At 50.4% G+C, this 144,179-nt stretch overlaps 2 protein-coding genes across 4 annotated transcripts; both read left to right on the top strand.

Moving 5' to 3' along the window:
* The first annotated feature begins 866 nt into the window (after positions 1-866).
* Positions 867-24,988, top strand: CALCB (calcitonin related polypeptide beta). Of its 3 annotated transcripts, none has more exons than XM_072119178.1 (5): positions 867-976; positions 1,115-1,210; positions 1,289-1,420; positions 14,720-14,907; positions 24,564-24,988. In XM_072119178.1, the coding sequence occupies exons 2-4, from the start codon at positions 1,122-1,124 to the stop codon at positions 14,880-14,882; spliced, it is 384 nt and encodes a 127-aa protein (XP_071975279.1). In that variant the 5' UTR covers positions 867-976; positions 1,115-1,121; the 3' UTR covers positions 14,883-14,907; positions 24,564-24,988. The 3 variants fall into 3 exon arrangements, with proteins under 3 accessions (XP_071975279.1, XP_071975278.1, XP_071975277.1); XM_072119177.1 differs by having other exon boundaries at positions 14,717-14,907; XM_072119176.1 differs by lacking the exons at positions 14,720-14,907; positions 24,564-24,988 and adding an exon at positions 11,612-12,006 and having other exon boundaries at positions 868-976.
* Positions 24,989-51,578: 26,590 nt separating this feature from the next.
* INSC (INSC spindle orientation adaptor protein) lies at positions 51,579-142,895 on the top strand. The gene is made up of 8 exons (XM_072116661.1): positions 51,579-51,745; positions 83,307-83,374; positions 114,746-115,091; positions 118,041-118,093; positions 118,449-118,572; positions 128,223-128,336; positions 136,727-136,852; positions 142,803-142,895. Exons 2-8 carry the CDS (start codon positions 83,343-83,345, stop codon positions 142,893-142,895), a joined length of 888 nt encoding a protein of 295 aa, XP_071972762.1. The 5' UTR covers positions 51,579-51,745; positions 83,307-83,342.
* Positions 142,896-144,179: the final 1,284 nt, after the last annotated feature.

Below are 144,179 nucleotides of genomic sequence, written 5' to 3'. Positions count from 1 at the left end.
AGGCCCCGGGTGAGGTGTGTCCTGACTACTGGGGGCTGCCGGTGTGTCGTCTCCTGGTTGTCAGGCCCCGGGTGAGGTGTGTCCTGACTACTGGGGGCTGCCGGTGTGTCGTCTCCTGGTTGTCAGCCCCGGGTGAGGTGTGTCCTGACTACTGGGGGCTGCCGGTGTGTCGTCTCCTGGTTGTCAGGCCCCGGGTGAGGTGTGTCCTGACTACTGGGGGCTGCCCGGTGTGTCGTCTCCTGGTTGTCAGGCCCCGGGTGAGGTGTGTCCTGACTACTGGGGGCTGCCCGGTGTGTCGTCTCCTGGTTGTCAGGCCCCGGGTGAGGTGTGTCCTGACTACTGGGGGCTGCCGGTGTGCCGTCTCCTGGTTGTCAGGCCCCGGGTGAGGTGTGTCCTGACTACTGGGGGCTGCCGGTGTGTCGTCTCCTGGTTGTCAGCCCCGGGTGAGGTGTGTCCTGACTACTGGGGGCTGCCCGGTGTGTCGTCTCCTGGTTGTCAGGCCCCGGGTGAGTGTCTGCAATGCAGTGGTGTTTGCAGTAGATGTCGCTTCTAATCATGACCGCTCATTCACTTAGCCGTCTCCTACCAGAAGATAGCGTCATTTTTGGGTGGGGGCGGGGGCGCGGATCCATTATTAATGATGGGAGACTCTTGCCTTTACTTTTCATTAACATTTCAAGTTTTTTTTTTTTTTGGTCTTTTTTTTTTCTCAATGACATCAATGTAAATGAGACGTCAGGGGCCCAAATGACCGGCACATTTTGTGAATGGAATACTCAGTGAGCGGGGTGACGTCATTGGATGGCTGGGGGCCCCTGCCCTGCTGGGGATTGGCGGTTGGGAGCCCGGGGTGGAGCCTCTTGGCTGACGCCCACATTGGGGCAGCCGGGAGCTGGGTATATAAGGCGAGCCGCCCCCATTGGAGAGCAGTCAGAGTTTGGGAGAAGTGTTGGTGATCTGCCCCTCTAGGACACAGGTGAGTGGGTGCTGGCTGTAGGGTGCTGGCTGTAGGGGCTGGCTGGGGCTTGTAGTGCCTGCGGCGGCTGTCATTACTCTCCTGATGCTGATGGCTTTCCTGGCCGCCCGCCAACGCTTCTCCTTTCCATCTCTGTAGGAAGGACATGATGGTTGTGCTGAAGATCTCGTCTCTCGTGGCCGTCCTGGGGCTGCTGGTGTGCCAGATGTACAGCGCGCAGGCCACTCCCGTCAGGTAAGGTGTCTGTCAGTCAGCACGGCGCTGTGCACACCTGCAGAGCCTCGCTCACCACCTGCCTCTCTCTCCATGAAGACTGGGGATGGAGTCATTACCCGAGCGGCTGAGAGTCAGTGACTACGAGGCCAGGAGGTTACTCAGCGCACTGGTCAAAGAATTTGTAAAGATGACAGCGGAGGAGATGGAGCAGGCGAGCGACGGGAACAGGTAAGAGCGTCCGCACCCGGGGCACGACAGGACTGGGGGGATGCACAGCACTGAGTACATGATAGAACTAGGGTGACAGAGCACAGCACCGAGCACATGACATAACTGCTGTGATGCACAGCACCGAGCACATGACACAGTAGGTGACAGAGCACAGCACCGAGTGTATAGCACATAGTAGATGACATAGCTAGTGTGAGGCACAGCACCGAGTACATGGCACAGCACTGAGTACATGATAGAGTAGATGATATCGCTAGTGTGATGCACAGCACCGAGTAGATGACATAGCACAGCACCGAGTGTAATGCACAGTGCAGAGTAGACAGCATGAAGCACATGATCTGAAGCACAGCACAAAGTAGATGAAATGTAGGATGAGATGCGCAGTACACAGCATCTCGGGTCTGATGTACAGCACTGAGTGCATTGCTTCACTTGACCTCAGTCTTGGCAGGTAATGCACAGCACAAAGCACATTACTGACTATATCATCTCATCTGGTGCACACCATTATACATAAACAGAGTGGATATACAGCACAGAGCACACCTATGTATCCTATGCTATGTATAGGGGGCAGTACAGCACAGAGCACACCTATGTATCCTATGCTATGTATAGGGGGCAGTACAGCACAGAGCACACCTATGTATCCTATGCTATGTATAGGGGGCAGTACAGCACAGAGCACACCTATGTATCCTATGTTATGTATGGGGCAGTACAGTACAGAGCACACCTATGTATCCTATGTTATGTATGGGGGGCAGTACAGTACAGAGCACACCTATGTATCCTATGCTATGTATAGGGGGCAGTACAGTACAGAGCACACCTATGTATCCTATGTTATGTATGGGGGGCAGTACAGCACAGAGCACACCTATGTATCCTATGTTATGTATGGGGCAGTACAGTACAGAGAACACCTATGTATCCTATGCTATGTAAAGGAGGCAGTACAGTACAGAGCACACCTATGTATCCTATGCTATGTATAGGGGCAGTACAGCACAGATCACACCTATGTATCCTATGCTATGTATAGGGGACAGTACAGCACAGAGCACACCTATGTATCCTATGTTATGTATAGGGGGCAGTACAGTACAGAGCACACCTATGTATCCTATGTTATGTATGGGGGGCAGTACAGTACAGAGCACACCTATGTATCCTATGCTATGTATAGGGGGCAGTACAGTACAGAGCACACCTATGTATCCTATGTTATGTATGGGGGGCAGTACAGCACAGAGCACACCTATGTATCCTATGTTATGTATGGGGCAGTACAGTACAGAGCACACCTATGTATCCTATGTTATGTATAGGGGGCAGTACAGCACAGAGCACACCTATGTATCCTATGCTATGTAAAGGAGGCAGTACAGTACAGAGCACACCTATGTATCCTATGCTATGTATAGGGGCAGTACAGCACAGATCACACCTATGTATCCTATGCTATGTATAGGGGACAGTACAGCACAGAGCACACCTATGTATCCTATGTTATGTATATGGGGCAGTACAGTACAGAGCACATCTATGTATCCTATGTTATGTATAGGGGGCAGTACAGCACAGAGCACACCTATGTATCCTATATTATGTATAGGGGCAGTGCAGCACAGAGCACACCTATGTATCCTATGTTATGTATAGGGGGCAGTACAGCACAGAGCACACCTATGTATCCTATATTATGTATAGGGGCAGTGCAGCACAGAGCACACCTATGTATCCTATGTTATGTATAGGGGGCAGTACAGCACAGAGCACACCTATGTATCTTGTGTCATGTATATGGGGCAGTACAGCACAGAGCACATCTATGTATCCTATGTTATGAATAGGGGGCAGTACAGCACAGAGCACACCTATGTATCCTATGCTATGTATAGAGGACAGTACAGCACCAAGCACACCTATGTATCCTATGCTATGTATAGGGGGAAGTACAGTACAGAACACACCTATGTATCCTATGCTATGTATAGGGGGCAGTACAGTACAGAGCACACCTATGTATCCTATGTTATGTATGGGGGGCAGTACAGCACAGAGCACACCTATGTATCCTATGTTATGTATGGGGCAGTACAGTACAGAGCACACCTATGTATCCTATGTTATGTATGGGGGGCAGTACAGCACAGAGCACACCTATGTATCCTATGCTATGTAAAGGAGGCAGTACAGTACAGAGCACACCTATGTATCCTATGCTATGTACAGGGGAAAGTACAGCACAGAGCACACCTATGTATCCTATGCTATGTACAGGGGAAAGTACAGCACAGAGCACACCTACGTATCCTATATTATGTATAGGGGCAGTGCAGCACAGAGCACACCTATGCATCCTGTGTCAGGTAAATGGGGAAGTACAGCACAGAGCACACCTATGTAACCTATATTATGTATAGGGGCAGTGCAGCACAGAGCACTTATATGTATACTATGTAATGTATGGGGCAGTACAGCACAGAGCACACCTATGTATCCTATGTTATGTATAGGGGGCAGTACAGCACAGAGCACACCTATGTATCTTGTGTCATGTATATGGGGCAGTACAGCACAGAGCACATCTATGTATCCTATGTTATGTATAGGGGGCAGTACAGCACAGAGCACACCTATGTAACCTATATTATGTATATGGGGCAGTACAGCACAGAGCACACCTATGTATCCTATGCTATGTACAGGGGACAGTACAGCACAGAGCACACCTACGTATCCTATATTATGTATAGGGGCAGTGCAGCACAGAGCACTTATATGTATACTATGTAATGTATGGGGCAGTACAGCACAGAGCACACCTATGTATCCTATGTTATGTATAGGGGGCAGTACAGCACAGAGCACACCTATGTATCTTGTGTCATGTATATGGGGCAGTACAGCACAGAGCACATCTATGTATCCTATGCTATGTATAGGGGGCAGTACAGCACAGAGCACACCTATGTATCCTATGCTATGTATAGAGGACAGTACAGCACCAAGCACACCTATGTATCCTATGCTATGTATAGGGGGAAGTACAGTACAGAACACACCTATGTGTCCTATGTTATATATATAGGGGGCAGTACAGCACAGAGCACACCTATGTATCCTATGTTATGTATAGGGGGCAGTACAGCACAGAGCACACCTATGTATCCTATGTTATGTATATGGGGCAGTACAGCACAGAGCACATCTATGTATCCTATGTTATGTATAGGGGGCAGTACAGCACAGAGCACATCTATGTATCCTATGTTATGTGTAGGGGGCAGTACAGCACAGAGCACACCTATGTATCCTATGTTATATATATAGGGGGCAGTACAGCACAGAGCACACCTATGTATCCTATGCTATGTATAGAGGACAGTACAGCACCAAGCACACCTATGTATCCTATGCTATGTATAGGGGGAAGTACAGTACAGAACACACCTATGTGTCCTATGTTATATATATAGGGGGCAGTACAGCACAGAGCACACCTATGTATCCTATGCTATGTATAGGGGGCAGTACAGCACAGAGCACACCTATGTGTCCTATGTTATATATAGGGGGCAGAACAGCACAGAGCACCACTATGTATCCTATGTAATGTATAGGAGGCAGTTCAGCACAGAGCACATCTATGTATCCTATGTTATGTATAGGAGGCAGTACAGCACAGAGCACACCTATGTATTCTATGCTATGTATAGGGGGCAGTACAGCACAGAGCACACCTATGTATTCTATGCTATGTATAGGGGGCAGTACAGCACAGAGCACAACTATGTATCCTATGCTATGTATAGGGGCAGTACAGAACAGAGCACACCTATGTATCCTATGTTATGTATAGGGGTAGTACAGCACAAAGCACACCTATGTATCCTATGCTATGTATAGAGGCAGAACAGCACAGAGCACACCTATGTACCCTATACTATATATAGGGGGGAGTACAGCACCGAGCACACCTATGTATTCTATGCTATGTATATGGGGCAGAACAGTACTGAGCACACCTATGTACCCTATACTATATATAGGGGACTGTACAGCACAGAGCACACCTATGTATCCTATGTTATGTATATGGGGCAGTACAGCACAGAACACACCTATGTATCCTATGTCCTGTCTGGGGCAATACAGCACAGAGCACACCTATGTATCCTATGCTATGTATAGGGGGCAGTACAGCACAGATCACACCGATGTATCCTATGCTATGTATAGGGGGCAGTACAGCACAGAGCACACCTATGCATCCTATGTTGTGTATAGGGGGCAGTACAGCACAGAGCACACCTATGTATCCTATGTTATGTATAGGGGCAGTACAGCACAGAGCACACCTATGTATCCTATGCTATGTACAGGGGAAAGTACAGCACAGAGCACATCTATGTATCCTTTACTATGTATAGGGGACAGTACAGCACAGATCACACCTATGTATCCTATGTTATGTATAGGGGGCAGTACAGCACAGAGCACTTAAATGTATCCTATGCTATGTACATGGGGCAGTACAGCACAGAGCACATCTATGTATCCTATGTTATGTATAGGGGGCAGTACAGCACAGAGCACACCGATGTATCCTATGTTATGTATAGGGGGCAGTACAGCACAGAGCACACCTATGTATCCTATGCTATGTATAGGGGGCAGTACAGCACCAAGCACACCTATGTATCCTATGTTATGTATGGGGCAGTAAAGCACAGATCACACCTATGTATCCTATGTTATGTATAGGGGGCAGTACAGCACAGAGCACTTATATGTATCCTATGTTATGTATGGGGCAGTACAGCACAGAGCACACCTATGTATCCTATGTTATGTATAGGGGGCAGTACAGCACAGAGCACACCTATGTATCCTATGCTATGTATAGGGGGCAGTACAGCACAGAACACACCTATGTATCCTATGTCATGTCTGGGGCAATACAGCACATAGCACACCTATGTATCCTATGCTATGTATAGGGGAAAGTACAGCACAGAGCACCACTATGTATCCTATGCCATGTTTAGGGGGCAGTACAGCACAGAGCACACCTATGTATCCTATGCTATGTACAGGGGAAAGTACAGCACAGAGCACAACTATGTATCCTATGCTATGTACATGGGGCAGTACAGCACAGAGCACACCTATGTATCCTATGCTATGTACATGGGGCAGTACAGCACAGAGCACTTATATGTATCCTATGCTATGTATAGGGGACAGTACAGCACAGATCACACCTATGTATCCTATGCTATGTACATGGGGCAGTACAGCACAGAGCACTTATATGTATCTTATGTTATGTATGGGGCAGTACAGCACAGAGCACTTATATGTATCCTATGTTATGTATGGGGCAGTACAGCACAGAGCACACCTATGTATCCTATTTTATGTATAGGGGGCAGTACAGCACAGAGCACACCTATGTATCCTATGCTATCTATAGGGGGCAGTACAGCACAGAGCACATCTATGTATCCTATGCTATGTATAGGGGGCAGTACAGCACAGATCACACCTATGTATCCTATGCTATGTATAGGGGAAAGTACAGCACAGAGCACCACTATGTATCCTATGCCATGTTTAGGGGGCAGTACAGCACAGAGCACACCTATGTATCCTATGCTATGTACATGGGGCAGTACAGCACAGAGCACTTATATGTATTCTATGTTATGTACATGGGGCAGTACAGTACAGAGCACACCTATGTATCCTATGTTATGTATGGGGCAGTACAGCACAGAGCACATCTATGTATCCTATGCCATGTTTAGGGGGCAGTACAGCACAGAGCACACCTATGTATCCTATGCTATGTATATGGGGCAGTACAGAACAGAGCACATCTATGTATCCTATGCTATGTATAGGGGGCAGTACAGCACAGAGCACACCTATGTATCCTATGCTATGTATAGGGGCAGTACAGCACAGAGCACACCTATGTATTCTATGTTGTGTATATGGGGCAGTACAGCACAGAGCACACCTATGTATCCTATGTTATGTATAGGGGGCAGTACAGCACAGAGCACACCTATGTATCCTATGCTATGTATATGGGGCAGTACAGCACAGAGCACACCTATGTATCCTATGTTATGTATAGGGGGCAGTACAGCACAGAGCACACCTATGTATCCTATGCTATGTATAGGGGGCAGTACAGCACAGAGCACACCTATGTATCCTATGCTATGTATATGGGGCAGTACAGCACAGAGCACACCTATGTATCCTATGCTATGTACATGGGGCAGTACAGCACAGAGCACACCTATGTATCCTATGCTATGTATAGGGGGCAGTACAGCACAGAGCACACCTATGTATCCTATGCTATGTATAGGGGGCAGTACAGCACAGAGCACACCTATGTATCCTATGCTATGTATAGGGGGCAGTACAGCACAGAGCACACCTATGTATCCTATGCTATGTATAGGGGGCAGTACAGCACAGAGCACACCTATGTATCCTATGCTATGTATAGGGGGCAGTACAGCACAGAGCACACCTATGTATCCTATGCTATGTATAGGGGGCAGTACAGCACAGAGCACACCTATGTATCCTATGCTATGTATAGGGGGCAGTACAGCACAGAGCACACCTATGTATCCTATGCTATGTATAGGGGGCAGTACAGCACAGAGCACACCTATGTATCCTGTGATGTGACTGTATCACACAGAGCAGGGTAACTGTGTAGAGCGCTGTGTATGTGGCCCTGTGTCCTGACATCTGTGATTAACCCTCTCCCGCCTCCTGGTCTCAGACGTTAAGGCCGCGTTCACACGGTGCATTACCGCAGCTGAGAAGGGATGTGGCTGATTACATAATTGTTGATATTTATTTTGTAAATATTAAGGCAACCAAAACACAAGGTGTGACCGCGCCCACTGCTGGGATCCCGGCTCCTGGGCACGGGGCTTCCCTTCCTGCAGGGTCATTACTGGATATTAGATCACAATCTAAACTGGAGAAAATCCTGAAGTGTGAAAAGCCCCTGGGAAGGGAAGGTTCAGTAATTGCCCTGCAGGACGAGATCCCCGGGCAGGATATATGAGGTACGGTACATGAGGGGAGGTCTGGGGGTGCCCTCTGTCCTGCATGACCCCCCATTACTACAGGCGGGGAGTGACGGCCGCTGTGTCTGCAGTCAGAGGATTAATAATATAATTGCCGATGACATCATCCCCCGAGCGGAGGGATCAATAGCAGCGCATGGACTGCATTGTAATAACTACAGCATGATCTCAGCATGCCTGCACTCAGCCCCACTCACACTCAGCCCCTACTCACACTCAGCACTGAGCCCCACTCACAGCATGCCTGCACTCAGCCCCACTCACACTCAGCATGCCTGCACTCAGCCCCACTCACACTCAGCATGCCTGCACTCAGCCCACTCACACTCAGCACTCAGCCCACTCACACTCAGCCCCACTCACACTCAGCACTGAGCCCCACTCACACTCAGCACTGAGCCCCACTCACACTCAGCACTGAGCCCCACTCACACTCAGCACTGAGCCCCACTCACACTCAGCACTGAGCCCCACTCACACTCAGCATGCCTGCACTCAGCCCACTCACACTCAGCATGCCTGCACTCAGCCCACTCACACTCAGCATGCCTGCACTCAGCCTACTCACACTCAGTATGCCTGCACTCAGCCCCACTCACACTCAGCATGCCTGCACTCAGCCCCACTCACACTCAGCATGCCTGCACTCAGCCCACTCACACTCAGCACTCAGCCCACTCACACTCAGCCCCACTCACACTCAGCACTGAGCCCCACTCACACTCAGCACTGAGCCCCACTCACACTCAGCACTGAGCCCCACTCACACTCAGCACTGAGCCCCACTCACACTCAGCACTGAGCCCCACTCACACTCAGCATGCCTGCACTCAGCCCACTCACACTCAGCATGCCTGCACTCAGCCCACTCACACTCAGCATGCCTGCACTCAGCCTACTCACACTCAGTATGCCTGCACTCAGCCCCACTCACACTCAGCATGCCTGCACTCAGCCCACTCACACTCAGCATGCCTGCACTCAGCCTACTCACACTCAGTATGCCTGCACTCAGCCCCACTCACACTCAGCATGCCTGCACTCAGCCCCACTCACACTCAGCATGCCTGCACTCAGCCCCACTCACACTCAGCATGCCTGCACTCAGCCCACTCACACTCAGCATGCCTGCACTCAGCCCACTCACACTCAGTATGCCTGCACTCAGCCCACTCACACTCAGTATGCCTGCACTCAGCCCCACTCACACTCAGTATGCCTGCACTCAGCCCCACTCACACTCAGTATGCCTGCACTCAGCCCCACTCACACTCAGTATGCCTGCACTCAGCCCACTCACACTCAGTATGCCTGCACTCAGCCCACTCACACTCAGTATGCCTGCACTCAGCCCACTCACACTCAGCATGCCTGCACTCAGCCCACTCACACTCAGCATGCCTGCACTCAGCCCACTCACACTCAGCATGCCTGCACTCAGCCCACTCACACTCAGCATGCCTGCACTCAGCCCACTCACACTCAGCATGCCTGCACTCAGCCCACTCACACTCAGCATGCCTGCACTCAGCCCACTCACACTCAGCATGCCTGCACTCAGCCCACTCACACTCAGCATGCCTGCACTCAGCCCACTCACACTCAGCATGCCTGCACTCAGCCCACTCACACTCAGCATGCCTGCACTCAGCCCACTCACACTCAGCATGCCTGCACTCAGCCCACTCACACTCAGCATGCCTGCACTCAGCCCACTCACACTCAGTATGCCTGCACTCAGCCCACTCACACTCAGTATGCCTGCACTCAGCCCACTCACACTCAGCATGCCTGCACTCAGCCCACTCACACTCAGTATGCCTGCACTCAGCCCACTCACACTCAGCATGCCTGCACTCAGCCCACTCACACTCAGTATGCCTGCACTCAGCCCACTCACACTCAGTATGCCTGCACTCAGCCCACTCACACTCAGTATGCCTGCACTCAGCCCACTCACACTCAGTATGCCTGCACTCAGCCCACTCACACTCAGCATGCCTGCACTCAGCCCACTCACACTCAGTATGCCTGCACACAGCACTGAGCCCCATTCACACACAGCATGCCCTCACCCACTACTGCAGCTAGGACTGATCCTCACTGGCACTCAGCAAATCCTGCACCCCCTCCTGCAGCTAGGACTGATCCTCACTCACACTCAGCATGCCTGCACTCAGCACTGAGCCCCACTCACACTCAGCATGCCCTCACCCACTACTGCAGCTAGGACTGATCCTCACTGGCACTCAGCAAATCCTGCACCCCCTCCTGCAGCTAGGACTGATCCTCACTCACACTCTGCATGCCTGCACCGTCTCCTGCAGCTAGGACTGATCCTCACTGGCACTCAGCAAATCCTGCACCCCCTCCTTCAACTAGGACTGATGCTCACTCACACTCTGCATGCCTGCACCTCCTCCTGCAGCTAGGACTGATCCTCACTCACACTCTGCATGCTTGCACCCCCTCCTGCAGCTAGGACTGATCCTCACTCACACTCTGCATGCTTGCACCCCCTCCTGCAGCTAGGACTGATCCTCACTCACACTCTGCATGCCTGCACCTCCTCCTGCAGCTAGGACTGATCCTCACTCACACTCTGCATGCTTGCACCCCCTCCTGCAGCTAGGACTGATCCTCACTCACACTCTGCATGCTTGCACCGCCTCCTGCAGCTAGGACTGATCCTCACTCACACTCTGCATGCCTGCACCGCCTCCTGCAGCTAGGACTGATCCTCACTCACACTCTGCATGCCTGCACCGCCTCCTGCAGCTAGGACTGATCCTCACTCACACTCTGCATGCTTGCACCCCCTCCTGCAGCTAGGACTGATCCTCACTCACACTCTGCATGCCTGCACCGCCTCCTGCAGCTAGGACTGATCTGCACTTGCACTCAGCATGGGAATGCAGTGGCTCTGCCTCTGGTTAGTGGCATAAAATGTGAATGTGGAAACAAGCTGCATGAGGGTGCATGTGTCTTTTGATGACTTTATTTTGGCTGTTTCTTTGGCATGTCTCTTTTTTTTTTTTCCTCCTTGCAGCTTGGATAGACCCGTGTCCAAACGTTGCTCGGGTCTGAGTACTTGCACGCTGTGGAAACTCTCTGATGATATGCACAAATTAAACGCTTACCCTGGCACTGACGTGGGCCCTGGCACGCCTGGCAAGAAGAGAAGCGCCCTGGCCGCCATGGACAATGAACATTACACTAACTATGGCGAGCAGTATGACCTTAGTAACTAGACGCTGCATGCGGAGCCGTGTGCACGGAACAGGGCATGACCAGCCTCTCCTATAGATAGGACCGGGAGCCCCCACCCCACAGGCTCACGCTCTACTCTCAGATTAGTCGCCCTCAGAAAAAAAAAAACTAAGCGTCTTGTCCCTTTCATTGCTGCTTCTGTACAATAAAACCCTCTCACCCGCGCGTCACGCACTCAATTAATAAACCTATTTTTCTACAAGGAGAAGTATGGTGGTTAGTAGTGATTCTTCTGATAGAGGGGGGGGGTAGCGGGTGCTGGTGGGGCGCGATGGGTCACAGGTGCAGAGCTCAGGGCTGAGGGTGTCAGGAGGTAGGAAGAGTTAAAGGCGACTGTGCTGGACACAATGCAGGTAAGAGAACTTCCATTCTTGATACATTGTTGCAGTTATAAACAGAATGCAGGAGGTTGTGGATACAATGTAACAGTTGTTGTGTTTTAGATCTCATCCTGCAGAGAGGTGATTGTTTTTTTTTTTTAAAGGAGTTTTGGGATTTTCTATTTTGTGTAACCATTTCTGTTTTGCTTCAAAAATTTGTTTGTGTACAGGCGCTTCTATCATGGTGTGTGTGTGTGTGTGTGTGTACAGGCGCTTGTATCGTGGTGTGTGTGTGTGTGTGTGTACAGGCGCTTGTATCGTGGTGTGTGTGTGTGTGTGTGTGTACAGGCGCTTGTATCGTGGTGTGTGTGTGTGTGTGTGTACAGGCGCTTGTATCGTGGTGTGTGTGTGTGTACAGGCGCTTGTATCGTGGTGTGTGTGTGTGTGTGTGTGTGTACAGGCGCTTGTATCGTGGTGTGTGTGTGTGTGTGTGTACAGGCGCTTGTATCGTGGTGTGTGTGTGTGTGTGTGTACAGGCGCTTGTATCGTGGTGTGTGTGTGTGTGTGTACAGGCGCTTGTATCGTGGTGTGTGTGTGTGTGTGTACAGGCGCTTGTATCGTGGTGTGTGTGTGTACAGGCGCTTGTATCGTGGTGTGTGTGTGTGTACAGGCGCTTGTATCGTGGTGTGTGTGTGTGTGTGTACAGGCGCTTGTATCGTGGTGTGTGTGTGTGTGTGTACAGGCGCTTGTATCGTGGTGTGTGTGTGTGTGTGTACAGGCGCTTGTATCGTGGTGTGTGTGTGTGTACAGGCGCTTGTATCGTGGTGTGTGTGTGTGTGTACAGGCGCTTGTATCGTGGTGTGTGTGTGTGTACAGGCGCTTGTATCGTGGTGTGTGTGTGTGTGTGTACAGGCGCTTGTATTGTGGTGTGTGTGTGTGTGTGTACAGGCGCTTGTATCGTGGTGTGTGTGTGTGTGTACAGGCGCTTGTATCGTGGTGTGTGTGTGTGTACAGGCGCTTGTATCGTGGTGTGTGTGTGTGTGTACAGGCGCTTGTATCGTGGTGTGTGTGTGTGTGTACAGGCGCTTGTATCGTGGTGTGTGTGTGTGTACAGGCGCTTGTATCGTGGTGTGTGTGTGTGTGTACAGGCGCTTGTATCGTGGTGTGTGTGTGTGTGTACAGGCGCTTGTATCGTGGTGTGTGTGTGTGTACAGGCGCTTGTATCGTGGTGTGTGTGTGTGTACAGGCGCTTGTATCGTGGTGTGTGTGTGTGTGTACAGGCGCTTGTATCGTGGTGTGTGTGTGTGTACAGGCGCTTGTATCGTGGTGTGTGTGTGTGTGTGTACAGGCGCTTGTATTGTGGTGTGTGTGTGTGTGTGTACAGGCGCTTGTATCGTGGTGTGTGTGTGTGTGTACAGGCGCTTGTATCGTGGTGTGTGTGTGTGTACAGGCGCTTGTATCGTGGTGTGTGTGTGTGTGTACAGGCGCTTGTATCGTGGTGTGTGTGTGTGTGTACAGGCGCTTGTATCGTGGTGTGTGTGTGTGTACAGGCGCTTGTATCGTGGTGTGTGTGTGTGTGTACAGGCGCTTGTATCGTGGTGTGTGTGTGTGTGTACAGGCGCTTGTATCGTGGTGTGTGTGTGTGTGTGTGTGTGTACAGGCGCTTGTATCGTGGTGTGTGTGTGTGTGTACAGGCGCTTGTATCGTGGTGTGTGTGTGTGTGTACAGGCGCTTGTATCGTGGTGTGTGTGTGTGTGTACAGGCGCTTGTATCGTGGTGTGTGTGTGTGTGTACAGGCGCTTGTATCGTGGTGTGTGTGTGTGTGTACAGGCGCTTGTATCGTGGTGTGTGTGTGTGTACAGGCGCTTGTATCGTGGTGTGTGTGTGTGTGTACAGGCGCTTGTATCGTGGTGTGTGTGTGTGTGTACAGGCGCTTGTATCGTGGTGTGTGTGTGTGTGTACAGGCGCTTGTATCGTGGTGTGTGTGTGTGTGTACAGGCGCTTGTATCGTGGTGTGTGTGTGTGTGTGTGTGTACAGGCGCTTGTATCGTGGTGTGTGTGTGTGTACAGGCGCTTGTATCGTGGTGTGTGTGTGTGTACAGGCGCTTGTATCGTGGTGTGTGCGTGTGTGTGTGTACAGGCGCTTGTATCGTGGTGTGTGTACAGGCGCTTGTATCTTGGTGTGTGTGTGTGTGTGTACACAGGCGCTTGTTCCGTGGTACTTTGGAGAATCTGTGCAGTGTTTGTCTCATTGTCTGTATCCGGGGAGACAATCCCAAGGTTTCCTATTCCGGCCCATATGATACATATTCAGGATTCCTGATGATTTGGTGAGGAATATCATATTTTGGTCATTTTAGTACATTTTATTTACAATTGTTTCTTAGTCTCTTTCAATGTATTAGAAGTGAAGCTTTAAGATCTGGAATTTGGGCAGGTGTGTGTGGTGGGAGGGGTCGGGAGCCTTGTGGAACTACAAGTCCCAGCCAGTCTTCTGGATGTTGTAGATGTCCGGCTCGGATCTTCTCTTTATGTCGCTGACACTTGTCTCTACTTGAACCCAGCAGCCATGTGACAGCGCAGAAGAGAACGTGCAAAACCTCCACCTGCGCCACCCAGCGCCTGGCGGACCTCCTCAGCAAGTCAGGGGGGGTGGTGAGCGCTGACTTTGTGCCCACCGATGTCGGCTCTAATTCGTTTGGCAGGAGAAGACGAAGCCTCCACGTCTAAACTCAGCAGTGACATCAGGAATATGGTAATTGTCTGACTGCCTGCATCCTGGCACCCGTCCTAGCACCCTCACCACCCGTCTCCTGCCGCAGCCAAAGAAAATCACCACTGCATGCAAAAGCTGATTACAATATCCAATCATAGAGTCTAATATAGGATAAGGATCTCCAATCATATGATGTCATCTGAGATTATAATATAATAAACTAATATAATAACACAAGTCCCTATAGTATGATGTAATAGAATGCGCTGATATAAGATGTAACGTGCAGCGTAATACCATAGTGTATAATACAATGTATCACATAATATAAGATGTAACGTGCAGCGTAATACCATAGTGTATAATACAATGTATATCACATAATATAACATGTAACGTGCAGCGTAATACCATAGTGTATAATACAATGTAACACATAATATAACATGTAACGTGCAGCGTAATACCATAGTGTATAATACAATGTATCACATAATATAACATGTAACGTGCAGCGTAATACCATAGTGTATAATACATTGTATATCACATAATATAAGATGTAACGTGCAGCGTAATACATTGTATCACATAATATAAGATGTAACGTGCAGCGTAATACCATAGTGTATAATACATTGTATATCACATAATATAAGATGTAACGTGCAGCGTAATACCATAGTGTATAATACAATGTAACACATAATATAACATGTAACGTGCAGCGTAATACCATAGTGTATAATACAATGTATCACATAATATAAGATGTAACGTGCAGCGTAATACCATAGTGTATAATACATTGTATATCACATAATATAAGATGTAACGTGCAGCGTAATACATTGTATCACATAATATAAGATGTAACGTGCAGCGTAATACCATAGTGTATAATACATTGTATATCACATAATATAAGATGTAACGTGCAGCGTAATACCATAGTGTATAATACATTGTATATCACATAATATAAGATGTAACGTGCAGCGTAATACCATAGTGTATAATACATTGTATCACATAATATAAGATGTAACGTGCAGCGTAATACCATAGTGTATAATACATTGTATATCACATAATATAAGATGTAACGTGCAGCGTAATACATTGTATCACATAATATAAGATGTAACGTGCAGCGTAATACCATAGTGTATAATACATTGTATATCACATAATATAAGATGTAACGTGCAGCGTAATACCATAGTGTATAATACATTGTATCACATAATATAAGATGTAACGTGCAGCGTAATACCATAGTGTATAATACATTGTATATCACATAATATAAGATGTAACGTGCAGCGTAATACATTGTATCACATAATATAAGATGTAACGTGCAGCGTAATACCATAGTGTATAATACATTGTATCACATAATATAAGATGTAACGTGCAGCGTAATACCATAGTGTATAATATATTATGTGATATACAATGTAAGATGTAACGTGCAGCGTAATACCATAGTGTATAATACATTGTATATCACATAATATAAGATGTAACGTGCAGCGTAATACCATAGTGTATAATACAATGTATCACATAATATAAGATGTAACGTGCAGCGTAATACCATAGTGTATAATATATTATGTGATATACAATGTAAGATGTAACGTGCAGCGTAATACCATAGTGTATAATACATTGTATATCACATAATATAAGATGTAACGTGCAGCGTAATACCATAGTGTATAATACATTGTATATCACATAATATAAGATGTAACGTGCAGCGTAATACCATAGTGTATAATACATTGTATATCACATAATATAAGATGTAACGTGCAGCGTAATACCATAGTGTATAATACAATGTAACACATAATATAAGATGTAACGTGCAGCGTAATACCATAGTGTATAATACAATGTAACACATAATATAACATGTAACGTGCAGCGTAATACCATAGTGTATAATACAATGTAACACATAATATAACATGTAACGTGCAGCGTAATACCATAGTGTATAATACAATGTAACACATAATATAACATGTAACGTGCAGCGTAATACCATAGTGTATAATACATTGTATATCACATAATATAAGATGTAACATGCAGCGTAATACCATAGTGTATAATACAATGTAACACATAATATAACATGTAACGTGCAGCGTAATACCATAGTGTATAATACAATGTAACACGTAATATCACATAATATAAGATTCCAGGGATAAAACCACCATTACATCTCATCTTCTGCTTTTCATACCAAATCCGGATTTTATTACATTTCTTGTTGTACAATGAGGGGCAGAGGCGCGGGGCGAGGAGGATTGGGAATGTAGAATTCTTCTAATGACGCTCCGGGGATGTACGAGGAAATCTCTGTATATAATGTTCTATCATCTGCAGATCACAGGAGACGTAGTCATCTGGAGGGGGGAGGGGGTCCGGTGGAGTCTAGTCAGCCCAGACTCTGGACCAGAACCTTGATATTGCAGGATGAGCCAATACCTAGTTATACTAATACTCTCTATCCTAGTACTAGTCATATTCTATAATAATCTACCCTGACTCTAAGTACTGGTAATATTCTAGCATAATAATGATTACTACTAGCAATATCCTGGCCAAATAGTAACAATAATCTATCCTAATAATGACTACTAGCAATATCCTGGCCAAATAGTAATAATACTCTAACCTCATAATGACTACTGGTAATATCCTGGCCAAATAGTAATAATAATCTACCCTAATAATTACTACTAGCAATATCCTGGCCAAATAGTAATAATACTCTAACCTCATAATGACTACTAGTAATATCCTGGCCAAATAGTAACAATACTCTAACCTCATAATGACTACTAGTAATATCCTGGCCAAATAGTAATAATACTCTAACCTCATAATGACTACTAGTAATATCCTGGCCAAATAGTAATAATACTCTAACCTCATAATGACTACTAGTAATATCCTGGCCAAATAGTAATAATACTCTAACCTCATAATGACTACTAGTAATATCCTGGCCAAATAGTAATAATACTCTAACCTCATAATGACTACTAGTAATATCCTGGCCAAATAGTAACAATACTGTATCCTAATAATTACCACTTGCAATATCCTGGCCAAATGGTAATAATACTCTATCCTAATAATGACTACTAGCAATATCCTGGCCAAATGGTAATAATACTCTATCCTAATAATGACTACTAGCAATATCCTGGCCAAATAGTAACAATACTCTAACCTAATAATGACTACTAGCAATATCCTGGCCAAATGGTAATAATACTCTATCCTAATAATGACTACTCGCAATATCCTGGCCAAATAGTAACAATACTCTATCCTAATAATTACCACTTGCAATATCCTGGCCAAATGGTAATAATACTCTATCCTAATAATTACTACTCACAATATCCTGGCCAAATGGTAATAATACTCTATCCTAATAATTACTACTAGCAATATCCTGGCCAAATAGTAACAATACTCTAACCTAATAATGACTACTAGCAATATCCTGGCCAAATAGTAACAATACTCTATCCTAATAATGACTACTAGCAATATCCTGGCCAAATAGTAATAATACTCTAACCTCATAATGACTACTAGTAATATCCTGGCCAAATAGTAATAATACTCTAATCTCATAATGACTACTAGCAATATCCTGGCCAAATAGTAACAATACTCTATCCTAATAATTACTACTCGCAATATCCTGGCCAAATGGTAATAATACTCTATCCTAATAATTACTACTCGCAATATCCTGGCCAAATAGTAACAATACTCTAACCTAATAATGACTACTAGCAATATCCTGGCCAAATAGTAACAATACTCTATCCTAATAATGACTACTCGCAATATCCTGGCCAAATAGTAACAATACTCTAACCTAATAATGACTACTAGTAATATCCTGGCCAAATAGTAACAATACTCTATCCTAATAATTACCACTTGCAATATCCTGGCCAAATGGTAATAATACTCTATCCTAATAATTACTACTCACAATATCCTGGCCAAATGGTAATAATACTCTATCCTAATAATTACTACTAGTAATATCCTCGCCAAATAGTAACAATACTCTAACCTAATAATGACTACTAGCAATATCCTGGCCAAATAGTAACAATATTCTAACCTAATAATTACTACTCGCAATATCCTGGCCAAATAGTAACAATACTCTATCCTAATAATGACTACTAGCAATATCCTGGCCAAATAGTAACAATACTCTATCCTAATAATTACTACTCGCAATATCCTGGCCAAATGGTAATAATACTCTATCCTAATAATTACTACTAGCAATATCCTGGCCAAATAGTAACAATACTCTAACCTAATAATGACTACTAGCAATATCCTGGCCAAATAGTAACAATACTCTAACCTAATAATGACTACTAGTAATATCCTGGCCAAATAGTAACAATACTCTAACCTAATAATTACTACTCTCAATATCCTGGCCAAATGGTAATAATACTCTATCCTAATAATTACTACTCGCAATATCCTGGCCAAATGGTAATAATACTCTATCCTAATAATTACTACTCGCAATATCCTGGCCAAATGGTAATAATACTCTATCCTAATAATGACTACTAGCAATATCCTGGCCAAATAGTAACAATATTCTAACCTAATAATTACTACTCGCAATATCCTGGCCAAATGGTAATAATACTCTATCCTAATAATTACTACTAGCCATAACCAAACACCATAAGCAACACTGTAACCTAATAATAACTACTACAAGCTCTATGGTAACAAGGACTAATGATACTCCCCCCTAATAATTACACCTACTACACACAGTCTTTGCTCACTGAGTACTTGTAATACTCTGACCTGATAATAATTCCCATCATTACTCACTCCATGTACATCCAGCACTAACCTACCCTGACAAGTTACTATAACCTGATTCATACTAATAACAATGAGCAAATGCTAGTAATACTCTGACTACTACTCCACTAATCCATCCCAATAGGGGCTCTTTCACATTGGCGCTGTTATTCACGCCCCTGGATAACGCCTCACTAAGCCATTGACTTCTAGGGGTGTATTCACATTGGCTTGTGTTCTCACTGATCTGGAAAAAATGATGAAACATCTCCTATTTCACGAATGCGGATAACGTCAGGCAATGGATCCGTGGGTTTGTCAAAAAAACGGATGAAACATCCGTTTTTTTTCATTGATGAGGATGACAAACCAGGTGGGATGTTTCCAAACCAATGGTTACACTTGCAGATTTATTTACGGACACGGAGACAAAACGCAACATATGCGCAACTAAAGCTGAGCGCAAACGCGGATGTGAATGAGCCCCGACTAGTTGTACTACTAACCTGACCTCCTTGTAACCCGGATCCATAATAGTCATGTGATACATATAATATTATTTCACAATCCGGATCTTACAATATTTCTACAATTATTTCTTCTCTGATATTACTACGCACAATACTCATCATCCTAAAAATACCCCGAAAATAACACCAGTCTCCCATCTCCACAATAAGGAAGACTGAGAATGACGACTCTGTTACTAATCACTAATAATAACATTGTATCACATAAAGTAACTACAATCCTAATCAATGTCACAGTAACTTGTGATTGTCTCAGTGCAAGTAGTAATGACACCTACCTGACTGAGTATCACAGACCCAAATAATAAAGACTATGGAGGGAGAAGAAGAGACAAAAATCCTCTGCAGCGTCACAGCGAGATCCTCCCTCCCCTCTCACTACTTACCTTACATCATACACACTTACCTACCCCGATACCAGTCACATACACTGACCTACCCCGATACCAGTCACACACACTAACCTACCCCGATACCAGTCACACACACTAACCTACCCCGATACCAGTCACACACACTGACCTACCCCGATACCAGTCACACGAACTAACCTCCCCCTATACCAGTCACACGCACCGGCCTCCCCCGATACCAGTCACACGCACTAACCTACCCCGCTACCAGTCACACGCACTGACCTCCCCCGCTACCAGTCACACGCACTGACCTCCCCCGATACCAGTCCCACGCACTGACCTCCCTCGATACCAGTCCCACGCACTGACCTCCCCCGATACCAGTCCCACGCACTGACCTCCCCCGATACCAGTCCCACGCACTGACCTCCCCCGATACCAGTCACACGCACTGACCTCCCCCGATACCAGTCACACGCACTGACCTCCCTCGATACCAGTCCCACGCACTGACCTCCCCCGATACCAGTCCCACGCACTGACCTCCCCCGATACCAGTCACACGCACTGACCTCCCCCGATACCAGTCACACGCACTAACCTACCCCGATACCAGTCACACACACTGACCTACCCCGATACCAGTCACACGCACTGACCTCCCCCGATACCAGTCACACGCACTGACCTCCCCCGATACCAGTCACACGCACTGACCTCCCCCGATACCAGTCACACGCACTGACCTCCCCCGATACCAGTCACACGCACTGACCTCCCCCGATACCAGTCACACGCACTGACCTCCCCCGATACCAGTCACACGCACTGACCTCCCCCGATACCAGTCACACGCACTGACCTCCCCCGATACCAGTCACACGCACTGACCTCCCCCGATACCAGTCACACGCACTGACCTCCCCCGATACCAGTCACACGCACTGACCTCCCCCGATACCAGTCACACGCACTGACCTCCCCCGATACCAGTCACACGCACTGACCTCCCCCGATACCAGTCACACGCACTGACCTACCCCGATACCAGTCACACGCACTGACCTCCCCCGATACCAGTCACACGCACTGACCTCCCCCAATACCAGTCATGCATCCTGTAAGAGTAATCCAGATATAACCAGGCAGAAAGGAATTAAATAAATGCATCGGCCAACAACATAGACACAACCAAACCTTGTTGTATGCACAGAGATCTGGACCTTTGTGTATCTTTATTTTATACCCTTGTTAATATAGGGGAATGGGAAGAGCAGACCCCTCAGCTTAGGAAAGGAGTGAGTCAATGGCTCACTTACTGAGGATCAGCGTTCCTCCACCGAGGGTCTGCTCTTCCCGTTCAGTCTTCAGACCAGGGTTCAGGATCTCGCTGGGGCCTCCACATTGTTAGAGTAATCAAAATATAACCAGGCAGAAAGTAATTAATTAAATAAAGGTATTGGCCAATAACATAGACACAACCACTACTAGTCAGTGCTAGTAATGCAGACCAGTAACATCTACTGATCCCTCATCAATAACCTCCCCGCTACCAGTCACACGCACTGACCTCCCCCGATACCAGTCACACGCACTGACCTCCCCGCTACCAGTCACACGCACTGACCTACCCCGCTACCAGTCACACGCACTGACCTCCCCGCTACCAGTCACACACACTGACCTCCCCCGATACCAGTCACACACACTGACCTACCCCGCTACCAGTCACACACACTGACCTCCCCCGCTACCAGTCACACGCACTGACCTCCCCCGATACCAGTCACAAGCACTGACCTACCCCGCTACCAGTCACACGCACTGACCTCCCCCGATACCAGTCACACGCACTGACCTCCCCGCTACCAGTCACACGCACTGACCTACCCCGCTACCAGTCACACGCACTGACCTCCCCGCTACCAGTCACACACACTGACCTCCCCCGATACCAGTCACACACACTGACCTACCCCGCTACCAGTCACACACACTGACCTCCCCCGCTACCAGTCACACGCACTGACCTCCCCCGATACCAGTCACAAGCACTGACCTACCCCGCTACCAGTCACACGCACTGACCTACCCCGCTACCAGTCACACGCACTGACCTACCCCACTACCAGTCACACGCACTGACCTACCCCGCTACCAGTCACAGGCACTGACCTACCCCGCTACCAGTCACAGGCACTGACCTACCCCGCTACCAGTCACAGGCACTGACCTACCCCGCTACCAGTCACAGGCACTGACCTACCCCGCTACCAGTCACAGGCACTGACCTACCCCGCTACCATTCACACGCACTGACCTACCCCGCTACCAGTCACACGCACTGACCTACCCCGCTACCAGTCACACGCACTGACCTACCCCGCTACCAGTCACACGCACTGACCTACCCCGCTACCAGTCACACACACTAACCTACCCCGATACCAGTCACACACACTAACCTCCCCCGATACCAGTCACACGCACTAACCTACCCCGATACCAGTCATATACACTGACCTACCCCGAAACCAGTCACACACACTGACCTACCCCGATACCAGTCACACGCACTGACCTACCCCGCTACCAGTCACACGCACTGACCTACCCCGCTACCAGTCACACGCACTGACCTACGCCGCTACCAGTCACACGCACTGACCTACGCCGCTACCAGTCACACACACTGACCTACGCCGCTACCAGTCACACGCACTGACCTGCCCCGCTACCAGTCACACGCACTAACCTCCCCCGGTACCAGTCACACGCACTGACCTACCCCGCTACCAGTCACACACACTGACCTACGCCGCTACCAGTCACACGCACTGACCTACCCCGCTACCAGTCACACGCACTGACCTACCCCGCTACCAGTCACACGCACTGACCTACCCCGCTACCAGTCACACGCACTGACCTACCCCGCTACCAGTCACACGCACTGACCTACCCCGCTACCAGTCACACGCACTAACCTACCCCGCTACCAGTCACACGCACTGACCTACCCCGCTACCAGTCACACGCACTAACCTACCCCGCTACCAGTCATACATTTTAATACTCATCTCTCCTTATACTAGACATACATCCTGTAAGAGTAATCCAGATATAACCAGGCAGAAAAAAATTAAATAAATGCATCGGCCAATAACATAGACACAACCAAACCTTCTTGTATGCACGGAGATCTGGACCTTTGTGTATCTTTATTTTATACCCTTGTTAATATAGGGGAATGGGAAGAGCAGACCCCTCAGCTTAGGAAAGGAGTGAGTCAATGGCTCACTTACTGAGGATCAGCGTTCCTCCACCGAGGGTCTGCTCTTCCCGTTCAGTCTTCAGACCAGGGTTCAGGATCTTGCTGGGGCCTCCACATTGTTAGAGTAATCCAAATATAACCAGGCAGAAAGTAATTAATTAAATCCAGGTATCGGCCAATAATATAGACACAACCAGTACTAGTCAGTGCTAGTAATGCAGACCAGTTACATCCACTAATAACCCATCAGATCAGTTACATCTACTGCTCATCCATCAGACTAGTAACATCTACTGATCCATCATCACTAAGCTACGCTGAAACTAGTCATACACACTAACCTACCCCGATACCAGTCATACATCCTTGTACATCCTAATACTCATCTCCCCTGATACTAGTCGTACATCCTAATACTCATCTCCCCTGATACTAGTCGTACATCCTAATACCCTCTACCCTGATACTAGTGCTCTGCAGGGGCGGGTCTTGTCACCATGTGACACAGCCAGCGAATCATGTCACCCAGGGAGAGGTTAGCCCCTAAGGAGCATGTCAGAGCCAGTCCATGCGCCTGGATATCACATTTTAGAAATTTCAGTTTTTCTAACAATTCTTTGTTCTTGCCCTTAGATTGCCATGAAAATGAGGAGTCGACTTTCTTCCACCCCCTCCCCCATCACGAAGGCCACACAGAGCGTTCTGCATCAGAGGAGAACTCGCCCCTTTGGTTTTTCAGTTTTGCGTTTTCCGCCATTGCTCGCGCACTTCTGTTATTTATTGTATAGAGAGACAGAGACGTATTTATTACAACAGATGAGTCTATTCTTTTTATATCTTATATTTCCAAATAAAATCTGACGTCATCCATTGATTCGTTACATTGCGGCGTCCATAGGCCATTGGCGCTGCTTGTGGTGGGAGCGGGCAGGCCCCCGGGGGGCAGAGAGGTTACCCCCGGGGCAGGTGGGTGGAGTGATGGGGCGCCGTGCCTTGGACTCATCTGATTGTACAGAATGTAACGGATAAACATTGTATTATTGTGAATTTCAGCAAGATTAAAAACGTATTTTAGATACAGCGCCGGCTCTGCTTCTTTCTACAGCATCATCCACATCATACAAAAACCCAAACATGCAGGGATGTGTCTAATCCTAGCTAGAGTGATGGCCAATGGTGTCATTTGTAAAGGTTCTGGGGGAGGTCCACTGGGACAACACATGACAATAGTACAAACATGGGGTCCTGACCCAAACCAGAGATAGAGCAGAGGGATGGGGGATAGTGAGGACCTGAATAATGGATCAGAAGGATGGGGGATAGTGAGGTCCAAAATGATGGAGCAGAGGGATGGGGGGTAGTGAGGACCAGAATGATGGAGCAGGGGGATGGGGGGTAGTGAGGACCAGAATGATGGAGCAGAGGGATGGGGGATAGTGAGGACCAGAATGATGGAGCAGAGGGATGGGGGATAGTGAGGGCCAGAATGATGGAGCAGAGGGATGGGGCATAGTGAGGACCAGAATGATGGAGCAGAGGGATGGGGGATAGTGAGGACCAGAATGATGGAGCAGAGGGATGGGGGATAGTGAGGACCAGAATGATGGAGCAGAGGGATGGGGGATAGTGAGGTCCAGAATGATGGAGCAGGAGGATGGGGGGTAGTGAGGACCAGAATGATGGAGCAGAGGGATGGGGGATAGTGAGGACCAGAATGATGGAGCAGAGGGATGGGGGATAGTGAGGACCAGAATGATGGAGCAGAGGGATGGGGGATAGTGAGGACCAGAATGATGGAGCAGAGGGATGGGGGATAGTGAGGTCCAGAATGATGGAGCAGTGGGATGGGGCATAGTGAGGTCCAGAATGATGGAGCAGAGGGATGGGGGATAGTGAGGACCAGAATGATGGAGCAGAGGGATGGGGAATAGAGAGGACCAGAATGAGGGAGCAGAGGGATGGGGGATAGTGAGGTCCAGAATGATGGAGCAGAGGGATGGGGCATAGTGAGGACCAGAATGATGGAGCAGAGGGATGGGGCATAGTGAGGACCAGAATGATGGAGCAGAGGGATGGGGCATAGTGAGGACCAGAATGATGGAGCAGAGGGATGGGGCATAGTGAGGACCAGAATGATGGAGGAGAGGGATGGGGAATAGTGAGGACCAGAATGATGGAGGAGAGGGATGGGGAATAGTGAGGTCCAGAATGATGGATCAGAGGGATGGGGAATAGTGAGGTCCAGAATGATGGAGCAGAGGGATGGGGGATAGTGAGGACCAGAATGATGGAGCAGAGGGATGGGGAATAGTGAGGTCCAGAATGATGGAGCAGAGGGATGGGGGATAGTGAGGACCAGAATGATGGAGCAGAGGGATGGGGAATAGTGAGGTCCAGAATGATGGAGCAGAGGGATGGGGGATAGTGAGGTCCAGAATGATGGAGCAGAGGGATGGGGGATAGTGAGGACCAGAATGATGGATCAGAGGGATGGGGAATAGTGAGGTCCAGAATGATGGATCAGAGGGATGGGGAATAGTGAGGACCAGAATGATGGATCAGAGGGATGGGGAATAGTGAGGTCCAGAATGATGGAGCAGGGGGATGGGGGATAGTGAGGTCCAGAATGATGGAGCAGAGGGATGGGGGACAGTGAGGTCCAGAATGATGGAGCAGAGGGATGGGGGACAGTGAGGTCCAGAATGATGGAGCAGAGGGATGGGGGATAGTGATGACCAGAATGATGGAGCAGAGGGATGGGGGACAGTGAGGTCCAGAATGATGGAGCAGAGGGATGGGGGATAGTGAGGACCACAATGATGGAGCAGAGGGATGGGGGACAGTGAGGTCCAGAATGATGGAGCAGAGGGATGGGGGACAGTGAAGTCCAGAATGATAGAGCAGAGGGATGGGGGATAGTGATGACCAGAATGATGGAGCAGAGGGATGGGGGATAGTGAGGACCAGAATGATGGATCAGAGGGATGGGGGATAGTGAGGACCAGAATGATGGAGCAGAGGGATGGGGGATAGTGAGGACCACAATGATGGAGCAGAGGGATGGGGGATAGTGAGGTCCAGAATGATAGAGCAGAGGGATGGGGGATAGTGATGACCAGAATGATGGAGCAGAGGGATGGGGGATAGTGAGGACCAGAATGATGGATCAGAGGGATGGGGGATAGTGAGGACCAGAATGATGGAGCAGAGGGATGGGGGATAGTGAGGACCACAATGATGGAGCAGAGGGATGGGGGATAGTGAGGTCCAGAATGATAGAGCAGAGGGATGGGGGATAGTGATGACCAGAATGATGGAGCAGAGGGATGGGGGATAGTGAGGACCAGAATGATGGAGCAGAGGGATGGGGGATAGTGAGGACCAGAATGATGGAGCAGAGGGATGGGGGATAGTGAGGACCAGAATGATGGATCAGAGGGATGGGGGATAGTGAGGACCAGAATGATGGATCAGAGGGATGGGGAATAGTGAGGACCAGAATGATGGAGCAGAGGGATGGGGGATAGTGAGGTCCAGAATGATGGAGCAGGGGGATGGGGGATAGTGAGGTCCAGAATGATGGATCAGAGGGATGGGGGATAGTGAGGACCAGAATGATGGAGCAGAGGGATGGGGGATAGTGAGGACCAGAATGATGGAGCAGAGGGATGGGGGATAGTGAGGACCAGAATGATGGAGCAGAGGGATGGGGGATAGTGAGGTCCAGAATGATAGAGCAGAGGGATGGGGGATAGTGATGACCAGAATGATGGAGCAGAGGGATGGGGGACAGTGAGGTCCAGAATGATGGAGCAGAGGGATGGGGGACAGTGAGGTCCAGAATGATGGAGCAGAGGGATGGGGGATAGTGATGACCAGAATGATGGAGCAGAGGGATGGGGGATAGTGATGACCAGAATGATGGAGCAGAGGGATGGGGGATAGTGAGGTCCAGAATGATGGAGCAGAGGGATGGGGGATAGTGATGACCAGAATGATGGAGCAGAGGGATGGGGGATAGTGATGACCAGAATGATGGAGCAGAGGGATGGGGGATAGTGATGACCAGAATGATGGAGCAGAGGGATGGGGGATAGTGATGACCAGAATGATGGAGCAGAGGGATGGGGGATAGTGAGGACCAGAATGATGGAGCAGAGGGATGGGGGATAGTGAGGTCCAGAATGATAGAGCAGAGGGATGGGGGATAGTGATGACCAGAATGATGGAGCAGAGGGATGGGGGACAGTGAGGTCCAGAATGATGGAGCAGAGGGATGGGGGACAGTGAGGTCCAGAATGATGGAGCAGAGGGATGGGGGATAGTGATGACCAGAATGATGGAGCAGAGGGATGGGGGACAGTGAGGTCCAGAATGATGGAGCAGAGGGATGGGGGATAGTGAGGACCAGAATGATGGAGCAGAGGGATGGGGGATAGTGAGGACCAGAATGATGGATCAGAGGGATGGGGGATAGTGAGGACCAGAATGATGGAGCAGAGGGATGGGGGGTAGTGAGGACCAGAATGATGGAGCAGAGGGATGGGGGATAGTGAGGACCAGAATGATGGAGCAGAGGGATGGGGGATAGTGAGGACCAGAATGATGGAGCAGAGGGATGGGGGATAGTGAGGTCCAGAATGATAGAGCAGAGGGATGGGGGGTAGTGAGGACCAGAATGATGGAGCAGAGGGATGGGGGATAGTGAGGACCAGAATGATGGATCAGAGGGATGGGGGATAGTGAGGACCAGAATGATGGAGCAGAGGGATGGGGGATAGTGAGGACCAGAATGTGGTCCGCTCCATGTGTGACCGGGTCCCGAATCCTCACCGCACCATGTGTGACCGGGTCCCGAATCCTCACTGCTCCATGTGTGACCGGGTCCCGAATCCTCACTGCTCCATGTGTGACCGGGTCCCGAATCCTCACTGCTCCATGTGTGACCAGGTCCCGAGTCCTCACCGCTCCATGTGTGACCAGGTCCCGAGTCCTCACCGCTCCATGTGTGACCGGGTCCCGAGTCCTCACTGCTCCATGTGGCCTCAGACGCTGCTGAGAGGAAGTTGTCCCCGCTATATGCCGTCTCCTGCTAAACGAAATGCACCCGGGTCAGATGGGGCGGAGCGCTGGTTCTAGGCAAAAAACAAAATAAATGAAGGGATGGAATGTGCTAAACTAACATGGGGAGATAAAAAGAACTGGATCGCACATCCACCCCGGCGCTCCACCCCATCTCACCCAGGTGCATTTCGTTTAGCAGGAGACGGCATAAAGCAGCGACAACTTCCTCTCAGCAGCGTCTGAGTCCACATGGAGCAGTGAGGATTCGGGACCCGGTCACACATGGTGCGGTATTGAATGGCGTCCACTGGTTCTGTGGTGCGGTGCCAGTAGGGACCCGCGGCCATGGGGGGGCTATACCTGCCAGTATGGCTGCAGGTCCCTGCCGACATCACTGTGTGTATTATCCCTGTACTGTGACATCACTGTGTGTATTATCCCTGTACTGTGACATCACTGTGTGTATTACCCCTGTACTGTGACATCACTGTGTGTATTATCTGTACTGTGACATCACTGTGTGTATTATCCCTGTACTGTGACATCACTGTGTGTATTATCCCTGTACTGTGACATCACTGTGTGTATTATCCCTGTACTGTGACATCACTGTGTGTATTATCCCTGTACTGTGACATCGCTGTGTGTATTATCCCTGTACTGTGACATCACTGTGTGTATTATCCCTGTACTGTGACATCACTGTGTGTATTATCCCTGTACTGTGACATCGCTGTGTGTATTATCCCTGTACTGTGACATCGCTGTGTGTATTATCCCTGTACTGTGACATCACTGTGTGTATTATCCCTGTACTGTGACATCGCTGTGTGTATTACCCCTGTACTGTGACATCGCTGTGTGTATTATCCCTGTACTGTGACATCACTGTGTGTATTATCCTGTACTGTGACATCACTGTGTGTATTATCCCTGTACTGTGACATCACTGTGTGTATTATCTCTGTACTGTGACATCACTGTGTGTATTATCCCTGTACTGTGACATCACTGTGTGTATTATCCCTGTACTGTGACATCACTGTGTGCATTATCCCTGTACTGTGACATCACTGTGTGTATTATCCCTGTACTGTGACATCGCTGTGTGTATTATCCCTGTACTGTGACATCGCTGTGTGTATTATCCCTGTACTGTGACATCACTGTGTGTATTATCTCTGTACTGTGACATCACTGTGTGTATTATCTCTGTACTGTGACATCGCTGTGTGTATTATCTCTGTACTGTGACATCACTGTGTGTATTATCCCCTGTACTGTGACATCGCTGTGTGTATTATCCCTGTACTGTGACATCACTGTGTGTATTATCTCTGTACTGTGACATCGCTGTGTGTACTATCCCTGTACTGTGACATCCCTGTGTGTATTATCCCTGTACTGTGACATCACTGTGTGTATTATCCCTGTACTGTGACATCCCTGTGTGTATTATCCCTGTACTGTGACATCACTGTGTGTATTATCTCTGTACTGTGACATCGCTGTGTGTATTATCCCTGTACTGTGACATCACTGTGTGTACTATCCCTGTACTGTGACATCACTGTGTGTATTATCCCTGTACTGTGACATTACTGTGTGTATTATCCCTGTACTGTGACATTACTGTGTGTATTATCCTGTACTGTGACATCACTGTGTGTATTATCCCTGTACTGTGACATCACTGTGTGTATTATCCCTGTACTGTGACATCCCTGTGTGTATTATCCCTGTACTGTGACATCACTGTGTGTATTATCCCTGTACTGTGACATCACTGTGTGTATTATCCTGTACTGTGACATCGCTGTGTGTACTATCCCTGTACTGTGACATCGCTGTGTGTATTATCCCTGTACTGTGACATCACTGTGTGTATTATCCCCTGTACTGTGACATCGCTGTGTGTATTATCCCTGTACTGTGACATCACTGTGTGTATTATCCCTGTACTGTGACATCCCTGTGTGTATTATCCCTGTACTGTGACATCACTGTGTGTATTATCCCTGTACTGTGACATCACTGTGTGTATTATCCCTGTACTGTGACATCCCTGTGTGTATTATCCCTGTACTGTGACATCACTGTGTGTATTATCCCTGTACTGTGACATCACTGTGTGTATTATCCTGTACTGTGACATCGCTGTGTGTACTATCCCTGTACTGTGACATCGCTGTGTGTATTATCCCTGTACTGTGACATCACTGTGTGTATTATCCCTGTACTGTGACATCGCTGTGTGTATTATCCCTGTACTGTGACATCGCTGTGTGTATTATCTCTGTACTGTGACATCACTGTGTACACTTCTCCCTGCGTTGCGGTGCTCCGGTGTACTACATCACCCAGCAGGCAGCGGTGGCTGTGATCTGGATGCTACGGCTGGAGCTGCACCATCACTCTCACTAATGGCCGGGTGCATCCATGTCACCCATATGTGCAGCGCTCCCCATCACCGGTCACATGACCACCGGACGCCCAGTGATGTCACATAACGATGTTACCCTCCTGTCTGGACGTCTGGAGTCCCGTAATCTCATTCAGCAAACAGATGGCAGACACCAAAACACACAACATCCCCCCCCAAATATTATCCTACAATAATAGTGTCTGTACATACAGTGTGTAGTAATCTCCTGAGCTCCCCCTAGTGGTGGCTGTATATACAGTATGTAGTAATCTCCTGAGCTCCCCCTAGTGGTGGCTGTATATACAGTATGTAGTAATCTCCTGAGCTCCCCCTAGTGGTGGCTATATATACATTATGTAGTAATCTCCTGAGCTCCCCCTAGTGGTGGCTGTATATACAGTATGTAGTAATCTCCTGAGCTCCCCCTAGTGGTGGCTATATATACATTAGGTAGTAATCTCCTGAGCTCCCCTAGTGGTGGCTGTATATACATTATGTAGTAATCTCCTGAGCTCCCCCTAGTGGTGGCTGTATATACAGTATGTAGTAATCTCCTGAGCTCCCCCTAGTGGTGGCTGTACATACAGTATATAGTAATCTCCTGTGCTCCCCCTAGTGGTGGCTGTATATACAGTATATAGTAATCTCCTGAGCTCCCCCTAGTGGTGGCTGTACATACAGTATATAGTAATCTCCTGTGCTCCCCCTAGTGGTGGGTGTATATACAGTATGTAGTCTCCTGAGCTTCTCCTAGTGGTGGTGTATATACAGTATGTAGTAATCTCCTGAGCTCCTCTTAGTGGTGGGTGTATATACAGTATATAGTAATCTCCTGAGCTCCTCCTAGTGGTGGGTGTATATACAGTATGTAGTAATCTCCTGAGCTCCTCCTATCAGTGGCTGTATATACAGTGTGTAGTAATCTCCTGAGCTCCTCCTAGTGGTGGGTGTATATACAGTATATAGTAATCTCCTGAGCTCCTCCTAGTGGTGGCTGTACATACAGTATGTAGTAATCTCCTGAGCTCCCCCTAGTGGTGGCTGTATATACAGTATGTAGTAATCTCCTGTGCTCCCCCTAGTGGTGGGTGTATATACAGTATATAGTAATCTCCTGTGCTCCCCCTAGTGGTGGCTGTACATACAGTATATAGTAATCTCCTGTGCTCCCCCTAGTGGTGGGTGTATATACAGTGTGTAGTAATCTCCTGAGCTCCCCCTAGTGGTGGCTGTATATACAGTATGTAGTAATCTCCTGAGCTCCTCTTAGTGGTGGGTGTATATACAGTATATAGTAATCTCCTGAGCTCCCCCTAGTGGTGGCTGTATATACAGTATGTAGTAATCTCCTGAGCTTCTCTTAGTGGTGGCTGTATATACAGTATATAGTAATCTCCTGAGCTCCTCCTAGTGGTGGTGTATATACAGTATGTAGTAATCTCCTGAGCTCCTCCTAGTGGTGGTGTATATACAGTATGTAGTAATCTCCTGAGCTCCTCCTAGTGGTGGTGTATATACAGTATGTAGTAATCTCCTGAGCTCCTCCTAGTGGTGGCTGTATATACAGTATGTAATAATCTCCTGAGCTCCCCCTAGTGGTGGCTGTATATACAGTATGTAATAATCTCCTGAGCTCCCCCTAGTGGTGGTGTATATACAGTATGTAGTAATCTCCTGAGCTCCTCCTAGTGGTGGCTGTATATACAGTATGTAGTAATCTCCTGAGCTCCTCCTATCAGTGGCTGTATATACAGTGTGTAGTAATCTCCTGAGCTCCTCCTAGTGGTGGCTGTATATACAGTATATAGTAATCTCCTGAGCTCCCCCTAGTGGTGGCTGTATATACAGTATGTAGTAATCTCCTGAGCTCCCCCTAGTGGTGGCTGTACATACAGTATATAGTAATCTCCTGTGCTCCCCCTAGTGGTGGCTGTATATACAGTATATAGTAATCTCCTGAGCTCCCCCTAGTGGTGGCTGTACATACAGTATATAGTAATCTCCTGTGCTCCCCCTAGTGGTGGGTGTATATACAGTATGTAGTCTCCTGAGCTTCTCCTAGTGGTGGTGTATATACAGTATGTAGTAATCTCCTGAGCTCCTCTTAGTGGTGGGTGTATATACAGTATATAGTAATCTCCTGAGCTCCTCCTAGTGGTGGCTGTACATACAGTATGTAGTAATCTCCTGAGCTCCCCCTAGTGGTGGCTGTATATACAGTATGTAGTAATCTCCTGTGCTCCCCCTAGTGGTGGGTGTATATACAGTATATAGTAATCTCCTGTGCTCCCCCTAGTGGTGGCTGTACATACAGTATATAGTAATCTCCTGTGCTCCCCCTAGTGGTGGGTGTATATACAGTGTGTAGTAATCTCCTGAGCTCCCCCTAGTGGTGGCTGTATATACAGTATGTAGTAATCTCCTGAGCTCCTCTTAGTGGTGGGTGTATATACAGTATATAGTAATCTCCTGAGCTCCCCCTAGTGGTGGCTGTATATACAGTATGTAGTAATCTCCTGAGCTTCTCTTAGTGGTGGCTGTATATACAGTATATAGTAATCTCCTGAGCTTCTCCTAGTGGTGGTGTATATACAGTATGTAGTAATCTCCTGAGCTCCTCCTAGTGGTGGTGTATATACAGTATGTAGTAATCTCCTGAGCTCCTCCTAGTGGTGGGTGTATATACAGTATATAGTAATCTCCTGTGCTCCTCCTAGTGGTGGCTGTATATACAGTATGTAATAATCTCCTGAGCTCCCCCTAGTGGTGGTGTATATACAGTATGTAGTAATCTCCTGAGCTCCTCCTAGTGGTGGGTGTATATACAGTATGTAGTAATCTCCTGAGCTCCTCCTATCAGTGGCTGTATATACAGTGTGTAGTAATCTCCTGAGCTCCTCCTAGTGGTGGCTGTATATACAGTATATAGTAATCTCCTGAGCTCCCCCTAGTGGTGGCTGTATATACAGTATGTAGTAATCTCCTGAGCTCCCTCTAGTGGTGGCTGTATATACAGTATGTAGTAATCTCCTGAGCTCCCCCTAGTGGTGGCTGTATATATAGTATGTAGTAATTTCCTGAGCTCCCCCTAGTGGTGGCTGTATATACAGTATGTAGTAATCTCCTGAGCTCCCCCTAGTGGTGGTGTATATACAGTATGTAGTAATCTCCTGAGCTCCCCCTAGTGGTGGTGTATATACAGTGTGTAGTAATCTCCTGAGCTCCTCCTAGTGGTGGCTGTATATACAGTATGTAGTAATCTCTTGAGCTCCCCCTAGTGGTGGCTGTATATACAGTATGTAGTAATCTCCTGTGCTCCCCCTAGTGGTGGCTGTATATACAGTATGTAGTAATCTCCTGACCTCCTCCTAGTGGTGGTGTAGATACAGTATATAGTAATCTCCTGAGCTCCTCCTAGTGGTGGCTGTATATACAGTATGTAGTAATCTCCTGAGCTCCCCCTAGTGGTGGCTGTATATACAGTATGTAGTAATCTCCTGAGCTCCCCCTAGTGGTGGTTGTATATACATTATGTAGTAATCTCCTGAGCTCCCTAGTGGTGGCTGTATATACAGTATGTAGTAATCTCCTGAGCTCCCCCTAGTGGTGGCTGTATATACAGTATGTAGTAATCTCCTGAGCTCCCCCTAGTGGTGGCTGTACATACAGTATATAGTAATCTCCTGTGCTCCCCCTAGTGGTGGCTGTATATACAGTATATAGTAATCTCCTGAGCTCCCCCTAGTGGTGGCTGTACATACAGTATATAGTAATCTCCTGTGCTCCCCCTAGTGGTGGGTGTATATACAGTATGTAATCTCCTGAGCTCCTCTTAGTGGTGGGTGTATATACAGTATATAGTAATCTCCTGAGCTCCCCCTAGTGGTGGCTGTATATACAGTATGTAGTAATCTCCTGAGCTCCTCTTAGTGGTGGCTGTATATACAGTATATAGTAATCTCCTGAGCTTCTCCTAGTGGTGGTGTATATACAGTATGTAGTAATCTCCTGAGCTCCTCCTAGTGGTGGTGTATATACAGTATGTAGTAATCTCCTGAGCTCCTCCTAGTGGTGGTGTATATACAGTGTGTAGTAATCTCCTTTGCTCCTCCTAGTGGTGGCTGTATATACAGTATGTAATAATCTCCTGAGCTCCCCCTAGTGGTGGTGTATATACAGTATGTAGTAATCTCCTGAGCTCCTCCTAGTGGTGGTGTATATACAGTATGTAGTAATCTCCTGAGCTCCTCCTATCAGTGGCTGTATATACAGTATGTAGTAATCTCCTGAGCTCCTATCAGTGGCTGTATATACAGTATATAGTAATCTCCTGAGCCCCCCCTAGTGGTGGCTGTATATACAGTATGTAGTAATCTCCTGAGCTCCTCCTAGTGGTGGCTGTATATAAAGTATGTAGTAATCTCCTGAGCTCCTCCTAGTGGTGGGTGTATATACAGTATATAGTAATCTCCTGTGCTCCTCCTAGTGGTGGCTGTATATATAGTATGTAAACTCCTGAGCTCCCCCTAGTGGTGGTGTATATACAGTATGTAGTAATCTCCTGAGCTCCTCCTAGTGGTGGGTGTATATACAGTATGTAGTAATCTCCTGAGCTCCTCCTAGTGGTGGCTGTATATACAGTGTGTAGTAATCTCCTGAGCTCCTCCTAGTGGTGGCTGTATATACAGTATATAGTAATCACCTGAGCTCCCCCTAGTGGTGGCTGTATATACAGTATGTAGTAATCTCCTGAGCTCCCCCTAGTGGTGGCTGTATATACAGTATGTAGTAATATCCTGAGCTCCCCTTAGTCGTGGCTGTATATACAGTATGTAGTAATCTCCTGAGCTCCCCCTAGTGGTGGCTGTATATACAGTATGTAGTAATCTCCTGAGCTCCCTCTAGTGGTGGCTGTATATACAGTATGTAGTAATCTCCTGCGCTCCCCCTAGAGGTGGCTGTATATACATTATGTAGTAATCTCCTGAGCTCCTCCTAGTGGTGGCTGTATATACAGTATGTAGTAATCTCCTGATCTCCCCCTAGTGGTGGTGTATATACAGTATGTAGTAATCTCCTGAGCTGCCCCTAGTGGTGGCTGTATATACAGTATGTAGTAATCTCCTGAGCTCCCCCTAGTGGAGGGTATATATAGTATGTAGTAATATCCTGAGCTCCTCCTAGTGGTGGCTGTATATACAGTATGTAGTAATCTCCTGAGCTCCCCCTAGTGGTGACTGTATATACAGTATGTAGTAATCTCCTGAGCTCCCCCTAGTGGTGGTTGTATATACAGTATGTAGTAATCTCCTGAGCTCCTCCTAGTGGTGGCTGCATATACAGTATGTAGTAATCTCCTGAGCTCCCCCTAGTGGTGGTGTATATACAGTATGTAGTAATCTCCTGAGCTCCTCCTAGTGGTGGCTGTATATACAGTATGTAGTAATCTCCTGAGCTCCCCCTAGTGGTGGTGTATATACAGTATGTAGTAATCTCCTGAGCTCCTCCTAGTGGTGGCTGTATATACAGTATGTAGTAATCTCCTGAGCTCCCCCTAGTGGTGACTGTATATACAGTACGTAGTAATCTCCTGAGCTCCTCCTACTGGTGGCTGTATATACAGTATGTAGTAATCTCCTGAGCTCCCTCTAGTGGTGGCTGTATATACAGTATGTCGTAATCTCCTGAGCTCCCCCTAGTGGTGGCTGTATATACAGTACGTAGTAATCTCCTGAGCTCCCCCTAGTGGTGGTGTATATACAGTATGTAATAATCTCCTGAGCTCCCCCTAGTGGTGACTGTATATACAGTACGTAGTAATCTCCTGAGCTCCTCCTAGTGGTGGTGTATATACAGTATGTAGTAATCTCCTGAGCTCCCCCTAGTGGTGGTGCATATACTGTATGTAGTAATCTCCTGAGCTCCTCCTAGTGGTGACTGTATATACAGTACGTAGTAAACTCCTGAGCTCCTCCTACTGGTGGCTGTATATACAGTAAGTAGTAATCTCCTGAGCTCCTCCTAGTGGTGGCTGTATATACATTATGTAGTAATCTCCTGAGCTTCCCCTAGTGGTGACTGTATATACAGTATGTAGTAATCTCCTGAGCTCCCCCTAGTGGTGACTGTATATACAGTACGTAGTAATCTCCTGAGCTCCTCCTACTGGTGGCTGTATATACAGTATGTAGTAATCTCCTGAGCTCCTCCTAGTGGTGGCTGTATATACAGTATGTAGTAATCTCCTGAGCTCCCCCTAGTGGTGGCTGTATATACAGTATGTAGTAATCTCCTGAGCTCCTCCTAGTGGTGGCTGTATATACAGTATGTAGTAATCTCCTGAGCTTCCCCTAGTGGTGGTGTATATACAGTATGTAGTAATCTCCTGAGCTCCCCCTAGTGGTGGCTGTATATACAGTATGTAGTAATCTCCTGAGCTTCCCCTAGTGGTGGTGTATATACAGTATGTAGTAATCTCCTGAGCTCCCCCTAGTGGTGGTGTATATATAGTATGTAGTTATCTCCTGAGCTCCTCCTAGTGGTGGCTGTATATACAGTATGTAGTAATCTCCTGAGCTTCCCCTAGTGGTGGTGTATATACAGTATGTAGTAATCTCCTGAGCTCCCCCTAGTGGTGGCTGTATATACAGTATGTAGTAATCTCCTGTGCTCCCCCTAGTGGTGGTGTATATACAGTATGTAGTAATCTCCTGAGCTCCTCCTAGTGGTGGTGTATATACAGTATGTAGTAATCTCCTGAGCTTCCCCTAGTGGTGGTGTATATACAGTATGTAGTAATCTCCTGAGCTCCCCCTAGTGGTGGTGTATATATAGTATGTAGTTATCTCCTGAGCTCCTCCTAGTGGTGGTGTATATACAGTATGTAGTAATCTCCTGAGCTCCCCCTAGTGGTGGTTGTATATACAGTATGTAGTCATCTCCTGAGCTCCCCCTAGTGGTGGTGTATATACAGTATGTAATAATCTCCTGAGCTCCTCCTAGTGGTGGCTGTATATACAGTATGTAGTAATCTCTTGAGCTCCCCCTAGTGGTGGCTGTATATACAGTATGTAGTAATCTCCTGAGCTCCTCCTAGTGGTGGTGTATATACAGTATGTAGTTATCTCCTGAGCTCCCCCTAGTGGTGGTGTATATACAGTATGTAGTAATCTCCTGAGCTCCTTCTAGTGGTGGTGTATATACAGTATGTAGTAATCTCCTGAGCTCCTCCTAGTGGTGGCTGTATATACAGTATGTAGTAATCTCCTGAGCTCCCCCTAGTGGTGGCTGTATATACAGTATGTAGTAATCTCCTGAGCTCCTCCTAGTGGTGGTGTATATACAGTATGTAGTTATCTCCTGAGCTCCCCCTAGTGGTGGTGTATATACAGTATGTAGTAATCTCCTGAGCTCCTTCTAGTGGTGGTGTATATACAGTATGTAGTAATCTCCTGAGCTCCTCCTAGTGGTGGCTGTATATACAGTATGTAGTAATCTCCTGAGCTCCCCCTAGTGGTGGCTGTATATACAGTATGTAGTAATCTCCTGAGCTCCTCCTAGTGGTGGTGTATACACAGTATGTAGTTATCTCCTGAGCTCCCCCTAGTGGTGGCTATATATACAGTATGTAGTAATCTCCTGAGCTCCCCCTAGTGGTGGTGTATACACAGTATGTAGTTATCTCCTGAGCTCCCCCTAGTGGTGGTGTATATACAGTATGTAGTAATCTCCTGAGCTCCCCCTAGTGGTGGCTGTATATACAGTATGTAGTAATCTCCTGAGCTCCCCCTAGTGGTGGCTGTATATACAGTATACAGTATGTAGTAATCTCCTGAGCACCCAGCTTTCAGTGTTTGTGACCTTTGTCACACAGGTTCGTTATCTCCACGGACGGGGGTGCCCCCCATCTTTAAGGCCTGCCCCCCCCCCATTGCTGTGATGGCGACTTTTTCATGTAATAAAGAAATGGTAATAATCTCGTCTCGGCTCTCCTGATACAGAGCAGCGTATCCTCAGCTGTGAGTCTGGTGACAGTAATGATGGCTGCACGAGTAGAATCACTTTGTCTCCTTTATGTACAGGAGAATAAGCTGATGGGATTATGGGAAGCGGCGGGTGCGCTATAAGCACCAATCCAGCACCTTAATCACACATCCTGCCGCAATATCCCGATACAAAGCCTCTTCCCACAGCCGATGTTATGAGAACATGTAGTCCCCATTGTCCCCCTGTAATAAGGGGGGTTCCTGGGGGCCACAACTGCAGGTATACGGGGATGTCGTGGCGGACCGGAGTATGTACGGGGGTGTTGCGGCAGATGTACGGGGGCATGGTGGCGGAGCGGAAGATATATACGGGGGCGGAGCGGAGGATAGATACGGGGATGTCGTGGCGGACCGGAGTATGTACGGGGGTGTTGCGGCGGATGTAGGGGGCATGGTGACGGAGCGGAAGATAGATACGGGGGCGGAGCGGAGGATAGATACGGGGGCGGAGCGGAGGATAGATACGGGGGCGGAGCGGAGGATAGATACGGGGGCGGAGCGGAGGATAGATACGGGGGCGGAGCGGAGGATAGATACGGGGGCGGAGCGGAGGATAGATACGGGGGCGGAGCGGAAGATAGATACGGGGGCGGAGCGGAGGATAGATATGGGGGTGTCGTGGCGGAGCGGAGGATAGATACGGGGGTGTCGTGGCGGAGCGGAGGATAGATACGGGGGTGTCGTGGCGGAGCGGAGGATAGATACGGGGGCGGAGCGGAGGATAGATACGGGGGCGGAGCGGAGGATAGATACGGGGGCGGAGCGGAGGATAGATACGGGGGCGGAGCGGAGGATAGATACGGGGGCGGAGCGGAGGATAGATACGGGGGTGTCGTGGCGGAGCGGAGGATAGATACGGGGGCGGAGCGGAGGATAGATACGGGGGCGTCGGGGCGGAGCGGAGGATAGATACGGGGGCGTCGGGGCGGAGCGGAGGATAGATACGGGGGCGTCGGGGCGGAGCGGAGGATAGATACGGGGGCGGAGCGGAGGATAGATACGGGGGTGTCGTGGCGGAGCGGAGGATAGATACGGGGGCGTCGGGGCGGAGCGGAGGATAGATACGGGGGCGGAGCGGAGGATAGATACGGGGGTGTCGTGGCGGAGCGGAGGATAGATATGGGGGCGGAGCGGAGGATAGATACAGGGGCATCACTGTGTAAGGGTTGTTGCGGGGGGGGGGTCAGTTGTAGCAGTTTGTATCCATTCACTGACGAGAAGCGGAGACTGTAGCGATGGGAGTACAGAAGCAGAGTAATGAGAGGAGAGCGCTCCTGTGCTTGTGCTGTTCAGGATCTCTGCCCTGTCTGAACGCAGCTCTAAGGAGTCACAGAGACCTCAGTGATGGAGGATGAGCCCCCCGGCGCCTGCAGCCTTATTACAGGTGACATCTTTATATACCTCAATGAGAACACCGCCAACGCCAGCCGTCACTGCAGCACCCAGTGTATATATATATACCAGCCGTCACTGCAGCACCCAGTGTGTGTATATATACCAGCCGTCACTGCAGCACCCAGTGTATGTATATATACCAGCCGTCACTGCAGCACCCAGTGTGTGTATATATACCAGCCGTCACTGCAGCACCCAGTGTGTGTATATATACCAGCCGTCACTGCAGCACCCAGTGTATGTATATATACCAGCCGTCACTGCAGCACCCAGTGTGTGTGTATATACCAGCCGTCACTGCAGCACCCAGTGTGTGTATATATACCAGCCGTCACTGCAGCACCCAGTGTGTGTATATATACCAGCCGTCACTGCAGCACCCAGTGTGTGTATATATACCAGCCGTCACTGCAGCACCCAGTGTGTGTATATATACCAGCCGTCACTGCAGCACCCAGTGTGTGTATATATACCAGCCGTCACTGCAGCACCCAGTGTGTGTATATATACCAGCCGTCACTGCAGCACCCAGTGTATGTATATATACCAGCCGTCACTGCAGCACCCAGTGTGTGTATATATACCAGCCGTCACTGCAGCACCCAGTGTGTGTATATATACCAGCCGTCACTGCAGCACCCAGTGTATGTATATATACCAGCCGTCACTGCAGCACCCAGTGTATGTATATATACCAGCCGTCACTGCAGCACCCAGTGTATATATATATACCAGCCGTCACTGCAGCACCCAGTGTATGTATATATACCAGCCGTCACTGCAGCACCCAGTGTGTGTATATATACCAGCCGTCACTGCAGCACCCAGTGTATGTATATATACCAGCCGTCACTGCAGCACCCAGTGTGTGTATATATACCAGCCGTCACTGCAGCACCCAGTGTATGCATATATACCAGCCGTCACTGCAGCACCCAGTGTGTGTATATATACCAGCCGTCACTGCAGCACCCAGTGTGTGTATATATACCAGCCGTCACTGCAGCACCCAGTGTGTGTATATATACCAGCCGTCACTGCAGCACCCAGTGTGTGTATATATACCAGCCGTCACTGCAGCACCCAGTGTGTGTATATATACCAGCCGTCACTGCAGCACCCAGTGTGTGTATATATACCAGCCGTCACTGCAGCACCCAGTGTGTGTATATATACCAGCCGTCACTGCAGCACCCAGTGTATGTATATATACCAGCCGTCACTGCAGCACCCAGTGTGTGTATATATACCAGCCGTCACTGCAGCACCCAGTGTGTGTATATATACCAGCCGTCACTGCAGCACCCAGTGTATGTATATATACCAGCCGTCACTGCAGCACCCAGTGTATGTATATATACCAGCCGTCACTGCAGCACCCAGTGTATGTATATATACCAGCCGTCACTGCAGCACCCAGTGTGTGTATATATACCAGCCGTCACTGCAGCACCCAGTGTATGCATATATACCAGCCGTCACTGCAGCACCCAGTGTATGCATATATACCAGCCGTCACTGCAGCACCCAGTGTATGTATATATACCAGCCGTCACTGCAGCACCCAGTGTGTGTATATATACCAGCCGTCACTGCAGCACCCAGTGTGTGTATATATACCAGCCGTCACTGCAGCACCCAGTGTATGCATATATACCAGCCGTCACTGCAGCACCCAGTGTGTGTATATATACCAGCCGTCACTGCAGCACCCAGTGTGTGTATATATACCAGCCGTCACTGCAGCACCCAGTGTGTGTATATATACCAGCCGTCACTGCAGCACCCAGTGTGTGTATATATACCAGCCGTCACTGCAGCACCCAGTGTGTGTATATATACCAGCCGTCACTGCAGCACCCAGTGTGTGTGTATATACCAGCCGTCACTGCAGCACCCAGTGTGTGTATATATACCAGCCGTCACTGCAGCACCCAGTGTGTGTATATATACCAGCCGTCACTGCAGCACCCAGTGTGTGTATATACCAGCCGTCACTGCAGCACCCAGTGTATGTATATATACCAGCCGTCACTGCAGCACCCAGTGTGTGTATATATACCAGCCGTCACTGCAGCACCCAGTGTGTGTATATATACCAGCCGTCACTGCAGCACCCAGTGTGTGTATATATACCAGCCGTCACTGCAGCACCCAGTGTGTGTATATATACCAGCCGTCACTGCAGCACCCAGTGTGTGTATATATACCAGCCGTCACTGCAGCACCCAGTGTGTGTATATATACCAGCCGTCACTGCAGCACCCAGTGTGTGTATATATACCAGCCGTCACTGCAGCACCCAGTGTGTGTATATATACCAGCCGTCACTGCAGCACCCAGTGTGTGTATATATACCAGCCGTCACTGCAGCACCCAGTGTGTGTATATATACCAGCCGTCACCTCATTATCTGCACCCACCCCTCAGCCTGTATTATATATAGCAGGGGGCGGGGCTGTGACTAGCTCTCACACAGGATATACAGGCAGGGGGCGGGGCTGTGACTAGCTCTCACACAGGATATACAGGCAGGGGGCGGGGCTGTGACTACCTCTCACACAGGATATACAGGCAGGGGGCGGGGCTGTGACTACCTCTCACACAGGATATACAGGCAGGGGGCAGGGCAGTGACTACCTCTCACACAGGATATACAGGCAGGGGGCGGGGCTGTGACTAGCTCTCACACAGGATATACAGGCAGGGGGCGGGGCTGTGACTAGCTCTCACACAGGATATACAGGCAGGGGGCGGGGCTGTGACTAGCTCTCACACAGGATATACAGGCAGGGGGCGGGGCTGTGACTAGCTCTCACACAGGATATACAGGCAGGGGGCGGGGCTGTGACTACCTCTCACACAGGATATACAGGCAGGGGGCGGGGCTGTGACTACCTATCACACAGGATATACAGGCAGGGGGCAGGGCTGTGACTACCTCTCACACAGGATATACAGGCAGTGGTGGAGGTTGTGTGTTGCTGAGCTCCCTGTGGGGAGGAGTCATGGCCTCAGACCCAGGAGGCGGGGAGGGGAGCTGGGCTGGGTCATCTAGGAGAGTCCCTGGCTTGGAGTTGGGCCTACACCCTGCTGCTGGTGAAGATTCAGGAGAAGACAATGTGACGGCGGCTGCAGCTGTGAGTACTCCAGTCTGGGATAAAGTGATTTATAAGAAGGAGATGGAGATTTCCAGATTACGCGCTGAAATAAAAACTGAAGCAGATTGTAAAATGAAATTAATGAAGTGCGAGCGGCTGGATAACTGTATCAGAGATCTGAATGTCATGAGAGAGAGACATATGAAGGAGATGGGAGCCCCCCATAAAGTACAGAACTGGCCCCCGAACACAAGGAGGGAAACCCGGCTACAGGTGTCCAAAAGGAAGGATGTGATCAGCCGCTGTAATGACTGTAACACTGTGTATGATATTGTATCACAGGGGTCCAGGGGGAGGAGCAATGACTATAACACTGTGTATGATATTGTATCACAGGGGTCCAGGGGGAGGAGCAATGACTGTAACACTGTGTATGATATTGTATCACAGGGGTCCAGGGGGAGGAGCAATGACTGTAACACTGTGTATGATATTGTATCACAGGGGTCCAGGGGGAGGAGCAATGACTGTAACACTGTGTATGATATTGTATCACAGGGGTCCAGGGGGAGGAGCAATGACTGTAACACTGTGTATGATATTGTATCACAGGGGTCCAGGGGGAGGAGCAATGACTGTAACACTGTGTATGATATTGTATCACAGGGGTCCAGGGGGAGGAGCAATGACTGTAACACTGTGTATGATATTGTATCACAGGGGTCCAGGGGGAGGAGCAATGACTGTAACACTGTGTATGATATTGTATCACAGGGGTCCAGGGGGAGGAGCAATGACTGTAACACTGTGTATGATATTGTATCACAGGGGTCCAGGGGGAGGAGCAATGACTGTAACACTGTGTATGATATTGTATCACAGGGGTCCAGGGGGAGGAGCAATGACTGTAACACTGTGTATGATATTGTATCACAGGGGTCCAGGGGGAGGAGCAATGACTGTAACACTGTGTATGATATTGTATCACAGGGGTCCCGGGGGAGGAGCAATGACTGTAACACTGTGTATGATATTGTATCACAGGGGTCCCGGGGGAGGAGCAATGACTGTAACACTGTGTATGATATTGTATCACAGGGGTCCCGGGGGAGGAGCAATGACTGTAACACTGTGTATGATATTGTATCACAGGGGTCCCGGGGGAGGAGCAATGACTGTAACACTGTGTATGATATTGTATCACAGGGGTCCCGGGGGAGGAGCAATGACTGTAACACTGTGTATGATATTGTATCACAGGGGTCCAGGGGGAGGAGCAATGACTGTAACACTGTGTATGATATTGTATCACAGGGGTCCAGGGGGAGGAGCAATGACTGTAACACTGTGTATGATATTGTATCACAGGGGTCCAGGGGGAGGAGCAATGACTGTAACACTGTGTATGATATTGTATCACAGGGGTCCAGGGGGAGGAGCAATGACTGTAACACTGTGTATGATATTGTATCACAGGGGTCCAGGGGGAGGAGCAATGACTGTAACACTGTGTATGATATTGTATCACAGGGGTCCAGGGGGAGGAGCAATGACTGTAACACTGTGTATGATATTGTATCACAGGGGTCCAGGGGGAGGAGCAATGACTGTAACACTGTGTATGATATTGTATCACAGGGGTCCAGGGGGAGGAGCAATGACTGTAACACTGTGTATGATATTGTATCACAGGGGTCCAGGGGGAGGAGCAATGACTGTAACACTGTGTATGATATTGTATCACAGGGGTCCAGGGGGAGGAGCAATGACTGTAACACTGTGTATGATATTGTATCACAGGGGTCCAGGGGGAGGAGCAATGACTGTAACACTGTGTATGATATTGTATCACAGGGCAACCCAGCGAGGGGCTCAGAGACTGTCAAGGGGTTAAATGTGTTAATGACTCCTCCTGTATACGCCTGTTCACACCTGACCCCAGTGACTGTGGAGAGAGCAGAGACTGCAGTAACCTCCGTATTACAAGTGACCCCAGTAATAGAGCCTGAGACTACGTGTAATAGACCTCAAGTGGCCTCCCAGCGGTCTGTAGCCCAGGAGAATAACATGGAGGTCACAGACACAACAGAGGTCGCTAGTGCCAATGTACAGTCACCGGTAGAGGATACCGGCTCCAGCGCACAAAGGCCGCCAGCGGAGGGCCCCGGCGTGCAAAAGCCACCATCAGAGGGCTCCGGCGTGCAAAGGCTGCCAGCGGAGGGCCCCAGCGTGCAAAAGCTGCCAGCGGAGGGCCCCAGTGTGCAAAAGTCGCCAGCAGAGGGCTCCAGCGTGCAAAAGCTGCCAGCGGAGGGCCCCAGCATGCAAAAGCCGCCAGCGGAGGGCCCCAGCGTGCAAAAGCCGCCATCGGAGGGCCCCGGCGTGCAAAAGCCACCATCAGAGGGCCCCGGCGTGCAAAAGCCACCATCAGAGGGCCCCGGCGTGCAAAAGCCACCATCAGAGGGCCCCGGCGTGCAAAAGCCACCATCAGAGGGCCCCGGCGTGCAAAAGCCGCCATCGGAGGGCCCCGGCGTGCAAAGGCTGCCATCGGAGGGCCCCGGCGTGCAAAAGCTGCCAGCGGAGGGCCCCAGCGTGCAAAAGCTGCCAGCGGAGGGCCCCAGCGTGCAAAAGCTGCCAGCGGAGGGCCCCAGCGTGCAAAAGCTGCCAGCGGAGGGCCCCAGCGTGCAAAAGCTGCCAGCGGAGGGCCCCAGCGTGCAAAAGCTGCCAGCGGAGGGCCCCAGCGTGCAAAAGCTGCCAGCGGGAAGTATTAGTCCCGGCACACAGGCTCCAGCGGGGGGCACTAGTTCTGGCACACAGGCTCCAGCGGGGGGCACTAGTTCTGGCACACAGGCTCCAGCGGGGGGCACTAGTTCTGGCACACAGGCTCCAGCGGGGGGCACTAGTTCTGGCACACAGGCTCCAGCGGGGGGCACTAGTTCTGGCACACAGGCTCCAGCGGGGGGCACTAGTTCCGGCACACAGGCTCCAGCGGGGGGCACTAGTTCCGGCACACAGGCTCCAGCGGGAAGCATTAGTTCCGGCACACAGGCTCCAGCGGGGGGCACCAGTCCTGGCACACAGGCTCCAGCGGGGGGCACTAGTTCCAGCACACAGGCTCCACCGGGGGGCACTAGTTCCGGCACACAGGCTCCAGCGGGGGGCACTAGTTCCAGCACACAGGCTCCAGCAGGGGGCACCAGTCCTGGCACGGAGAATCCAGCTGGGGGAGCGGTTTCTGGTGCGCAATTGTCGTGGTCACGGAGATCAAGTGCCCAGAGCACCATAGACTCTAATAGTGGAAGACCGCAGAGACTATTCTCAAGTGTGACGAACCCCACCCCCCAGAGGAGGAATGCCGTGCGGATTAAATAATCGGAATCTTCCTGTACAGGTAGATGGGGTGGTAGGTGCCTCTATTGTACGGAAGGATAGACATTTTAAGGGATAATCCTCACATCCCCACAATCTTTTTAAAACTTTAATTGTGGTAATATGCAAATTTCCTGAAGAGGCTCCTGGGGCAGGGAGTAGCCGGAGCTGAAACTAGACAGCACGACTACTCCACGGCCAAGTAGCCTCCTGCGTCACACCTACCAATACATCTCCTGCTCTGCAGACCGGTCCTGAAGATGTGTTGGTAGGATCCTGTGCTGCTGTACTATTCTTCTCTGCTGACTGCGTTCCACGTGTGGTATCTGACCACTAGACTACCCGACCTGTACCATGCTGCTGTGCCATTATGTCTGATAACAGAGAGTAATAGATTGTATCCCCCCCTGTACAGTCTCCTCTCCCCGGGGTGTAATGGCTGATAACAGAGAGTAATAGATTGTATCCCCCCTGTACAGTCTCCTCTCCCCGGGATGTAATGGCTGATAACAGAGAGTAATAGATTGTATCCCCCCCTGTACATCCTCCTCTCCCCGGGATGTAATGGCTGAGAACAGAGAGTAATAGATTGTATCCCCCTGTACAGTCTCCTCTCCCCGGGATGTAATGGCTGATAACAGAGAGTAATAGATTGTATCCCCCCCTGTACAGTCTCCTCTCCCCGGGATGTAATGGCTGAGAACAGAGAGTAATAGATTGTATCCCCCTGTACAGTCTCCTCTCCCCGGGGTGTAATGGCTGATAACAGAGAGTAATAGATTGTATCCCCCCCTGTACAGTCTCCTCTCCCCGGGGTGTAATGGCTGATAACAGAGAGTAATAGATTGTATCCCCCCCTGTACAGTCTCCTCTCCCCGGGGTGTAATGGCTGATAACAGAGAGTAATAGATTGTATCCCCCCCCCTGTACAGTCTCCTCTCCCCGGGATGTAATGGCTGATAACAGAGAGTAATAGATTGTATCCCCCCTGTACAGTCTCCTCTCCCCGGGGTGTAATGGCTGATAACAGAGAGTAATAGATTGTATCCCCCCTGTACAGTCTCCTCTCCCCGGGGTGTAATGGCTGATAACAGAGAGTAATAGATTGTATCCCCCCCTGTACAGTCTCCTCTCCCCGGGATGTAATGGCTGATAACAGAGAGTAATAGATTGTATCCCCCCTGTACAGTCTCCTCTCCCCGGGATGTAATGGCTGATAACAGAGAGTAATAGATTGTATCCCCCCCTGTACAGTCTCCTCTCCCCGGGGTGTAATGGCTGATAACAGAGAGTAATAGATTGTATCCCCCCTGTACAGTCTCCTCTCCCCGGGGTGTAATGGCTGATAACAGAGAGTAATAGATTGTATCCCCCTGTACAGTCTCCTCTCCCCGGGGTGTAATGGCTGATAACAGAGAGTAATAGATTGTATCCCCCCTGTACAGTCTCCTCTCCCCGGGATGTAATGGCTGATAACAGAGAGTAATAGATTGTATCCCCCCTGTACAGTCTCCTCTCCCCGGGGTGTAATGGCTGATAACAGAGAGTAATAGATTGTATCCCCCCTGTACAGTCTCCTCTCCCCGGGATGTAATGGCTGATAACAGAGAGTAATAGATTGTATCCCCCCCTGTACAGTCTCCTCTCCCCGGGATGTAATGGCTGATAACAGAGAGTAATAGATTGTATCCCCCCCTGTACAGTCTCCTCTCCCCGGGGTGTAATGGCTGATAACAGAGAGTAATAGATTGTATCCCCCCTGTACAGTCTCCTCTCCCCGGGGTGTAATGGCTGATAACAGAGAGTAATAGATTGTATCCCCCCTGTACAGTCTCCTCTCCCCGGGGTGTAATGGCTGATAACAGAGAGTAATAGATTGTATCCCCCCTGTACAGTCTCCTCTCCCCGGGGTGTAATGGCTGATAACAGAGAGTAATAGATTGTATCCCCCCTGTACAGTCTCCTCTCCCCGGGGTGTAATGGCTGATAACAGAGAGTAATAGATTGTATCCCCCCCTGTACAGTCTCCTCTCCCCGGGATGTAATGGCTGATAACAGAGAGTAATAGATTGTATCCCCCTGTACAGTCTCCTCTCCCCGGGGTGTAATGGCTGATAACAGAGAGTAATAGATTGTATCCCCCCTGTACAGTCTCCTCTCCCCGGGATGTAGTGGCTGATAACAGAGAGTAATAGATTGTATCCCCCCCCTGTACAGTCTCCTCTCCCCGGGATGTAATGGCTGATAACAGAGAGTAATAGATTGTATCCTCCTGTACAGTCTCCTCTCCCCGGGGTGTAGTGGCTGATAACAGAGAGCACTAGACAGTATGTGAGGCGTCTCCTGGTGGTTTCCTGCCCATATGTTGTGTATTACACGGCCCCTCCCCCTCCGGGACACGTGGCGCTGGGGCAGAGTTGGGGGAGCGGAGCTTAACCCCTGAGCCCCCGGGTCCCTGGTGCAGTAGACGCCTCCAGCTGCAGGCACATAGAGCGGGTGGTCGTGTCCTCTCCAGCCTTGTACTCCGCAGAGCTCTATGGAGAGGGCAGGGGGATACGCTGCTCAGCACTGCTCTATGATGTTCTCCATCCTGAGTATAAGGATACAGGACAGCCGCTTCTCTATGTGCAGTGTATGGGAGACATGATAGCACCCAGTCTCCTGGCACCCGCTCACACACCTGCAGCAGAAGCCCCGCCCTCAGGATCCGGCACTGGTGCGGGATATATTCCCAGGAATGTGTATGGAAAAGTGATTCTCAGGTCAATCAAAGCTTCGCTGCATCATAGAGGACCCAAACCTTATACTGAGAAGGTCCTTCACGCATGAAATCCTCCTACATCTCTTCCTGCTCTAAATACACATGTACACAGGAGCCATTTCAGGACCTTTGAAGGTCCTCTAAAGGTCCTGAATCCACAGAAGGGAATCTTCTAGTAGAAGGTGTAGGAAGTGACTCTGTCACCAGGGCTGTATAGTAGCTATAATGTATGAGTGCAGCATGATGAGACTTGTAGTCCCCCTCTCACCAGGGCTGTATAGCAGCTATAATGTATGAGTGCAGCATGATGAGACTTGTAGTCCCCCTCTCACCAGGGCTGTATAGCAGCTATAATGTATGAGTGCAGCATGATGAGACTTGTAGTCCCCCTCTCACCAGGGCTGTATAGCAGCTATAATGTATGAGTGCAGCATGATGAGACTTGTAGTCCCCCTCCCACCAGGGCTGTATAGCAGCTATAATGTATGAGCGCAGCATGATGAGACTTGTAGTCCCCCTCTCACCAGGGCTGTATAGCAGCTATAATGTATGAGCGCAGCATGATGAGACTTGTAGTCCTCCTCCCACTAGGGCTGTATAGTAGCTATAATGTATGAGCGCAGCATGATGAGACTTGTAGTCCTCCTCTCACCAGGGCTGTATAGCAGCTTTAATGTATGAGTGCAGCCTGATGAGACTTGTAGTCCTCCTCCCACCAGGGCTGTGTAGTAGCTATAATGTATGAGTGCAGCCTGATGAGACTTGTAGTCCTCCTCCCACCAGGGCTGTGTAGTAGCTATAATGTATGAGTGCAGCCTGATGAGACTTGTAGTCCTCCTCCCACCAGGGCTGTGTAGTAGCTATAATGTATGAGTGCAGCATGATGAGACTTGTAGTCCCCCTCCCACCAGGGCTGTATAGCAGCTATAATGTATGAGTGCAGCATGATGAGACTTGTAGTCCCCCTCCCACCAGGGCTGTATAGCAGCTATAATGTATGAGTGCAGCATGATGAGACTTGTAGTCCCCCTCCCACCAGGGCTGTATAGAAGCTATAATGTATGAGTGCAGCATGATGAGACTTGTAGTCCTCCTCCCACCAGGGCTGTATAGCAGCTATAATGTATGAGCGCGGCCTGATGAGACTTGTAGTCCCCCTCCCACCAGGGCTGTATAGTAGCTATAATGTATGAGTGCAGCATGATGAGACTTGTAGTCCCCCTCTCACCAGGGCTGTATAGCAGCTATAATGTATGAGTGCAGCATGATGAGACTTGTAGTCCCCCTCTCACCAGGGCTGTATAGCAGCTATAATGTATGAGTGCAGCATGATGAGACTTGTAGTCCCCCTCTCACCAGGGCTGTATAGCAGCTATAATGTATGAGCGCAGCATGATGAGACTTGTAGTCCTCCTCCTGCCACGCTGTGGATTCCTCTCTCCGCAGACATTCCCCGGCTCCACTCACATTTCCTCCAGTCTCTAATTACAAGTGGTGAGCGAGGAGCCGGGCCCCACCGCAAATCTGTGAAAACAGCAGAAAATAGAAGGACTCCAGGAGAATCTGGGCTCCGACCCCAAAGTATGTACAGCCCCCTGGCAGGAGGACCTCCAGAGCACCCATCCGCTGCACCCACCGGACCCAGCGCCGCTCCTCATGTGAGTCCTTAGAACTTTTAGTCTTCTTCCTGCACCTGGTTAATCCTCCATGACCTGTGACCTGTGACCTGAGGCTGAACCGTTACAGTGTGTCAGCAGGAGCGTCGCCCTGCGATACATAATAAGGTAGTATGAAGACGTAGGACCCCCATGACCTCCTGTACTTAGGTGAGGACCCTTGAGACATTGAGCCCCTGAAGGTCGCAGGCTTCTCTATGATTGGCCGCCAGCAGGACACTGACACATTGTTACAGACGGATACAATGTATTGTCTCAGGATTCCCCTCATCCTCCAGACACTAGAGCAGAGGAAGCACTTGTGTGATGTAGAAGTGCATAGTGACTGTAAGGGTTAATCACGTGGCGCCGCAAGCACCCAGCACCTACATAGACAGAGAGGGTGACACCCACTACGAGGGTCCTCCCTCCACTACCTCCATTTCATTGTTTTTGTGTTTCTTTAGTACTCGCATTTGTTCTCGTCTTGGTATAATAGCTCACACTGCTGTGCTCTGTGATCTCTGCAGCCAGTGTTATGTATTATCCCTGGAGAGATGTGTAATCAGACCTCACACTGCTGTGCTCTGTGCTCTCTGCAGCCAGTGTTATGTATTATCCCTGGAGAGATGTGTAATCAGACCTCACACTGCTGTGCTCTGTGCTCTCTGCAGCCAGTGTTATGTACTGTCCCTGGAGAGATGTGTAATCAGACCTCACACTGCTGTGCTCTGTGCTCTCTGCAGCCAGTGTTATGTATTGTCCCTGGAGAGATGTGTAATCTGACCTCTCCCTGCTGTGCTCTGTGCTCTCTGCAGCCAGTGTTATGTATTGTCCCTGGAGAGATGTGTAATCAGACCTCACACTGCTGTGCTCTGTGATCTCTGCAGCCAGTGTTATGTATTATCCCTGGAGAGATGTGTAATCAGACCTCACACTGCTGTGCTCTGTGCTCTCTGCAGCCAGTGTTATGTATTGTCCCTGGAGAGATGTGTAATCAGACCTCACACTGCTGTGCGCTGTGCTCTCTGCAGCCAGTGTTATGTACTGTCTCTGGAGAGATGTGTAATCAGACCTCACACTGCTGTGCTCTGTGCTCTCTGCAGCCAGTGTTATGTATTGTCCCTGGAGAGAGGTGTAATCAGACCTCACACTGCTGTGCTCTGTTCTCTCTGCAGCCAGTGTTATGTACTGTCCCTGGAGAGATGTGTAATCAGACCTCACACTGCTGTGCTCTGTGCTCTCTGCAGCCAGTGTTATGTATTGTCCCTGGAGAGATGTGTAATCAGACCTCACACTGCTGTGCTCTGTGCTCTCTGCAGCCAGTGTTATGTATTGTCCCTGGAGAGATGTGTAATCATAGCTCACACTGCTGTGCTCTGTGCTCTCTGCAGTCAGTGTTATGTATTGTCCCTGGAGAGATGTGTAATCAGACCTCACACTGCTGTGCTCTGTGCTCTCTGCAGCCAGTGTTATGTATTGTCCCTGGAGAGATGTGTAATCAGACCTCACACTGCTGTGCTCTGTGCTCTCTGCAGCCAGTGTTATGTATTGTCCCTGGAGAGATGTGTAATCAGACCTCACACTGCTGTGCTCTGTGCTCTCTGCAGCCAGTGTCAGGTACTGTCACTGTAGAGATGTGTTATCAGACCTCACACTGCTGTGCTCTGTGCTCTCTGAAGCCAGTGTTATGTATTGTCCCTGGAGAGATGTGTAATCATAGCTCACACTGCTGTGCTCTGTGCTCTCTGCAGCCAGTGTTATGTATTGTCCCTGGAGAGATGTGTAACCAGACCTCACACTGCTGTGCTCTGTGCTCTCTGCAGCCAGTGTTATATATTGTCCCTGGAGAGATGTGTAATCAGACCTCACACTGCTGTGCTCTGTGCTCTCTGCAGCCAGTGTTATGTATTGTCCCTGGAGAGATGTGTAATCAGCCCTCACACTGCTGTGCTCTGTGCTCTCTGCAGCCAGTGTTATGTATTGTCCCTGGAGAGATGTGTAATCAGACCTCACACTGCTGTGCTCTGTGCTCTCTGCAGCCAGTGTTATGTATTGTCCCTGGAGAGACGTGTAATCAGACCTCACACTGCTGTGCTCTGTGCAGCCAGTGTTATGTATTATCCCTGGAGAGATGTGTAATCAGACCTCACACTGCTGTGCTCTGTGCTCTCTGCAGCCAGTGTTATGTACTGTCCCTGGAGAGATGTGTGATCAGACCTCACACTGCTGTGCTCTGTGCTCTCTGCAGCCAGTGTTATGTATTGTCCCTGGAGAGATGTGTAATCAGACCTCACACTGCTGTGCTCTGTGCTCTCTGCAGACAGTGTAATGTACTGTCCCTGGAGAGATGTGTAATCAGACCTCACACTGCTGTGCTCTGTGCTCTCTGCAGCCAGTGTTATATATTGTCCCTGGAGAGATGTGTAATCAGACCTCACACTGCTGTGCTCTGTGCTCTCTGCAGCCAGTGTTATGTATTGTCCCTGGAGAGATGTGTAATCAGACCTCACACTGCTGTGGTCTGTGCTCTCTGCAGCCAGTGTTATGTATTGTCCCTGGAGAGATGTGTAATCAGACCTCACACTGCTGTGCTCTGTGCTCTGTGCAGTCAGTGTTATGTATTGTCCCTGGAGAGATGTGTAATCAGACCTCACACTGCTGTGCTCTGTGCTCTCTGCAGCCAGTGTTATGTATTGTCCCTGGAGAGATGTGTAATCAGACCTCACACTGCTGTGCTCTGTGCTCTCTGCAGCCAGTGTTATGTATTGTCCCTGGAGAGATGTGTAATCAGACCTCACACTGCTGTGCTCTGTGCTCTCTGCAGCCAGTGTTATGTACTGTCCCTGGAGAGATGTGTAATCAGACCTCACACTGCTGTGCTCTGTGCTCTCTGCAGCCAGTGTATGTATTGTCCCTGGAGAGATGTGTCATCAGACCTCACACTGCTGTGCTCTGTGCTCTCTGCAGCCAGTGTTATGTATTGTCCCTGGAGAGATGTGTCATCAGACCTCACACTGCTGTGCTCTGTGCTCTCTGCAGCCAGTGTTATGTACTGTCCCTGGAGAGATGTGTAATCAGACCTCACACTGCTGTGCTCTGTGCTCTCTGCAGCCAGTGTTATGTTTTGTCCCTGGAGAGATGTGTAATCAGACCTCACACTGCTGTGCTCTGTGCTCTGTGCAGCCAGTGTTATGTACTGTCCCTGGAGAGATGTGTAATCAGACCTCACACTGCTGTGCTCTGTGCTCTCTGCAGCCAGTGTTATGTATTGTCCCTGGAGAGATGTGTAATCAGACCTCACACTGCTGTGCTCTCTGCAGCCAGTGTTATGTATTGTCCCTGGAGAGATGTGTAATCAGACCTCACACTGCTGTGCTCTGTGCTCTCTGCAGCCAGTGTTATGTATTGTCCCTGGAGAGATGTGTAATCAGACCTCACACTGCTGTGCTCTGTGCTCTCTGCAGCCAGTGTTATGTATTGTCCCTGGAGAGATGTGTAATCAGACCTCACACTGCTGTGCTCTGTGCTCTCTGCAGCCAGTGTTATGTATTGTCCCTGGAGAGATGTGTAATCAGACCTCACACTGCTGTGCTCTGTGCTCTCTGCAGCCAGTGTTATGTATTATCCCTGGAGAGATGTGTAATCAGACCTCACACTGCTGTGCTCTGTGCTCTCTGCAGCCAGTGTTATGTATTGTCCCCGGAGAGATGTGTAATCAGACCTCACACTGCTGTGCTCTGTGCTCTCTGCAGCCAGTGTTATGTATTGTCCCTGGAGAGATGTGTAATCAGACCTCACACTGCTGTGCTCTGTGCTCTCTGCAGCCAGTGTTATGTACTGTGTCTGGGGAGATGTGTAATCAGACCTCACACTGCTGTGCTCTGTGCTCTCTGTAGCCAGTGTTATGTACTGTGTCTGGGGAGATGTGTAATCAGACCTCACACTGCTGTGCTCTGTGCTCTCTGCAGCCAGTGTTATGTATCGTCCCTGGAGAGATGTGTAATCAGACCTCACACTGCTGTGCTCTGTGCTCTCTGCAGCCAGTGTTATGTATTGTCCCTGGAGAGATGTGTAATCAGACCTCACACTGCTGTGCTCTGTGCTCTCTGCAGCCAGTGTTATGTACTGTGTCTGGGGAGATGTGTAATCAGACCTCACACTGCTGTGCTCTGTGCTCTCTGTAGCCAGTGTTATGTACTGTGTCTGGGGAGATGTGTAATCAGACCTCACACTGCTGTGCTCTGTGCTCTCTGCAGCCAGTGTTATGTATCGTCCCTGGAGAGATGTGTAATCAGACCTCACACTGCTGTGCTCTGTGCTCTCTGCAGCCAGTGTTATGTATTGTCCCTGGAGAGATGTGTAATCAGACCTCACACTGCTGTGCTCTGTGCTCTCTGCAGCCAGTGTTATGTACTGTCCCTGGAGAGATGTGTAATCAGACCTCACACTGCTGTGCTCTGTGCTCTCTGCAGCCAGTGTTATGTACTGTCCCTGGAGAGATGTGTAATCAGACCTCACACTGCTGTGCTCTGTGCTCTCTGCAGCCAGTGTTATGTATTGTCCCTGGAGAGATGTATAATCAGACCTCACACTGCTGTGCTCTGTGCTCTCTGCAGCCAGTGTTATGTACTGTCCCTGGAGAGATGTGTAATCAGACCTCACACTGCTGTGCTCTGTGCTCTCTGCAGCCAGTGTTATGTACTGTGTCTGGGGAGATGTGTAATCAGACCTCACACTGCTGTGCTCTGTGCTCTCTGTAGCCAGTGTTATGTACTGTGTCTGGGGAGATGTGTAATCAGACCTCACACTGCTGTGCTCTGTGCTCTGTGCAGCCAGTGTTATGTATTGTCCCTGGGGAGATGTGTAATCAGACCTCACACTGCTGTGCTCTGTGCTCTGTGCAGCCAGTGTTATGTATTGTCCCTGGAGAGATGTGTAATCAGACCTCACACTGCTGTGCTCTGTGCTCTCTGCAGCCAGTGTTATGTACTGTCCCTGGAGAGATGTGTAATCAGACCTCACACTGCTGTGCTCTGTGCTCTCTGCAGCCAGTGTTATGTACTGTCCCTGGAGAGATGTGTAATCAGACCTCACACTGCTGTGCTCTGTGCTCTCTGCAGCCAGTGTTATGTATTGTCCCTGGAGAGATGTATAATCAGACCTCACACTGCTGTGCTCTGTGCTCTCTGCAGCCAGTGTTATGTACTGTCCCTGGAGAGATGTGTAATCAGACCTCACACTGCTGTGCTCTGTGCTCTCTGCAGCCAGTGTTATGTACTGTGTCTGGGGAGATGTGTAATCAGACCTCACACTGCTGTGCTCTGTGCTCTCTGTAGCCAGTGTTATGTACTGTGTCTGGGGAGATGTGTAATCAGACCTCACACTGCTGTGCTCTGTGCTCTGTGCAGCCAGTGTTATGTATTGTCCCTGGGGAGATGTGTAATCAGACCTCACACTGCTGTGCTCTGTGCTCTGTGCAGCCAGTGTTATGTATTGTCCCTGGAGAGATGTGTAATCAGACCTCACACTGCTGTGCTCTGTGCTCTGTGCAGCCAGTGTTATGTAGTGTCCCTGGAGAGATGTGTAATCAGACCTCACACTGCTGTGCTCTGTGCTCTCTGCAGCCAGTGTTATGCATTGTCCCTGGAGAGATGTGTAATCAGACCTCACACTGCTGTGCTCTGTGCTCTCTGCAGCCAGTGTTATGTATTGTCCCTGGAGAGACGTGTAATCAGACCTCACACTGCTGTGCTCTGTGCTCTCTGCAGTCAGTGTTATGTACTGTCCCTGAAGAGATGTGTAATCAGACCTCACACTGCTGTGCTCTGTGCTCTCTGCAGCCAGTGTTATGTACTGTCCCTGGAGAGAGGTGTAATCAGACCTCACACTGCTGTGCTCTGTGCTCTCTGCAGCCAGTGTTATGTATTGTCCCTGGAGAGATGTGTAATCAGCCCTCACACTGCTGTGCTCTGTGCTCTCTGCAGCCAGTGTATGTATTGTCCCTGGAGAGATGTGTAATCAGACCCTGAGATACAGACCGCTCTCTCCAGAACTGCTTCTGCAGGACCTGCAGCTCATGACATCATCAGGGGTCCTGTACTCCACAAGGAAATAGAATGCAGCAGTCTCTAATCGTCAGGGAGATGAAGGACCTTTGATGATACATCAGGGACATTCCTCATAGATCCGGGGACTGTGGGACTCTGCTTGTATGCCTTATCCATGGGCTCCTTCCTGCTAATATTAACTTCTATAATTATGCTAATGAGCCAGAGGTACTAAGGGGGTGTAACCAGAGCCTGTCGCTTTATGGGATGTTACACTGTCTCCCCCTCCCCTGCCTGGATCTTTGTCTATACAGCAAGCCCCGCCCACAATAAGCCTCGCCCCCTTGTCAGTGCAGAACAGCCGGGTATCAAACCAGTCAGGTGTCATGAATGTGAGTCCAAGAATAAACTGATACATTGTAACAGACCCTCAGCCGTGACATAGGACGTATCTGCCTGCAATGTGCTCCCTGGAGTCATGCCGGCCAGGAGGAGTTGTCATAGGGACCTCATATAACATCATAAAGCTGAGGTGCTGCCCCCCGTGACGTGTGCGGAGGGTGAGGGGTCCTGTTACACCTGGATACAGCTCAATAATGTATGAGAGATGCAGGCAGATCAGGTGACCCCGGCCCCTCCCCCTACACCACCAGCCGGACCCCTGCAGGCATGAAGAGACCCCCGGTGAGTGCACCGCACCCTGTATCTATACAGCACCCGCTATAACCTGGGGATCTCCTGTATATAGTGATATATATACAGCCGCTATAACCTGGGGATCTCCTGTATATAATGATATATGTACAGCCGGTATAACCTGGGGATCTCCTGTATATAATGATATATGTACAGCCGGTATAACCTGGGGATCTCCTGTATATAATGATATATGTACAGCCGCTATATCCTGGGGATCTCCTGTATATAATGATATATGTACAGCTGGTATAACCTGGAGATCTCCTGTATATAATGATATATGTACAGCCGGTATAACCTGGGGATCTCCTGTATATAGTGATATATGTACAGCCGGTATAACCTGGGGATCTCCTGTATATAGTGATATATGTACAGCCGGTATAACCTGGGGATCTCCTGTATATAATGATATATGTACAGCTGCTATAACCTGGGGATCTCCTGTATATAATGATATATGTACAGCCAGTATAACCTGGGGATCTCCTGTATATAATGATATATGTACAGCTGCTATAACCTGGGGATCTCCTGTATATAATGATATATGTACAGCCGGTATAACCTGGGGATCTCCTGTATATAATGATATATGTACAGCTGCTATAACCTGGGGATCTCCTGTATATAATGATATATGTACAGCCGGTATAACCTGGGGATCTCCTGTATATAATGATATATGTACAGCTGCTATAACCTGGGGATCTCCTGTATATAATGATATATGTACAGCCAGTATAACCTGGGGATCTCCTGTATATAATGATATATGTACAGCCGCTATAACCTGGAGATCTCCTGTATATAATGATATATGTACAGCCGGTATAACCTGGGGATCTCCTGTATATAATGATATATGTACAGCCGGTATAACCTGGGGATCTCCTGTATATAATGATATATGTACAGCCGGTATAACCTGGAGATCTCCTGTATATAGTGATATATGTACAGCCGGTATAACCTGGGGATCTCCTGTATATAATGATATATGTACAGCCGGTATAACCTGGGGATCTCCTGTATATAATGATATATGTACAGCCGGTATAACCTGGGGATCTCCTGTATATAATGATATATGTACAGCCGGTATAACCTGGGGATCTCCTGTATATAATGATATATGTACAGCCGGTATAACCTGGGGATCTCCTGTATATAATGATATAGGGATTAGTGGTCCCAGTATCAGGGCTTCTCTCTATATAGGGGGGATTAGTGGTCCCAGTATCAGGGCTTCTCTCTATATAGGGGGGATTAGTGGTCCCAGTATCAGGGCTTCTCTCTATATAGGGGGGATTAGTGGTCCCAGTATCAGGGCTTCTCTCTATATAGGGGGGATTAGTGGTCCCAGTATCAGGGCTTCTCTCTATATAGGGGGGATTAGTGGTCCCAGTATCAGGGCTTCTCTCTATATAGGGGGGATTAGTGGTCCTAGTATCAGGGCTTCTCTCTATATAGGGGGGATTAGTGGTCCTAGTATCAGGGCTTCTCTCTATATAGGGGGATTAGTGGTCCCAGTATCAGGGCTTCTCTCTATATAGGGGGGATTAGTGGTCCTAGTATCAGGGCTTCTCTCTATATAGGGGGATTAGTGGTCCCAGTATCAGGGCTTCTCTCTATATAGGGGGGATTAGTGGTCCCAGTATCAGGGCTTCTCTCTATATAGGGGGGATTAGTGGTCCCAGTATCAGGGCTTCTCTCTATATAGGGGGGATTAGTGGTCCCAGTATCAGGGCTTCTCTCTATATAGGGGGGATTAGTGGTCCCAGTATCAGGGCTTCTCTCTATATAGGGGGGATTAGTGGTCCCAGTATCAGGGCTTCTCTCTATATATAGGGGGGATTAGTGGTCCCAGTATCAGGGCTTCTCTCTATATAGGGGGGGTTAGGGGTCCCAGTATCAGGGCTTCTCTCTATATAGAGGGGATTAGTGGTCCCAGTATCAGGGCTTCTCTCTATATAGGGGGGATTAGTGGTCCCAGTATCAGGGCTTCTCTCTATATAGGGGGGATTAGTGGTCCCAGTATCAGGGCTTCTCTCTATATAGGGGGGATTAGTGGTCCCAGTATCAGGGCTTCTCTCTATATAGGGGGGATTAGTGGTCCCAGTATCAGGGCTTCTCTCTATATAGGGGGGATTAGTGGTCCCAGTATCAGGGCTTCTCTCTATATAGGGGGGATTAGTGGTCCCAGTATCAGGGCTTCTCTCTATATAGAGGGGATTAGTGGTCCCAGTATCAGGGCTTCTCTCTATATAGGGGGGATTAGTGGTCCCAGTATCAGGGCTTCTCTCTATATAGGGGGGATTAGTGGTCCCAGTATCAGGGCTTCTCTCTATATAGGGGGGATTAGTGGTCCCAGTATCAGGGCTTCTCTCTATATAGGGGGGATTAGTGGTCCCAGTATCAGGGCTTCTCTCTATATAGGGGGGATTAGTGGTCCCAGTATCAGGGCTTCTCTCTATATAGGGGGGATTAGTGGTCCTAGTATCAGGGCTTCTCTCTATATAGGGGGATTAGTGGTCCCAGTATCAGGGCTTCTCTCTATATAGGGGGGATTAGTGGTCCCAGTATCAGGGCTTCTCTCTATATAGGGGGGATTAGTGGTCCCAGTATCAGGGCTTCTCTCTATATAGGGGGGGTTAGGGGTCCCAGTATCAGGGCTTCTCTCTATATATAGGGGGGATTAGTGGTCCCAGTATCAGGGCTTCTCTCTATATAGGGGGGATTAGTGGTCCTAGTATCAGGGCTTCTCTCTATATAGGGGGGATTAGTGGTCCCAGTATCAGGGCTTCTCTCTATATAGGGGGGATTAGTGGTCCCAGTATCAGGGCTTCTCTCTATATAGGGGGGATTAGTGGTCCCAGTATCAGGGCTTCTCTCTATATAGGGGGGATTAGTGGTCCCAGTATCAGGGCTTCTCTCTATATAGGGGGGATTAGTGGTCCCAGTATCAGGACTTCTCTCTATATAGGGGGGATTAGTGGTCCCAGTATCAGGGCTTCTCTCTATATAGGGGGGATTAGTGGTCCCAGTATCAGGGCTTCTCTCTATATAGGGGGGATTAGTGGTCCCAGTATCAGGGCTTCTCTCTATATAGGGGGGATTAGTGGTCCCAGTATCAGGGCTTCTCTCTATATAGGGGGGATTAGTGGTCCCAGTATCAGGGCTTCTCTCTATATAGGGGGGATTAGTGGTCCCAGTATCAGGGCTTCTCTCTATATAGAGGGGATTAGTGGTCCCAGTATCAGGACTTCTCTCTATATAGGGGGGGATTAGTGGTCCCAGTATCAGGGCTTCTCTCTATATAGGGGGGATTAGTGGTCCCAGTATCAGGACTTCTCTCTATATATAGGGGGGATTAGTGGTCCCAGTATCAGGGCTTCTCTCTATATATAGGGGGGATTAGTGGTCCCAGTATCAGGGCTTCTCTCTTTATAGGGGGATTAGTGGTCCCAGTATCAGGGCTTCTCTCTATATAGGGGGGATTAGTGGTCCCTGTATCAGGGCTTCTCTCTATAGTGTGTGTGTGTGTGGGGGGGGGGTTGGGTTGGGCCCGGTGATGGTCCCGGGGGTTGAGCGTTATGCAGTAATACCCTTCTTCTTTCCATGGATACTACACATTGGGCGGAGGAAAGCTTAGATACACTTTGTATGTATCGCGTCATGTTCTCAGGTACTCGGAGGTTACTCCTGACCCCCAGCGATGTGTACGAGAGACCCCAATTCACATGTGTCCTGGGCCCCCAGCTATAATATTAGGGTTATAGTCCCTTCCTATGGGACTGCACACACTGTATCCCCCCCCCCCCCCCCGGACGGCTCTCACCCCATTTCTTGTCATTGTAAGGTCCCCTGGTAGAGAGTCCCATTCCCTGCTGATGACTTCCCCATCTCCTCCCTGGTTATGTGTCATTCCTCCTCCGCTCTTCCGGCGGTGCAGACGCTGTATACTGTATATACTCTCCTCCGTATCACAGTCATCATTAAAATAACTTCACTTCACTGACCTGATCCTCCGCATTATATTGTGTATGACGACTCCCATCATCTACGTCAAAGGGTTCACATCAATAATCATCCCCCGTCCGCACCCCCCCATCCAAGAGACATCCTAAATATAGAAGAGTTATAACAAGTCTCATCAGAGCACAAAGACAGATCAAATCTGTCTACTACACCCCCCCCCCCATATGTATATAATACCGTACAACAGATAATCCCCAGCCGAGGGGAGGAAGAGTGTAAGCTTAGGTGACAAGCATGTGTGTATTGTTACTACTATTACCATACACTACTATATACAAGAATATAAATACTATAATACTGCCCCCTATGTACAGGAATATAACTACTATAATACTGCCCCCTATGTACAGGAATATAACTACTATAATACTACCCCCTATGTACAGGAATATAACTACTATAATACTGCCCCCTATGTACAGGAATATAACTACTATAATACTGCCCCCTATGTACAAGAATATAACTACTATAATACTGCCCCCTATGTACAGGAATATAACTACTATAATACTGCCCCCTATGTACAGGAATATAACTACTATAATACTGCCCCCTATGTACAGGAATATAACTACTATAATACTGCCCCCTATGTACAGGAATATAACTACTATAATACTGCCCCCTATGTACAGGAATATAACTACTATAATACTGCCCCCTATGTACAGGAATATAACTACTATAATACTGCCCCCTATGTACAGGAATATAACTACTATAATACTGCCCCCTATGTACAGGAATATAACTACTATAATACTGCCCCCTATGTACAAGAATATAACTACTATAATACTGCCCCCTATGTACAAGGATATATCTACTATAATACTGCCCCCTATGTACAAGAATATAACTACTATAATACTGCCCCCTATGTACAAGGATATAACTACTATAATACTGCCTCCTATGTACAGGAATATAACTACTATAATACTGCCCCCTATGTACAGGAATATAACTACTATAATACTGCCCCCTATGTACAGGGATATAACTACTATAATACTGCCTCCTATGTACAGGAATATAACTACTATAATACTGCCCCCTATGTACAGGAATATAACTACTATAATACTGCCCCCTATGTACAGGAATATAACTACTATAATACTGCCCCCTATGTACAAGAATATAACTACTATAATACTGCCTCCTATGTACAGGAATATAACTACTATAATACTGCCCCCTATGTACAGGAATATAACTACTATAATACTGCCCCTATGTACAAGAATATAACTACTATAATACTGCCTCCTATGTACAGGAATATAACTACTATAATACTGCCCCCTATGTACAGGAATATAACTACTATAATACTGCCTCCTATGTACAGGAATATAACTACTATAATACTGCCCCCTATGTACAGGAATATAACTACTATAATACTGCCCCTATGTACAAGAATATAACTACTATAATACCGCCCCCTATGTACAGGAATATAACTACTATAATACTGCCCCCTATGTACAGGAATATAACTACTATAATACTGCCCCCTATGTACAGGAATATAACTACTATAATACTGCCCCCTATGTACAAGAATATAACTACTATAATACTGCCTCCTATGTACAGGAATATAACTACTATAATACTGCCCCCTATGTACAGGAATATAACTACTATAATACTGCCCCTATGTACAAGAATATAACTACTATAATACTGCCCCCTATGTACAGGAATATAACTACTATAATACTGCCCCTATGTACAGGAATATAACTACTATAATACTGCCTCCTATGTACAGGAATATAACTACTATAATACTGCCTCCTATGTACAGGAATATAACTACTATTATACTGCCCCCTATGTACAGGAATATAACTACTATAATACTGCCCCCTATGTACAGGAATATAACTACTATAATACTGCCCCCTATGTACAGGGATATAACTACTATAATACTGCCCTCTATGTACAGGAATATAACTACTATAATACTGCCCCCTATGTACAAGAATATAACTACTATAATACTGCCCCCTATGTACAGGAATATAACTACTATAATACTGCCCCCTATGTACAGGAATATAACTACTATAATACTGCCCCCTATGTACAGGAATATAACTACTATAATACTGCCCCCTATGTACAGGAATATAACTACTATAATACTGCCCCCTATGTACAAGAATATAACTACTATAATACTGCCCCCTATGTACAGGAATATAACTACTATAATACTGCTCCCTATGTACAGGAATATAACTACTATAATACTGCTCCCTATGTACAGGAATATAACTACTATAATACTGCCCCCTATGTACAGGGATATAACTACTATAATACTGCCCCCTATGTACAAGAATATAACTACTATAATACTGCTCCCTATGTACAGGAATATAACTACTATAATACTGCCCCCTATGTACAGGGATATAACTACTATAATACTGCCCCCTATGTACAAGAATATAACTACTATAATACTGCTCCCTATGTACAGGAATATAACTACTATAATACTGCCCTCTATGTACAGGAATATAACTACTATAATACTGCCCCCTATGTACAAGAATATAACTACTATAATACTGCCCCCTATGTACAGGGATATAACTACTATAATACTGCCCCCTATGTACAGGAATATAACTACTATAATACTGCCCCCTATGTACAGGAATATAACTACTATAATACTGCCCCCTATGTACAGGAATATAGCTACTATAATACTGCCCCCTATGTACAAGAATATAACTACTATAATACTGCCCCCTATGTACAGGAATATAGCTACTATAATACTGCCCCCTATGTACAGGAATATAACTACTATAATACTGCCCCCTATGTACAGGAATATAACTACTATAATACTGCCCCCTATGTACAGGAATATAACTACTATAATACTGCCCCCTATGTACAGGAATATAACTACTATAATACTGCCCCCTATGTACAGGAATATAACTACTATAATACTGCCCCCTATGTACAGGAATATAACTACTATAATACTGCCCCCTATGTACAAGAATATAACTACTATAATACTGCCCCCTATGTACAGGAATATAACTACTATAATACTGCCCCCTATGTACAAGAATATAACTACTATAATACTGCCCCCTATGTACAGGGATATAACTACTATATTATTACTCCTCCATGCGGTTACTTTGTATCCCCCTCCTGTTGCAGTGCTGGGTGCTCCTGTGATATAGCGGGTGGTAGGTGGGTGCAGGTTTGGGGTAGTTCTGGGGGTGTTATTATGGCAGGGCTCGCGCTCTTTTTCTCCATAATGAAACCTTTTCCTGTAAATTGCGGCTCTTTTCTTTCTGAGCAGTCGTCGGGTGATTTGCCAAATGGATGTGAGGAAGTTGTGGTGTGATGCTCTGCGGGGCACGGACCACTGACTCATCGGATGCCGGGGACAGGGGGCACAGTCACTTGGGGATAATGAAAAAAAAATTGGAGTCTGTGTCTGCACTGAGGAGACCCAAATCCCAGGAACTTTCCAGCGATTATCCGGAGAGACTCGAGGAGAGTCCGGAACGTGAAGCGATTTATCATCTGTTATAATCTAGAAGAGTACAGCGAGGGGCCACAAGGGGCGCCACTGAGCAGCACCTCCTTCCCTGACACTATCCCTCTGCTCTCATAGTATCTTAGTATAGAAGGCCGTATACAACGTATATACAACCTCCTGCACATGTACATAGAGTCCCCCATAACAACCTCCTGCACATGTACATAGAGTCCCCCATAACAACCTCCTGCACATGTACATAGAGTCCTCCATAACAACCTCCTGCACATGTACATAGAGTCCTCCATAACAACCTCCTGTACATGTACATAGAGTCCTCCATAACAACCTCCTGCACATGTACATAGAGTCCTCCATAACAACCTCCTGCACATGTACATAGAGTCCTCCATAACAACCTCCTGCACATGTACATAGAGTCCTCCATAACAACCTCCTGCACCTGTACATAGAGTCCTCCATAACAACCTCCTGCACATGTACATAGAGTCCTCCATAACAACCTCCTGCACATGTACATAGAGTCCTCCATAACAACCTCCTGACCATGTACATAGAGTCCTCCATAACAACCTCCTGCACATGTACATAGAGTCCTCCATAACAACCTCCTGCGCATGTACATAGAGTCCACCATAACAACCTCCTGCACATGTACATAGAGTCCCCCATAACAACCTCCTGCACATGTACATAGAGTCCTCCATAACAACCTCCTGCACATGTACATAGAGTCCTCCATAACAACCTCCTGCACATGTACATAGAGTCCGCCATAACAACCTCCTGCACATGTACATAGAGTCCACCATAACAACCTCCTGCACATGTACATAGAGTCCTCCATAACAACCTCCTGCACATGTACATAGAGTCCTCCATAACAACCTCCTGCACATGTACATAGAGTCCTCCATAACAACCTCCTGCACATGTACATAGAGTCCTCCATAACAACCTCCTGCACATGTACATAGAGTCCTCCATAACAACCTCCTGCACATGTACATAGAGTCCTCCATAACAACCTCCTGCACATGTACATAGAGTCCCCCATAACAACCTCCTGCACATGTACATAGAGTCCACCATAACAACCTCCAGCACATGTACATAGAGTCCTCCATAACAACCTCCTGCACATGTACATAGAGTCCTCCATAACAACCTCCTGCACATGTACATAGAGTCCTCCATAACAACCTCCTGCACATGTACATAGAGTCCTCCATAACAACCTCCTGACCATGTACATAGAGTCCTCCATAACAACCTCCTGCACATGTACATAGATCCTCCATAACAACCTCCTGCACATGTACATAGAGTCCTCCATAACAACCTCCTGCACATGTACATAGAGTCCTCCATAACAACCTCCTGCACATGTACATAGAGTCCTCCATAACAACCTCCTGCACATGTACATAGAGTCCTCCATAACAACCTCCTGACCATGTACATAGAGTCCTCCATAACAACCTCCTGCACATGTACATAGAGTCCTCCATAACAACCTCCTGCACATGTACATAGAGTCCACCATAACAACCTCCTGCACATGTACATAGAGTCCTCCATAACAACCTCCTGACCATGTACATAGAGTCCTCCATAACAACCTCCTGCACATGTACATAGAGTCCCCCATAACAACCTCCTGCACATGTACATAGAGTCCTCCATAACAACCTCCTGCACATGTACATAGAGTCCTCCATAACAACCTCCTGCACATGTACATAGAGTCCTCCATAACAACCTCCTGCACATGTACATAGAGTCCTCCATAACAACCTCCTGCACATGTACATAGAGTCCACCATAACAACCTCCAGCACATGTACATAGAGTCCTCCATAACAACCTCCTGCACATGTACATAGAGTCCTCCATAACATCCTCCTGCACATGTACATAGAGTCCACCATAACAACCTCCAGCACATGTACATAGAGTCCTCCATAACAACCTCCTGCACATGTACATAGAGTCCTCCATAACAACCTCCAGCACATGTACATAGAGTCCACCATAACAACCTCCAGCACATGTACATAGAGTCCTCCATAACAACCTCCTGCACATGTACATAGAGTCCTCCATAACAACCTCCTGCACATGTACATAGAGTCCTCCATAACAACCTCCTGCACATGTACATAGAGTCCTCCATAACAACCTCCTGCACATGTACATAGAATCCTCCATAACAACCTCCTGCACATGTACATAGAGTCCTCCATAACAACCTCCTGCACATGTACATAGAGCCCTCCATAACAACCTCCTGCACATGTACATAGAGTCCGCCATAACAACCTCCTGCACATGTACATAGAGTCCTCCATAACAACCTCCTGCACATGTACATAGAGTCCTCCATAACAACCTCCTGCACATGTACATAGAGTCCCCCATAACAACCTCCTGCACATGTACATAGAGTCCTCCATAACAACCTCCTGCACATGTACATAGAGTCCTCCATAACAACCTCCTGCACATGTACATAGAGACCTCCATAACAACCTCCTGCACATGTACATAGAGTCCTCCATAACAACCTCCTGCACATGTACATAGAGTCCTCCATAACAACCTCCTGCGCATGTACATAGAGTCCACCATAACAACCTCCTGCACATGTACATAGAGTCCTCCATAACAACCTCCTGCACATGTACATAGAGTCCTCCATAACAACCTCCTGCACATGTACATAGAGTCCTCCATAACAACCTCCTGCACATGTACATAGAGTCCACCATAACAACCTCCTGCACATGTACATAGAGTCCTCCATAACAACCTCCTGACCATGTACATAGAGTCCTCCATAACAACCTCCTGCACATGTACATAGAGTCCTCCATAACAACCTCCTGCACATGTACATAGAGACCGCCATAACAACCTCCTGCACATGTACATAGAGTCCTCCATAACAACCTCCTGCACATGTACATAGAGTCCTCCATAACAACCTCCTGCACATGTACATAGAGTCCTCCATAACAACCTCCTGCACATGTACATAGAGTCCACCATAACAACCTCCTGCACATGTACATAGAGTCCTCCATAACAACCTCCTGCACATGTACATAGAGTCCACCATAACAACCTCCTGCACATGTACATAGAGTCCTCCATAACAACCTCCTGCACATGTACATAGAGCCCTCCATAACAACCTCCTGCATATGTACATAGAGTCCTCCATAACAACCTCCTGCACATGTACATAGAGTCCCCCATAACAACCTCCTGCACATGTACATAGAGTCCTCCATAACAACCTCCTGCACATGTACATAGAGTCCTCCATAACAACCTCCTGCACATGTACATAGAGTCCTCCATAACAACCTCCTGCACATGTACATAGAGTCCCCCATAACAACCTCCTGCACATGTACATAGAGTCCGCCATAACAACCTCCTGCACATGTACATAGAGTCCTCCATAACAACCTCCTGCACATGTACATAGAGTCCTCCATAACAACCTCCTGCACATGTACATAGAGTCCCCCATAACAACCTCCTGCACATGTACATAGAGTCCACCATAACAACCTCCAGCACATGTACATAGAGTCCTCCATAACAACCTCCTGCACATGTACATAGAGTCCCCCATAACAACCTCCTGCACATGTACATAGAGTCCACCATAACAACCTCCAGCACATGTACATAGAGTCCTCCATAACAACCTCCTGCACATGTACATAGAGTCCTCCATAACAACCTCCTGCACATGTACATAGAGTCCTCCATAACAACCTCCTGCACATGTACATAGAGTCCTCCATAACAACCTCCTGCACATGTACATAGAGTCCTCCATAACAACCTCCTGCACATGTACATAGAGTCCGCCATAACAACCTCCTGCACATGTACATAGAGTCCTCCATAACATCCTCCTGCACATGTACATAGAGTCCTCCATAACAACCTCCTGCACATGTACATAGAGTCCCCCATAACATCCTCCTGCACATGTACATAGAGTCCTCCATAACAACCTCCTGCACATGTACATAGAGTCCTCCATAACAACCTCCAGCACATGTACATAGAGTCCTCCATAACATCCTCCTGCGCATGTACATAGAGTCCTCCATAACAACCTCCTGCACATGTACATAGAGTCCTCCATAACAACCTCCTGCGCATGTACATAGAGTCCACCATAACAACCTCCAGCACATGTACATAGAGTCCTCCATAACATCCTCCTGCACATGTACATAGAGTCCACCATAACAACCTCCAGCACATGTACATAGAGTCCTCCATAACAACCTCCTGCACATGTACATAGAGTCCTCCATAACAACCTCCAGCACATGTACATAGAGTCCACCATAACAACCTCCAGCACATGTACATAGAGTCCTCCATAACAACCTCCTGCACATGTACATAGAGTCCTCCATAACAACCTCCTGCACATGTACATAGAGCCCTCCATAACAACCTCCTGCACATGTACATAGAGTCCGCCATAACAACCTCCTGCACATGTACATAGAGTCCTCCATAACAACCTCCTGCACATGTACATAGAGTCCTCCATAACAACCTCCTGCACATGTACATAGAGTCCCCCATAACAACCTCCTGCACATGTACATAGAGTCCTCCATAACAACCTCCTGCACATGTACATAGAGTCCTCCATAACAACCTCCTGCACATGTACATAGAGTCCTCCATAACAACCTCCTGCACATGTACATAGAGTCCTCCATAACAACCTCCTGGACATGTACATAGAGTCCTCCATAACAACCTCCTGCACATGTACATAGAGTCCTCCATAACAACCTCCTGCACATGTACATAGAGTCCTCCATAACAACCTCCTGGACATGTACATAGAGTCCTCCATAACAACCTCCGGCACATGTACATAGAGTCCTCCATAACAACCTCCTGCACATGTACATAGAGTCCTCCATAACAACCTCCTGCACATGTACATAGAGTCCTCCATAACAACCTCCTGCACATGTACATAGAGACCGCCATAACAACCTCCTGCACATGTACATAGAGTCCTCCATAACAACCTCCTGCACATGTACATAGAGTCCTCCATAACAACCTCCTGCACATGTACATAGAGTCCTCCATAACAACCTCCTGCACATGTACATAGAGTCCACCATAACAACCTCCTGCACATGTACATAGAGTCCTCCATAACAACCTCCTGCACATGTACATAGAGTCCACCATAACAACCTCCTGCACATGTACATAGAGTCCTCCATAACAACCTCCTGCACATGTACATAGAGTCCTCCATAACAACCTCCTGCACATGTACATAGAGACCGCCATAACAACCTCCTGCACATGTACATAGAGTCCGCCATAACATCCTCCTGCACATGTACATAGAGTCCTCCATAACAACCTCCTGCACATGTACATAGAGTCCGCCATAACAACCTCCTGCACATGTACATAGAGTCCGCCATAACAACCTCCTGCACATGTACATAGAGTCCTCCATAACAACCTCCTGCACATGTACATAGAGTCCTCCATAACAACCTCCTGCACATGTACATAGATGCCCCCTGTCTATGGTGATGGTAGAACCTCCTCTTCTCTAGGTGTAGAGGATGCCCCCTGTCTATGGTGATGGTAGATCCTCCTCTCCTCTAGGTGTAGAGGATGCCCCTGTCTATGGTGATGATAGAACCTCCTCTCCTCTAGGTGTAGAGGATGCCCCCTGTCTATGGTGATGGTAGATCCTCCTCTCCTCTAGGTGTAGAGGATGCCCCTGTCTATGGTGATGGTAGAACCTCCTCTCCTCTAGGTGTAGAGGATGCCCACTGTCTATGGTGATGGTAGAGCCTCCTCTCTTCTAGGTGTAGGGGGTGCCCCCTGTCTATGGTGATGGTAGAACCTCCTCTCCTCTAGGTGTAGAGGATGTCCCCTGTCTATGGTGATGGTAGAACCGCCTCTCCTCTAGGTGTAGAGGATGCCCCCTGTCTATGGTGATGGTAGAACCTCCTCTCCTCTAGGTGTAGAGGATGTCCCCTGTCTATGGTGATGGTAGAACCTCCTCTCCTCTAGGTGTAGAGGATGTCCCCTGTCTATGGTGATGGTAGATCCTCCTCTCCTCTAGGTGTAGAGGATGTCTCTTGTCTATGGTGATGGTAGAACCTCCTCTCCTCTAGGTGTAGAGGATGCCCCCGGTCTATGGTGATGGTAGAACCTCCTCTCCTCTAGGTGTAGAGGATGCCCCCTGTCTATAGCGATGGTAGAACCTCCTCTCCTCTGGTTGTAGAGGATGCCCCCTGTCTATGGTGATGGTAGAACCTCCTCTCCTCTAGGTGTAGAGGAGGCCCCCTGTCTATAGCGATGGTAGAACCTCCTCTCCTCTAGGTGTAGAGGATGCCCCCTGTATATGGTGATGATAGAACCTCCTCTCCTCTAGGTGTAGAGGATGTCCCTGTCTATGGTGATGGTAGAACCTCCTCTCCTCTAGGTGTAGAGGATGCCCCCTGTCTATGGTGATGGTAGAACCTCCTCTCCTCTAGGTGTAGAGGATGCCCCCTGTCTATGGTGATGGTAGAACCTCCTCTCCTCTAGGTGTAGAGGATGCCCCCTGTCTATGGTGATGGTAGATCCTCCTCTCCTCTAGGTGTAGAGGATGCCCCTATCCATGGTGATGGTAGAACCTCCTCTCCTCTAGGTGTAGAGGATGCCTCCTGTCTATGGTGATGGTAGAACCTCCTCTCCTCTAGGTGTAGAGGATGCCCCCTGTCTATGGTGATGGTAGAACCTCCTCTCCTCTAGGTGTAGAGGATGCCTCCTGTCTATGGTGATGGTAGAACCTTCTCCCCTCTAGGTGTAGAGGATGCCCCTGTCCATGGTGATGGTAGAGCCTCCTCTCCTCTAGGTGTAGAGGATGCCCCCTGTCTATTGTGATGGTAGAACCTCCTCTCCTCTAGGTGTAGAGGATGCCCTCTGTCTATGGTGATGGTAGAGCCTCCTCTCCTCTAGGTGTAGAGGATGCCCCCTGTCTATGGTGATGGTAGAACCTCCTCTCCTCTAGGTGTAGAGGATGCCCCCTGTCTATAGCGATGGTAGAACCTCCTCTCCTCTAGGTGTAGAGGATGCCCCCTGTCTATGGTGATGGTAGAACCTCCTCTCCTCTAGGTGTAGATGATGCCCCCTGTCTATGGTGATGGTAGAACCTCCTCTCCTCTAGGTGTAGAGGATGCCCCCTGTCTATGGTGATGGTAGAACCTCCTCTTCTCTAGGTGTAGATGATGCCCCCTGTCTATGGTGATGGTAGAACCTCCTCTCCTCTAGGTGTAGAGGATGCCTCCTGTCTATGGTGATGGTAGAACCTCCTCTCCTCTAGGTGTAGAGGATGCCCCCTGTCTATGGTGATGGTAGATCCTCCTCTCCTCTAGGTGAAGATGATGCCCCCTGTCTATGGTGATGGTAGAACCTCCTCTCCTCTAGGTGTAGAGGATGGCCCCTGTCTATGGTGATGGTAGATCCTCCTCTCCTCTAGGTGTAGAGGATGCCCCCTGTCTATGGTGATGGTAGAACCTCCTCTCCTCTAGGTGTAGAGGATGCCCCCTGTCTATGGTGATGGTAGAACCTCCTCTCCTCTAGGTGTAGATGATGCCCCCTGTCTATGGTGATGGTAGAACCTCCTCTCCTCTAGGTGTAGAGGATGCCCCCTGTCTATGGTGATGGTAGAACCTCCTCTTCTCTAGGTGTAGATGATGCCCCCTGTCTATGGTGATGGTAGAACCTCCTCTCCTCTAGGTGTAGAGGATGCCTCCTGTCTATGGTGATGGTAGAACCTCCTCTCCTCTAGGTGTAGAGGATGCCCCCTGTCTATGGTGATGGTAGATCCTCCTCTCCTCTAGGTGAAGATGATGCCCCCTGTCTATGGTGATGGTAGAACCTCCTCTCCTCTAGGTGTAGAGGATGGCCCCTGTCTATGGTGATGGTAGATCCTCCTCTCCTCTAGGTGTAGAGGATGCCCCCTGTCTATGGTGATGGTAGAACCTCCTCTCCTCTAGGTGTAGAGGATGCCCCCTGTCTATGGTGATGGTAGAGCCTCCTCTCCTCTAGGTGTAGAGGATGCCCCCTGTCTATGGTGATGGTAGAACCTCCTCTCCTCTAGGTGTAGAGGATGCCCCCTGTCTATGGTGATGGTAGAACCTCCGCTCCTCTAGGTGTAGAGGATGCCCCCTGTCTATGGTGATGATAGAACCTCCTCTCCTCTAGGTGTAGAGGATGCCCCCTGTCTATGGTGATGGTAGAACCTCCTCTCCTCTAGGTGTAGAGGATGTCCCCTGTCTATGGTGATGGTAGAACCTCCTCTCCTCTAGGTGTAGAGGATGCCCCCTGTCTATGGTGATGGTAGAACCTCCTCTCCTCTAGGTGTAGAGGATGCCCCCTGTCTATGGTGATGGTAGAACCTCCTCTCCTCTAGGTGTAGAGGATGCCCCCTGTCTATGGTGATGGTAGAACCTCCTCTCCTCTAGGTGTAGAGGATGCCCCCTGTCTATGGTGATGGTAGAACCTCCTCTCCTCTAGGTGTAGAGGATGTCCCCTGTCTATGGTGATGGTAGAACCTCCTCTCCTCTAGGTGTAGAGGATGCCCCCTGTCTATGGTGATGGTAGAGCCTCCTCTCCTCTAGGTGTAGAGGATGCCCCCTGTCTATGGTGATGGTAGAATCTCCTCTCCTCTAGGTGTAGAGGATGCCCCCTGTCTATGGTGATGGTAGAGCCTCCTCTCCTCTAGGTGTAGAGGATGCCCCCTGTCTATGGTGATGGTAGAACCTCCTCTCCTCTAGGTGTAGAGGATGCCCCCTGTCTATAGCGATGGTAGAACCTCCTCTCCTCTAGGTGTAGAGGATGCCCCCTGTCTATGGTGATGGTAGAACCTCCTCTCCTCTAGGTGTAGATGATGCCCCCTGTCTATGGTGATGGTAGAGCCTCCTCTTCTCTAGGTGTAGATGATGCCCCCTGTCTATGGTGATGGTAGATCCTCCTCTCCTCTAGGTGTAGATGATGCCCCCTGTCTATGGTGATGGTAGAACCTCCTCTCCTCTAGGTGTAGAGGATGCCACCTGTCTATGGTGATGGTACAACCTCCTCTCCTCTAGGTGTAGAGGATGCCCCCTGTCTATGGTGATGGTAGAACCTCCTCTCCTCTAGGTGTAGAGGATGCCCCTGTCTATGGTGATGGTAGATCCTCCTCTCCTCTAGGTGTAGAGGATGCCCCCTGTCTATGGTGATGGTAGAACCTCCTCTCCTCTAGGTGTAGAGGATGCCCCCTGTCTATGGTGATGCTAGAACCTCCTCTCCTCTAGGTGTAGAGGTGATGCTAGAACCTCCTCTCCTCTAGGTGTAGAGGATGCCCCCTGTCTATGGTGATGGTAGAACCTCCTCTCCTCTAGGTGTAGAGGATGTCCCCTGTCTATGGTGATGGTAGAACCTCCTCTCCTCTAGGTGTAGAGGATGTCCCCTGTCTATGGTGATGGTAGAACCTCCTCTCCTCTAGGTGTAGAGGATGCCCCCTGTCTATGGTGATGGTAGAACCTCCTCTCTCTAGGTGTAGAAGATGACCCTGTCTATGGTGATGGTAGAACCTCCTCTCCTCTAGGTGTAGAGGATGCCCCCTGTCTATGGTGATGGTAGAGCCTCCTCTCCTCTAGGCGTAGAGGATGTCCCCTTGTCCTGGTCACAGGCCTAGGTATAAAAAGATCTTTGGAGAGATCCTTGTACTGTCCGTTCAGGTATTTGTACATTGTAATGAGGTCTCCCCTCAGTCGTCTTTTTTCTAAACTGAATAACCCCAAATTTTGTAATCTGTCAGTGTATTCTAGTCCCCCCATTCCCCTAATAATCCTGGTTGCTCTCCTCTGCACCCGTTCCAGCTCTACTATATCCTTTTTATATACTGGTGCCCAAAACTGTCCACAATATTCCATGTGGGGTCTGACCAGGGTTTTGTATAAGGGCAAAACTATGTCTTTATCATGAGAATCTATTCCTCTCTTGATACGTCCCATAATTCTATTTGCTTTAGCAGCAGCCGCCTGGCTCTGGTCACTAAAATTAAGTTTACCATCCACCAATACCCCCAAGTCCTTTTCAGCTCCAGTTTTACCAAGTAATTGACCGTTTAGAACATAATTATGTATTATAATTTCTGTTTCCACTACCCAAGTGAATAACTTTACATTTATCTACATTAAACCTCATCAACCATTTCTCTGCCCACTCCACAAGCTTCCACAAATCCCTCTGTAATGCTAAACTATCGACCTCAGTATTTATTACTTTACACAGCTTAGTATCATCTGCAAATATTGAAACTTGACTGTGTAAACCCACTACAAGGTCATTAATAAAAATATTAAGAACTCCACTGGTAACGTCAGCCCAATCTGAGAATGTGCCATTAATGACCACCCTCTGTTTTCTATCACTCTCTCCTTCTCTATCACTCTCTCTGGCAACGCTCTCTCTCTCTTTCTTCTCTCTGGTGACTTGCTCCCTCTCTTCTCTCTCTCTCTTTCTCTTTCTCTCTCTCTTTCTCTTTCTCTCTCTTTCTCTCTCTCTCTCTCTCTCTCTCTCTCTCTCTCTCTCTTCCTTCTCTCTGGCAACGCTCGCTCTCTCTCTCTCTCTCTCTCTCTTCCTTCTCTCTGGCGATGCGCTCTCTCTCTCTCTCTCTCTTCCTTCTCTCTGGCGACGCTCGCTCTCTCGCTCTCTCTCTTCCTTCTCTCTGGCGACGCTCGCTCTCTCGCTCTCTCTCTTCCTTCTCTCTGGCGACGCTCGCTCTCTCGCTCTCTCTCTCTCTCTCTTCCTTCTCTCTGGCGACGCTCTCGCTCTCTCTCTCTCTCTCTCTCTCTCTCTCTCTCTCTCTCTCTCTCTTCCTTCTCTCTGGCGACGCTCGCTCTCTCTCTCTCTCTCTTCCTTCTCTCTGGCGACTCTCGCTCTCTCTCTTCCTTCTCTCTGGCGACGCTCGCTCTCTCGCTCTCTCTCTCTCTCTTCCTTCTCTCTGGCGACGCTCTCGCTCTCTCTCTCTCTCTCTCTCTCTTCCTTCTCTCTGGCGACGCTCGCTCTCTCTCTCTCTCTCTCTTCCTTCTCTCTGGCGACGCTCGCTCTCTCGCTCTCTCGCTCTCTCTCTTCCTTCTCTCTCTCTTCCTTCTCTCTGGCGACGCTCGCTCTCTCGCTCTCTCTCTCTCTCTTCCTTCTCTCTGGCGACGCTCTCGCTCTCTCTCTCTCTCTCTCTCTCTCTTCCTTCTCTCTGGCGACGCTCGCTCTCTCTCTCTCTCTCTCTCTTCCTTCTCTCTGGCGACGCTCGCTCTCTCGCTCTCTCGCTCTCTCTCTTCCTTCTCTCTCTCTTCCTTCTCTCTGGCGACGCTCGCTCTCGCGCTCTCTCTCTCTCTCTTCCTTCTCTCTGGCGACTCTCGCGCGCGCTCTCTCTCTCTCTCTCTCTCTCTCTCTCTCTCTCTCTCTCTCTTCTCTCCTTCTCTCCTTCTCTCCTTCTCTCCTTCTCTCCTTCTCTCTTTCTCTCTTTCTCTCTTTCTCTCTTTCTCTCTTTCTCTCTTTCTCTCTTTCTCTCTTTCTCTCTTTCTCTCTTTCTCTCTTTCTCTCTTTCTCTCTTTCTCTCTTTCTTTCTTTCTCTCTTTCTCTCTTTCTCTCTTTCTCTCTTTCTCTCTTTCTCTCTTTCTCTCTTTCTCTCTTTCTCTCTTTCTCTCTTGCGATGCTCGCTCTCGCGCTCTCTCTCTTCCTTCTCTCTGGCGATGCTCTCTCCCTCCTGGGGGGGTATTAGTTTTCTTGCCCCTCCTCTGGGGCCGCTTCCTCCTGACACAGCACTTGGACACACCCCGTCCCGCTATCCCTGGCGCTGGTCCGGAGCCTCCCATTGATTATACTCTGCGGCCAGAGGTGATATCGCTGGGCAGTAGGGACCTCCTCTGCACCGCCGGTGATGACTTATTGATGAGTCCTGGGGGAGGGGGAACCACAAAAAACAACTTATCCTAAGTATTTTGTGGTTTTGTGACCCCCCCCCCCTGTAGAGAGGGAAGTTACTGGCAACAGGCTTAGGATACAAAATCCACAGAGATGGAAGACGATCCTGGGCGATGTACACATGGGGGGTGGGGGATTCTGCTCTGTAAACCCGCTGACAGGTGCTGGGACTCAGAGCCCTCTCTGTGGGCACCCATGGTTTTTCCACCGCAGTGACACTTCCTTGGGTGTAAATATTTAGGGACTGGGCTGAGGAATGATTGGAGTTTCTGGCCTGGAAGGATTCTACAATAAAAATCTGAATTTGTCCTTCTTCTTTCAATTGTACCCCCAATACTGACCCCTGTGACACCCCCAATACTGACCCCTGTGACACCCCCAAAACTGACCCCTGTGCCACCTCACTGGTAACTGTGACACCCCCAATACTGACCCCTGTGACACCCCCAATACTGACCCCTGTGACACCCCCAATACTGACCCCTGTGCCTCCTCACTGGTAACTGTGCCACCCCCAATACTGACCGCTGTGACACCCCCAATACTGACCCCTGTGACACCCCCAATACTGACCCCTGTGCCTCCTCACTGGTAACTGTGACACCCCCAATACTGACCCCTGTGACACCCCCAATACTGACCCCTGTGCCTCCTCACTGGTAACTGTGACACCCCCAACACTGACCCCTGTGCCATCTCACTGACCCCTGTGACACCCCCAATACTGACCCCTGTGACACCCCCAATACTGACCCCTGTGCCATCTCACTGGTAACTGTGACACCCCCAATACTGACCCCTGTGCCTCCTCACTGGTAACTGTGACACCCCCAATACTGACCCCTGTGACACCCCCAATACTGACCCCTGTGACACCCCCAATACTGACCCCTGTGCCACCTCACTGGTAACTGTGACACCCCCAATACTGACCCCTGTGACACCCCCAATACTGACCCCTGTGACACCCCCAATACTGACCCCTGTGACACCCCCAATACTGACCCCTGTGCCTCCTCACTGGTAACTGTGACACCCCCAATACTGACCCCTGTGCCATCTCACTGGTAACTGTGACACCCCCAATACTGACCCCTGTGACACCCCCAATACTGACCCCTGTGCCTCCTCACTGGTAACTGTGACACCCCCAATACTGACCCCTGTGACACCCCCAATACTGACCCCTGTGACACCCCCAATACTGACCCCTGTGCCACCTCACTGGTAACTGTGACACCCCCAATACTGACCCCTGTGACACCCCCAATACTGACCCCTGTGCCTCCTCACTGGTAACTGTGACACCCCCAATACTGACCCCTGTGCCTCCTCACTGGTAACTGTGACACCCCCAATACTGACCCCTGTGACACCCCCAATACTGACCCCTGTGACACCCCCAATACTGACCCCTGTGCCACCTCACTGGTGGGGGCTGTTGTACTATCGCTTTATGTTATTTGGGGGGTTGGTGTCTGCTGGAGTGTAGCTTTATGTGATGGGGGTTGGGGAGGCTGCTGGACTGTTTGGGGGGGGGGGGGGGGTCACTTATTTCCGTCATTGATGTTGTGTTGCTGCTTCTCTTCTCGCCTCTCCTCCATTGTACGTATCGCGGCTCATGGAGGTTAATTGGATGCGGCTATTTCTGGAACCTTTACGAGGCTCCGGCTTTTACTATTTATTTGTCTAAAATGACATTTTCTCATCTAAACTTTAATGCTATAAAAATAATACAGCAAAAAATAATGTTCAGTCATAAAATGTACGGAAATGTATCTATAGTCCCCAATAAGACAACAGGATCCGAATATGTAATAACACAATTATTAATGGGAGGTGACTGCAGAAATGCCACAAACACAATCCACCACTCTTATTATTGTCCACGTAGATACAAGTTAATAAATCTTAATAAATTTTGCCACTTTTTGACGCTTAATCCTATGATAAATGGAATAGGATATATAATAATACATGGCCTCACATTAGCTATGGGGCAGACTGAGGAGACAATGGGGCACATTTACTTACTCGGTCCATTCGCGATCCAACGGCGCATTCTCTGCGCTGGATTCGGGTCCGGACGGGATTTATTAAGGTAGTTCCTCCGCCGTCCACCAGGTGGCGCTGCTGCTCTGAAGAGCATCGGAACGCGCTGGAGTTCACCGAGCCGGGCTGAGTGAAGGTAAGTGCACGCCGGCGCCGATGTGCCACAATCCAATCGCGTACGCCAAAATCCCGGGGCAATTCAGGGGAAATCGTTGCAAATCTGAAATATTCGGGTAACCCGTTGGGAAAACGCGAATCGGGCCCTTAGTAAATGACCCCCAATGTGTCAGTGTCCTGAACTGAGGAGAAGATGTGCCAGGGACTGTCCTGGACTGAGGAGAAGATGTGCCAGGGACTGTCCTGGACTGAGGAGAAGATGTGCCAGGGACTGTCCTGGACTGAGGAGAAGATGTGCCAGGGACTGTCCTGGACTGAGGAGAAGATGTGCCAGGGACTGTCCTGGACTGAGGAGAAGATGTGCCAGGGACTGTCCTGGACTGAGGAGAAGATGTGCCAGGGACTGTCCTGGACTGAGGAGAAGATGTGCCAGGGACTGTCCTGGACTGAGGAGAAGATGTGCCAGGGACTGTCCTGGACTGAGGAGAAGATGTGCCAGGGACTGTCCTGGACTGAGGAGAAGATGTGCCAGGGACTGTCCTGGACCGAGGAGAAGATGTGCCAGGGACTGTCCTGGACCGAGGAGAAGATGTGCCAGGGACTGTCCTGGACTGAGGAGGAGAAGATGTGCCAGGGACTGTCCTGAACTGAGGAGGAGGAGATGTGCCAGGGACTGTCCTGGACTGAGGAGGAGAAGATGCGCCAGGGACTGTCCTGGACCGAGGAGGAGAAGATGCGCCAGGGACTGTCCTGGACCGAGGAGGAGAAGATGCGCCAGGGACTGTCCTGGACCGAGGAGGAGGAGATGCGCCAGGGACTGTCCTGGACCGAGGAGGAGGAGATGCGCCAGGGACTGTCCTGGACCGAGGAGGAGAAGATGCGCCAGGGACTGTCCTGGACTGAGGAGGAGGAGATGCGCCAGGGACTGTCCTGGACTGAGGAGGAGAAGATGCGCCAGGGACTGTCCTGGACTGAGGAGGAGGAGATGTGCCAGGGACTGTCCTGGACTGAGGAGGAGAAGATGTGCCAGGGACTGTCCTGGACTGAGGAGGAGAAGATGTGCCAGGGACTGTCCTGGACTGAGGAGGAGAAGATGTGCCAGGGACTGTCCTGGACCGAGGAGGAGGAGATGCGCCAGGGACTGTCCTGGACCGAGGAGGAGGAGATGCGCCAGGGACTGTCCTGGACCGAGGAGGAGGAGATGCGCCAGGGACTGTCCTGGACCGAGGAGGAGGAGATGCGCCAGGGACTGTCCTGGACCGAGGAGGAGGAGATGCGCCAGGGACTGTCCTGGACCGAGGAGGAGGAGATGCGCCAGGGACTGTCCTGGACCGAGGAGGAGGAGATGCGCCAGGGACTGTCCTGGACCGAGGAGGAGGAGATGCGCCAGGGACTGTCCTGGACCGAGGAGGAGGAGATGCGCCAGGGACTGTCCTGGACCGAGGAGGAGGAGATGCGCCAGGGACTGTCCTGGACCGAGGAGGAGGAGATGCGCCAGGGACTGTCCTGGACCGAGGAGGAGGAGATGCGCCAGGGACTGTCCTGGACCGAGGAGGAGGAGATGCGCCAGGGACTGTCCTGGACCGAGGAGGAGGAGATGCGCCAGGGACTGTCCTGGACCGAGGAGGAGGAGATGCGCCAGGGACTGTCCTGGACCGAGGAGGAGGAGATGCGCCAGGGACTGTCCTGGACCGAGGAGGAGGAGATGCGCCAGGGACTGTCCTGGACCGAGGAGGAGGAGATGCGCCAGGGACTGTCCTGGACCGAGGAGGAGGAGATGCGCCAGGGACTGTCCTGGACCGAGGAGGAGAAGATGCGCCAGGGACTGTCCTGGACCGAGGAGGAGGAGATGCGCCAGGGACTGTCCTGGACCGAGGAGGAGGAGAAGATGCGCCAGGGACTGTCCTGAACTGAGGAGGAGAAGATGTGCCAGGGACTGTCCTGAACTGAGGAGGAGAAGATGCGCCAGGGACTGTCCTGAGTGACTGAGGAGGAGAAGATGCGCCAGGGACTGTCCTGAGTGACTGAGGAGGAGAAGATGCGCCAGGGACTGTCCTGGACCGAGGAGGAGGAGATGCGCCAGGTACTGTCCTGGACCGAGGAGGAGAAGATGGGCCAGGGACTGTCCTGGACCGAGGAGGAGAAGATGCGCCAGGGACTGTCCAGGGTGTTCAGCGTTGAGGCATCGCGTGGCCGCTACACTGCTACACTCCGTGGCTGGACACTGAAGTGCAGCGCCCCCTGTGTAACCCCCTGCTCCCTGCGTGCGTCCCCTGTCTGCTCCCGTTTCCACCACTGGGGGCGCTATTCTTTTTTCCTTTTTTCTCCCAGTTTCCCTTTTCCCGGATTCTCCAACCACAGAAGCTTCTCCGCGGCGTTAGAATAATCCGGAATAAGTGTTTGGGGCGAGCCGCGTCGCTGCAGATGGGAACTTTCCATTAATCTAAAAGGTTTCATGCCGCTCTGGGCTTCTGGACGTCTCTGGGCGCCATGAATTATACATGAGGCTGTGTAGATTGTCAGCTCCTGGGCGCAGGGGCCACCATCTGCCGTCTCTCTGGCAGCGCCGGTGGCGCCCCGATTGTTTGTCTACTAAGTGCAATTATTGTAAATGAAAACAAAGATGTTTGTGGTGAGTGCGGAACGGCGTGCCGGAACAGGAATCGGATCCATCCGGGACCCCCAGCCCCCAAAAGATCGCTGCACCCTCATCACTCTGCTCATCCTGCCCCTCCTGATTCATAAGTGCCCATAGATGACTGAGCCTTCATGAATGCAATAACAGAACTGCAGTAAAGACTGACACATGGTAGCGGTCACTCCGTCACGTGAGCAGCACAGATTCCTCTACCTCCTGCCCTGATTGTTTGTTACAATGTATCAGTGCACTGAGCAGCACACATGTAGCTGTAGTTTGTTACACTGTATCAGTCTGGCTTTCCACGTTCTCTTCCTTTATCATCGGATGATTTATTTTTTGTCTCTGCAGTCCGATGACCCTGCTGGATGCTGAGTGCAGAGGAGGATGGACATACTGAGCGCTCTGCCCGTCCACCGGTAAGATCTGTGATCCAGGAGCCTCGGCTGTATAGTTCTTGTATGTGACACTGATGGGTCCTGTGATGAGGGTCTGCGGCTCCTGTCACTAGGGGCTCTTGTTCTACATCACGAAGGTCTCCTCGGATGTGCCATGGTCCTAACTTGTCTAGGTCTTAGACTCCTCATCCTTTAACATCCTGTAGGTTGCTCTTCTGTCTAGATCCTAAAAATGTTTCATCCTTTTCTCTATAGATTCTCAGACTCCTGATCTCTCTAGATCCTGCAGGTTCCTCTTCTCTATAGATTCTCAGATTCCTGATCTCTCTAGATCCTGCAGGTTCCTCTTCTCTATAGATTCTCAGACTCCTGATCTCTCTAGATCCTGCAGGTTCCTCTTCTCTATAGATTCTCAGACTCCTGATCTCTCTAGATCCTGCAGGTTCCTCTTCTCTATAGATTCTCAGGTTCCTGATCTCTCTAGATCCTGCAGGTTCCTCTTCTCTATAGATTCTCAGACTCCTGATCTCTCTAGATCCTGCAGGTTCCTCTTCTCTATAGATTCTCAGACTCCTGATCTCTCTAGATCCTGCAGGTTCCTCTTCTCTATAGATTCTCAGACTCCTGATCTCTCTAGATCCTGCAGGTTCCTCTTCTCTATAGATTCTCAGACTCCTGATCTCTAGATCCTGCAGGTTCCTCTTCTCTATAGATTCTCAGACTCCTGATCTCTCTAGATCCTGCAGGTTCCCCTTCTCTATAGATTCTCAGATTCCTGATCTCTCTAGATCCTGCAGATTCATCTTCTCTATAGATTCTCCAGATTCCTGATCTCTCTAGATCCTGCAGGTTCCTCTTCTCTATAGATTCTCAGGTTCCTGATCTCTCTAGATCCTGCAGGTTCCTCTTCTCTATAGATTCTCAGACTCCTGATCTCTCTAGATCCTGCAGGTTCCTCTTCTCTATAGATTCTCAGACTCCTGATCTCTCTAGATCCTGCAGGTTCATCTTCACTATAGATTCTCAGACTCCTGATCTCTCTAGATCCTGCAGGTTCATCTTCACTATAGATTCTCAGACTCCTGATCTCTCTAGATCCTGCAGGTTCCTCTTCACTATAGATTCTCAGACTCCTGATCTCTCTAGATCCTGCAGGTTCCTCTTCTCTATAGATTCTCAGACTCCTGATCTCTCTAGATCCTGCAGGTTCCTCTTCACTATAGATTCTCAGACTCCTGATCTCTCTAGATCCTGCAGGTTCCTCTTCTCTATAGATTCTCAGACTCCTGATCTCTCTAGATCCTGCAGGTTCCTCTTCTCTATAGATTCTCAGACTCCTGATCTCTCTAGATCCTGCAGGTTCCTCTTCTCTATAGATTCTCAGACTCCTGATCTCTCTAGATCCTGCAGGTTCCTCTTCTCTATAGATTCTCAGACTCCTGATCTCTCTAGATCCTGCAGGTTCCTCTTCTCTATAGATTCTCAGACTCCTGATCTCTCTAGATCCTGCAGGTTCCTCTTCTCTATAGATTCTCAGATTCCTGATCTCTCTAGATCCTGCAGGTTCCTCTTCTCTATAGATTCTCAGACTCCTGATCTCTCTAGATCCTGCAGGTTCCTCTTCTCTATAGATTCTCAGACTCCTGATCTCTCTAGATCCTGCAGGTTCCTCTTCTCTATAGATTCTCAGACTCCTGATCTCTCTAGATCCTGCAGGTTCCTCTTCTCTATAGATTCTCAGGTTCCTGATCTCTCTAGATCCTGCAGGTTCCTCTTCTCTATAGATTCTCAGACTCCTGATCTCTCTAGATCCTGCAGGTTCCTCTTCACTATAGATTCTCAGACTCCTGATCTCTCTAGATCCTGCAGGTTCCTCTTCTCTATAGATTCTCAGACTCCTGATCTCTCTAGATCCTGCAGTTTCCTCTTCACTATAGATTCTCAGACTCCTGATCTCTCTAGATCCTGCAGGTTCCTCTTCTCTATAGATTCTCAGACTCCTGATCTCTCTAGATCCTGCAGGTTCCTCTTCTCTATAGATTCTCAGACTCCTGATCTCTCTAGATCCTGCAGGTTCCCCTTCTCTATAGATTCTCAGGTTCCTGATCTCTCTAGATCCTGCAGGTTCCTCTTCTCTATAGATTCTCAGACTCCTGATCTCTCTAGATCCTGCAGGTTCCTCTTCACTATAGATTCTCAGACTCCTGATCTCTCTAGATCCTGCAGGTTCCTCTTCACTATAGATTCTCAGACTCCTGATCTCTCTAGATCCTGCAGGTTCCTCTTCTCTATAGATTCTCAGACTCCTGATCTCTCTAGATCCTGCAGGTTCCTCTTCTCTATAGATTCTCAGACTCCTGATCTCTCTAGATCCTGCAGGTTCCCCTTCTCTATAGATTCTCAGGTTCCTGATCTCTCTAGATCCTGCAGGTTCCTCTTCTCTATAGATTCTCAGACTCCTGATCTCTCTAGATCCTGCAGGTTCCTCTTCTCTATAGATTCTCAGACTCCTGATCTCTCTAGATCCTGCAGGTTCCTCTTCTCTATAGATTCTCAGGTTCCTGATCTCTCTAGATCCTGCAGGTTCCTCTTCTCTATAGATTCTCAGACTCCTGATCTCTCTAGATCCTGCAGGTTCCTCTTCTCTATAGATTCTCAGACTCCTGATCTCTCTAGATCCTGCAGGTTCCTCTTCTCTATAGATTCTCAGACTCCTGATCTCTCTAGATCCTGCAGGTTCCTCTTCTCTATAGATTCTCAGACTCCTGATCTCTCTAGATCCTGCAGGTTCCTCTTCTCTATAGATTCTCAGACTCCTGATCTCTCTAGATCCTGCAGGTTCCCCTTCTCTATAGATTCTCAGGTTCCTGATCTCTCTAGATCCTGCAGGTTCCTCTTCTCTATAGATTCTCAGACTCCTGATCTCTCTAGATCCTGCAGGTTCCTCTTCACTATAGATTCTCAGACTCCTGATCTCTCTAGATCCTGCAGGTTCCTCTTCTCTATAGATTCTCAGACTCCTGATCTCTCTAGATCCTGCAGGTTCCTCTTCTCTATAGATTCTCAGACTCCTGATCTCTCTAGATCCTGCAGGTTCCCCTTCTCTATAGATTCTCAGGTTCCTGATCTCTCTAGATCCTGCAGGTTCCTCTTCTCTATAGATTCTCAGACTCCTGATCTCTCTAGATCCTGCAGGTTCCTCTTCTCTATAGATTCTCAGACTCCTGATCTCTCTAGATCCTGCAGGTTCCTCTTCTCTATAGATTCTCAGACTCCTGATCTCTCTAGATCCTGCAGGTTCCTCTTCTCTATAGATTCTCAGACTCCTGATCTCTCTAGATCCTGCAGGTTCCTCTTCTCTATAGATTCTCAGGTTCCTGATCTCTCTAGATCCTGCAGGTTCCTCTTCTCTATAGATTCTCAGACTCCTGATCTCTCTAGATCCTGCAGGTTCCTCTTCTCTATAGATTCTCAGACTCCTGATCTCTCTAGATCCTGCAGGTTCCTCTTCTCTATAGATTCTCAGATTCCTGATCTCTCTAGATCCTGCAGGTTCCCCTTCTCTATAGATTCTCAGATTCCTGATCTCTCTAGATCCTGCAGGTTCCTCTTCTCTATAGATTCTCAGACTCCTGATCTCTCTAGATCCTGCAGGTTCCTCTTCTCTATAGATTCTCAGACTCCTGATCTCTCTAGATCCTGCAGGTTCCTCTTCTCTATAGATTCTCAGACTCCTGATCTCTCTAGATCCTGCAGGTTCCTCTTCTCTATAGATTCTCAGACTCCTGATCTCTCTAGATCCTGCAGGTTCCTCTTCTCTATAGATTCTCAGACTCCTGATCTCTCTAGATCCTGCAGGTTCCCCTTCTCTATAGATTCTCAGGTTCCTGATCTCTCTAGATCCTGCAGGTTCCTCTTCTCTATAGATTCTCAGACTCCTGATCTCTCTAGATCCTGCAGGTTCCTCTTCACTATAGATTCTCAGACTCCTGATCTCTCTAGATCCTGCAGGTTCCTCTTCACTATAGATTCTCAGACTCCTGATCTCTCTAGATCCTGCAGGTTCCTCTTCTCTATAGATTCTCAGACTCCTGATCTCTCTAGATCCTGCAGGTTCCCCTTCTCTATAGATTCTCAGGTTCCTGATCTCTCTAGATCATGCAGGTTCCTCTTCTCTATAGATTCTCAGACTCCTGATCTCTCTAGATCCTGCAGGTTCCTCTTCTCTATAGATTCTCAGACTCCTGATCTCTCTAGATCCTGCAGGTTCCTCTTCTCTATAGATTCTCAGACTCCTGATCTCTCTAGATCCTGCAGGTTCCTCTTCTCTATAGATTCTCAGGTTCCTGATCTCTCTAGATCCTGCAGGTTCCTCTTCTCTATAGATTCTCAGGTTCCTGATCTCTCTAGATCCTGCAGGTTCCTCTTCTCTATAGATTCTCAGACTCCTGATCTCTCTAGATCCTGCAGGTTCCTCTTCTCTATAGATTCTCAGACTCCTGATCTCTCTAGATCCTGCAGGTTCCTCTTCTCTATAGATTCTCAGACTCCTGATCTCTCTAGATCCTGCAGGTTCCTCTTCTCTATAGATTCTCAGACTCCTGATCTCTCTAGATCCTGCAGGTTCCTCTTCTCTATAGATTCTCAGACTCCTGATCTCTCTAGATCCTGCAGGTTCCTCTTCTCTATAGATTCTCAGATTCCTGATCTCTCTAGATCCTGCAGGTTCCTCTTCTCTATAGATTCTCAGACTCCTGATCTCTCTAGATCCTGCAGGTTCCTCTTCTCTATAGATTCTCAGACTCCTGATCTCTCTAGATCCTGCAGGTTCCTTTTCTCTATAGATTCTCAGACTCCTGATCTCTCTAGATCCTGCAGGTTCCTCTTCTCTATAGATTCTCAGACTCCTGATCTCTCTAGATCCTGCAGGTTCCTTTTCTCTATAGATTCTCAGACTCCTGATCTCTCTAGATCCTGCAGGTTCCTCTTCTCTATAGATTCTCAGACTCCTGATCTCTCTAGATCCTGCAGGTTCCTCTTCTCTATAGATTCTCAGGTTCCTGATCTCTCTAGATCCTGCAGGTTCCTCTTCTCTATAGATTCTCAGACTCCTGATCTCTCTAGATCCTGCAGGTTCCTCTTCTCTATAGATTCTCAGACTCCTGATCTCTCTAGATCCTGCAGGTTCCTCTTCTCTATAGATTCTCAGACTCCTGATCTCTCTAGATCCTGCAGGTTCCTCTTCTCTATAGATTCTCAGGTTCCTGATCTCTCTAGATCCTGCAGGTTCCTCTTCTCTATAGATTCTCAGACTCCTGATCTCTCTAGATCCTGCAGGTTCCTCTTCTCTATAGATTCTCAGACTCCTGATCTCTCTAGATCCTGCAGGTTCCTCTTCTCTATAGATTCTCAGACTCCTGATCTCTCTAGATCCTGCAGGTTCCCCTTCTCTATAGATTCTCAGACTCCTGATCTCTAGATCCTGCAGGTTCCTCTTCTCTATAGATTCTCAGACTCCTGATCTCTCTAGATCCTGCAGGTTCCTCTTCTCTATAGATTCTCAGATTCCTGATGTCTCTAGATCCTGCAGGTTCCTCTTCACTATAGATTCTCAGACTCCTGATGTCTCTAGATCCTGCAGGTTCCTCTTCTCTATAGATTCTCCAGATTCCTGATCTCTCTAGATCCTGCAGGTTCCTCTTCTCTATAGATTCTCAGACTCCTGATCTCTAGATCCTGCAGGTTCCTCTTCTCTATAGATTCTCAGACTCCTGATCTCTCTAGATCCTGCAGGTTCCTCTTCTCCATAGATTCTCAGACTCTTGATCTCTCTAGATCCTGCAGGTTCCTCTTCTCTATAGATTCTCCAGATTCCTGATCTCTCTAGATCCTGCAGGTTCTATGGATCCTGGAAGTTCCTCGTCTTTCTAGATCCAGTGTTTCCTTGCTCTACAGATCCTGCAGGTTGCCCTGTACTTTCTCTAGAAGCAATAGGAACATTGGGCAGTAACATCCCTGAGGAGACCCCCCCCCCCTCGCCCCAACCTCTTGTGATGTCACAGGAAGATAATTAGTAACTAATTAGCTTGAAATCCAAAGATGAGGAAGGTGACGCGGAGCGGAGAGACCCCGATACAGTGTTACATGTGGGATCAGCCCATTATTCGTGTTGTTACAAGTCTCATTATATCTTATTGTTATGTGATGTATTATATGATCATCTGTTATTATGTGACATCATTATATATTGTGTGTGTGTATATATATATATTATCTTTTCTCCACTCTTCTGATCCTCCCGAAGTATTTTCTGGTGCTGGTGATACAGTGTTTTATACTCTAGTCCCCTCCAAAGCTGCAGTCACTTCTTCTCTTCTCCTCGCAGCCAGATCTGTGACTTGTGAGGCAATTGGGTACGCAGCTCTAGCTGGGACTAGAGTACAAGACCTGATACTCCCGATGGCTTGCCTATTATTCTGTATACAATCGGTATAACAAAGCTTGTGGGGTGCGGCCGCCATCATCCCTGGGGTTGTTGTGTGTCCTTCACGCTCGGCTGGCAGCATATGGCCGCCTGTTAGCAAACAATAGAGGAGCCCGGGTGACAGGAGGTTACAACTGCTGGCAGGGTGCTGCACCCGGATAATGCATGGAATCTATAGGAGGCAACATGTGGAGAGCTCTGCTCGCTGTCTATGGAGGACATATCCAGAAAGTCTTCTGCTCCTCTGTGGCCCCCCTAGCTAGGGGTGGCCCCCGACTCTACGCTGGGTCCACCAGGCAATGCTCTGCACCCCAATGGGAAATAGACTCGGCGTCTGCGGGGAACAGTTTCCTCCTTTTATTGAAAAAATTCAGCTACAAAACAATAGAAGCAAATCCAAGGCCGACACCTCCAATCTCCTCCCTGGCAGAAGAAGGGTTAATACTGAGGACAGCCCCGGCTAGCTGCCCCTCTCTATCAGGAGGCTGGTGCCCCGGTCACAGGCCTGACCCCTCCACTCCCCTGCCTGGCAGAAGAAGGGTTAATACTGAGGACAGCCCCGGCTAGCTGCCCCTCTCTATCAGGAGGCTGGAGCCCCGGTCACAGGCCTGACCCCTCCACTCCCCGGCAGAAGAAGGGTTAATACTGAGGACAGCCCCGGCTAGCTGCCCCTCTCTATCAGGAGGCTGGTGCCCCGGTCACAGGCCTGACCCCTCCACTCCCCGGCAGAAGAAGGGTTAATACTGAGGACAGCCCCGGCTAGCTGCCCCTCTCTATGCGGAGGCTGGAGCCCCGGTCACAGGCCTGACCCCTCCACTCCCCGGCAGAAGAAGGGTTAATACTGAGGACAGCCCCGGCTAGCTGCCCCTCTCTATGCGGAGGCTGGAGCCCGGGGTCACAGGCCTGACCCCTCCACTCCCCGGCAGAAGAAGGGTTAATACTGAGGACAGCCCCGGCTAGCTGCCCCTCTCTATCAGGAGGCTGGAGCCCCGGTCACAGGCCTGACCCCTCCACTCCCCGGCAGAAGAAGGGTTAATACTGAGGACAGCCCCGGCTAGCTGCCCCTCTCTATCAGGAGACTGGTGCCCCGGTCACAGGCCTGACCCCTCCACTCCCCGGCAGAAGAAGGGTTAATACTGAGGACAGCCCCGGCTAGCTGCCCCTCTCTATGCGGAGGCTGGAGCCCGGGGTCACAGGCCTGACCCCTCCACTCCCCTGCAGAAGAAGGGTTAATACTGAGGACAGCCCCGGCTAGCTGCCCCTCTCTATGCGGAGGCTGGAGCCCCGGTCACAGGCCTGACCCCTCCACTCCCCGGCAGAAGAAGGGTTAATACTGAGGACAGCCCCGGCTAGCTGCCCCTCTCTATCAGGAGGCTGGAGCCCCGGTCACAGGCCTGACCCCTCCACTCCCCGGCAGAAGAAGGGTTAATACTGAGGACAGCCCCGGCTAGCTGCCCCTCTCTATCAGGAGACTGGTGCCCCGGTCACAGGCCTGACCCCTCCACTCCCCGGCAGAAGAAGGGTTAATACTGAGGACAGCCCCGGCTAGCTGCCCCTCTCTATCAGGAGGCTGGTGCCCCGGTCACAGGCCTGACCCCTCCACTCCCCGGCAGAAGAAGGGTTAATACTGAGGACAGCCCCGGCTAGCTGCCCCTCTCTATCAGGAGGCTGGAGCCCCAGGTCACAGGCCTGACCCCTCCACTCCCCTGCCTGGCAGAAGAAGGGTTAATACTGAGGACAGCCCCCGGCTAGCTGCCCCTCTCTATCAGGAGGCTGGTGCCCCGGTCACAGGCCTGACCCCTCCACTCCCCGGCAGAAGAAGGGTTAATACTGAGGACAGCCCCGGCTAGCTGCCCCTCTCTATCAGGAGGCTGGTGCCCCGGTCACAGGCCTGACCCCTCCACTCCCCGGCAGAAGAAGGGTTAATACTGAGGACAGCCCCGGCTAGCTGCCCCTCTCTATCAGGAGGCTGGTGCCCCGGTCACAGGCCTGACCCCTCCACTCCCCGGCAGAAGAAGGGTTAATACTGAGGACAGCCCCGGCTAGCTGCCCCTCTCTATCAGGAGGCTGGTGCCCCGGTCACAGGCCTGACCCCTCCACTCCCCGGCAGAAGAAGGGTTAATACTGAGGACAGCCCCGGCTAGCTGCCCCTCTCTATGCGGAGGCTGGAGCCCGGGGTCACAGGCCTGACCCCTCCACTCCCCGGCAGAAGAAGGGTTAATACTGAGGACAGCCCCGGCTAGCTGCCCCTCTCTATGCGGAGGCTGGAGCCCGGGGTCACAGGCCTGACCCCTCCACTCCCCTGCCTGGCAGAAGAAGGGTTAATACTGAGGACAGCCCCGGCTAGCTGCCCCTCTCTATCAGGAGGCTGGAGCCCGGGGTCACAGGCCTGACCCCTCCACTCCCCGGCAGAAGAAGGGTTAATACTGAGGACAGCCCCGGCTAGCTGCCCCTCTCTATCAGGAGGCTGGTGCCCCGGTCACAGGCCTGACCCCTCCACTCCCCGGCAGAAGAAGGGTTAATACTGAGGACAGCCCCGGCTAGCTGCCCCTCTCTATGCGGAGGCTGGAGCCCGGGGTCACAGGCCTGACCCCTCCACTCCCCTGCCTGGCAGAAGAAGGGTTAATACTGAGGACAGCCCCGGCTAGCTGCCCCTCTCTATGCGGAGGCTGGAGCCCGGGGTCACAGGCCTGACCCCTCCACTCCCCGGCAGAAGAAGGGTTAATACTGAGGACAGCCCCGGCTAGCTGCCCCTCTCTATCAGGAGGCTGGAGCCCGGGGTCACAGGCCTGACCCCTCCACTCCCCTGCCTGGCAGAAGAAGGGTTAATACTGAGGACAGCCCCGGCTAGCTGCCCCTCTCTATCAGGAGGCTGGAGCCCCGGTCACAGGCCTGACCCCTCCACTCCCCGGCAGAAGAAGGGTTAATACTGAGGACAGCCCCGGCTAGCTGCCCCTCTCTATCAGGAGGCTGGTGCCCCGGTCACAGGCCTGACCCCTCCACTCCCCAGCAGAAGAAGGGTTAATACTGAGGACAGCCCCGGCTAGCTGCCCCTCTCTATCAGGAGGCTGGAGCCCCGGTCACAGGCCTGACCCCTCCACTCCCCTGCAGAAGAAGGGTTAATACTGAGGACAGCCCCCGGCTAGCTGCCCCTCTCTATGCGGAGGCTGGTGCCCCGGTCACAGGCCTGACCCCTCCACTCCCCGGCAGAAGAAGGGTTAATACTGAGGACAGCCCCGGCTAGCTGCCCCTCTCTATCAGGAGGCTGGAGCCCCGGTCACAGGCCTGACCCCTCCACTCCCCAGCAGAAGAAGGGTTAATACTGAGGACAGCCCCGGCTAGCTGCCCCTCTCTATCAGGAGGCTGGAGCCCCGGTCACAGGCCTGACCCCTCCACTCCCCGGCAGAAGAAGGGTTAATACTGAGGACAGCCCCGGCTAGCTGCCCCCCCTCTATCAGAAGGCTGGAGCCCCGGTCACAGGCCTGACCCCTCCACTCCCCGGCAGAAGAAGGGTTAATACTGAGGACAGCCCCGGCTAGCTGCCCCCCTCTATCAGGAGGCTGGTGCCCCGGTCACAGGCCTGACCCCTCCACTCCCCGGCAGAAGAAGGGTTAATACTGAGGACAGCCCCGGCTAGCTGCCCCTCTCTATCAGGAGGCTGGTGCCCCGGTCACAGGCCTGACCCCTCCACTCCCCGGCAGAAGAAGGGTTAATACTGAGGACAGCCCCGGCTAGCTGCCCCTCTCTATCAGGAGGCTGGTGCCCCGGTCACAGGCCTGACCCCTCCACTCCCTGGCAGAAGAAGGGTTAATACTGAGGACAGCCCCGGCTAGCTGCCCCTCTCTATGCGGAGGCTGGAGCCCCAGGTCACAGGCCTGACCCCTCCACTCCCCGGCAGAAGAAGGGTTAATACTGAGGACAGCCCCGGCTAGCTGCCCCTCTCTATCAGGAGGCTGGTGCCCCGGTCACAGGCCTGACCCCTCCACTCCCCGGCAGAAGAAGGGTTAATACTGAGGACAGCCCCGGCTAGCTGCCCCTCTCTATGCGGAGGCTGGAGCCCGGGGTCACAGGCCTGACCCCTCCACTCCTCGGCAGAAGAAGGGTTAATACTGAGGACAGCCCCGGCTAGCTGCCCCTCTCTATCAGGAGGCTGGTGCCCCGGTCACAGGCCTGACCCCTCCACTCCCCGGCAGAAGAAGGGTTAATACTGAGGACAGCCCCGGCTAGTTGCCCCTCTCTATCAGGAGGCTGGAGCCCCGGTCACAGGCCTGACCCCTCCACTCCCCGGCAGAAGAAGGGTTAATACTGAGGACAGCCCCGGCTAGCTGCCCCTCTCTATGCGGAGGCTGGAGCCCGGGGTCACAGGCCTGACCCCTCCACTCCCCAGCAGAAGAAGGGTTAATACTGAGGACAGCCCCGGCTAGCTGCCCCTCTCTATCAGGAGGCTGGTGCCCCGGTCACAGGCCTGACCCCTCCACTCCCCGGCAGAAGAAGGGTTAATACTGAGGACAGCCCCGGCTAGCTGCCCCTCTCTATGCGGAGGCTGGAGCCCGGGGTCACAGGCCTGACCCCTCCACTCCCCGGCAGAAGAAGGGTTAATACTGAGGACAGCCCCGGCTAGCTGCCCCTCTCTATCAGGAGGCTGGAGCCCGGGGTCACAGGCCTGACCCCTCCACTCCCCGGCAGAAGAAGGGTTAATACTGAGGACAGCCCCGGCTAGCTGCCCCTCTCTATCAGGAGGCTGGAGCCCCAGGTCACAGGCCTGAACCCTCCACTCCTCGGCAGAAGAAGGGTTAATACTGAGGACAGCCCCGGCTAGCTGCCCCTCTCTATCAGGAGGCTGGTGCCCCGGTCACAGGCCTGACCCCTCCACTCCCCGGCAGAAGAAGGGTTAATACTGAGGACAGCCCCGGCTAGCTGCCCCTCTCTATCAGGAGGCTGGTGCCCCGGTCACAGGCCTGACCCCTCCACTCCCCGGCAGAAGAAGGGTTAATACTGAGGACAGCCCCGGCTAGCTGCCCCTCTCTATCAGGAGACTGGTGCCCCGGTCACAGGCCTGACCCCTCCACTCCCCGGCAGAAGAAGGGTTAATACTGAGGACAGCCCCGGCTAGCTGCCCCTCTCTATGCGGAGGCTGGAGCCCGGGGTCACAGGCCTGACCCCTCCACTCCCCGGCAGAAGAAGGGTTAATACTGAGGACAGCCCCGGCTAGCTGCCCCTCTCTATCAGGAGGCTGGAGCCCGGGGTCACAGGCCTGACCCCTCCACTCCCCGGCAGAAGAAGGGTTAATACTGAGGACAGCCCCGGCTAGCTGCCCCTCTCTATCAGGAGGCTGGAGCCCGGGGTCACAGGCCTGACCCCTCCACTCCCCGGCAGAAGAAGGGTTAATACTGAGGACAGCCCCGGCTAGCTGCCCCCCTCTATCAGGAGGCTGGTGCCCCGGTCACAGGCCTGACCCCTCCACTCGCCTCCCTGGCAGAAGAAGGGTTAATACTGAGGACAGCCCCAGCTAGCTGCCCCTCTCTATGCGGAGGCTGGAGCCCCGGTCACAGGCCTGACCCCTCCACTCCCTGGCAGAAGAAGGGTTAATACTGAGGACAGCCCCGGCTAGCTGCCCCTCTCTATCAGGAGGCTGGTGCCCCGGTCACAGGCCTGACCCCTCCACTCCCCGGCAGAAGAAGGGTTAATACTGAGGACAGCCCCGGCTAGCTGCCCCTCTCTATCAGGAGGCTGGTGCCCCGGTCACAGGCCTGACCCCTCCACTCCCCGGCAGAAGAAGGGTTAATACTGAGGACAGCCCCGGCTAGCTGCCTCTCTCTATCAGGAGGCTGGAGCCCGGGGTCACAGGCCTGACCCCTCCACTCCCCGGCAGAAGAAGGGTTAATACTGAGGACAGCCCCGGCTAGCTGCCCCTCTCTATCAGGAGGCTGGAGCCCCGGTCACAGGCCTGACCCCTCCACTCCCCGGCAGAAGAAGGGTTAATACTGAGGACAGCCCCGGCTAGCTGCCCCTCTCTATCAGGAGGCTGGAGCCCCGGTCACAGGCCTGACCCCTCCACTCCCCGGCAGAAGAAGGGTTAATACTGAGGACAGCCCCGGCTAGCTGCCCCTCTCTATCAGGAGGCTGGTGCCCCGGTCACAGGCCTGACCCCTCCACTCCCCTGCCTGGCAGAAGAAGGGTTAATACTGAGGACAGCCCCGGCTAGCTGCCCCTCTCTATGCGGAGGCTGGAGCCCCGGTCACAGGCCTGACCCCTCCACTCCCCGGCAGAAGAAGGGTTAATACTGAGGACAGCCCCGGCTAGCTGCCCCTCTCTATCAGGAGGCTGGAGCCCCGGTCACAGGCCTGACCCCTCCACTCCCCGGCAGAAGAAGGGTTAATACTGAGGACAGCCCCGGCTAGCTGCCCCTCTCTATCAGGAGGCTGGAGCCCGGGGTCACAGGCCTGACCCCTCCACTCCCCTGCCTGGCAGAAGAAGGGTTAATACTGAGGACAGCCCCGGCTAGCTGCCCCCCCTCTATCAGAAGGCTGGAGCCCCGGTCACAGGCCTGACCCCTCCACTCCCCGGCAGAAGAAGGGTTAATACTGAGGACAGCCCCGGCTAGCTGCCCCTCTCTATGCGGAGGCTGGTGCCCCGGTCACAGGCCTGACCCCTCCACTCCCCGGCAGAAGAAGGGTTAATACTGAGGACAGCCCCGGCTAGCTGCCCCTCTCTATCAGGAGGCTGGTGCCCCGGTCACAGGCCTGACCCCTCCACTCCCCTGCCTGGCAGAAGAAGGGTTAATACTGAGGACAGCCCCGGCTAGCTGCCCCTCTCTATGCGGAGGCTGGTGCCCCGGTCACAGGCCTGACACCTCCAATCTCCTCCCTGGCAGAAGAAGGGTTAATACTGAGGACAGCCCCGGCTAGCTGCCCCTCTCTATCAGGAGGCTGGAGCCCCGGTCACAGGCCTGACCCCTCCACTCCCCGGCAGAAGAAGGGTTAATACTGAGGACAGCCCCGGCTAGCTGCCCCTCTCTATCAGGAGGCTGGTGCCCCGGTCACAGGCCTGACCCCTCCACTCCCCGGCAGAAGAAGGGTTAATACTGAGGACAGCCCCGGCTAGCTGCCCCTCTCTATCAGGAGGCTGGTGCCCCGGTCACAGGCCTGACCCCTCCACTCCCCGGCAGAAGAAGGGTTAATACTGAGGACAGCCCCGGCTAGCTGCCCCTCTCTATGCGGAGGCTGGAGCCCGGGGTCACAGGCCTGACCCCTCCACTCCTCGGCAGAAGAAGGGTTAATACTGAGGACAGCCCCGGCTAGCTGCCCCTCTCTATCAGGAGGCTGGAGCCCCGGTCACAGGCCTGACCCCTCCACTCCCCGGCAGAAGAAGGGTTAATACTGAGGACAGCCCCGGCTAGCTGCCCCTCTCTATCAGGAGGCTGGAGCCCCGGTCACAGGCCTGACCCCTCCACTCCCCTGCCTGGCAGAAGAAGGGTTAATACTGAGGACAGCCCCGGCTAGCTGCCCCTCTCTATGCGGAGGCTGGTGCCCCGGTCACAGGCCTGACCCCTCCACTCCCCGGCAGAAGAAGGGTTAATACTGAGGACAGCCCCGGCTAGCTGCCCCTCTCTATCAGGAGGCTGGTGCCCCGGTCACAGGCCTGACCCCTCCACTCCCCAGCAGAAGAAGGGTTAATACTGAGGACAGCCCCGGCTAGCTGCCCCTCTCTATCAGGAGGCTGGTGCCCCGGTCAAAGGCCTGACCGCTCCACTCCCCTGCCTGGCAGAAGAAGGGTTAATACTGAGGACAGCCCCGGCTAGCTGCCCCTCTCTATGCGGAGGCTGGAGCCCGGGGTCACAGGCCTGACCCCTCCACTCCCCGGCAGAAGAAGGGTTAATACTGAGGACAGCCCCGGCTAGCTGCCCCTCTCTATGCGGAGGCTGGAGCCCGGGGTCACAGGCCTGACCCCTCCACTCCCCGGCAGAAGAAGGGTTAATACTGAGGACAGCCCCGGCTAGCTGCCCCTCTCTATCAGGAGGCTGGAGCCCCGGTCACAGGCCTGACCCCTCCACTCCCCGGCAGAAGAAGGGTTAATACTGAGGACAGCCCCGGCTAGCTGCCCCTCTCTATCAGGAGGCTGGAGCCCCGGTCACAGGCCTGACCCCTCCACTCCCCGGCAGAAGAAGGGTTAATACTGAGGACAGCCCCGGCTAGCTGCCCCTCTCTATCAGGAGGCTGGAGCCCCGGTCACAGGCCTGACCCCTCCACTCCCCGGCAGAAGAAGGGTTAATACTGAGGACAGCCCCGGCTAGCTGCCCCTCTCTATCAGGAGGCTGGTGCCCCGGTCACAGGCCTGACCCCTCCACTCCCCGGCAGAAGAAGGGTTAATACTGAGGACAGCCCCGGCTAGCTGCCCCTCTCTATGCGGAGGCTGGAGCCCCGGTCACAGGCCTGACCCCTCCACTCCCCGGCAGAAGAAGGGTTAATACTGAGGACAGCCCCGGCTAGCTGCCCCTCTCTATGCGGAGGCTGGAGCCCCGGTCACAGGCCTGACCCCTCCACTCCCCGGCAGAAGAAGGGTTAATACTGAGGACAGCCCCGGCTAGTTGCCCCTCTCTATCAGGAGGCTGGAGCCCCGGTCACAGGCCTGACCCCTCCACTCCCCAGCAGAAGAAGGGTTAATACTGAGGACAGCCCCGGCTAGCTGCCCCTCTCTATCAGGAGGCTGGTGCCCCGGTCAAAGGCCTGACCGCTCCACTCCCCTGCCTGGCAGAAGAAGGGTTAATACTGAGGACAGCCCCGGCTAGCTGCCCCTCTCTATGCGGAGGCTGGAGCCCGGGGTCACAGGCCTGACCCCTCCACTCCCCGGCAGAAGAAGGGTTAATACTGAGGACAGCCCCGGCTAGTTGCCCCTCTCTATCAGGAGGCTGGAGCCCCGGTCACAGGCCTGACCCCTCCACTCCCCGGCAGAAGAAGGGTTAATACTGAGGACAGCCCCGGCTAGTTGCCCCTCTCTATCAGGAGGCTGGAGCCCCAGGTCACAGGCCTGACCCCTCCACTCCCCGGCAGAAGAAGGGTTAATACTGAGGACAGCCCCGGCTAGTTGCCCCTCTCTATCAGGAGGCTGGTGCCCCGGTCACAGGCCTGACCCCTCCACTCCCCGGCAGAAGAAGGGTTAATACTGAGGACAGCCCCGGCTAGCTGCCCCTCTCTATGCGGAGGCTGGTGCCCCGGTCACAGGCCTGACCCCTCCACTCCCCGGCAGAAGAAGGGTTAATACTGAGGACAGCCCCGGCTAGCTGCCCCTCTCTATGCGGAGGCTGGAGCCCGGGGTCTATGGCAGAGGATCCCAGGTGAGGGGCAGAGTCTTCTCCTCCTGGTCTATAACTGCAGGACGCCAGGGACCGGGACCGTTCTCCTCGTGGACCTTCTACCAGGGGAGGAGCGGTTACATCTCAGCACAAAGACCATGATCAAGCGTCTTCCCCTAGACTTACAGTCCCCAAAATATTCTAGGGCTCTAAAGTGTAAACAAGTTTCCAGACAGCACCTGTCGCTCTGGCGGTGCGGTCTCTCTGGCGGTCCGGTGGTCTGAACAATGTTCTATAGCTGGCTCTCCGGGCTCTCTGGCGGTGCGGTCAGTCTGGCGGTGCGGTGGCTCGTGCGGTGGCTCTGGCGGTGCGGTCAGTCTGGCGGTGCGATCAGTCTGGCGGTGCGGTCTCTCTGGCGGTGCGGTCTCTCTGGCGGTGCGGTCTCTCTGGCGGTGCAGTCAGTCTGGCGGTGCGGTCAGTCTGGCGGTGCGGTCAGTCTGGCGGTGCGGTGGCTCGTGCGGTGGCTCTGGCGGTGCGGTCAGTCTGGCGGTGCAGTGGCTCTGGCGGTGCGGTCAGTCTGGCGGTGCGGTCAGTATGGCGGTGCGATCTCTCTGGCGGTGCGGTGGCTCTGGCGGTCCGGTGGTCTGAACAATCTTCTATAGCTGGCTCTCCGTGCTCTCTGGCGGTGCGGTGGCTCTGGCGGTGCGGTGGCTCTGGCGGTGCGGTGGCTCTGGCGGTGCGGTCAGTCTGGTGGCTCTGGCGGTGCGGTCGCTCTGGCGGTGCGGTCAGTCTGGTGGCTCTGGCGGTGCGGTCAGTCTGGTGGCTCTGGCGGTGCGGTCGCTCTGGCGGTGCGGTCAGTCTTGTGGCTCTGGCGGTGCGGTCAGTCTGGTGGCTCTGTCGGTGCGGTCAGACTGGTGGCTCTGGCGGTGCGGTCGCTCTGGCGGTGCGGTCAGTCTGGTGGCTCTGGCGGTGCGGTCAGTCTGGTGGCTCTGGCGGTGCGGTCAGTCTGGCGGTGCGGTCAGTCTGGCGGTGCGGTCAGTCTGGCGGTGCGGTCAGTCTGGCGGTGCGGTCAGTCTGGCGGTGCGGTCTCTCTGGCGGTGCGGTCAGTCTGGCGGTTCGGTGGTCTGAACAATCTTCTATAGCTGGCTCTCCGGTCTCTCTGGCGAGGCAGTCAGTCTGGCGGTGGCTCTGGCGGCCCGGCGGTCTGAACAATCTTCTATAGCTGGCTCTCCGGGCTCTCTGGCGGTGCGGTCAGTCTGGTGGCTCTGGCGGTGCGGTCGCTCTGGCGGTGCGGTCAGTCTGGTGGCTCTGGCGGTGCGGTCGCTCTGGCGGTGCGGTCAGTCTGGTGGCTCTGGCGGTGCGGTCAGTCTTGTGGCTCTCGCGGTGCGGTCAGTCTGGTGGCTCTGTCGGTGCGGTCAGACTGGTGGCTCTGGCGGTGCGGTCGCTCTGGCGGTGCGGTCAGTCTGGTGGCTCTGGCGGTGCGGTCAGTCTGGTGGCTCTGGCGGTGCGGTCAGTCTGGTGGCTCTGGCGGTGCGGTCAGTCTGGCGGTGCGGTCTCTCTGGCGGCCCGGCGGTCTGAACAATCTTCTATAGCTGGCTCGCCGGGCTCTCTGGCGGTGCGGTCTCTCTGGCGGTCTGAACAATCTTCTATAGCTGGCTATCCGGGCTCTCTGGTGGTGCGGTCTCTCTGGCGTTGCGGTCAGTCTGGCGGTGGCTCTGGCGCTGTGGTGGCTCGTGCAGTGGCTCTGGCGGTGCGGTCAGTCTGGCGGTGCGGTCAGTCTGGCGGTGCGGTCAGTCTGGCGGTGCGGTCAGTCTGGCGGTGCGGTCAGTCTGGCGGTGCGGTGGCTCTGGCGGTGCGGTGGCTCTGGCGGTGCGGTCAGTCTGGCGGTCAGTCTGGCGGTGCGGTCAGTCTGGCGGTGCGGTCAGTCTGGCGGTGCGGTCTCTCTGGCGGTGCGGTGGTCTGAACAATCTTCTATAGCTGGCTCTCCGTGCTCTCTGGCGGTACGGTGGCTCTGGCGGTGCGGTCAGTCTGGTGGCTCTGGCGGTGCGGTCAGTCTGGTGGCTCTGGCGGTGCGGTCAGTCTGGTGGCTCTGGCGGTGCGGTCAGTCTGGTGGCTCTGGCGGTGCGGTCAGTCTGGTGGCTCTGGCGGTGCGGTCAGTCTGGTGGCTCTGGCGGTGCGGTCAGTCTGGTGGCTCTGGCGGTGCGGTCAGTCTGGTGGCTCTGGCGGTGCGGTCAGTCTGGTGGCTCTGGCGGTGCGGTCAGTCTGGTGGCTCTGGCGGTGCGGTCAGTCTGGTGGCTCTGGCGGTGCGGTCAGTCTGGTGGCTCTGGCGGTGCGGTCAGACTGGTGGCTCTGGCGGTGCGGTCGCTCTGGCGGTGCGGTCAGTCTGGCGGTGCGGTCAGTCTGGCGGTTCGGTGGTCTGAACAATCTTCTATAGCTGGCTCTCCGGTCTCTCTGGCGGGGCAGTCAGTCTGGCGGTGGCTCTGGCGGCCCGGCGGTCTGAACAATCTTCTATAGCTGGCTCGCCGGGCTCTCTGGCGGTGCGGTCAGTCTGGTGGCTCTGGCGGTGCGGTGGCTCTGGCGCTGTGGTGGCTCGTGCGGTGGCTCTGGCGGTGCGGTCAGTCTGGCGGTGCGGTCAGTCTGGCCGGTGCGGTCTCTCTGGCGGTGCGGTCTCTCTGGCGGTGCGGTCTCTCTGGCGGTGCGGTCTCTCTGGCGGTGCGGTCTCTCTGGCGGTGCGGTCTCTCTGGCGGTGCGGTCTCTCTGGCGGTGCGGTGGCTATGGCGGTGCGGTGGCTCTGGCGGTGCGGTCTCTCTGGCGGTGCGGTCAGTCTGGCGGTGCGGTCAGTCTGGCGGTGCGGTCTCTCTGGCGGTGCGGTGGCTCTGGCGGTCTGGTGGTCTGAACAATCTTCTATAGCTGGCTCTCCGTGCTTTCTGGCGGTGCGGTGGCTCTGGCGGTGCGGTCAGTCTGGTGGCTCTGGCGGTGCGGTCGCTCTGGCGGTGCGGTCAGTCTTGTGGCTCTGGCGGTGCGGTCAGTCTTGTGGCTCTGGCGGTGCGGTCAGTCTGGTGGCTCTGGCGGTGCGGTGGCTCTGGCGGTGCGGTGGTCTGAACAATCTTTTATAGCTGGAGTGTGACTTCTCTGAGAGATGGAGATATACAGTCACAAATGTCTCTGTAATGTATATGACAGAACACTATAGATTACTGCAAGTTAACCCTTGATGTAAGTAAATGAGAAGAAGTCAAAGCTTAAATATTACATTGTCCACGAATGTCCAAAGTTCAGTGCTCCTCTATTACAAGGCGCCACATTGCTCGCTCCTCTGTGGCCCCTCAGGTTTTGGCCAGGGGTCCTCCTGTTCCAGTCTATGGTGGGACCTCTCCGGGTAGTCTTCTTCTCGCTCCTCTGCGGCCCCTCAGGTGTTGGCCAGGGGTCCTCCTGTTCCAGTCTATGGTGGGACATCTCCGGGAAGCCCTCTTCCTGCTCCTCTGCGGCCCCTCAGGTTTTGGCCAGGGGGTCCTCCTGTTCCAGTCTATGGTGGGACATCTCCGGGAAGCCCTCTTCCTGCTCCTCTGCGGCCCCTCAGGTTTTGGCCAGGGGTCCTCCTGTTCCAGTCTATGGTGGGACCTCTCCGGGTAGCCCTCTTCTCGCTCCTCTGCGGCCCCCCAGGTTTTGGCCAGGAGGTCCTCCTGTTCCAGTCTATGGTGGGACATCTCCGGGTAGTCTTCTTCCTGCTCCTCTGCGGCCCCTCAGGTGTTGGCCAGGGGTCCTCCTGTTCCAGTCTATGGTGGGACCTTTCCGGGAAGCCCTCTTCTCGCTCCTCTGCGGCCCCTCAGGTTTTGGCCAGGGGTCCTCCTGTTCCAGTCTATGGTGGGACCTCTCCGGGAAGCCTTCTTCCTGCTCCTCTGCGGCCCCTCAGGTTTTGGCCAGGGGTCCTCCTGTTCCAGTCTATGGTGGGACATCTCCGGGTAGTCTTCTTCCCGCTCCTCTGCGGCCCCCAGGTTTCGGCCAGGGGTCCTCCTGTTCCAGTCTATGGTGGGACCTCTCCCGGTAGTCTTCTTCTCGCTCCTCTGCGGCCCCTCAGGTTTTGGCCAGGGGTCCTCCTGTTCCAGTCTATGGTGGGACCTCTCCCGGTAGTCTTCTTCTCGCTCCTCTGCGGCCCCTCAGGTGTTGGCCAGGGGTCCTCCTGTTCCAGTCTATGGTGGGACCTCTCCGGGTAGTCTTCCTCCTGCTCCTCTGCGGCCCCCCAGGTGTTGGCCAGGGGTCCTCCTGTTCCAGTCTATGGTGGGACATCTCTGGGAAGCCCTCTTCCTGCTCCTATGCGGCCCCTCAGGTTTTGGCCAGGGGTCCTCCTGTTCCAGTCTATGGTGGGACCTCTCCGGGAAGCCTTCTTCTCGCTCCTCTGTGGCCCCCCAGGTTTTGGCCAGGAGGTCCTCCTGTTCCAGTCTATGGTGGGACATCTCCGGGAAGCCCTCTTCCTGCTCCTCTGCGGCCCCTCAGGTTTTGGCCAGGGGTCCTCCTGTTCCAGTCTATGGTGGGACCTCTCCGGGAAGCCCTCTTCCTGCTCCTCTGTGGCCCCTCAGCGGCCCCTCAGGTGTTGGCCAGGGGTCCTCCTGTTCCAGTGTATGGTGGGACCTCTCCGGGTAGTCTTCTTCTCGCTCCTCTGTGGCCCCCCAGGTTTTGGCCAGGGGTCCTCCTGTTCCAGTCTATGGTGGGACCTCTCCGGGTAGTCTTCTTCTCGCTCCTCTGTGGCCCCCCAGGTTTTGGCCAGGAGGTCCTCCTGTTCCAGTCTATGGTGGGACCTCTCCGGGTAGCCCTCTTCTCGCTCCTCTGCGGCCCCTCAGGTGTTGGCCAGGGGTCCTCCTGTTCCAGTCTATGGTGGGACCTCTCCGGGTAGTCTTCTTCCCGCTCCTCTGCGGCCCCTCAGGTTTTGGCCAGGGGGTCCTCCTGTTCCAGTCTATGGTGGGACCTCTCCGGGAAGCCCTCTTCCTGCTCCTCTGTGGCCCCTCAGTGGCCCCTCAGGTGTTGGCCAGGGGTCCTCCTGTTCCAGTGTATGGTGGGACCTCTCCGGGTAGCCCTCTTCTCGCTCCTCTGCGGCCCCTCAGGTGTTGGCCAGGGGTCCTCCTGTTCCAGTCTATGGTGGGACCTCTCCGGGTAATCTTCTTCCCGCTCCTCTGCGGCCCCTCAGGTTTTGGCCAGGGGGTCCTCCTGTTCCAGTCTATGGTGGGACATCTCCGGGTAGTCTTCTTCCTGCTCCTCTGCGGCCCCCCAGGTGTTGGCCAGGGGTCCTCCTGTTCCAGTCTATGGTGGGACATCTCCGGGAAGCCCTCTTCCTGCTCCTCTGCGGCCCCTCAGGTTTTGGCCAGGGGTCCTCCTGTTCCAGTCTATGGTGGGACCTCTCCGGGAAGCCTTCTTCTCGCTCCTCTGTGGCCCCCCAGGTTTTGGCCAGGAGGTCCTCCTGTTCCAGTCTATGGTGGGACATCTCCGGGAAGCCCTCTTCCTGCTCCTCTGCGGCCCCTCAGGTTTTGGCCAGGGGTCCTCCTGTTCCAGTCTATGGTGGGACCTCTCCGGGAAGCCCTCTTCCTGCTCCTCTGTGGCCCCTCAGCGGCCCCTCAGGTGTTGGCCAGGGGTCCTCCTGTTCCAGTGTATGGTGGGACCTCTCCGGGTAGTCTTCTTCTCGCTCCTCTGTGGCCCCCCAGGTTTAGGCCAGGGGTCCTCCTGTTCCAGTCTATGGTGGGACCTCTCCGGGTAGTCTTCTTCTCGCTCCTCTGTGGCCCCCCAGGTTTTGGCCAGGAGGTCCTCCTGTTCCAGTCTATGGTGGGACCTCTCCGGGTAGCCCTCTTCTCGCTCCTCTGCGGCCCCTCAGGTGTTGGCCAGGGGTCCTCCTGTTCCAGTCTATGGTGGGACCTCTCCGGGTAGTCTTCTTCCCGCTCCTCTGCGGCCCCTCAGGTTTTGGCCAGGGGGTCCTCCTGTTCCAGTCTATGGTGGGACCTCTCCGGGAAGCCCTCTTCCTGCTCCTCTGTGGCCCCTCAGCGGCCCCTCAGGTGTTGGCCAGGGGTCTCCTGTTCCAGTGTATGGTGGGACCTCTCCGGGTAGCCCTCTTCTCGCTCCTCTGCGGCCCCCCAGGTGTTAGCCAGGGGTCCTCCTGTTCCAGTCTATGGTGGGACCTCTCCGGGTAGTCTTCTTCTCGCTCCTCTGCGGCCCCCCAGGTGTTAGCCAGTGGTCCTCCTGTTCCAGTCTATGGTGGGACCTCTCCGGGTAGCCCTCTTCTCGCTCCTCTGCGGCCCCCCAGGTGTTAGCCAGTGGTCCTCCTGTTCCAGTCTATGGTGGGACCTCTCCGGGTAGTCTTCTTCTCGCTCCTCTGCGGCCCCCCAGGTGTTGGCCAGGGGTCCTCCTGTTCCAGTCTATGGTGGGACCTCTCCGGGTAGTCTTCTTCTCGCTCCTCTGCGGCCCCCTCAGGTTTTGGCCAGGGGGTCCTCCTGTTCCAGTCTATGGTGGGACATCTCCGGGTAGCCCTCTTCTCGCTCCTCTGCGGCCCCCTCAGGTTTTGGCCAGGGGGTCCTCCTGTTCCAGTCTATGGTGGGACCTCTCCGGGTAGTCTTCTTCTCGCTCCTCTGCGGCCCCCCAGGTGTTGGCCAGTGGGTTCCGCTTTACCCGTCTACAGTCTGTATTTTAGTGGATACAACCAAATATTGTGACTCTTCCCGCGCTTTGTATCTGCATGGCAGCCGGTCTTGCGCCCCGTGTGGTGAGACGCGGGATTGTTGTGGTCGGTCCGGATCCTCGGGTGTCTCCATCACTCGCTGTAATCTTCCACTTTCCAGAGAATAACAGATAATGGCCTCTCCATCCTGCGCCGCCGCCTGTGGGGGTCAATGAGGGGGACGCGATGCTCTGCGCTCATTACTGTGTACACAGGAGATAATACAGAGGTGCACACTGTGGCGACACTGCATACACGGACACACTGGGGGGAGGAGTATTAAGCAGTGGTGCTCCGTAATGTGTATCCACACAAGAGCTTACAGTCTATGAGGATGAGGGGAGGACACAAGAGCTTACAGTCTATGAGGATGAGGGGGGACACAAGAGCTTACAGTCTATGAGGATGAGGGGGGACACAAGAGCTTACAGTCTATGAGGATGAGGGGGGACACAAGAGCTTACAGTCTATGAGGATGAGGGGGGACACAAGAGCTTACAGTCTATGAGGATGAGGGGTGACACAAGAGCTTACAGTCTATGAGGATGAGGGGGGACACAAGAGCTTACAGTCTATGAGGATGAGGGGGGACACAAGAGCTTACAGTCTATGAGGATGAGGGAGGACATAAGAGCTTACAGTCTATGAGGATGAGGGGGGGCACAAGAGCTTACTGTCTATGAGGATGAGGGGGACACAAGAGCTTACAGTCTATGAGGATGAGGGGGGGCACAAGAGCTCACAGTCTATGAGGATGAGGGAGACACAAGAGCTTACAGTCTATGAGGATGAGGGAGACACAAGAGCTTACAGTCTATGAGGATGAGGGGAGGACACAAGAGCTTACAGTCTATGAGGATGAGGGGGGACACAAGAGCTTACAGTCTATGAGGATGAGGGGGGGCACAAGAGCTTACAGTCTATGAGGATGAGGGGTGACACAAGAGCTTACAGTCTATGAGGATGAGGGGGTGACACAAGAGCTTACAGTCTATGAGGATGAGGGGAGGACACAAGAGCTTACAGTCTATGAGGATGAGGGGGGACACAAGAGCTTACAGTCTATGAGGATGAAGGGGTGACACAAGAGCTTACAGTCTATGGGGATGAGGGGGGACACAAGAGCTTACAGTCTATGAGGATGAGGGGGTGACACCAGAGCTTACAGTCTATGAGGATGAGGGGGTGACACAAGAGCTTACAGTCTATGAGGATGAGGGGTGACACAAGAGCTTACAGTCTATGAGGATGAGGGAGACACAAGAGCTTACAGTCTATGAGGATGAGGGGTGACACAAGAGCTTACAGTCTATGAGGATGAGGGAGACACAAGAGCTTACAATCTATGAGGATGAGGGGAGGACACAAGAGCTTACAGTATGAGGATGAGGGGGGACACAAGAGCTTACAGTCTATGAGGATGAGGAGGTGACACAAGAGCTTACAGTCTATGAGGATGAGGGGGGACACAAGAGCTTACAGTCTATGAGGATGAGGGGAGGACACAAGAGCTTACAGTCTATGAGGATGAGGGGGGACACAAGAGCTTACAGTCTATGAGGATGAGGAGGTGACACAAGAGCTTACAGTCTATGAGGATGAGGGGGGACACAAGAGCTTACAGTCTATGAGGATGAGTGGGGACACAAGAGCTTACAGTCTATGAGGATGAGGGGGAGACACAAGAGCTTACAGTCTATGGGGATGAGGGGGAGACACAAGAGCTTACAATCTATGGGGATGAGGGGAGGACACAAGAGCTTACAGTCTATGAGGATGAGTGGGGACACAAGAGCTTACAGTCTATGAGGATGAGGGGGTGACACAAGAGCTTACAGTCTATGAGGATGAGGAGGTGACACAGGAGCTTACAGTCTATGAGGATGAGGGGGTGACACAAGAGCTTACAGTCTATGAGGATGAGGAGGTGACACAGGAGCTTACAGTCTATGAGGATGAGGGGGACACAAGAGCTTACAGTCTATGAGGATGAGGGGGAGACACAAGAGCTTACAGTCTATGAGGATGAGGGGGTGACACAAGAGCTTACAGTCTATGAGGATGAGGGGTTGACACAAGAGCTTACAGTCTATGAGGATGAGGGGTGACACAAGAGCTTACAGTCTATGAGGATGAGGGGGTGACACAAGAGCTTACAGTCTATGAGGATGAGGGGGACACAAGAGCTTACAGTCTATGAGGATGAGGGGTTGACACAAGAGCTTACAGTCTATGAGAAGGAGGGGGTGACCCAAGAGCTTACAGTCTATGAGGATGAGGGGGACACAAGAGCTTACAGTCTATGAGGATGAGGGGGTGACACAAGAGCTTACAGTCTATGAGGATGAGGGGGTGACACAAGAGCTTACAGTCTATGAGGATGAGGGGGTGACACAAGAGCTTACACTCTATGAGGATGAGGGGTTGACACAAGAGCTTACGGTCTATGAGGATGAGGGGGGTGACACAAGAGCTTACAGTCTATGAGGATGAGGGGGGTGACACAAGAGCTTACAGTCTATGAGGATGAGGGGGAGACACAAGAGCTTACAGTCTATGAGGATGAGGGGGTGACACAAGAGCTTACAGTCTATGAGGATGAGGGGGGTGACACAAGAGCTTACAGTCTATGAGGATGAGGGGGAGACACAAGAGCTTACAGTCTATGAGGATGAGGGGGTGACACAAGAGCTTACAGTCTATGAGGATGAGGGGGTGACACAAGAGCTTACAGTCTATGAGGATGAGGAGGTGACACAGGAGCTTACAGTCTATGAGGATGAGGGGGTGACACAAGAGCTTACAGTCTATGAGGATGAGGGGGACACAGGAGCTTACAGTCTGTGAGGATGAGGGGAGACACGAGCTTACAGTCTATGAGGATGAGGGGGTGACACGAGCTTACAGTCTATGAGGATGAGGGGGTGACACAAGAGCTTACAATCTATGAGGATGAGGGGGGTGACACAGGAGCTTACAGTCTTTGAGGATGAGGGAGTGACACAAGAGCTTACAGTCTATGAGGATGAGGGAGTGACACAAGAGCTTACAGTCTATGAGGATGAGGAGGTGACACAAGAGCTTACAGTCTATGAGGATGAGGGGGGACACAAGAGCTTACAGTCTATGAGGATGAGTGGGGACACAAGAGCTTACAGTCTATGAGGATGAGGGGGAGACACAAGAGCTTACAGTCTATGGGGATGAGGGGGAGACACAAGAGCTTACAATCTATGGGGATGAGGGGAGGACACAAGAGCTTACAGTCTATGAGGATGAGTGGGGACACAAGAGCTTACAGTCTATGAGGATGAGGGGGTGACACAAGAGCTTACAGTCTATGAGGATGAGGAGGTGACACAGGAGCTTACAGTCTATGAGGATGAGGGGGTGACACAAGAGCTTACAGTCTATGAGGATGAGGAGGTGACACAGGAGCTTACAGTCTATGAGGATGAGGGGGACACAAGAGCTTACAGTCTATGAGGATGAGGGGGAGACACAAGAGCTTACAGTCTATGAGGATGAGGGGGTGACACAAGAGCTTACAGTCTATGAGGATGAGGGGTTGACACAAGAGCTTACAGTCTATGAGGATGAGGGGTGACACAAGAGCTTACAGTCTATGAGGATGAGGGGGTGACACAAGAGCTTACAGTCTATGAGGATGAGGGGGACACAAGAGCTTACAGTCTATGAGGATGAGGGGTTGACACAAGAGCTTACAGTCTATGAGAAGGAGGGGGTGACCCAAGAGCTTACAGTCTATGAGGATGAGGGGGACACAAGAGCTTACAGTCTATGAGGATGAGGGGGTGACACAAGAGCTTACAGTCTATGAGGATGAGGGGGTGACACAAGAGCTTACAGTCTATGAGGATGAGGGGGTGACACAAGAGCTTACACTCTATGAGGATGAGGGGTTGACACAAGAGCTTACGGTCTATGAGGATGAGGGGGGTGACACAAGAGCTTACAGTCTATGAGGATGAGGGGGGTGACACAAGAGCTTACAGTCTATGAGGATGAGGGGGAGACACAAGAGCTTACAGTCTATGAGGATGAGGGGGTGACACAAGAGCTTACAGTCTATGAGGATGAGGGGGGTGACACAAGAGCTTACAGTCTATGAGGATGAGGGGGAGACACAAGAGCTTACAGTCTATGAGGATGAGGGGGTGACACAAGAGCTTACAGTCTATGAGGATGAGGGGGTGACACAAGAGCTTACAGTCTATGAGGATGAGGAGGTGACACAGGAGCTTACAGTCTATGAGGATGAGGGGGTGACACAAGAGCTTACAGTCTATGAGGATGAGGGGGACACAGGAGCTTACAGTCTGTGAGGATGAGGGGAGACACGAGCTTACAGTCTATGAGGATGAGGGGGTGACACGAGCTTACAGTCTATGAGGATGAGGGGGTGACACAAGAGCTTACAATCTATGAGGATGAGGGGGGTGACACAGGAGCTTACAGTCTTTGAGGATGAGGGAGTGACACAAGAGCTTACAGTCTATGAGGATGAGGGAGTGACACAAGAGCTTACAGTCTATGAGGATGAGGGGGTGACACAGGAGCTTACAGTCTATGAGGATGAGGGAGTGACACAAGAGCTTACAGTCTATGAGGATGAGGGAGTGACACAAGAGCTTACAGTCTATGAGGATGAGGGGTGACACAAGAGCTTACAGTCTATGAGGATGAGGGGGTGACACAGGAGCTTACAGTCTATGAGGATGAGGGGGTGACACAGGAGCTTACAGTCTATGAGGATGAGGGGGGGACACAAGAGCTTACAGTCTATGAGGATGAGGGGGTGACACAGGAGCTTACAGTCTATGAGGATGAGGGGGGACACAAGAGCTTACTGTCTATGAGGATGAGGAGGTGACACAAGAGATTACAGTCTATGAGGATGAGGGGGGACACAGGAGCTTACAGTCTATGAGGATGAGGGGGTGACACAAGAGCTTACAGTCTGAGGATGAGGAGGACACAAGAGCTTACAGTCTATGAGGATGAGGGGGTGACACAAGAGCTTACAGTCTATGAGGATGAGGGGGTGACACAAGAGCTTACAGTCTATGAGGATGAGGGAGTGACACAAGAGCCTATAGTCTATGAGGATGAGGGGGTGACACAAGAGCTTACAGTCTATGAGGATGAGGGGGTGACACAAGAGCTTACAGTCTATGAGGATGAGGGGGACACAGGAGCTTACAGTCTATGAGGATGAGGGGGTGACACAAGAGCTTACAGTCTATGAGGATGAGGGGGTGACACAAGAGCTTACAGTCTATGAGGATGAGGGGGTGACACAAGAGCTTACAGTCTATGAGGATGAGGGAGTGACACAAGAGCCTATAGTCTATGAGGATGAGGGGGTGACACAAGAGCTTACAGTCTATGAGGATGAAGGGGACACAAGAGCTTACAGTCTGTGAGGATGAGGGTGACACAAGAGCTTACAGTCTATGAGGATGAGGGGGTGACACAAGAGCTTACAGTCTATGAGGATGAGGGGGGACACAGGAGCTTACAGTCTATGAGGATGAGGGGGTGACACAAGAGCTTACAGTCTATGAGGATGAGGGAGTGACACAAGAGCTTACAGTCTATGAGGATGAGGGGAGGACACAAGAGCTTACAGTCTATGAGGATGAGGGGGTGACACAAGAGCTTACAGTCTATGAGGATGAGGGGGGACACAGGAGCTTACAGTCTATGAGGATGAGGGGGTGACACAAGAGCTTACAGTCTATGAGGATGAGGGGGTGACACAAGAGCTTACAGTCTATGAGGATGAGGGGGTGACACAAGAGCTTACAGTCTATGAGGATGAGGGGAGGACACCAGAGCTTACAGTCTATGAGGATGAGGGGGTGACACAAGAGCTTACAGTCTATGAGGATGAGGGGGTGACACAAGAGCTTACAGTCTATGAGGATGAGGAGGACACAAGAGCTTACAGTCTATGAGGATGAGGGGAGAACACAAGAGCTTACAGTCTATGAGGATGAGGGGGTGACACAAGAGCTTACAGTCTATGAGGATGAGGGGGTGACACAAGAGCTTACAGTCTATGAGGATGAGGGGGTGACACAAGAGCTTACAGTCTATGAGGATGAGGGGGTGACACAAGAGCTTACAGTCTATGAGGATGAGGGGGTGACACAAGAGCTTACAGTCTATGAGGATGGAGGCTTGTACCGGACATCAGATACATAGATGTGTGATAGATAATGGATATAGTGAAGCATTCGGTGACATTTTCTTGCAGACGGGGAGTGAACTTTCAGGCGTTTTTTTCCCTTTTGGATCCATTAACATTTGGCGGTTCCTATTACCCGGCATTAACCCCGCGTGTTGTCTCCTCTGAGCTGTTCCTTTAAAGGGCAGGCGGTGCAGTAAGTGGAGAGGCCGCGCTTGTCACCCGCACGGTTATTGACTGCCGGGGATTTCTTGGAATTAGTCGCACTCATTACGGATGCCACTGGAGCGCTCGCCGTCCACTAACTCCATTACCTAATCACATCCGCCGCCCGGCAGGATCTGTCATCCTACTAAACAATTACATTTGTGGGAATTTCCGGGAGCTCCCGGCCCTGGCAGCTCCTGATCTATAATGTGTCCTGACTGTTACAATGTATCAGCCTGGATGGGTTATAGTCAAGGAGGAGGAGCCGCGGACCCCTGCTGTGTCATGTGACATTATACGACCCTCTCCTTACCCATAACGTTACCTCTTACTTTTATTCCTCTGACCTCTGACCTCCCTTTCCTTACCTCTGACCTTAGGGCTCAGGACTGTCACATGATATGGCAGAAGCCGTCCACAGACAGGGTCACATTCTCCTAGAACATGGTGAATAATAATTGTTTATATCCAGCGGGGGGGCAATGTATGGGGTGGGGGGGCGCTGGTGATATCCATCCTGCTAGTGTTATGTCTGCAGAGCTGTAATACCAAACATGACCAGTGTAGACTGTATGGCAGTGTGCTGGGTATGGAGCAAGAAGACTTGTTATTGACCATCAGTCAGTGTGACCGCATATATAAGAGCAGGGGGTCGCCCCCGTCCGTGTCCTCTGCAGGGGGTCGCCCCCGTCCGTGTCCTCTGCAGGGGGTCGCCCCCGTCCGTGTCCTCTGCAGGGGGTCGCCCCCGTCCGTGTCTTCTGCAGGGGGTTCCTATGTCCGTGTCTTCTGCAGGGGGTCGCCCCCGTCCGTGTCTTCTGCAGGGGGTCGCCCCCGTCCGTGTCTTCTGCAGGGGGTCGCCGCCGTCCGTGTCTTCTGCAGGGGGTCGCCCCTGTCCGTGTCTGCTTCAGGGGGTCGCCCCGTCCGTGTCTTCTGCAGGGGGTCGCCCCCGTCCGTGTCTGCTTGAGGGGGTCGCCCCCGTCCGTGTCTGCTTGAGGGGGTCGCCCCCGTCCGTGTCTTCTGCAGGGGGTCGCCCCCGTCCGTGTCTGCTTCAGGGGGTCGCCCCCGTCCGTGTCTGCTTCAGGGGGTCGCCCCCGTCCGTGTCTTCTGCAGGGGGTCGCCCCCGTCCGTGTCTGCTGCAGGGGGTCGCCCCCGTCCGTGTCTTGTGCAGGGGGTCGCCCCCGTCCGTGTCTTGTGCAGGGGGTCGCCCCCGTCCGTGTCTGCTTCAGGGGGTCGCCCCCGTCCGTGTCTGCTTCAGGGGGTCGCCCCCGTCCGTGTCTTCTGCAGGGGGTCGCCCCCGTCCGTGTCTGCTGCAGGGGGTCGCCCCCGTCCGTGTCTTGTGCAGGGGGTCGCCCCCGTCCGTGTCTTGTGCAGGGGGTCGCCCCCGTCCGTGTCTTGTGCAGGGGGTCGCCCCCGCCCGTGTCCTCTGCAGGGGGTCGCCCCCGTCCGTGTCCTCTGCAGGGGGTCGCCCCCGTCCACGTTGTAGATTTCCACGGTGTCTATTTTTGGTCCTGGGCCCCGGTCCGGAGTCTTTTGTGCTGTTTTCACTGCAGCTTTTAGTGCGGTGAATCACTTAGCAGATAATCAGCTCGGAGAAGACGTTCCAGGAGTATAAATTTTCCGGGTGACTCAGAGTTGCACATTTGTACAATATCTGCTGAGTAAATTCAGCGTTCTCCATATCCTAACACTAAAATCAATGAATTTAATTACTTTTATTAAAACGGAGAAGAGACGATGAGCAGAAGCTTCAGAGCAGAAGCAGAATGAAAGCAGAAGGGAAAGTATTGTGTGGAGGAGGGGGACTGGAGCCCAGCCCCGGCTCCGGTCCCCCTCATCCCCCGGCCCGATCTCCGGTCCCCCTCATCCCCCGGCCCGGTCCCCCTCATCCCCCGGCCTGGTCTCCGGTCCCCCTCATCCCCCGGCCCGGGCTCCGGTCCCCCTCATCCACCGGCCCGGGCTCCGGTCCCCCTCATCCCCCGGCCCGGGCTCCGGTCCCCCTCATCCCCCGGCCCGGGCTCCGGTCCCCCTCATCCCCCGGCCCAGGCTCCGGTCCCCCTCATCCCCCGACCCAGGCTCCAGGCCCCCTCATCCCCCGGCCCAGGCCCCCTCTTCCCCCGGCCCTTCCCCCGGCCCTTCCCCCGCCCCGTGCTCCGGTCCCCCTCATCCTGGATGGGGAGTGGCAGTCCGGAACCTGGGCCAAGAGGGAGGGTGCCCAACCTAGAGGGGAGAGGGGACAGAGCCCGATCTGTGTCTGACACCCTATACGTGGAGCATGACTGAAACCCTTGGCTGTTTTGGGCAAACCAGGTTCTCGGTCTTCACTCTTCATCAGCTGACAGCACAAAGACTCTTGTGGCCTTCACATTGGGTTGGGTCTTCTTCTGGCCTCTTGGATTTGGTATTGTGATAACGGGGCCCCAGATTTCTCCCTATAAATGGCTCAAGTTAATAAATTCTCCTTGACACTACTTGTGTGTAACCTGTGCTCTCTGTTACAGGATGAACCTCATGCAGGTGGACTCGGTCCAGCGGTGGATGGATGACCTTCTGCTGATGACGGAGTGTGAGTGCATGTGCATCCTCCAGTCCAAACCCATCAGCGTTGATGATGACTCTCAGACAGATCTGATGTTCCCCTCACAAGAAAGTACCCAGAACAGCCTGGAAATGCTGCTGCGGAGGGCCTGGATCATTAGCACCGAGCTCACCAAGATAGTCCAGAAGCTGGAGAAGAACCGCTGGAAACGTGTCCATTCTATGAGCATCAGGACCAACTGCCATGTACGATCCATGATCATTGAATACAACATGTTCTCCAGAACCTCAACAGACCAGATGCAAGAGGTGAGGAGACCATCCAGAACACTCATCAAGGGAAGATCTGGAAGCGTAGGGGTCCTGTCCACATTCACTGACTGCTCCATCGTTACTTTAGGTTGTAGAGAGGTCAAACCTTCACTATGAGGACCACAGGTTGGATTCCTCCATGGCATTGGATGTGTCCTGCTTGGGTCGAGCTTCTGTAACCCGAATCTTCTCCAGCCCCGACTCTTCTCTAGCCCCGACTCTTCTCTAGCCCCGACTCTTCTCTAGCCCCGACTCTTCTCTAGCCCCGACTCTTCTCTAGCCCCGACTCTTCTCTCGCCCCGACTCTTCTCTCGCCCCGACTCTTCTCTCGCCCCGACTCTTCTCTCGCCCCGACTCTTCTCTCGCCCCGACTCTTCTCCAGCCCGACTCTTCTCCAGCCCGACTCTTCTCTAACCCAACGCTTATCTAACCCGACTCTTCTCTAGCCCCGACTCTTCTCTAACACCGACTCTTCTCTAGCCCCGACTCTTCTCTAGCCCCGACTCTTCTCTAGCCCCGACTCTTCTCTCGCCCCGACTCTTCTCTCGCCCCGACTCTTCTTTCGCCCCGACTCTTGTCTCGCCCCGACTCTTGTCTCGCCCCGACTCTTCTCTAACCCCGACTCTTCTCTAGCCCCGACTCTTCTCTCGCCCCGACTCTTCTCCCGTCCCGACTCTTCTCCCGTCCCGACTCTTCTCCCGTCCCGACTCTTCTCTAACCCCGACTCTTCTCTAGCCCCGACTCTTCTCTAGCCCCGACTCTTCTCTCGCCCCGACTCTTCTCTCGCCCCGACTCTTCTCTCGCCCCGACTCTTCTCTCGCCCCGACTCTTCTCTCGCCCCGACTCTTCTCTCGCCCCGACTCTTGTCTCGCCCCGACTCTTGTCTCGCCCCGACTCTTGTCTCGCCCCGACTCTTGTCTCGCCCCGACTCTTGTCTCGCCCCGACTCTTGTCTCGCCCCGACTCTTGTCTCGCCCCGACTCTTGTCTCGCCCCGACTCTTGTCTCGCCCCGACTCTTGTCTCGCCCCGACTCTTGTCTCGCCCCGACTCTTGTCTCGCCCCGACTCTTGTCTCGCCCCGACTCTTGTCTCGCCCCGACTCTTGTCTCGCCCCGACTCTTGTCTCGCCCCGACTCTTGTCTCGCCCCGACTCTTCTCTAACCCCGACTCTTCTCTAACCCCGACTCTTCTCCAGCCCGACTCTTCTCCAGCCCGACTCTTCTCCAGCCCGACTCTTCTCCAGCCCCGACTCTTCTCTCGCCCCGACTCTTCTCTCGCCCCGACTCTTCTCTCGCCCCGACTCTTCTCTCGCCCCGACTCTTCTCTCGCCCCGACTCTTCTCTCGCCCCGACTCTTCTCTCGCCCCGACTCTTCTCTCGCCCCGACTCTTCTCTCGTCCCGACTCTTCTCTCGCCCCGACTCTTCTCTCGCCCCGACTCTTCTCTCGTCCCGACTCTTCTCTCGCCCCGACTCTTCTCTCGCCCCGACTCTTCTCTCGCCCCGACTCTTCTCTAACCCCGACTCTTCTCTAACCCCGACTCTTCTCTAACCCCGACTCTTCTCTAACCCCGACTCTTCTCTAACCCCGACTCTTCTCTAACCCCGACTCTTCTCTAACCCCGACTCTTCTCTAACCCCGACTCTTCTCTAACCCCGACTCTTCTCCAGCCCCGACTCTTCTCCAGCCCGACTCTTCTCCAACCCCGACTCTTCTCCAGCCCCGACTCTTCTCCAGCCCCGACTCTTCTCCAGCCCCGACTCTTCTCCAGCCCCGACTCTTCTCCAGCCCCGACTCTTCTCCAGCCCCGACTCTTCTCCAGCCCCGACTCTTCTCCAGCCCCGACTCTTCTCCAGCCCCGACTCTTCTCCAGCCCCGACTCTTCTCCAGCCCCGACTCTTCTCCAGCCCCGACTCTTCTCCAGCCCCGACTCTTCTCCAGCCCCGACTCTTCTCCAGCCCCGACTCTTCTCCAGCCCCGACTCTTCTCCAGCCCCGACTCTTCTCCAGCCCCGACTCTTCTCCAGCCCCGACTCTTCTCCAGCCCCGACTCTTCTCCAGCCCCGACTCTTCTCCAGCCCCGACTCTTCTCCAGCCCCGACTCTTCTCCAGCCCCGACTCTTCTCCAGCCCCGACTCTTCTCCAGCCCCGACTCTTCTCCAGCCCCGACTCTTCTCCAGCCCCGACTCTGGTTAGGAGATAGGAGGAGGCTTTCGGTCCCACAAGTACTTACCTACAGCAGGGTGGACTTGTTGGGTCTATTATAGTATATGAGTAGGTAACTAGTTGTTGTGATGCCACATACTAAGACTAATTATGATCTCTGTATCTTTCTTCTTCTTCTATCTCTGTATCTTTGTCGCATTAGCGGCCGGGAGGACGAGGAGACGTGATTTTATTTATTGGTCTTATGGGTTTCAATTACCATGTGGGGCCCCGGGCGGCAGGCGGGCGGGAGCTAATTGTAGGATGGGGCGGCAGAAGATTGTTGATGGTGATAATTGAATGACTTCGGACGGTTGCGATGTTTTCCTCTCTGAAACGCAGAACAGGGGCTGAATTATCTACTTGTAATTTCCGAGGTCGGATCCATGACATCCGCTGCGCAGATTCCTCGCCGCCGCCTCTCCACTCTCCCGCACTTATCCCGGTAATAGTTGCTTGGGATCGTCATAAATTATGGGAAAAAATAATGTGTTATCAGGTTGGCGAGCGGCGTAATAACGTCTAATGAAGCCGTGCTAGAGGAAAGTGAGCGCAATCACTGCGACGCACATGAAAAATATGTTTTCCGGACGTGGCCGATTGACTGGTTGGGAGCCTAATGTGAATGTTGTGCTGACACCATCAGGTATTTATAGATCTGCTGATATTTACAGCCGACAAGACATCAGATTAATGTTTATGCATCGGGGCCCATAACTAATGTCCCTCTTATTCCCCCCCACAGGATGAAACTTTACTGATGGAGAAATGTTCCCAACTCACAGACATCACCGAAAGGTAAGAACATGGAGGACGTGGAGGGGCAGTGATCCTATTGCTACATGTCACCTCCTCCTCCAAGGCATCGCGTCTCTTAGTTGTTGTAATGCCATAAACACGTATCCCCTGTGCACCGGACACCTGACCATAACACCCTCCTATCCCAGCCTCTGCTGGAGGTGATGCGCAGCCTCCTATGGAGGATAATGACACTGTCCTCCCAGCAGGCATACGAGGCATCATGGGATTGATAGCAGAACACAGAGATCCTGAAGTGTAAATGAGCGGACGCCTCACCACAGGGAGACGAGAAAACTTCCCTTATGTGCGGGGCAGAAGGATGACGGTTCTTCTATAACCCCCATGTTTCTAGGTGCACCCAGACAAGTGATGAGGACGCCCTGGCGGCCATGAAGGTCTCCATCAATGAGGTCCTGACTGCGGTCGGACAGTCGTTCAGTCAACTCATCAATCTGGCGCTGATCCGGGAAGTGAAGGTAAAAAAAAATAAAAGACGATGGAATAATATAATACAATATCACATCTAATAAAACATGCTACAGTATAATAGAATGATAAAAGACACCATAATATCACACGTAATACCGTATAACACAATATATAACATGCAGTACACCACAATACAGTATAATATCACACATAATACCGTATAACACAGTGTATAACATGTAATACACCACAATACAGTATAATATCACACGTAATACCGTATAACACAATATATAACATGCAGTACACCACAATACAGTATAATATCACACGTAATACCGTATAACACAATATATAACATGCAGTACACCACAATACAGTATAATATCACACGTAATACCGTATAACACAATATATAACATGCAGTACACCACAATACAGTATAATATCACACGTAATACCGTATAACACAATGTATAACATGTAATACACCACAATACAGTATAATATCACACGTAATACCGTATAACACAATGTATAACATGTAATACACCACAATACAGTATAATATCACACGTAATACCGTATAACACAATGTATGACATGTAATACACCACAATACAGTATAATATCACACGTAATACCGTATAACACAATATATAACATGCAGTACACCACAATACAGTATAATATCACACGTAATACCGTATAACACAATATATAACATGCAGTACACCACAATACAGTATAATATCACACGTAATACCGTATAACACAATATATAACATGCAGTACACCACAATACAACATAATAAGACACATGTAATACCGTATAATAGAATAATATAAGACGATACAATGTCACGTATAATAGTGTAACACAATACAGTATAATAGAATAATATAAGACGTTATAATATCTCGTATATTACGGGAGTGTAGAGCGATACATGATACAATATGCTGTGAGATTGGAGAATATTGGAGCAATCCTATAGACTTGTTGTGGGACACATATCGGCTTCCATGGATGAGGTTTAGGATATGGTTAGGGGGATACATTGGGGGATGTGTAATCTCGGGGGTCTGTCAGGACGGGTTATTAGTATCGGGGGCCACATCCACCTCCCAGGCGGTCACGTTCATTGGTTGTTTGGTGAATGGAGCGGAGCTGCAATACCTGGCACAGCCACTATACAAGGTGCGGCGCTGTCCATGGTGAAGCGGCCCATCTGAATGCTGGATTAGAGGGGGTTCTGGGTGTCGGACCACCATCCTGGGTATAAGCAGGGGGGGGGGGTCGGAGCGAGGAGTCAGGGAGCCGGGGTGTCGGGTCCCATGATGCCTCCACAGACAGAAGGAGCAGCACGTCCAGGGTTAACCCCGGGCTCCGCTACATTTAGGATGGAGCCCCCCGTCCCCCGCCGGTCCACATGGATTCCGTGCTTCGCTCTCCGCATCTTTATCAAGTTTGACAGAAATGATTCTTTTTAAGGAAGATCCTGTTTCCCTGTCGGCAGCGATGGCCAGGACTGAGCGTGCGGGTAATGGGCGCTGACAGGACGCTGTGATTCATAGGGAGTGATGTCATCGGATGATGTCATGCCGAGCGCTGGAGCCGCACGTCTGCCCAGGGTCACGCGGCTGCAGGAAAGGCGAAAATCCTACAGACACCAGAGGAAACCAGCACTGACAGTAACCCAGGAGCCGTGCCCTGCCCCCGCACCCCAAAGCTTTACTGCCGGGCAATCACAGGTTAATATCGGGAAATACTGACTAAAGATCCCCCCCGCTGATGATGTCATCTCTAACCTCAACCCAACTGCCCAGAAACAAGTTCTGTCCTGCCTGATGGAGCAGAGCTGCAGTGTAAAGCAATGCTCTCACCTCTACCTCTCCTGAGACTCTGTCCTGCCTGATGGAGCAGAGCTGCAGTGTAAAGCAATGCTCTCACCTCTACCTCTCCTGAGACTCTGTCCTGCCTGATGGAGCAGAGCTGCAGTGTAAAGCAATGCTCCCACCTCTACCTCTCCTGAGACTCTGCCCTGCCTGATGGAGCAGAGCTGCAGTGTAAAGCAATGCTCTCACCTCTACCTCTCCTGAGACTCTGCCCTGCCTGATGGAGCAGAGCTGCAGTGTAAAGCAATGCTCTCACCTCTACCTCTCCTGAGACTCTGCCCTGCCTGATGGAGCAGAGCTGCAGTGTAAAGCAATGCTCTCACCTCTACCTCTCCTGAGACTCTGCCCTGCCTGATGGAGCAGAGCTGCAGTGTAAAGCAATGCTCTCACCTCTACCTCTCCTGAGACTCTGCCCTGCCTGATGGAGCAGAGCTGCAGTGTAAAGCAATGCTCCCACCTCTACCTCTCCTGAGACTCTGCCCTGCCTGATTGAGCAGAGCTGCAGTGTAAAGCAATGCTCTCACCTCTACCTCTCCTGAGACTCTGCCCTGCCTGATGGAGCAGAGCTGCAGTGTAAAGCAATGCTCTCACCTCTACCTCTCCTGAGACTCTGCCCTGCCTGATGGAGCAGAGCTGCAGTGTAAAGCAATGCTCTCACCTCTACCTCTCCTGAGACTCTGCCCTGCCTGATGGAGCAGAGCTGCAGTGTAAAGCAATGCTCCCACCTCTACCTCTCCTGAGACTCTGCCCTGCCTGATGGAGCAGAGTTGCAGTGTAAAGCAATGCTCTCACCTCTACCTCTCCTGAGACTCTGCCCTGCCTGATGGAGCAGAGCTGCAGTGTAAAGCAATGCTCTCACCTCCACCTCTCCTGAGACTCTGCCCTGCCTGATGGAGCAGAGCTGCAGTGTAAAGCAATGCTCTCACCTCTACATCTCCTGAGACTCTGTCCTGCCTGATGGAGCAGAGCTGCAGTGTAAAGCAATGCTCTCACCTCTACCTCTCCTGAGACTCTGTCCTGCCTGATGGAGCAGAGCTGCAGTGTAAAGCAATGCTCTCACCTCTACCTCTCCTGAGACTCTGCCCTGCCTGATGGAGCAGAGCTGCAGTGTAAAGCAATGCTCTCACCTCTACCTCTCCTGAGACTCTGTCCTGCCTGATGGATCAGAGCTGCAGTGTAAAGCAATGCTCTCACCTCCACCTCTCCTGAGACTCTGTCCTGCCTGATGGAGCAGAGCTGCAGTGTAAAGCAATGCTCCCACCTCTACCTCTCCTGAGACTCTGTCCTGCCTGATGGAGCAGAGCTGCAGTGTAAAGCAATGCTCTCACCTCTACCTCTCCTGAGACTCTGCCCTGCCTGATGGAGCAGAGCTGCAGTGTAAAGCAATGCTCTCACCTCTACCTCTCCTGAGACTCTGTCCTGCCTGATGGAGCAGAGCTGCAGTGTAAAGCAATGCTCTCACCTCTACCTCTCCTGAGACTCTGCCCTGCCTGATGGAGCAGAGCTGCAGTGTAAAGCAATGCTCTCACCTCTACCTCTCCTGAGACTCTGTCCTGCCTGATGGAGCAGAGCTGCAGTGTAAAGCAATGCTCTCACCTCTACCTCTCCTGAGACTCTGTCCTGCCTGATGGAGCAGAGCTGCAGTGTAAAGCAATGCTCCCACCTCTACCTCTCCTGAGACTCTGTCCTGCCTGATGGAGCAGAGCTGCAGTGTAAAGCAATGCTCTCACCTCTACCTCTCCTGAGACTCTGCCCTGCCTGATGGAGCAGAGCTGCAGTGTAAAGCAATGCTCTCACCTCTACCTCTCCTGAGACTCTGCCCTGCCTGATGGAGCAGAGCTGCAGTGTAAAGCAATGCTCTCACCTCTACCTCTCCTGAGACTCTGTCCTGCCTGATGGAGCAGAGCTGCAGTGTAAAGCAATGCTCCCACCTCTACCTCTCCTGAGACTCTGCCCTGCCTGATGGAGCAGAGCTGCAGTGTAAAGCAATGCTCTCACCTCTACCTCTCCTGAGACTCTGCCCTGCCTGATGGAGCAGAGCTGCAGTGTAAAGCAATGCTCTCACCTCTACCTCTCCTGAGACTCTGTCCTGCCTGATGGAGCAGAGCTGCAGTGTAAAGCAATGCTCTCACCTCTACCTCTCCTGAGACTCTGCCCTGCCTGATGGAGCAGAGCTGCAGTGTAAAGCAATGCTCTCACCTCTACCTCTCCTGAGACTCTGCCCTGCCTGATGGAGCAGAGCTGCAGTGTAAAGCAATGCTCTCACCTCTACCTCTCCTGAGACTCTGCCCTGCCTGATGGAGCAGAGCTGCAGTGTAAAGCAATGCTCCCACCTCTACCTCTCCTGAGACTCTGCCCTGCCTGATGGAGCAGAGCTGCAGTGTAAAGCAATGCTCTCACCTCTACCTCTCCTGAGACTCTGCCCTGCCTGATGGAGCAGAGCTGCAGTGTAAAGCAATGCTCTCACCTCCACCTCTCCTGAGACTCTGCCCTGCCTGATGGAGCAGAGCTGCAGTGTAAAGCAATGCTCCCACCTCTACCTCTCCTGAGACTCTGTCCTGCCTGATGGAGCAGAGCTGCAGTGTAAAGCAATGCTCTCACCTCTACCTCTCCTGAGACTCTGCCCTGCCTGATGGAGCAGAGCTGCAGTGTAAAGCAATGCTCTCACCTCTACATCTCCCGAGACTCTGCCCTGCCTGATGGAGCAGAGCTGCAGTGTAAAGCAATGCTCTCACCTCCTACCTCTCCTGAGACTCTGTCCTGCCTGATGGAGCAGAGCTGCAGTGTAAAGCAATGCTCTCACCTCTACCTCTCCTGAGACTCTGCCCTGCCTGATGGAGCAGAGCTGCAGTGTAAAGCAATGCTCTCACCTCTACCTCTCCTGAGACTCTGCCCTGCCTGATGGAGCAGAGCTGCAGTGTAAAGCAATGCTCTCACCTCTACCTCTCCTGAGACTCTGCCCTGCCTGATGGAGCAGAGCTGCAGTGTAAAGCAATGCTCCCACCTCTACCTCTCCTGAGACTCTGCCCTGCCTGATGGAGCAGAGCTGCAGTGTAAAGCAATGCTCTCACCTCTACCTCTCCTGAGACTCTGCCCTGCCTGATGGAGCAGAGCTGCAGTGTAAAGCAATGCTCTCACCTCTACCTCTCCTGAGACTCTGCCCTGCCTGATGGAGCAGGGCTGCAGTGTAAAGCAATGCTCTCACCTCTACCTCTCCTGAGACTCTGCCCTGCCTGATGGAGCAGAGCTGCAGTGTAAAGCAATGCTCTCACATCTACCTCTCCTGAGACTCTGTCCTGCCTGATGGAGCAGAGCTGCAGTGTAAAGCAATGCTCTCACCTCTACCTCTCCTGAGACTCTGTCCTGCCTGATGGAGCAGAGCTGCAGTGTAAAGCAATGCTCTCACCTCTACCTCTCCTGAGACTCTGCCCTGCCTGATGGAGCAGAGCTGCAGTGTAAAGCAATGCCCTCACATCCACCTCTCCTGAGACTCTGCCCTGCCTGATGGAGCAGAGCTGCAGTGTAAAGCAATGCTCTCACATCCACCTCTCTTCCTCAGCAGATCTGGAAGAGTCATGGAGAGCCGGTCCACAGGAAGGTTACACGCAGCCTGGTCGTAGGGTCATATGGAGCTGAGTCCGGGTGGTGGAGCTCAGCTCTGGGCTTTAGTCTCTGGACTTGCCCTGGGAGTTCCTGGGATTAGGACAGTGGCCGGTGCAAACTATGAGGTCTGGTTCTGTCTGCAGACTCTGACCCATGTGCTGCAGCCCAGCAGGGGTTTATATACTCCCTGGTCAGGTGGTCGCTCCTCTCCAATCAGCTTCCAGCTTGTACAGTCCTGGCCATAAGTTTTGAGACTGTTTTTATCACATCCAGAGATACATGTGCAATCATATTATGGGGAGCAGAAGCTTTTATTGTCAGGTGGGAGGAGTTACTGCAGCCAGTCAGTATCTGCAGGACCTCTCCTTCTTCTTCAGGACCTCTGCAATTCTCCCCGGCAGCTCTCACTCACCTCCTGCACCAGATCCTGACTGATCCCGTCCATTCCTGCACTATCACTGCTGCATTCTGTCACAATGTGTCGGTTTTGTTTGTCCCCCGTCTCCTGATGATTGACCACAAGTTCTCAATGGGATAAGATCCGGGGAGTCTCCGGGCCATGGACCCAGAATCTCTGTGTTCTGTTCCCGGGCCATGGACCCAGAATCTCTGTGTTCTGTTCCCGGGCCATGGACCCAGAATCTCTGTGTTCTGTTCCCGGGCCATGGACCCAGAATCTCTGTGTTCTGTCCCCGAGCCATGGACCCAGAATCTCTGTGTTCTGTTCCCGGAGCCATGGAGCCAGAATCTCTGTGTTCTGTTCCCGGAGCCATGGACCCAGAATCTCTGTGTTCTGTTCCCGGAGCCATGGACCCAGAATCTCTGTGTTCTGTTCCCGGGCCATGGACCCAGAATCTCTGTGTTCTGTTCCCAGGCCATGGACCCAGAATCTCTGTGTTCTGTTCCCGGAGCCATGGACCCAGAATCTCTGTGTTCTGTTCCCGGGCCATGGACCCAGAATCTCTGTGTTCTGTTCCCGGAGCCATGGACCCAGAATCTCTGTGTTCTGTTCCCGGGCCATGGACCCAGAATCTCTGTGTTCTGTTCCCGGGCCATGGACCCAGAATCTCTGTGTTCTGTTCTCGGGCCATGGACCCAGAATCTCTGTGTTCTGTTCCCTGCACCATTTAGTTCTCCCCTTTATGGCCGGTGCTCCATCATGGTGGAGGAGGCTCTGCTCATCACCATCTGCTCCTGGAGGGTCGGGAGAAGCGGCTCCTGGAGGACATTCTGCTCCATTCTTTATTCCTGGAGGTGTTATTAGGCGATCCCCCCCCCCACATGAATGGGTGCAGGAGCTTTACAGGTGCAGGAGACAGGACTGGGGGCATCGCTCACCTTGTCTTCTCCCAAAAATCAGTAAGGGGATTGCGCCTGCAATGAAGGGGAAATGTGTTTTGGGGGAAAATGATCATTTTTTAGGCAAATACTGACTTTGTAATGAATTATAACATTCTGGAGAATATGCAAATTACCATTATAACACCTGATGCCATTTGTATCATTCTCAGAAGTTATGGCCATGACTGTATTACAATATGATTGGACAGTCACATATCACAATGTAACTGTTGCCGTAACAGGCAGTGGCTACAGCTGCAATTACTAAGCTCTCGTAGAGGTAGCATTGGCAGGGGTGCTGCAACATCATCACACCAGCAGGGGGCAGTGTCCTCCTATCACTGCTAGGGGTGACTGTCCTATACCATGGCCCCCACATCATCACACCAGCAGGGGGCAGTGTCCTCCTATCACTTCTAGGGGTGACTGTCCTATTACATGTCCCCACATCATCACACCAGCAGGGGGCAGTGTGTCCTCCTATCACTACTAGGAGTGACTGTCCTATACCATGTCCCCACATCATCACACCAGCAGGGGGCAGTGTGTCCTCCTATCACTACTAGGGGTGACTGTCCTATACCATGGCCCCCACATCATCACACCAGCAGGGGGCAGTGTCCTCCTATCACTGCTAGGGGTGACTGTCCTATACCATGGCCCCCACATCATCACACCAGCAGGGGGCAGTGTGTCCTCCTATCACTTCTAGGGGTGACTGTCCTATGCCATGTCCCCACATCATCACACCAGCAGGGGGCAGTGTCCTCCTATCACTGCTAGGGGTGACTGTCCTATACCATGGCCCCCACATCACACCAGCAGGGGGCAGTGTCCTCCTATCACTTCAAGGGGTGACTGTCCTATGCCATGTCCCCACATCATCACACCAGCAGGGGGCAGTGTGTCCTCCTATCACTGCTAGGGGTGACTGTCCTATACCATGGCCCCCACATCATCACACCAGCAGGGGGCAGTGTGTCCTCCTATCACTGCTAGGGGTGACTGTCCTATGCCATGGCCCCCACATCATCACACCAGCAGGGGGCAGTGTCCTCCTATCACTGCTAGGGGTGACTGTCCTATACCATGGCCCCCACATCATCACACCAGCAGGGGGCAGTGTCCTCCTATCACTGCTAGGGGTGACTGTCCTATACCATGGCCCCACATCATCACACCAGCAGGGGGCAGTGTCCTCCTATCACTACTAGGGGTGACTGTCCTATACCATAGCCCCCACATCATCACACCAGCAGGGGGCAGTGTGTCCTCCTATCACTACTAGGGGTGACTGTCCTATGCCATGGCCCCCACATCATCAGACCAGCAGGATGCAGTGTGTCCTCCTATCACTTCTAGGGGTGACTGTCCTATACCATGGCCCCCACATCATCACACCAGCAGGGGGCAGTGTCCTCCTATCACTTCTAGGGGTGACTGTCCTATACCATGGCCCCCACATCATCACACCAGCAGGGGGCAGTGTGTCCTCCTATCACTGCTAGGGGTGACTGTCCTATACCGTGGCCCCCACATCATCACACCAGCAGGGGGCAGTGTGTCCTCCTATCACTGCTAGGGGTGACTGTCCTATACAATGGCCCCACATCATCACACCAGCAGGGGGCAGTGTCCTCCTATCACTACTGGGGGTGACTGTCCTATACCATGGCCCAACATCATCACACCAGCAGGGGGCAGTGTGTCCTCCTATCACTGCTAGGGGTGACTGTCCTATACCATGGCCCCACATCATCACACCAGCAGGGGGCAGTGTCCTCCTATCACTACTGGGGGTGACTGTCCTATACCATGGCCCAACATCATCACACCAGCAGGGGGCAGTGTCCTCCTATCACTACTGGGGGTGACTGTCCTATACCATGGCCCCCACATCATCACACCAGCAGGGGGCAGTGTGTCCTCCTATCACTGCTAGGGGTGACTGTCCTATGCCATGGCCCCCACATCATCACACCAGCAGGGGGCAGTGTCCTCCTATCACTGCTAGGGGTGACTGTCCTATACCATGGCCCCACATCATCACACCAGCAGGGGGCAGTGTGTCCTCCTATCACTGCTAGGGGTGACTGTCCTATGCCATGGCCCCCACATCATCACACCAGCAGGGGGCAGTGTGTCCTCCTATCACTGCTAGGGGTGACTGTCCTATACCATGGCCCCACATCATCACACCAGCAGGGGGCAGTGTCCTCCTATCACTACTGGGGGTGACTGTCCTATACCATGGCCCCACATCATCACACCAGCAGGGGGCAGTGTCCTCCTCTCACTACTAGGGGTGACTGTCCTATACCATGACCCCCACAACATCACACCAGCAGGGGGCAGTGTGTCCTCCTATCACTGCTAGGGGTGACTGTCCTATACCATGGCCCCTACATCATCACACCAGCAGGGGGCAGTGTCCTCCTCTCACTACTAGGGGTGACTGTCCTATACCATGACCCCCACAACATCACACCAGCAGGGGGCAGTGTGTCCTCCTCTCACTACTAGGGGTGACTGTCCTATACCATGACCCCCACAACATCACACCAGCAGGGGGCAGTGTGTCCTCCTATCACTGCTAGGGGTGACTGTCCTATACCATGGCCCCCACATCATCACACCAGCAGGGGGCAGTGTCCTCCTATCACTTCTAGGGGTGACTGTCCTATACCATGGACCCACATCATCACACCAGCAGGGGGCAGTGTCCTCCTATCACTATAGGGGTGACTTATAATGATTGCTGTTTAATATCATTAGCTAAACTGACTACAGAGACCAATGATGTCATCGGATGTCGCTGTGATGTCACTTCTTCATGGTCTGTGATTGTTTGCAGGGTCTGGTGGAGGAGCTGGAAACATGTGAGAACATCTACAGTATGAACAGCGCCATACACAGCCTGTACAGCCTCAGCCAGGAGGGGGCGCGACTCTGCCGCCTGGTGGCACAGGTGAGAACTGACCCCAGAACATCACCAGCACCCGACACTGGGGGCAGCACTGAGAGCATGCAGTAGAGGTGTCCTGCAGTCCCATGTAACACTGCACACAACGTGTCTTGCATGGGGCTATCCCCCAGTGATGTAGACGCGGCTGTCATGATGGCGGCTCTTCGCTCGCTCTCTCTCCGTGCAGGTCACATGTCTGTGGATACGAGGGGCTCAGATACATCGCACTCTGTCTCCTTAGTGACGGCTTCTGGAGGTTCATTCTTACTTTGCTCTGACTCATTGGACATTTCAAAAGTTCTGGAGACATTTGCCGCAGTTTCCCCCTGTGAACGGCGCGGACGGAGAGTAAACAGAGCGCCGGGTCATTGCGCTGCCGTGTTTGTCTGGAAAACAATTTATTAGAATTGATTTGTAAATAGAGAAGTCGTCATGTGAATATCATGTACTGCCCGGGACCGCAGGGTACACAACACCCTCCACCTGCTATACCACCTGTCCTAACCAGAAATAATAACTACTATAATACTGCCCCTATGTACAGGAATATAACTACTATAATACTGCCCCCTATGTACAGGAATATAACTACTATAATACTGCCCCTATGTACAGGAATATAACTACTATAATACTGCCCCCTATGTACAGGAATATAACTACTATAATACTGCCCCCTATGTACAGGAATATAACTACTATAATACTGCCCCCTATGTACAGGAATATAACTACTATAATACTGCCCCCTATGTACAGGAATATAACTACTATAATACTGCCCCCTATGTACAAGAATATAACTACTATAATACTGCCCCCTATGTACAGGAATATAACTACTATAATACTGCCCCCTATGTACAGGAATATAACTACTATAATACTGCCCCCTATGTACAGGAATATAACTACTATAATACTGCCCCCTATGTACAGGAATATAACTACTATAATACTGCCCCCCTATGTACAAGAATATAACTACTATAATACTGCCTCCTATGTACAGGAATATAACTACTATAATACTGCCCCCTATGTACAGGAATATAACTACTATAATACTGCCCCCTATGTACAGGAATATAACTACTATAATACTGCCCCCTATGTACAAGAATATAACTACTATAATACTGCCCTCTATGTACAGGAATATAACTACTATAATACTGCCCCCTATGTACAAGAATATAACTACTATAATACTGCCCTCTATGTACAGGAATATAACTACTATAATACTGCCCCCTATGTACAAGAATATAACTACTATAATACTGCCCCTATGTACAAGAATATAACTACTATAATACTGCCCCCTATGTACAGGAATATAACTACTATAATACTGCCCCTATGTACAGGAATATAACTACTATAATACTGCCCCCTATGTACAGGAATATAACTACTATAATACTGCCCCCTATGTACAGGGATATAACTACTATAATACTGCCTCCTATGTACAGGAATATAACTACTATAATACTGCCCCCTATGTACAAGAATATAACTACTATAATACTGCCCCCTATGTACAAGAATATAACTACTATAATACTGCCCCCTATGTACAAGAATATAACTACTATAATACTGCCCCTATGTACAAGAATATAACTACTATAATACTGTCCCCTATGTACAGGAATATAACTACTATAATACTGCCCCCTATGTACAGGAATATAACTACTATAATACTGCCCCCTATGTACAGGAATATAACTACTATAATACTGCCCCCTATGTACAAGAATATAACTACTATAATACTGCCCCCTATGTACAGGAATATAACTACTATAATACTGCCCCTATGTACAGGAATATAACTACTATAATACTGCCCCCTATGTACAGGAATATAACTACTATAATACTGCCCCCTATGTACAAGAATATAACTACTATAATACTGCCCTCTATGTACAGGAATATAACTGCTATAATACTGCCCCCTATGTACAGGAATATAACTACTATAATACTGCCCCCTATGTACACGAATATAACTACTATAATACTGCCCTCTATGTACAGGAATATAACTACTATAATACTGCCCCCTATGTACAAGAATATAACTACTATAATACTGCCCCTATGTACAGGAATATAACTACTATAATACTGCCCCCTATGTACAAGAATATAACTACTATAATACTGTCTCCTATGTACAGGAATATAACTACTATAATACTGCTCCCTATGTACAGGGATATAACTACTATAATACTGCCCCCTATGTACAGGAATATAACTACTATAATACTGCCCCCTATGTACAGGAATATAACTACTATAATACTGCCCCCTATGTACAGGGATATAACTACTATAATACTGCCCCCTATGTACAGGGATATAACTACTATAATACTGCCCCCTATGTACAGGAATATAACTACTATAATACTGCCCCCTATGTACAAGAATATAACTACTATAATACTGCCCCCTATGTACAAGAATATAACTACTATAATACTGCCGCCTATGTACAGGAATATAACTACTATAATACTGCCCCCTATGTACAGGAATATAACTACTATAATACTGCCCCCTATGTACAAGAATATAACTACTATAATACTGCTCCCTATGTACAAGAATATAACTACTATAATACTGCCCCCTATGTACAGGAATATAACTACTATAATACTGCCCCCTATGTACAGGAATATAACTACTATAATACTGCCCCCTATGTACAGGAATATAACTACTATAATACTGCCCCCTATGTACAGGAATATAACTACTATAATACTGCCCCCTATGTACAGGAATATAACTACTATAATACTGCCCCCTATGTACAGGAATATAACTACTATAATACTGCCCCCTATGTACAAAAATATAACTAATATATTACTGCCTCCTATGTACAAGAATATAACTACTATAATACTGCCCCCTATGTACAGGAATATAACTACTATAATACTGCCCCTTATGTACAGGAATATAACTACTATAATACTGCCCCCTATGTACAGGAATATAACTACTATAATACTGCCCCCTATGTACAGGAATATAACTACTATAATACTGCCCCCTATGTACAAGAATATAACTACTATAATAGTGCCCCCTGTGTACAGGAATACAACTACTATAATACTGCCCCCTATGTACAAGGATATATCTACTATAATACTGCCCCCTATGTACAGGGATATAACTACTATAATACTGCCCCCTATGTACAGGAATATAACTACTATAATACTGCCCCCTATGTACAGGAATATAACTACTATAATACTGCCCCCTATGTACAAGAATATAACTACTATAATACTGCCTCCTATGTACAGGAATATAACTACTATAATACTGCCCCCTATGTACAAGAATATAACTACTATAATACTGCCCCCTATGTACAGGAATATAACTACTATAATACTGCCCTCTATGTACAGGAATATAACTACTATAATAATGCCCCCTATGTACAGGAATATAACTACTATAATACTGCCCCCTATGTACAAGAATATAACTACTATAATACTGCCCCCTATGTACAGGAATATAACTACTATAATACTGCCCCCTACGTACAAGAATATAACTACTATAATACTGCCCCCTATGTACAGGAATATAACTTCTATAATACTGCCCCCTATGTACAGGAATATAACTACTATAATACTGCCCATATGTACAGGAATATAACTACTATAATACTGCCCCCTATGTACAGGAATATAACTACTATAATACTGCCCCCTATGTACAGGAATATAACTACTATAATACTGCCCCCTATGTACAGGAATATAACTACTATAATACTGCCCCCTATGTACAAGAATATAACTACTATAATACTGCCCCCTATGTACAGGAATATAACTACTATAATACTGCCCCCCATGTACAAGAATATAACTACTATAATACTGCCCCCTATGTACAGGAATATAACTACTATAATACTGCCCCCTATGTACAAGAATATAACTACTATAATACTGCCCTCTATGTACAGGAATATAATACTATAATACTGCACCCTATGTACAGGGATATATCTACTATAATACTGCCCCCTATGTACAGGAATATAACTACTATAATACTGCCCCCTATGTACAGGAATATAACTACTATAATACTGCCCCTATGTACAGGAATATAACTACTATAATACTGCCCCTTATGTACAGGGATATAACTACTATAATACTGCCCCCTATGTACAGGAATATAACTACTATAATACTGCCCACTATGTACAAGAATATAACTACTATAATACTGCCCCCTATGTACAGGAATATAACTACTATAATACTACCCCCTATGTACAAGAATATAACTACTATAATACCGCCCCCTATGTACAAGAATATAACTACTATAATACTGCCCCTTATGTACAGGGATATAACTACTATAATACTGCCCCCTATGTACAGGAATATAACTACTATAATACTGCCCACTATGTACAAGAATATAACTACTATAATACTGCCCCCTATGTACAGGAATATAACTACTATAATACTACCCCCTATGTACAGGAATATAACTACTATAATACTACCCCCTATGTACAAGAATATAACTACTATAATACTGATCCCTATGTACAAGAATATAACTACTATAATACTGCCTCCTATGTACAAGAATATAACTACTATAATACTGCCCCCTATGTACAGGAATATAACTACTATAATACTGCCCCTGTGTACAGGGATATAACTACTATAATACCGCCCCGCTATGTACAGGAATATAACTACTATAATACTGCCCCCTATGTACAAGAATATAACTACTATAATACTGCCTCCTATGTACAAGAATATAACTACTATAATACTGCCCCCTATGTACAGGAATATAACTACTATAATACTGCCTCCTATGTACAGGAATATAACTACTATAATACTGCCCTCTATGTACAGGAATATAACTACTATAATACTGCCCCCTATGTACAGGAATATAACTACTATAATACTGCCCCCTATGTACAGGAATATAACTACTATAATACTGCCCCCTATGTACAGGGATATAACTACTATAATACTGCCTCCTATGTACAAGAATATAACTACTATAATACTGCCCCCTATGTACAGGAATATAACTACTATAATACTGCCCCCTATGTACAAGAATATAACTACTATAATACTGCCCCCTATGTACAAGAATATAACTACTATAATACTGCCCCCTATGTACAGGAATATAACTACTATAATACTGCCCCCTATGTACAGGAATATAACTACTATAATACTGCCCCCTATGTACAGGAATATAACTACTATAATACTGCCCCTATGTACAAGAATATAACTACTATAATACTGTCCCCTATGTACAAGAATATAACTACTATAATACTGCCCCCTATCTACAGGAATATAACTACTATAATACTGCCCCCTATGTACAGGAATATAACTACTATAATACTGCCCCCTATGTACAGGAATATAACTACTATAATACTGCCCCCTATGTACAGGAATATAACTACTATAATACTGCCCCCTATGTACAGGAATATAACTACTATAATACTGCCCCTATGTACAAGAATATAACTACTATAATACTGCCCCCTATGTACAGGAATATAACTACTATAATACTGCCCCCTATGTACAGGGATATAACTACTATAATACTGCCCCCTATGTACAGGAATATAACTACTATAATACTGCCCCCTATGTACAGGAATATAACTACTATAATACTGCTCCCTATGTACAGGAATATAACTACTATAATACTGCCCCCTATGTACAGGAATATAACTACTATAATACTGTCCCCTATGTACAGGGATATAACTACTATAATACTGCCCCCTATGTACAGGGATATAACTACTATAATACTGCCCCTATGTACAGGACTATAACTACTATAATACTGCTCCTATGTACAGGAATATAACTACTATAATACTGCCCCCTATGTACAGGAATATAACTACTATAATACTGCCCCTATGTACAGGAATATAACTACTATAATACTGCCCCCTATGTACAGGAATATAACTACTATAATACTGCCCCCTATGTACAGGAATATAACTACTATAATACTGCCCCCTATGTACAGGAATATAACTACTATAATACTGCCCCCTATGTACAAGAATATAACTACTATAATACTGCCCCCTATGTACAAGAATATAACTACTATAATACTGCCTCCTATGTACAGGAATATAACTACTATAATACTGCCCCCTATGTACAGGAATATAACTACTATAATACCGTCCCCTATGTACAGGGATATAACTACTATAATACTGCCCCCTATGTACAGGAATATAACTACTATAATACTGCCCCCTATGTACAGGAATATAACTACTATAATACTGCCCCCTATGTACAGGAATATAACTACTATAATACTGCCCCCTATGTACAGGAATATAACTACTATAATACTGCCCCCTATGTACAGGAATATAACTACTATAATACTGCCCCCTGTGTACAAGAATATAACTACTATAATACTGCCCCCTGTGTACAGGAATATAACTACTATAATAGTGCCCCCTGTGTACAGGAATACAACTACTATAATACTGCCCCCTATGTACAGGAATATAACTACTATAATACTGCCTCCTATGTACAGGAATATAACTACTATAATACTGCCCCCTATGTACAAGAATATAACTACTATAATACTGCCCCTTATGTACAGGGATATAACTACTATAATACTGCTCCCTATGTACAGGAATATAACTACTATAATACTACCCCCTATGTACAGGAATATAACTACTATAATACTGCCCCCTATGTACAAGAATATAACTACTATAATACTGCCCCCTATGTACAAGAATATAACTACTATAATACTGCCCCTATGTACAGGAATATAACTACTATAATACTGCCCCCTATGTACAGGAATATAACTACTATAATACTGCCCCCTATGTACAGGAATATAACTACTATAATACTGCCCCCTATGTACAGGGATATAACTACTATAATACTGCCCCCTATGTACAGGGATATAACTACTATAATACTGCCCCCTATGTACAGGAATATAACTACTATAATACTGCCCCCTATGTACAAGAATATAACTACTATAATACTGCCCCCTATGTACAGGAATATAACTACTATAATACTGCTCCCTATGTACAGGGATATAACTACTATAATACTGCCCCCTATGTACAGGAATATAACTACTATAATACCTCCCCCTATGTACAGGAATATAACTACTATAATACTGCCCCCTATGTACAGGAATATAACTACTATAATACTGCCCCCTATGTACAGGAATACAACTACTATAATACTACCCCCTATGTACAGGAATATAACTACTATAATACTGCCTCCTATGTACAAGAATATAACTACTATAATACTGCCCCCTATGTACAGGAATATAACTACTATAATACTGCCCCCTATGTACAGGAATATAACTACTATAATACTGCCCCTATGTACAGGGATATAACTACTATAATACTGCCCCCTATGTACAGGAATATAACTACTATTTTACTGCCCCCTATGTACAAGAATATAACTACTATAATACTGCCCCCTATGTACAGGAATATAACTACTATAATACTGCCCCCTATGTACAGGAATATAACTACTATAATACTGCCCCCTATGTACAGGAATATAACTACTATAATACTGCCCCCTATGTACCGGAATATAACTACTATAATACTGCCCCCTATGTACAGGGATATAACTACTATAATACTGCCCCCTATGTACAGGGATATAACTACTATAATACTGCCCCCTATGTACAAGAATATAACTACTATAATACTGCCCCCTATGTACAGGAATATAACTACTATAATACTGCCCCCTATGTACAAGAATATAACTACTATAATACTGCCCTCTATGTACAGGAATATAACTACTATAATACTGCCCCCTATAGATAATAGCAGGGCTCCCTCCCTCTCTGGGTCAGGCGCAGGCTACGTCTCCCTCCTGTCTCTTATGATGTGTAATTAGCGCCTCTATAAGTTCTGGTTAATGAGGAAGAGATTTCTGTTCTGTTATGAATTCAATTAATGTTTTTTCCCTTTTTGACTTTTTTATCCTTTTTAATGAATATGATATTTATAAATGTCAGGGGTGTAAGTAGTTTGTATTGCGCCCACATTGTGCACATGATGAATGGCGTCTGCAGCGTCAGGGGTGGTCTGCGAGCAGCGTGGGGTCGGGGGGTAATAATACCGCTCCTATATGTGTATCACACGGGGGGTTACACGGGGGCAGGCGCTGAGGATTTCGCTGTCTTTGTGTTTTGTCCAGGAGGGGTCGGTTGTCGCTCTCTTTAAGATCTGCCGACAAGATCGCTTCAAGTGTTTGTACCCGTCTGCCCTGAGGACGCTGGCGTCCGTGTGTTCAGTGGAGGAGGGGATCCACCAGCTGGAAAAGGTAGGGATCTACACCACGCCCGCAGAGACCCTCAGGGCTAACCCAGCCCCCTATGTCATCATGTATCCATGGTGGTCTAGGACAATAAGAGGGTAAATGTCTGTATCCATGGGGGTCTGGGACAATAAGAGGGTAAATGTCTGTATCCATGGGGGTCTAGGACAATAAGAGGGTAAATATCTGTATCCATGGTGGTCTAGGACAATAAGAGGGCAAATACCTGTATCCATGTCGGTCTAGGACAATAAGAGGGTAAATACCTGTATCCATGGGGGTCTAGGACAATAAGAGGGTAAATATCTGTATCCATGTCGGTCTAGGACAATAAGAGGGTGAATACCTGTATCCATGGGGGTCTAGGACAATAAGAGGGTAAATATCTGTATCCATGGCGGTCTAGGACAATAAGAGGGCAAATATCTGTATCCATGGTGGTCTAGGACAATAAGAGGGTAAATACCTGTATCCATGGGGGTCTGGGACAATAAGAGGGTAAATAGCTGTATCTATGGTGGTCTAGGACAATAAGAGGGTAAATATCTGTATCCATGGAGGTCTAGGACAATAAGAGGGTAAATACCTGTATCCATGGAGGTCTAGGACAATAAGAGGGTAAATATCTGTATCCATGGTGGTCTTGGACAATAAGAGGGTAAATACCTGTATCCATGGAGGTCTAGGACAATAAGAGGGTAAATACCTGTATCCATGGAGGTCTAGGACAATAAGAGGGTGAATACCTGTATGCATGGTGGTCTGGGACAATAAGAGGGTAAATATCTGTATCCATGGTGGTCTAGGACAATAAGAGGGTAGGTACCTGTATCCATGGTGGTCTAGGGCAATAAGAGGGTAAATATCTGTATCCATGGTGGTCTAGGACAATAAGAGGGTGAATACCTGTATCCATGGTGGTCTAGGACAATAAGAGGGTGAATACCTGTATCCATGGTGGTCTAGGACAATAAGAGGGTAAATACCTGTATCCATGGAGGTCTAGGACAATAAGAGGGTAAATACCTGTATCTATGGTGGTCTAGGACAATAAGAGGGTAAATACCTGTATCCATGGAGGTCTAGGACAAGAGGGTAAATACCTGTATCCATGGGGGTCTAGGACAATAAGAGGGTAAATACCTGTATACATGGTGGTCTAGGACAATAAGAGGGTACATATCTGTATCCATGGGGGTCTAGGACAATAAGAGGGTAAATATCTGTATCCATGGGGGTCTAGGACAATAAGAGGGTAAATACCTGTATCCATGGGGGTCTAGGACAATAAGAGGGTAAATACCTGTATCCATGGGGGTCTAGGACAATAAGAGGGTAAATACCTGTATCCATGGAGGTCTAGGACAATAAGAGGGTAAATGTCTGTATCCATGGGGGTCTAGGACAATAAGAGGGTAAATATCTGTATCCATGGTGGTCTAGGACAATAGGAGGGTAAATACCTGTATCCATGGTGGTCTAGGACAATAAGAGGGTAAATACCTGTATCCATGGAGGTCTAGGACAATAAGAGGGTAAATACCTGTATCCATGGAGGTCTAGGACAATAAGAGGGTAAATACCTGTATCCATGGGGGTCTAGGACAATAAGAGGGTAAATATCTGTATCCATGTCGGTCTAGGACAATAAGAGGGTGAATACCTGTATCCATGGGGGTCTAGGACAATAAGAGGGTAAATGTCTGTATCCATGGTGGTCTAGGACAATAAGAGGGTAAATATCTGTATCCATGGCGGTCTAGGACAATAAGAGGGCAAATACCTGTATCCATGGAGGTCTAGGACAATAAGAGGGTAAATACCTGTATCCATGGAGGTCTAGGACAATAAGAGGGTAAATACCTGTATCCATGGGGGTCTAGGACAATAAGAGGGTAAATATCTGTATCCATGTCGGTCTAGGACAATAAGAGGGTGAATACCTGTATCCATGGGGGTCTAGGACAATAAGAGGGTAAATACCTGTATCCATGGGGGTCTAGGACAATAAGAGGGTAAATATCTGTATCCATGGCGGTCTAGGACAATAAGAGGGCAAATACCTGTATCCATGGGGGTCTAGGACAATAAGAGGGTAAATATCTGTATCCATGGCGGTCTAGGACAATAAGAGGGCAAATACCTGTATCCATGGGGGTCTGGGACAATAAGAGGGTAAATACCTGTATCCATGGTGGTCTAGGACAATAAGAGGGTAAATCTCTGTATCCATGGTGGTCTTGGACAATAAGAGGGTAAATACCTGTATCCATGGAGGTCTAGGACAATAAGAGGGTAAATATCTGTATCCATGGTGGTCTAGGACAATAAGAGGGTAAATATCTGTATCCATGGTGGTCTAGGACAATAAGAGGGTGAATACCTGTATCCATGGTGGTCTAGGACAATAAGAGGGTAGGTACCTGTATCCATGGTGGTCTAGGACAATAAGAGGGTGAATACCTGTATCCATGGTGGTCTAGGACAATAAGAGGGTAAATACCTGTATCCATGGTGGTCTAGGACAATAAGAGGGTAAATACCTGTATCCATGGAGGTCTAGGACAATAAGAGGGTAAATACCTGTATCCATGGTGGTCTAGGACAATAAGAGGGTAAATACCTGTATCCATGGAGGTCTAGGACAATAAGAGGGTAAATACCTGTATCCATGGTGGTCTAGGACAATAAGAGGGTAAATACCTGTATCCATGGTGGTCTAGGACAATAAGAGGGTAAATACCTGTATCCATGGTGGTCTAGGACAATAAGAGGGTAAATATCTGTATCCATGGGGGTCTAGGACAATAAGAGGGTAAGTACCTGTATCCATGGGGGTCTAGGACAATAAGAGGGTAAATGCCTGTATCCATGGTGGTCTAGGACAATAAGAGGGTAAATACCTGTATCCATGAAGGTCTAGGACAATAAGAGGGTAAATACCTGTATCCATGGGGGTCTAGGACAATAAGAGGGTAAATACCTGTATCCATGGGGGTCTAGGACAATAAGAGGGTAAATATCTGTATCCATGGTGGTCTAGGACAATAAGAGGGTGAATACCTGTATCCATGGTGGTCTAGGACAATAAGAGGGTAAATACCTGTATCCATGGTGGTCTAGGACAATAAGAGGATAAATATCTGTATCCATGGCGGTCTAGGACAATAAGAGGGTAAATATCTGTATCCATGGCGGTCTAGGACAATAAGAGGGTAAATACCTGTATCCATGGTGGTCTAGGACAATAAGAGGGTGAATACCTGTATCCATGGTGGTCTAGGACAATAAGAGGGTAAATACCTGTATCCATGGTGGTCTAGGACAATAAGAGGGTAAATATCTGTATCCATGGTGGTCTAGGACAATAAGAGGGTAAATATCTGTGTCCATGGAGGTCTAGGACAATAAGAGGGTAAATGTCTGTATCCATGGGGGTCTAGGACAATAAGAGGGTAAATACCTGTATGCATGGTGGTCTAGGACAATAAGAGGGTAAATACCTGTATCCATGGTGGTCTAGGACAATAAGAGGGTAAATACCTGTATCCATGGTGGTCTAGGACAATAAGAGGGTGAATACCTGTATTCATGGTGGTCTAGGACAATAAGAGGGTGAATACCTGTATCCATGGTGGTCTAGGACAATAAGAGGGTAAATACCTGTATCCATGGTGGTCTAGGACAATAAGAGGGTAAATACCTCTATCCATGGAGGTCTAGGACAATAAGAGGGTAAATACCTGTATCCATGGAGGTCTAGGACAATAAGAGGGTAAGTACCTGTATCCATGGGGGTCTAGGACAATAAGAGGGTAAATGTCTGTATCCATGGTGGTCTAGGACAATAAGAGGGTAAATACCTGTATCCATGGTGGTCTAGGACAATAAGAGGGTAAATATCTGTATCCATGGAGGTCTAGGACAATAAGAGGGTAAATGTCTGTATCCATGGGGGTCTAGGACAATAAGAGGGTAAATATCTGTATCCATGGTGGTCTAGGACAATAAGAGGGTGAATACCTGTATCCATGGTGGTCTAGGACAATAAGAGGGTAAATACCTGTATCCATGGTGGTCTGGGACAATAAGAGGGTAAATACCTGTATCCATGGTGGTCTGGGACAATAAGAGGGTAAATATCTGTATCCATGGTGGTCTAGGACAATAAGAGGGTAAATACCTGTATCCATGGTGGTCTAGGACAATAAGAGGGTGAATACCTGTATCCATGGTGGTCTAGGACAATAAGAGGGTAAATACCTGTATCCATGGTGGTCTAGGACAATAAGAGGGTAAATATCTGTATCCATGGTGGTCTAGGACAATAAGAGGGTGAATACCTGTATCCATGGTGGTCTAGGACAATAAGAGGGTAAATACCTGTATCCATGGAGGTCTAGGACAATAAGAGGGTAAATACCTGTATCCATGGTGGTCTAGGACAATAAGAGGGTAAATACCTGTATCCATGGTGGTCTAGGACAATAAGAGGGTAAATACCTGTATCCATGGTGGTCTAGGACAATAAGAGGGTAAATACCTGTATCCATGGTGGTCTAGGACAATAAGAGGGTAGGTACCTGTATCCATGGTGGTCTAGGACAATAAGAGGGTAAATACCTGTATCCATGGAGGTCTAGGACAATAAGAGGGTAAATACCTGTATCCATGGAGGTCTAGGACAATAAGAGGGTAAGTACCTGTATCCATGGGGGTCTAGGACAATAAGAGGGTAAATGTCTGTATCCATGGTGGTCTAGGACAATAAGAGGGTAAATACCTGTATCCATGGAGGTCTAGGACAATAAGAGGGTAAGTACCTGTATCCATGGGGGTCTGGGACAATAATAGGGTACATATCTGTATCCATGGTGGTCTAGGACAATAAGAGGGTGAATACCTGTATCCATGGTGGTCTAGGACAATAAGAGGGTAAATACCTGTATCCATGGAGGTCTAGGACAATAAGAGGGTAAATACCTGTATCCATGGTGGTCTAGGACAATAAGAGGGTAAGTACCTGTATCCATGGGGGTCTAGGACAATAAGAGGGTAAATGTCTGTATCCATGGTGGTCTAGGACAATAAGAGGGTAAATACCTGTATCCATGGAGGTCTAGGACAATAAGAGGGTAAGTACCTGTATCCATGGGGGTCTAGGACAATAAGAGGGTAAATACCTGTATCCATGGGGGTCTAGGACAATAAGAGGGTAAGTACCTGTATCCATGGGGGTCTAGGACAATAAGAGGGTAAATGTCTGTATCCATGGTGGTCTAGGACAATAAGAGGGTAAATGTCTGTATCCATGGTTGTCTAGGACAATAAGAGGGTAAATATCTGTATCCATGGTGGTCTAGGACAATAAGAGGGTGAATACCTGTATCCATGGTGGTCTAGGACAATAAGAGGGTAAATATCTGTATCCATGGTGGTCTAGGACAATAAGAGGGTAAATACCTGTATCCATGGTGGTCTAGGACAATAAGAGGGTAAATACCTGTATCCATGGCGGTCTAGGACAATAGGAGGGTAAATACCTGTATCCATGGCTGTATGGCAGATGCCCCAGGGTCGTGAAGGGGGTCTTTCTGGAATAATTGGTGCCAAGGCGATGGAGTAATTAGCATGAATGGTGTTGGTGGGCAGTGGAAGGGTTAATGCTGACGAGTGCATAGCTATTACGCCTGCCCCATCACTGGCTGTACTGGATGGGGGTAATTATGGAGGGCAGTAGACTATTGCCCTGGTATCAGCTATCAGATACTGTAGCGCTGTGTTATCCGTCACAATGTGTCAGTCACTTCCTCCTGTGTAGATGAAATCCTACAACTTGCATATAAGGTTTGTCACCTCTTCCCCCGCCATCGCGCTATATAAGAATCCATTACCTGGCGGTAAGAGTCCCACACATCTAAATGTCAGAATCAGGACCCCCGCGCTTCATATTCAGTCCTGTAATGGGGTCGCTCATGAGTCCGACAAAACTCATCGCAAAAAAGCATTAATTTCTGATTGTGGAGACCCCCGCGACCACGAAATATGACACAGATGGAGGAAGAGCGAGAGAAATGATGGTGGAAATCATAAACCGAACTTAAATTTAGCAATCAATACAGAATATCTGGTATATTGGGGTCTGATGAAGGATGTGCGGCATCTCAGGGGTCTGATGGAGGATGTGCGGCATCTCAGGGGTCTGATGGAGGATGTGCGGCATCTCGGGGGTCTGATGAAGGATGTGCGGTGTCTTGGGGGTCTGATGGAGGATGTGCGGCATCTCAGGGGTCTGATGGAGGATGTGCGGCATCTCTGGGGTCTGATGTAGGATGTTGAGTATCTCGGGGGTCTGATGGAGGATGTGCGGCTTCTCGGGGGTCTGATGTAGGATGTTGAGTATCTCGGGGGTCTGATGGAGGATGTGCGGCTTCTCGGGGGTCTGATGTAGGATGTTGAGTATCTCGGGGGTCTAATGGAGGATGTGCGGCTTCTCGGTCTGATGGAGGATGTGCGACATCTCGGGGGTCTGATGGAGGATGTGCGGCGTCTCGGGGGTCTGATGGAGGATGTAGGTTGTCTCGGGGTCTGATGGAGGATGTGCGGCATCTTGGGGGGTCTGATGGAGGATGTACGGCGCCTCTGGGATCTGATGGAGGATGTGCGGCATCTCGGGGGTCTGATGGAGGATGTACGGCGCCTCTGGGATCTGATGGAGGATGTGTGGCATCTCGGGGGTCTAATGCAGGATGTACGGCGCTTCTGGGATCTGATGGAGGATGTGCGGCATCTCGGGGGTCTGATGGAGGATGTGCGGCATCTCGGGGGTCTGATGGAGGATGTACGGCGCCTCTGGGATCTGATGGAGGATGTGCGGCATCTCGGGGGTCTGATGGAGGATGTGCGGCATCTCGGGGGTCTGATGGAGGATGTACGGCGCCTCTGGGATCTGATGGAGGATGTGTGGCATCTCGGGGGTCTGATGCAGGATGTACGGCGCCTCTGGGATCTGATGGAGGATGTGCGGCATCTCGAAGGTCTGATGGAGGATGTGCGGCATCTCGGGATCTGATGGAGGATGTGTGGCGTCTCGGGGTTCGGATGGAGGATGTGCGGCGTCTCGGGGTCTGATGGAGGATGTGCGGTGTCTCGGGGTCTGATGGAGGATGTGCGGCGTCTCGGGGGTCTGATGGAGGATGTGCAGCATCTCGGGGGGCTGATGGAGGAAGTGCGGTGTCTCCGGGGTCTGATGGAGGATGTGCGGCGTCTTGTGGGTCTGATGGAGGATGTGTGGTGTCTCGGGCGTCTAATGGAGGAGGTGTCTCATCTCGGG

Source organism: Engystomops pustulosus, chromosome 7 (assembly GCF_040894005.1).
Source record: "Engystomops pustulosus chromosome 7, aEngPut4.maternal, whole genome shotgun sequence".
Taxonomy (NCBI): domain Eukaryota; kingdom Metazoa; phylum Chordata; class Amphibia; order Anura; family Leptodactylidae; genus Engystomops; species Engystomops pustulosus.
Note: the sequence above shows the minus strand (reverse complement) of the source record. Positions and strands in the feature narration are given on the sequence as shown.

What these genes read in the sequence shown, in the direction of transcription:
- CALCB (XM_072119176.1), top strand. Translation starts at nt 1,122, where the DNA reads ATGATGGTTGTGCTGAAGATCTCGTCTCTCGTGGCCGTCCTGGGGCTG. An exon ending in GCGCAGGCCACTCCCGTCAG is followed by an intron (nt 1,211 to 1,288) that starts GTAAGGTGTCTG and finishes CTCTCCATGAAG; the next exon opens with ACTGGGGATGGAGTCATTAC. An exon ending in CAGGCGAGCGACGGGAACAG is followed by an intron (nt 1,421 to 11,611) that starts GTAAGAGCGTCC and finishes TCCTCCTTGCAG; the next exon opens with CTTGGATAGACCCGTGTCCA.
- INSC (XM_072116661.1), top strand. Translation starts at nt 83,343, where the DNA reads ATGGACATACTGAGCGCTCTGCCCGTCCACCG. An exon ending in CAACAGACCAGATGCAAGAG is followed by an intron (nt 115,092 to 118,040) that starts GTGAGGAGACCA and finishes TCCCCCCCACAG; the next exon opens with GATGAAACTTTACTGATGGA. An exon ending in CTCACAGACATCACCGAAAG is followed by an intron (nt 118,094 to 118,448) that starts GTAAGAACATGG and finishes CCATGTTTCTAG; the next exon opens with GTGCACCCAGACAAGTGATG.